At 41.7% G+C, this 113,921-nt stretch overlaps 1 protein-coding gene across 1 annotated transcript; it reads right to left on the reverse strand.

Annotated features, from left to right (window-relative positions):
- Nucleotides 1-7,472: 7,472 nt before the first annotated feature.
- Nucleotides 7,473-103,080, reverse strand: LANCL3 (LanC like family member 3). Its single transcript, XM_081792415.1, has 5 exons — nucleotides 102,210-103,080; nucleotides 26,682-26,805; nucleotides 23,254-23,451; nucleotides 16,577-16,784; nucleotides 7,473-9,741 (listed from the first exon to the last, which is right to left on the reverse strand). The coding sequence occupies exons 1-5, from the start codon at nucleotides 102,780-102,782 to the stop codon at nucleotides 9,582-9,584; spliced, it is 1,263 nt and encodes a 420-aa protein (XP_081648541.1). The 5' UTR covers nucleotides 102,783-103,080; the 3' UTR covers nucleotides 7,473-9,581.
- Nucleotides 103,081-113,921: the final 10,841 nt, after the last annotated feature.

Below are 113,921 nucleotides of genomic sequence, written 5' to 3' on the forward strand. Positions count from 1 at the left end.
AAGTTAATTTGTAGCTTAGAATTATTAATTTGAGCGCACTCAATATTTAGGATTGGATTTTATTTTAAGGCAAAGGATCATCACAGGTTTCATATGATTAAGTAGACTGTACATAAATATGGGGAAGGATAAGCCAATAAATAACATTGCTTTAAACACTATAGAGTCCAGTTTATGATGAACTATTGTCTACAGTACAAAACTAATACAGAAAACACATTTGGAAAGATCACAGTGTTTAGAACATTGTAACAGCAGTTTTTAAAACAGTAAGGTGCATCTCTAAGCTTCTGACTCAATCTTGTTTCTAAAGAGATTTCATTATGCCATGCAGCAGCTGTGAGAAAACCCCCCACGTAAAGGGGAGGCAACATCAACCGAACTTCCCCCTCCAGGAACAACCAATACGAAAAGCTAAAATCTGATGAGCATTTGCAAGTTGATTCTTCTCAGCGTGCACACCAGCTAACTTGCCCCAGTGACCGTGTCTTTATGCATTATCAGTTACCATTTTGTCCTTGAGAATAATGTATACATTCGAGCTTATGATTGCTCTTTCCCTGTAATACCTAAATGGATTTTGACTAAAGATCAATTTAATGTCATGTATTGCATTACTTTCTTCCTGGGACTGAACTACCCATTTTTAAAAATACTATGTACATAATAATAGTCTTATAGAAAGTGGGTTTTTTTTTTTTTTGGTATAATAATATGTAACATACCAGAATACTCGAGAATTTGGTTTCATTATAAAATACAGTACTACAACATTTTGTGATATAGTAAAATATCTAACAGAATGTTCTGCTCTAAATTTAGACCTATCTGCTGAAGATATGTCTTTGAAAGCGCCTCAAAGTACCCCTAAAGAAATATAATAATTAGCAAGAGGTCGTAGAACCTGTTTTTGGCAAAAACGCATTTTTTAAGAAGCCTCTCATTTTGTGTGCAAGACTTCCAAAATTTTAGTTATATACAACAGATAACTTGGATTTAATGTTAATAGAAATTAGGAGTTTAAAGTGATAACAACTAATCTATGTTATTTGGTGTATTTTTTATAATTTTATGTTAACTTTGCATTTGTGCTGAGGCAAATGTATTGCAAAGAGTACAATTTTATTAATAATAATTTATTGATCAGTTCTTTAAAATTCAATACTACTTTAAATAATAGTATGTATTCCTTCCTAGATACAATTAGGAATAAGCAGTTATAGTCTAGTGACAGATTATTCTTTTGTATCCCCTAAAATAATAAGGAATTGCGCTAGTTTACTAGAGAATGTGAAATGTATCATTAGGAGGGTGAGAATTTTTCCTCCAATGATACAATCATATTTCTGTAAGTGTTGTGAATTGTGCAAAAGATCTTTTTGGTGAAATAAATTCTATTCACTTGGTAAACACACACTCCAAAACTAACATGTGGTGCTTGACTATTCCCCCATTATATGGCTTTGCAAAATGTTTCCCTTAATAATTGGATTCTACAAAATCCATTTTAAAAATGTTAATTTAGCGCCATTAAATCCATGAGATTAAAATTCAGACTTCCTTTCCAACTAGAGCTCCCCCAGATGTTCAAAGTTGGGAAACCTGTTACCCTTTTAGAGAAGGGGCTGTCCTTCTATCAGACAGATTCTAAAACCAAACGGTTGCATTTCGAATGTTCCACTCCTACTCCTGGAGAGTCTATATAAAACTTCAGAAGACATTTCTCATATTGAAATACTAACGTCCTAAGAAACAGAGACAAAACTGATCATTAAAATCAATCTTATTTGAATACATCGACATTGTAAGAGTTACTGCAATTTGGACCAAATTCAGCCACAGAAGTTAATAATTGGTAATTGCCACGTAAGCACAGATAGTAAAACGAAACCTATGGGGTGGCATCAGAGGTCCCACTAAAACAAAGGCAAGAAGATAATTTGCTGAGGATTGACAGCTGTTAAGTATAGTCTACATGTTCTTTAAACTGACTAACAGCTACTTTACACACTTTACAAAAACAGTACACATTAAAGCATGTAAATGAACATCACACACAAAATAGAAAAAGAAAGCAATAGCAGGAACGGTATTCCTCTACTTAAGAAACTGTATTCTGTGTTTACACATATTCACATTCAGATGTTTCTACCCTCATCTTTTTAGAGGGCTCATAATTGAGAGAATGAGAGGAAGGTGTGTATTTGGGTACCCTCTGAAGATCTAGGTCCATGTGCAAGACATTAAAGCCATCTGCTGGTTTCAATTTTAGTAGGTGGTTCTAGAACAAGATATATCTTGGCTCTCAGGTGATTCTAAATTCAAAGAATAAGTAGAGATAGGCTCCAAGAAGAGTGGAGAAGGAGGGGAAGACACAAATTTTTTCCTATGTAGAGACACTTGTGGCAATTTCCAGAATTCTTGTCCTCCAAAGTGTAGTAAAGAATGACCTCAGGTCTTTGTGAGGGCAAGATAATTAATAGGGATTAATAGTCTGGGACAAAAGCATTGTTCTGGTATCTTTAATGGGCCAGGGGGTGGGGAAGAGTATTAAAACTCCTCCGTAGAAAGAAGAAAATTTATAAGTATACCATAAACGTACCATGCCAGACTAACCACGTTTTTATAGTGACGGCTGGGCAACAGAGAGTTTTCTCAGTCTGTGATATGTTAATGCACCATATAAATCTCCAAAAGGGGGTAGAAGAATAGAACTTTCCTAACATTTAATCACAGAATCCATTCTCCCAGGGCAGCTCTTGGTACTAGTGTCCCAAATTTGAGGAAACACGACAGTACTCAAACAACATGCAGTGCAGGGTTTTGTTTCCACTTTTCTCTCCTAACAACAAAAACATACATAAGCTGCAGGGAGACTTTTTCAATATCCTGAAACAGAGGTGGGATGCCAGCCCTGCACTGTCCAATACGGTAGCCAACCCACACGTGGCCATGTGGCTCTTGAGCACTTGAAATGTGGCTGGTCTGATTCGAGACATGCAGTAAGCATAAAATACATGCCAGATTTTGAGGACTCCATACAAGAAAAGTCAAATATCCCATTACTAATTGCACACTGATTCTGGGTTGAGATGATAATATTTTGGATCTACTGGGGTAAATTAACTACATTGTTAAAATTAATTTCATCTTTTTGTTTTTACTTTTTTCATGCGGCCACTAGACAATTTTAAAATTACGTGTAACTCACATTTGCGGCTCTACTTGTGAAACTCCTGTTATCTTCTACAGTTGGCTACTAATGGCTTTAACCTGGCAGAAGTTTTAATGAAAATGAATGCTTAAAATAGACAATGAGAACTATAACTAGCGCCCTCGTTAATTATGTGTTAATTTATTAGAAGGCAGTTAACAGCTAACTGTTGGGTTTTATATCATATGTGACACTGACTCTCCCTAAGTCACTCTCCCTCTCGTCCCCCTCCCCCCCCTCACACACACACACACACACACACACACACACACACACACACACACCCCTACACCCACACCCACATACAACTAAGAAAAACCAAAGAGGAAACAAACAGGAAGGGCTTGTAAACCGGGTTTTCACAGTCCTTGACAGTCAAGCCTCGCCTCCTGTATCTTTTCTTCCTCTCTCCCTTCTTCCTCAATACTGTACGGAGAGAAGAAAGACAACAAAAGAAAGGATAGTCTGCTCTTTTGACCATACTATTCACCGACAAACCCCTCCAAAGAACAAAACTAGGATTTGGTTTTCATTTTAAGTGATTTTCCAAATTCAGTTCAGAGGTGTTAAGTAACAGGTACAAAGGCAAAGGAAGATGCAGGAATTTCTGCAGATAAGGGACTTTGCCGTTTGTGGAAGAGTCTAATCTAGGTGGAAATGACAAGGTTCAGTATTTGAAGCAAATTAAAAAAAAAAAATTTTTTTTTTAATTTTTTAAAATTATTTTTTAACCCTAAAGACATTATCCACTCAATTCAGTAGTACTTTCTGTTAAAGAAACAGGAGAGAGGGCCGCCCTCCCGCCATGAGATTTAGGATAATGCAGGAGGCCCAGATACTTAATGTAGCATCAACTATGGCATTTTTCACAACAGTACAAATAAAATGACCAGGCTTCTTTATGGAGGAGAAGCAGGATAAATGCGGCTGCCGTTCTATTCTCCTGCACGGCTGCACTTAGGGTGAGCTGTCCTGGACCTGTGACCTGACTGCACAGTGGGCCCAACTCCTGCTGTGGCTGACCTCAAGGTCAGAAGCCTCCCCTTCTGTCCAGAGGGGAGTCCAGCTTTATTCAGCGTGGAGCTTTTAACTACGAACTGACTGACATGGATGGAAGAGATAAGGAGAAAGCCTGCCCTCCCAGGCAAAAGGAGGTCACATGATTAAGCACACACAGGAAAAAATAAACATCAGAACATACTATTTAAAGACCAAAGGGAGAACAAGAAGTTGCTGAATCAAGATCGAGGTGGGGGTGTGTAGAGGTCCCAGGAAGCGATAGAGCCCACCAGTAAGATGAACCCACCAGTAACCCAGCAGCAACAGAACCAGTAAGATGACTGGTTCTTAGCATTAAAAGTACATCCGCAACTCACACTGAGATGCCCAGCTCCAGCAAGCCTTCCCCACCCACCCCTAGGCTGCCCTATCATTTGCTTTCCTTGCCAAGTTTATGCCAAGATAACATGGCCTTGGCGAATCTGAGGCTGGTCATTTAGCTATTAATCCAGGACTGTGTTGAATAAATAACCCAGATCCCCAAAGGAAGGCCTTATATGTAATTGAGAGTATATTTCTATCGCTATATGCTGCACAGTTCTGAGTCCTGAATTACACTGCAGACCAAACTCCACCAAAAATACTTTATTTTCCAGTTCACTTTTGCTCTGCTGAGTTAGCCTGTCAGCTCCTTTCTGGCACTGTAATCCTTTGCTTCCAGCAAGCAAAATAAATATTTGCATTAAAAGGAGCTCCGGAGCTAAACCAGCCTATTCCGATTTACTAAGCCCCAGTGAACCAGAACCTACTGAGGCATGAATACTATAGTCAGGATTGGTTCTAGAATATAAAAAACATGCACTTCATTTTTACCCATCATGTGATCCAGACCCCAAGCACTGCATCCATAGGGAGATTCCATGTGGCTGACATGCTTACTTGAAGTCAAAATTGAGCACGATTTTCTATGCACATAGTAGGTACTGAAAATACAGCTTCCCTTTAAAATATACAAATTAACTGCCTATTACAAAACTCTCTGATATTTGTTTTATCACCGACACCTCTCATGAGAATCCTGTGAGGTGGAGAGGGCTCTTTGCATTACTAATGTTTTTCCTTTTATTCGTTTCCTTAACATGGTTATAAATCACAAGCTTACATTGGTTGCATTGAAATTATTGAGATTTGCTCTCTACAGAAATTGAAACAATTTGAGTGCTACCTTGATTACAATCTTAGTGTGTCAAAGAAAGTTAAGGTTATAAATTGCCATGAAAGAGTTTCCAATTTAACACAGACCAAAAAAATGACTGTTTCTCGAATTATCAGAAAGTTAATACTATTATCTTAATAGTGCAGTCAGTTACCTGAAGAATCACAGGGGTGTAAATGCTGAAAAACCTGTTTGTCAAACCTCAGTTATTAGGTTATAAACAGAGCAAAAAAGTAAAAACTGATGACTGAAATGGGATTGGGCAAAATATCTATTTGGGGGTATGTGTGGAAGAGAAGGTACGTAATTGTGTTGATGAAACAAAATACACAGAGTTGTAATATTTTTCAAAACTTCCTACTCTTAAAGTATAATGCAGTCTCCCCATTGCTGAGAGATTCTTTCAATCTATCCTCAAATATTTCCACTGTTACCTTCTGGGTTTACAATTGTCCATGCCACATATAATGACTAATATTAAAGTTACATTAGTGGTGGTGAAAATGCCCCTGTAGCCTTCACGAGGCAACCTGCCTAAGCACTTATTCAAAAAAGGGTGTTACTGCTTAGAAGGGAATAAATTGGGGGCGCCAGGGTGGTTCAGTTGGTTGAGTGTCTGACTCTGGATTTTGGCTCAGGTCATGATCCCAGGGTCATGGGATGGAGCCCTGCATCAGGTTCTGGGCTGAGTGTGGAGCCTGCTTGGGATTCTCTCTCTCCCCACCTCTGCCCCTGTCGTCCCCCCACCACCCCGCCCCATCACATGCGCGTGCTCTCTCTCTCTCTCTCTCTCTCTCTCTCTCTCTATATATATATATATAATAAATTTTAAAAATTTTAAAAAAATAATAAAAAAGAAGGGAATAAATTAGTTAATTAAATAAGAAGTGCCATGTCATGCTTTCAACAGCAACACTTAAAGGTCTTTTCCAGGGCGCCTGGGTGGCTCAGTCGGTTGGGCATCCGACCTCGGCTCAGGTCATGATCTCACGGCTCGTGGGTTCGTGCCCCGCGTCGGGCTCTGGGCTGACAGCTCAGAGTCTGGACCCCGCTTTGGATTCTGTGTCTCCCTCTGTCTGCCCCTCCACTGCTTGCACTCTGTCTCTTGCATCGTCTCAAAAATAAATAAACATTAAAAAAAAAAAAAAAAAAGGTCTTTTCCCCACTTCTTGGGAAAACAAGATAGAAGAGGATCTTCCTAAACCTACAATTCTACTCTTTCAGGAAAATGAAAACTTTCAGCATGTTTAAGTGCTAAACAAGCTTACCCTTGTTTCTAAATTACCAAGGTGTCAATTCATAAAGACACACTCGAACATGGCCTTTGCTTGGATTTGACACCCGAAAGGGTTGTCATTTCATAAGGGTCTGCACAATGTCATAGTTACCCTGCTAGACCTTGAAAGGGTGGGTGGGCAGGAATGGGTCCAATTGTTCTGAAGTTCCTAGCAATGAAACTGATATGTTGAACTAGATGATCACTTCTGAGTGCTTTAGGTTTAAGGTCTCACGGATGAATAGTAGAAGGGTCAGCAAACAGAAACAGAAGGTACCTTCCAGGGGTACTTTTGTTCATTGCTGTATCCCCAGATTCTAGTCTAGGATACTGAATAAATACACTTGTGAAGTGAAACCCTGGATGTGAATCCTCATTCTGCCCCTTCCTGGCTGTGAGATTTTTGGATCAATGACCTAAATCACCTCAAGGGGTTATTGGATGATGAAAAAAGCATGTTTTCCATTAAGCCCTGTATATAGGATGCTTATTACTTCCAGCCAAAGGAAATGAATTTAAAACCAGATGCTGAGGGGCGCCTGGGTGGCTCAGTCGGTTGGGCATCCGACTTTGGCTCAAGTCACGATCTCACCGCTCATGAGTTTGAGCCCCATGTCAGGCTGTGTGCTGACATCTCAGAGCCTGGAGCCTGCTTCAGATTCTGTGTCTCCCTCTCTCTCTGCCCCTCCCCTGCTTGCACTCTGTCTCTGTCTCTCTCTCTCTCTCTCAAAAATAAATAAACATTAAAAAAACCCAGATGCTGAAAAGCAAATACCACCATCCTTTCAAAAGGAGACTACTTCATACCATACAAGGCATTTTGACGTAAGGCTTTCTGAGAGGCCTTGACTATTCAGGAAAGAACCTCTAGAACCCAACTTTGGGAGTCATCTGAAAGCTGTTATTTATGTGGTGCTGCTCCAACCTGAGTATCTTCAAAAATGAACAACTGTGGCCAATTTTATATATTTATATCTGAGGATATGAAAAGGAAACAATAAACAAAAAAGGTGCATGCTTTTCGAACCATTTTGTCCAACCTTGTTCTGATTGAGTGTAAACATTCAGTCTTAAAATATACAAAGGTACTTCCTACCTTTCTTCAGCCACAGATTCTTTGAGAATCTTATGAATGTTAGAGAACCTCTTCCCAGAAAAATGAGCGTGCACACACGCACAGCACACACACACACACACACACACACGCCAGCGCGTGCTCACACACACACACACACACACACACACACACACACATATTCTTAGGCAACAGAATATCCCCAACTCCTCTCAGTTTATAAATCAAGAAGTTAGGAACAATTGAACTTAGTGTTTAGGTTTACATGGAGATAGATGTAGAATATGTATATATATTTTTTACATCTATCACATATGCAAATATTTAATGACTATTTCAATAATTCTTAAATCTTATACAGTACACAATTCCCTCCTCTGATATATGAAATTGCCAGTGGCCAAATATTAGGAAAGGGTCAGTGTGTGTTCTCATCTGACAAATGCTTCTACAGTGTTCTGCAAACCCCTATTTACCTGAAGTAGTTTTACAACTTCTGTGTGTTTACAGGAGGGTTGGATTTAATACGGCAACTTGGCTCAGTGGGTACTGTAGACAGTTTCTAGTGGAGCCTGTGTCTTGGAAAGTAAGGTGATTAGCCAGGGAGTTTACTCATGTGTTAATCTAATAGCAGAAACTTTAGCAATGTTCTTTTCACCATCACCAGGTCCCTTCTTCAGCCAGGGTCTGCCTGTCCCAGGGGACACAGTATTCCTTCAAAGGCAGAAAAGACATACCTTTGTAGTGGCTACCCTGATCTTTGAGACGAGTGAGTGATTTTTACCACGAGGGTATTTTACAATTCAGCTGATAGCTTCATAGGGATTGCATAAGCATTTTAACATTGATTAACAATAGACAATACACAGCTCAGGCTTCAAATTGAGAAAAACACTCGACAGCAACACTTGTCACAGTATTTGCTAGCCTATGAGTTTTACTATTCTAATTGAGCTTTAGGAAAGAAAAAGGAACCAGGAAAAGAGATGCAAGGCCTAAAGAAACTTCGAATTTCAAGATTTAAACTAAGTGATGATATATTTCAGGGTGGCCAGCTGGCTCAGTCGGAAGAGCATGCAACTCTTGATCTTGGGGTTGTGAGTTTGAGCCCCGTGTTGGGTGTAGATATTATTTAAAAATAAAATCTTAAAAAAAGTTATGATATGTTTCCCTTAAAGTGATCAGGGTAGTGATTAAAAATAGAGATTCATATGCAAACTTCTCCATTCAGTAAAAATCAAGAATGTCAACAAGTAAAGGGATTGAACAACCAGGAGTTTCCTTTTTTGTCCTTCAGCAACCTGACATTTCATCCCTCCTAGCTAGCAATTTTCAGCTGGGCAATTATTTTAGCTTTCGGTTGTGTTTATTTCTGAATTTAGGGGTGGAAGGCACCCACAAATGGTCAAATTCTCTTTCCAATTGCAAAGGTATTGCCATTTTATTACCCCAGTCCACATTTCAGTTTTGTTTTCTATGCCATGACTGAAAACCATGATTTCTCTTTCCCTTTTTCCTCTGATCTCAGGTTTCACATCTACTCCCTGAAATGTTAAATCTCTACGGTTTTTAGAGGACTTGTGGTGTCTTTATTTTGCAGGTTCTCAAACCGTTCTCCCTTAAGTCTAGCATCATGTTGCCTTCACCTGCCTTCTCCCTCTCTCCCTCCCTTCCTTCCGGGCGGCAATGTTAAGGCTCATGGTTGTGATACCATTGAATGTGGCTTATGTGGAAACTGCCTCGGGTAGGCTTGGGAAATCTCAGGGACCTTCTGCAGGGCCACAGTGGGAGATGGAGCCTTCTAGACAAAGACGCTGAAGAGAGGGAACTCCGCCTGATTGGGTTGCAGCAGATCGATCAGAAAGCACACCGTCCCGGAGAAGCCTTCATACAAGCTGTATATACTTTCAAGGACCCGAGAACCAGCCTTGAATTCCTCGGTAAATAAAAACTCAGCAAACCTAAGAGAAGAAGAAAATATGAACACTTTTAACATATTAATAGTTTTGGATTGCTTCTTCCTCCTCTCTGCTAAGTTAAAGTTTTAGCACCATTTTCTTTCTGGAACTGTATAATATTTCAAGAAAGCTTTTTTTTTTTGTTTTTTGTTTTTTGTTTTTTTAAAGAGGATCCATTATATCACTGTGTATGTTTCACAATAAATCATCTTGACAAGCAAATTCAACTATTGTCAGAGTTTGCAAAGCAGAGCAGTTTGGTATTTTCTAAGGACTTCATTCCTTCTGTCATCCAATAGTGAAAAGTAAAAGAGACAGATAAATAGCCATATTTTTTATTTATCTTGAATAGAAGCAAGCTGATATATGACTGTTCCTTTAAAAGAGTAAATACGCTGTGCTTCTGCAGGCATATCATTTCTGAGCTGGGTTTCATTTATATGTGACAGAGAGCAGAAGCTGTGAAAATAAATGGGCAAGATTTTATACAATCTGTGCTTTGGGCAAACAAAGGAGTAAGATAAATGGGAAAAGGCAAGCAACATTTTATAATCATGACATCAAATAGCAAACTCAGCTACAAGATAGATTATTTTTAGGACATCTGCCTTAAAACTAAATCACTGGCCTCTAGATTCTCCATGAAAGATCCTTTTTCTTCTACCTGTATTTGCCACAAATCATATCCAAATTATTTATAATGAGTAACATTTTTAGTAGTTTACAGCTTTGAAAATGCTGTGACCTGTGTCATCTCTTTAGGGACCTGCTCTATTGGTTTCTGTCAACAACACAAACAATCACCGATTCAGAGGCTGGAACTCACGGGTTGGTAAGGCCTGAGAGCTGAAACTGCCATAAATTTAGATTATTGCTACTATGTAGGGGGGGGGGGGCCTGCAAAGCATAATTACTTATTTGATCTTTTTTAGGGCTCTTGGAATTATCAAGAGCAGCTTAAAATAAATCAGCAAGAAACACATTGCAATTCTGTTTGGTACAATTTTTCTATCAACTGTTTTCCTGAGTATGTACTTTTTAAATGGGGTTCAAGATTTTAAACAGTAGAATAATGACACCTCTTAAGAGTTAATTCAAAATTTGTAATTATGCAATGAAACTTCAAAGTATAGCTTCAAGGAATCATAACCTTTACGGTGCCACGGATCATTTTGCAGTCTGGACTCCTTCCAGAAGAAAGTCTTCAAATTCAGAAAATAAAATGCATAGGATCCCCAAGGAAATTCATTATATTAAGGCACAGTTAGCAGAAGTTTTTAAAGCAAATTTGTGGAATAATAATATATGTGTTCTTTATTAACACATTAAATAACAAGATCTAGTAGTAGGTCTAATAGCTGCTGACATTTCCAAGTAGCAATGAGAGTCAAATATATTTAATAATATCTGCAACAAGAGTCATATGATGTGAGAATATCTATGACTTCTACTGGTGAGAGTCACAGCCACTGCTAATTCTCCTGTGGCTTACTACACACATTCAGAGTTGAAGACAATGCGACATTTCAGTTCGACACATAATACTTTCTCAAGTAAATTCACAAACCCTAGACTAAGAAAGAGGAAGCATTTGGGGTTGAGATACCCAACCCTGATAATTTCATGTTATACGGCCTTTGGCAAATTTCTTAATCTGACTTTAAAATGGTGAAGTTGCAGAATTCTGTAAGATTCTTGGCCAAGAACTGGGTGTTGTATGGAAACCAATATGACAATAAATTTCATATATTAAAAAAAATAAATAAAAAAATTTAAAAAAAAGATTCTTGGCCAAGATTAAAGATACCATATATTAGGCTCCGAGCATATGACAAGCATTCGATATATCGTTCTTCACATAAACATAGCAGAATATTTATAAAACAGAGATTGTCATTCCACCATACTTTAATTTTTCTCTTTCTCCTTCTGACCTTTTTTCCCCTCAGCTTTGATTTATTTATTATTGAAATTATAGTCGGTACAATATTTAGTCTCCTACATTTTTTTACTTAAAAATAATATGATAAACATTTTTGTGCTTTTCAAAATAATTCCTAAATGGTCAGAAATGTATGAGAGTAGCAGTTTCAGTGTGTTCTGACCAGTATCGTGCGTTACCATATTAAAATGATAATGACTGTTTCAAAATCTACACACTGATGCAAAATTCAAAATAACAAATTCATTTTTCTAAAAAATTCTGTGAAAATATAAGTCATAATGGTAATTATAGAACTAAAAAGAAGTATAGGCACTGAGAACATTACATATAAAAACCTATTGATTATGACAAAAATTGAACTCGGGAAAATTCATTCACGTGAGGATTTTATTATTATTATTATTGCTATTATTAGAAAGGTGTAAGGTATTCTAATTAACCTTTTTGACTATAGAAAATAAAGGAAAAGAACACTAGAAAAATCAAAATAAAAGCAGAAAGTAATGAAATAAGCAGTGAAAGAAAAACAAAAAGAATCAATAAACAAAACCAAAACTCAGTTCCTTGAAAGGATGAACAACATAGACAAAACGCTCGTGTCTGACCAGAAAGGAAAGGCATTAGGAATGCAAAAGGGCATATAATCACAGATATGGGAAATTTAAAATACCATGGAACTCTACTGTTAAAGCTTTACATAAAACATTTGAAAATCCATATGAACTAAGTATTTTCATAGAGATATCTTCACTACCAAAATTAATTCAAGAAGAGGTAGAAAACCTGAATAATTAAATAATGATAGAAAAATCTGAAATCATTATCAACTCTTTTTTTGCAACTATAAATTTCAACTGACGACCAAGTAATGTTTATTAAAGAAAGGTACATATTGTTTGACATTACTGTTTTAGGAACTGCCAAAATTAGGCAAGTTTCCCCAATTTGGGCCATGACATATTTAACTTTGAATTATAATGACGTGGAAATTTCAGTACACTAAAGCATTAAATGCAGTGACCCCCAAATATTCAGATATTACCTGCACATTTTCAGGCTCTACCTATAAGTGAGAAATGGAAGCTGTCTGAAGGGCCCTGGACCCCAGAACCTTATAACTAAGACTCTGTAAGCTGGGACTGGTCTACCAGAAAAATAGAGGGGTTCTTCTGGCCCTTATTATTAGTAGTATTATTATTTATTATTATTTCGGGGAGGGATAGAGAACACAAGCAGGGGAGAGAGGCAGGAGGAGAAAGAGAATCTTAAGCAGGCTCCACACTCAGCGTGGAGCATGACACGGGCCTTGATCCCACAACCCTGAGATCATGACCTGAGCTGAAATCAAGAGTTGGATGCTTAACCAACTTAGCCACCCTGATGCCCCATTCTGGCCCTTTTTAATAGGCTTTCTAGGGCATGACAATCTCTGATGAAATCTATCCCAAAGGTGATATTGCATTAGTCTAGACAGAGTCCCAAATCACTTTCTTTTTCTACATTTAGGAAATAAAGGGTCAGGCTGCAACCAAACAGATTAGGCAGCCATGAATCAAAATATGTTAACAGAATTCCTGAACAATGAAGCTTCAAATGGAGGACTGACATATGTTAGTATTTTTCCCTCAGTGCATACAGGCAAATATCATAGAGGATATTTTATGGGTTTTTTTTCACAGTTTATTTATTTATTTTGAGAGAGAGATAGAGAGCAAGCGGGGAAGGGGCAGAGAGAGGGAGAGACGGAATTCCAAACAGGCTCTGCACCGTCAGTGCAGAGCCCGATGTGGGGCTTGAACTCATGAACCATGAGAACATGACCTGAGCCGAGATCAAGAGCTGGACGCTTAACCAACTGAGCCACCCAGGCACCCCAATATATCATGTTTTTTAACACTGAATATTAAGTAAGTTGGCTTGGGAAGGCCTTTCTGAGAAAACGACTTTAGAGTGAAGGTTTGAATGAAGTGAGGGGGATGGGAGATAAATGTAGAAAGTGAGCATTACAGGTGGAGGGAACTGACACTTGGAAGACCACAAGGTAGGTTGCACCTGGTATCTTAAAAGAATCACAAGGAAGCCACCGTGGAAAGAACCAGAAAGAAAAGAGTAGAGGATAATCTCACAGAGGTAATGGGAGGCGAGATCCTATAATGCTGTTCGTTCAGAGGACACACTTTGGCTTTTACTCTAAGGCATATGAGAAGCCACTGGATTATCCTGAACAGAGGAATGTCATGATCTGACATGAACATCCTAAGGATAAATTTCGAACGTCAGGGTGAAACACAGAAGCATTCCTAATAAAATCAGCATTACTATCACTCTTATTAATGAACACTGTTATAGAGATTCTGACCCAGGCAATAGAAAAAGGTGGGAGGGGGAGTATACAAATGAGGAAGGAAGTAACAAAATTATAATTATTTGCAAATATGTGTGTCTGTTTAGAAAACCCAATGGACTCTAATGAAAATCTCATAGAAATAGTAATGGAGTTCAGAAAGGTGGACAGATATATCATTATATATACAAACCAAGATGTTTATAAGATACATGTAGATTTATAGGCAAGAAGTGTATCTTAGATTGCTAAACTGCAATAATATGCATATTTTAAAAAGCTTTCATAAATAGCAGTAATAAATGACCTGAAAATATAATGCAGGAAAAGATTTTACTCACAAACCTGGAAACAGAAAATATCTAGGAATAAAAATTAACAAGAAACATGCAAGACCTTCTTCATAAGATCAAAGCTTTACCAAATGATATTTCTGAAAACTTAAATAAAGGGAAAACATACCATATTCCTGGATAGAAAAACAACATTCTAAAGATGTTAATTCTCACTAAATAAACTATAAATTTATTGAAATTCCAGGCAAATTGACACAGGAGTTTTTAAAATTTGAAAATTCATTCTAAAATACAATTGGAAGAGAAAATGAGAGAAAATAGCTAAGAAAAACTAGAAACAAATGAATAATAAAATATGGCAAATCCAGAAACAAACATTTATATAAATTTTTGTTTATATAAATTTGTTTACGATAAAATTGGCATTTCAAATCATTCAGGTAATTGGTTAACAGATATTAATGGAAAGTTTTGTTTTTTCATTAAAAAACACAAAGATAGATACCCAGATAACACCATTAAAAAAAAGTCAGTTCTAGATTAATCAAAGATTTGAAAGTTAAGATAACTTTTAAATGGGTGGGAAAAATGGGTGAAGGAGGTATACATTTATTTTTTAAAAGTTAAAATCACAAAGGTACTAAAAGTCAATGTAAATTAATATTTTTGTAATCTTGGAGTGGCAAAGGTCTTTTTAACACAAAATCCAGAAATCTTGAAAGTTTGACAAGAAAAATATTCAAAATTTTGGTCTGGCCAAAGATCATGAGCTAAGTAGAAAGACAAATGGCAAAGTAGGAAAATATTTACAGCATATATCGTAACAGAGTTACAATTCTCAATATAAGCATCACAATAGGAAAAAATGGGCAAAAGATAAAAAAAACAGGCTAGAGAGACCTATGAGTCTAATGACTTCAATTTTTAAATTTTTCTGACAAAAAATGCTTGCACAAGTGCATAGCTATGTATGCACTAGATACGTGGGACAATTTTGTCTGCTATTAGTAAAGATTGCACAGGTACCAAGTGTCCATTACTTAAAGACTGGTTAAATTAATCATGGTACATCTTTAATGAATAACTATATAGTCATTTAAACAATGAGGTAGATATAGATCTATACAAACCAAAACAAAGGATATCCCTTAAAAATTGTTCATTTAAAATTATAATCTATGAACAGTATGTATAGTATTATTATACATACATAATAGTAGGATCTTATTAATATATACATAGATAGGTAGGTAGATATCCACAGGTATACAAACATGCATTTGTGCATAGAGAAATATCTGGAATGATAGAACTCTAATTCTTAGTAATAATAACAGCAAACACTTACATTGCAGTTATGTGTCAGACACGTTCTAAATGATACATGAGGACATTAGGCTAAGTGAAAGAAGCCAGTTACAAAAACAAAAAACAAAAAACAAATACTGCATGATGACACTTATATGAGGTATCTAAAATAGCCAAACTCACAGAAGCATAGAATGGTGGTTGCCAGGAGCTGGGGGCAGAGGGAAAGTGGAAAATTATTGTTCAATGGGCATAATGTTTCAGCTATGCAAGGTGAATGAGTTCTAGAGATCTGTTCTGCAACGCTGTGCCAATTGCTAACAATATGGTATCATATACTTAAAAATATGCTAAGAGGATAGATGTCATGTGAAATGTTCTTACCGTAATAAAAAAGCAATCACAAATATACACACCCTTTGGCCCAGTGATTCCACTTCTAGGGCTTTATCTTTCAGATATACCCATACACATGCAAAATGATATAAACACAAGGTTACTCATGATAGCATTATTTGTAATGCAAAAGATTGGAAATAATCCACATATCCCTCTCCATGGGACCCAGTGACTAAATTCTGGTTCATCGTATGATGTAATATTATGCAACAATGAAAATGAAGAGTCGTTTATGTACTTAGGGTAATCGCTAAGATAGCAAGGTGCTACCACTGGTATAAAAAAAAGACAAAACTCTATATATAGTACACCTATTCGCTTATATATATACACAGAATATCTCTGAGAAGATCATTAAGAAACTGGTAACACTGATGGTCACCTGGGAAGTGAACCGAGTTGCTGGAGTGCACAGTTGATGTATTTCTTTTTTCGCTTCTCAAACTATGTGACCCTATTACCTATTCAGAACATGAATTAGATTAAAATTTAGAAAAAAAATACATGTCATTTAGAAAAAAAAAATACATGTGCAGAGAAGCTGACCTTTGGGCTCGGTAGATGTATTTAGAGTTTCCTGTGAGCCGGTATAGCAGCAAGAAGACATAGGCACTGCCAGCCACACCGTGGCAAATGCCAGGCCCCTTCTTTAGCAGGCCCTTCTGCCACGTAAGTTCTCCACACCGGATACATGTGTCCAGGTACTGTGGTTTTTTGGAAACGAGATAAGCTTTGGCAAACAGGTAGGCAATTCCTGTGAAAACATCAAAGACATCAGAGGTGACTTTTGGGCTTGATGCTATTGAGCAGAACTTCTCAAACTATAAAAGGCTTACAAATCACCAGTGCATAATACCCATCCTAATCTGGTAGGTCTGAAGTGAGGGGCCTGAGATACCACATTTCTAACAAATGCCCTTCTAGGAACCACATTTTGAGTAGCAATGCTATAGAACCTTCTAGAACCTATTTTACCTGTAAGATTTAGTTTAAGTTGTTTGAATGGTATTGTGGTATTGGCCCCTGGAGAAAGAGCAACAAGTACATAGAGTGATAAAATCTGTAATTCACAAATGGATTAATATTTAATGATGCATACTCTGGTAAGCATTATGTAAAGCTGGCTATTTGAAATGGCTAAGTGTTTATACAGTCTGCTGTTCCCCCACAGGGGTTCAGAATTTGTAATGTTAAAGTACTTATAACTATACACCTTTTCTTAAGACAAAACTGGGAGTCCTTCCAGAAACAATAATGATTCCAAACGACTTGGCTAAGACTTCTACTCCAGCTGTGAAGCCAGTCCTTCCCTACTCAATTGTTCCAAAGGAAGACACTTGCCTTCAAAACTCCTCAACAAAGGCAATCTCAATTACACGGGCAGGAACAGAAACAAGAGAAGTGACAGCTATTAATAGAAACGATTTTCCCCAAGTTCCAGGTGCTCATATTCAGAGAGGAGATTAGTAACGCAAGATCACTCTCTCTCCTGAATGGCCTCTACCTTTCTCCTACATAAAGTGAGAAAGACTAGAATTTCGCAGGTATCTCAACTAGGGTTATCTCTGCTTTTCATTGCATTTTGACTAGGCTATTTTACAACTCTGCGGAGTTAGAAATTACCTTGTAGAAAACTGATAGCAATGTAAATAATTCCTATTCCTAGAAATCACATTCTGTCTGGTAGAGGTTGGATTGACTTCCCTCAGAAGCAGCCAGCTTTGCATCTAGTAAGCAAATTCATGTCAGCATTCCTAATAGGCAGAAGTACATCTGCTCCTTGGATTTTCCTTTGAAACCAACTGTAACACGTTTCTGGTTCCCTCATTAATTAATGAGCTAAATAAAATCATTGATATATGTTTATTTTATATTTGTAGGAGTCATGATTTCAATCTCTTTTTAGAAATTATCCTTCAACACTTCTTATGTTTAGCATATAACAACAGGCTCTCCTCAGCCAAGGCTTTCCAGTCAATCACTGACAATGGTCACCTATAGCATTGTGTTTCTTCAGTTCTAGGAACAAAGTGTCTCCCACCAGCTGAAAGATGATTTTGAAAGAACTGAGCTTATTTATACGTTTATTCATTTTTTGTATCCATTCATTTGTAAGTGTTCATTGATTACTGTATATATAGCCCCAGGCAGGGCTTGCTTCATGGGCATGTTACCACCTTGAAATGAATAATCATTTTTTAAAAGTTGGCTGCATTTTCACTTTGTACTGGGCCCTCCAAATTATGTAGCCAGTCCTGGCCCCGGGTAATATAAAATAAATGGTAAACAAGATTCCTGACCTTCAGGAAGGCACTGTCTAGAAAGGGAGAGAAAAATTTGTACATGTGACTAACACATAATAGGACATGTAGTTCATGATGCTGTTGGAGCATAAAATGAATGATGCTGTTAATAACACTACTGGGATCAGAAAAGTAGAAGTTCCCTGAGGGAGACAGTTGGGTGAGGCCTAGGATAAAAGTCGGGTTTTCAGGGCACCTGGGTGGCTCAGTCAGTTAAGCATCTGACTCTTGATTTCAGCTCAGGTCATGATCTCATGGTTCGTGACTTCAAGTCCTGAGTCTGGCTCTACGCTGACAGCACGGAGCCTGCTTGGGATTCTCTCTCTCCTCTCTCTCTGCCCCTACCCTGCTTGTGCTCTCTCTCTCTCTAAATAATAAAACTAAAAAAAAAAAAAAAAAAGAAGTAGGGTTTTCTTCAGGACTTTGTAGGATGCATAGGCAACTCCAGGCCCAACATGAGTTAGAGCATTCTAGGCATCGAGATCAACAAGGCAAAGGTTTGGAGCCAGGACAAAAAACCCACATGAAGACCAGTGGTGCAGTGTTTTGTTGGGGATTGGCTGGTTTTTATTTTTAATGACAGGATTAGCATTACAGACAAAATGTCCCACAGTGGTGTCGAGAGACCTCCAGAAGTACAATGGGGTAGCTATGAGCTGATCATGTTGGCAGAAAGATGGCAAAGAGGCTAAATAATGAAAGGCTCACAGGACTTGGTGGCTGTTAAGATACTGAGTAGCTACCATATGCCAGGTACAGGAGTAGGTGTCCCAGGTTTTAAATAGCCCCTGCCTTCATAGTGTTTATAACCTAACTGGAGGCATCCATTAGGTTATGTGAGGGGAAGCACACAGGGAGGCTCCTAACCCACACCTAGAGGCAGGAAAGGCCCACTAGGGGGAGGGACACAATCTAGCCTGACTACCAAAGATGAGGAGGTATTAGCCAGGTGAACTGAAAGCCCTGGGTGTTCTGCTGGATCCCCTTGACCTTACTGGCATGCGCCCCATCTCCCAGTTGCTAGGAGTTGGCCACTAATAAAGCTCACAGCTGCCCTCTTCCTGGGAGATTTGCCCTCAGTCAAATGGGAGGCTATGCTATATGCCCACCAGCCCCACAGATTTCAGCCAATGACTGGCTGACCCAGGGATACCAAAGGTCAGCTCTCCTGCCTCAAGATGGACCAACTCTGTGGTGTAATCTGTGCTTCTCAGCTTCCCCTCAGGACCAGGTGAAGCTGGTATCCAGGTGAGACACAGAAAGCCCTTTGTGACTGAGCTTTGTGACTCTGTTCTTCCTCTTCTCCTCCATTACCTACTTGAAGCTCTTCACTTCAGTAAAACCAAACCACCCACAGTTCCCCTTCCTTCACTATGTGGTTCCGAGCCTCTAAATGACTCTTCTTGGAACACACTTCCCAACTTTCCTGGCTTGGCCAACTTATCTCAGGCATCACTGCCTCCTGGAAGCCTTCCCTAAACCTGGAGGGGCACCAGGAATCCCTCTCCTGAGTTCCCATCATTCCCTATACAAATCTTAGCACTTACACTATATCATATTAAAATTACCTGTTTATATGCCTGGCTCCCCTAGGATAGTGCAAACCACCCAAGGGCGGGAACTCCATCCCATCCGTTTTTGCTCCCCTAGTCTGTGGCATGGCATTTGACATGGCAGGGGCTCCATAAATGTCTGCTGACCTTAGAACGTCTCATTTCCCACCCCGGTACAGGCCAACCCTGAAGCGGAAATGAGGTGTGGAAACAAGAAGGGCTGATACGGTCCAACGGATGTATTAGCCCAAGGCAGCTTAATAGCCATTGATTCTATGGTTCTGGCAAGAGACAAAGGGCCTCTTCCTGCAGCCTGGATCACAGAATGGTACATGGAAGGGACCTTAGAAGACTTCTAAACATATTCTAACCTGACCCCATTGAAATCCACAATAAGGCTGCTTAATCTAAAAGGAAGGATGTTGGGTTTCTTTGCTTTTGATAGGAACCGTGTCATTTTGTCGCCAGAGCACTGATAAGAAACCTAAGTCAGCAATGATTATGTGTTTACCAAACACAAGTGGGGGGGGGGGGGGAAGAAATCATTACTTAAGAAATATGGCTTGAGAAGCCAAACCTGTGCAAGCATGCAATCTAGCAGAGCCCTGTGACAGCTCGACTTGGCATGCATAGTTTCAACACATTGGAGAATCACCACCCAAGTCCGCTGTGCAGTCCGTAATTGCACAGAGGTGTGCATTATACAGTGCACGACAAGGTTTAGTGACCAAAGACACTTGCACTGCACAAGCCCTTGTTCTCCATTCAAGGTCACATACTCAGGAGCCCTTGTGAAATGATGTTAAAAAAGAGCCACACCTGTGTTTCACACAGAGTAAAGGAAATGCACTGTCAGTGTCACCACAGTAGTGACATAACATAATGCAATCCAGAGTTTATTTTAGCCACAGCATTTATTTTAATGATTTTGTAAATGACTCTCATCCTGCATTTCAGAATCATTAAGGCTATGAAGAGGTCATAGGAATCTCAACAGACTCATTTCACAGATGAAGAAACAGAGGCACAAAAGGCACAAAGCGTTTTCTCAAGGTCATTTAGTGGTTAGTGTTGGAGCTACAATTAGAACCCAAGGTTATTCACTTCGAGTCAAGAACTACTTCCACACCACATACATGGTAACTAAGGCTGTCTGTCACCTGTAGAGGTGGGGTGAAGGACAGTCAATAGGAAACAATTATAGGGGGAGATAAGGTATCACTGATGAAATTCCACATTTGGATTATCTCTGGCAGGTTTTTAATCACAGAATCAGTCTGCTGCCCCAAACCATCTGTGCTGTTCACAAATCTAGCCTCAAAAATATTTTCCTTGAACAAGTGAAAATTATTTTTCTAAGTCATCTGTTTTAGAATTTTGGGAGAGCTTACTGTTGCTGAATTCAGAAAAATCATGATGGTTTTTAACCTGTACTTATCAGATTTATAATCATTCTTATGCTGTTTTGGGTACATTTCATAAAAGGAAGACTAATACCCTTGATTGGGAGTGCAGGTTGGCATAAATAACGGGCCCCATTTGGTTCTTTATTCATTTGTGACTTGGTTTATTTGGGGCAGTCCAGTGAAAACATGGGTTAAATGATTTTGCTCTGCAGCCTATATTTAATCTTACCAAGACACTGAACGTGAATGATATATGAGGACAAATAAAGTCCCCAAGGTGATGAATCCTACGCTATACTGTTACAGCACAGGATTTACAAAGACAGAAGGCATGTGGCATATAAAGAGGACAAAATAAGTGCCCTGTAAGATACCCACATCAATGAACTGACCCAGTCACTTGTTTTAATGGATTATCTTCCCATGCTTCATAGGGGTCTTACCAGCACATTGAGTCCCTTTAAAATACTCTATATTTAACTTGGGACACCTCCGAAATTCAAGGATTCTGGGGGTGCTTGGCGTATCCGCCATCACTCAAACCATCACTCAAAATGATTCACGAGAAATGGGAAGTGGAGTGCTGAGTGTAACATGAAGAGAGAGCATTTCCAGAATGGTCAACAACCGTGTTTTTCTCCAAAAAGTTCAAAGCAAGAAGAAATGGACTCAAATTACCACCAGCGGGAATTAGCTTGGACATAATGCACAATGCCTGGCGCTGGTACAAGCACACATAGGAGCCTTTGAAGTCCCTTCCTTAGGTAAATGCGGCCGGCAGAGAGAATCTGGCCAATGAGCCAAAACTTATGTTATTATTGAACTGAGACAGGACCAAAGAAAAAAACCGAATTACAGTGGGATTAAAGAACATTAATTAGAGAAGGAGGGGAAAGGAAGTAATAAAAATCAGGTAGCAAACTACAGAGAAATCTAATATATTCTACAGTTGTGCTCACGGCATTGAAGCATAGCCTTGAAAATTAAATCTGTTCCTAATCCAAACTTTTTGTGTTATTTTGCTATTTTAAATCTCTCCCCCGGCCACTCGACCAAAATTAATTGATTTATTTGAATTTAACTTATTTCAAACTGCCCCTTCTCAGAAGGCCTAACAGTGTAATGGGATTTTGTTTAAAAAAGAGAAAGAAAAGATGGAGTCTGATAAGTTTCTAGGCTCAATTCCAGAGAGTTCACTGCAAATGGCTTCTCAGTTCTCTAGACTTTTTACGAGGTAATGATGAAAATCCTCATTTGAAGAATTATAGAATGGTGCATCTCAAACCTTAATGCACATATAGATTACGCAGGGATCTTGTGAACGTGCAGATTCTGATTCAGTGGGTCTGGGGTGGGGCCTGAAGCTCTGCATTTCTAACCAGCTCCATGTTGCCCATGCCACTGGTCCAGGGACCACATTTTGAACTACCAGCCTCCAGATCCACACTGTCCAATGTACCTATTAAGTACTTTCTATGTGGCTAGTCGGAATTGCGATGGGGTATCACTGTAAGATATGCACTGGGTTTCCAAGACTTTAGTATGAAAAAGGTATAAAACAGCTTAATTTTTAAATTGTTTGCATGTTGAAATCATACTTGGGGTATGTTGGGTTATAAAATATATCTTACTGAGATTCGTTTCACCTGTGTCTTTTTACATTTTAATGAGGCTACTAAAAATTTAATTTCATATGTGGCTCATCTTATATTTTATTGGACAGTGCTAGTTTAATTTATATACAAATAGACACTGATCATGTATTCTTAAAACTACAGGATCAGTCCTGGAGATCCTTTACGGATCAAGACTTTTTTAGCTTTGACAAGTTTCATCTTGACCTTTCAATCTCATGTAGTCATCGCATAGATGAGAAATACCGTCACTTCTCAGAGAAAAACACCTCTCTTTGGCTAAGCCCAGTGAAAGGCAACGTTTTCAGATAATAGCGTGGGTGAGACCTGGGGCGCCATGGCACCAGTGCACCAGCTCATTCTCCCTCTCGATGGCCTCGCCAAGCTCAGGTGGCCAGTTGCAGTTCTGCTCCTGCTCCATGAGGAAGTCCACACTCTGCCATACCAGCTCCTGATCTGAGGGCTTGAGGTGCTCGTGGTAAGAAAGAAGCATCTGGAGAATGGACGACAGGCCATGAGCCGCTCCTATATCAACACACAAAGCATAATTAATTCACACAATTGGGAAGAGAGCCCGTTTGGTTTAGTGAAAGGACAGAGTATAAAAAAATGAATGGCAATATTACGTGAAGCACACACAGTCATATAATAATAAAGCTCCTAAGAACTAGGCTTCTGGGGAGCATATGTTAGAACAGGGATCAGCACACTACAGCCTGAAGGCCGCATCTGACTCACTGCCTGTTTTTGTAAATAAAGATTCATTGAAATAGAGCCACGTTCATTCATTTGTGTGTTATCTATGGCTCCTTTTGTGCTACAGTGGCAGAGCTGTGTTTGTGACAGAGACATATAGCCCACAAAGCCTAAAATCTTTATTGTCTATCCCTTTATAGAAAAATAGTTAGTGACAACCCCTGTTTTAGAGAAAAGATTTTTTTATAAACTTTTCAATTAACATAGAAAAATAAAATGTAATTTAAAAAATTTTTTAAAGAAAGGTGGGGCACCTGGGTGGCTTAGTCAGTTAGGCGTCCTACTTCGGCTCAGGTCATGATCTCACGGTTCCTGAGTTCGAGCTCTGCGTCAGGCTCTGTGCCGACAGCTTGGAGCCTGGAGCCTGCCTCAGATCCTCTGTGTGTCTCTCTCTCTGCCCCTCCCCTGCTCGCATTCTGTCTTTCTCTCTCTCAAAAATAAATAAACATTAAAAAAATTTAAACTTTGTAATTAACATACCAATAGCTTTTATGAAAATCCTCCTACAGTGCTTAAAAATAATTTGTTCTAGGTATCTAAACATTCATTCATTCACTCAACACATCAGAATTAAGCACCTAATACGTACCAGATACTGTTCTCGGTGTTGAAGATAAATGAATGAACAAAACAGACTAAATCCCTTCTTCTGTAAAGTTAAACACTAATAACAGGTATTAATTTACTTAATCCTTCACATTTAGCACTGTATATCGGGCACTAAACCCTGGGGGTACACAGATGCATGTGACTTGGTCTGATTCTTGAAGACCTCCCCATATGGTACAGTGAGAAAGCCAGACTCATAAATAGACAAATAGAATATGAAGTGATAAATGCTGTTATGAGAGATGTGTATCAGGAGCTAACAGAACCATGGGAGGATCTGAGGGAGCACTTGAGGTTCTGTCTACACAGGTAGTGTCATCTGAGCAAGTCTTGAAGAATTCCTAGGAGTTCCAGCATAGGGTACTGTACTAGCAAAGGCCTGAGCCTGCTTTCAGAGAAGGAGCTAGCTCACCAAAGGTAAAAGTCAGCCCAGCCCTGCAGGGGTTTTCACTCATTCCTAATGAATAGAATGCTGGTTGGTGGGAGGTGCTGGGTTCAATATATTCGGAGGGCTTGTTCTTTAAACAACTCTGTAACTGTGAAGCTTTCTCTTTGCACTCAGGCCCTCGGAACTCTTGGCTGCCCAAAAAAGGCCTTACAGTTTTATCCTGTCAAAGATGATTCTTCTTAAAATTCAGTTGTAATACTTGAAGGTGCCTTTCTTTCAATGGCTTTTAAATTGTTAGGGAAAAAAAAGCTTCCTTTCCAGGAAAATATTTATGCATCAGATAGCCATCTGGTTTGTGCTATACATGTAAATGTCTAGAATGTTAATTTCTCTAAAAAAGATGAAAAAATGAAAAGAATAGTTCTATTAAGGAACTCTAGCAGACACTGTCAGTGTCCTGCCCATTACCTCGTCTACACTCACCATTCTGGTGCACCTATCCTCCTCCTCACCTTCCATCTGAAGCATTGATCATTCTGCCTGAGGCTTTCTCTGGCCACAGGGGTATGCCCAGCCCACAGGAGCAGGGTGGAAGTCCTAGGGAATTAGCAGGTGTGGGAGCAGCCCCTCAACCCATGAAGCAGGGAGTTGGTGGATGAATACTCCAGTTTCCTCATTATTTAGGTGGGACAATTCTGAGGTACATTCTATACAGCCTTCAGGGACCCCAGTGGGACCAAGCCTGAGTTACCCACAGTTGCTCACAATTACATCCTCTATTAACCTTTTTCTGTACTCTCACTTCCTCATTCCTCTATCAACACTTCCTAGGGTCAAGCCATTTATATCCAAATCCTTGTCTCAAGGTCTGATTCTAGAGAAACTCAGTCAGGAACTTAAAGGTTCTTTGAGAAGTCTCTCAGAGAACTCCCAGTCTATATGCTCACTGCTGAAGTTGTTCATCAGCTATTCACTCATTCATTTGGGTACCCTCATTAGGCACAGGTTCTTGGTAAACGACCAGGGATCACAAGGATAAGTAAGCAAAAGTCCACATCCTGAAGGTGCACAAAGCCGGCTGAGGCGGTCGGACAGGTAAGCCACTAAATAGAGTGTGATGTGATAAGGGCTCCAATATAAGTGTGGCAGGGTGACCACACTTGGCAGGCCAATTTTGCTTCAGGGCAAAACCTGAAACATGTGAATGTTTTTCCAGAGAGGATTCAATAGACCCATTTTCCAAAAGCACCAAGTTTCTCAATAGCTCTGGTGATGTCTGATCAGTCTTGAAGTCTGTGTAGTAGTATTACAGAGAATTGAAGGGGTTGGAGGAGGCTGGGCCTTCTAGGCAAAAGGAAGAGGCACAGAGATTCTGAAGCTATGAGAACACTTGGCTTGGAGGAGATTACGCTGCACAGACCCAGAAAAGGGAGGGAGATAAAGCCTGAGTTTGGAGAAGGGAACAGGAATCTACAAAGGGCCTTGCGAGTCATGCTCAGGACTCTCTTTCAGGGAGCCACTGAAAGATTCAAAAGGGGAGTAAGTAATTTTCACTTTACATGCCTTCTAGCTCAAAAGGGGCCGTTGTGATTCAGTAAGCAGTCTGTTAGTAACCCACTAGCATTAAACACTTGAAACTGTTACTGGCTTCATCGTGTGTCCCTGTGCATTGGCACTATTGGCAATGAGTGTATAAACTGTTCACAAACTTTCAGTGAAATTCAGCCAATGAACTCACGATCTAGAATAAGGATTTTAGTCTTTAGTAAAAGTAATCATTACAATAGCTGCCTTTCTGTCAAGCTATGAAAACAAACATTCAATTGTGATTTGTAGTATCTATCAATATTTGTTTTCAAGTGGCATTTTAAAGTGTTTCTAGTGAAATGAAGAGGAATGACCTATGCCCCCCCCCCCAAAAAAAAAATCTAGTTTGTAGTCAGTGCGGGTATCAGGGACTCCCTTCTTCCTACAGGACTTTGCCAACAACACCTTCACTCACCCAAGTATTCAGTTCCATAGTAAGAGTACATCAGAGGGAATGGCTTCCTTTTTTTCATGGCGTACTGCTTCCCAGAGTCCAGAATCGCCTGGCAAATTGATTTGATCTGTGCTGGGCTCAGTACCTGTGTAAGGAAATCAAGAAGCAGAAGTCCAATCAGGATCTTCTTTTTTCCTCAGACCCTGGATTTTCTTGTTAAAGAGTTCATCAGCATATCCACCCCCCACCCCACACATCCTTTTCCTTTGTGTAAATAAGCTTAGCCAGCCAGAACTTTTTTTCAAACAACTGATGCTCTTGCTGTTGTCAAGTTTATCCACCCTCTTCAGAAAATTTGCTGTGTTGATGGGGAAACACGCACTTTTATTGCTAAAGGCTTTTATAAAATGCAAAGACCACTTTACAGTGGTTGTATCATTAATCCTTGTCATAGGAACGAGAAAGTGCTCAGAAAAGAACAAAGACTGGGCCTAACCCATCATGCTTAACAAAGCTGTTACTCCCAGTGTGTGGTGCAGGTCTGGACCAGACAATGGGCCTTCAGTCTGTGTCATTTAGACTGCGCTTATAAAGCCACAATTCTATGAGACGCTGCCGCATGACAGACTCACTGTAGCCTTTGCATTCCCGGAATGAAACCAAAGTCCAGTGGGCACCAAGGCAAAATAACTTTCAGTAGCAAAATGACCCTGAATAGACAATGGCTAAAATGCAATGACTCGCCATCTTCCATAGTTGACTCAATATACCCACAGTCCGTTTTAGGACTATAGAGATTAAAACATTCTCAAGCCTACAAAGCCTCGTTGAGTTTATTAGGATTCTGCTCAGGATTGAGATGTTTTCTGCCGCCCACTCTTCCTCAGGGCAGATGAGATGCTCCCTGCTCCCTTTGGCCCACTCTATCTTTACCATGACTCTTTGGAGGAGCACTTACCACCTGGTATGTTTCTCTCTGTCTCTCCCTCCCTCTCTCTCCACTAGACGATCACTTATTTGGGGGCAAAGAGGCATCTCACCTTTTTGGTATCTCTGATTGCTAACACAGAACCTGAGGGGGCCTTTGGTAACCCATAAGGGAGCGAGTAAGTACCAGGTTTACTTGCATGAAAGCAGAGCCCTCCCTTTTTCCCTTCTTTCCCCAATTATTTCTTAAGTCCCTACTATATGGCAAGAGAGCTGTTCTGGATGCTGGAGGTATGACAGCGAACAAGGTAGACAAGACCTCTGCTTTCACAAAGTCAACCTTCCAAAAACACAAACCTGCAGCAGAAAATTACTAGCCAGAGTAACCATGGCCACTGCCCACCTCCACACCCACCCCTCCAAAAATCACCTAAAGTTCAGCCTTGGCCTGATTGAATGAATCAAGGATCAAGGAAAAGTCCATTCCATTTTGGCCTCTCTCCTAAGACTCACACCTCAAATCTTTTTGCCCGATATCTAGCATTATACTCACCGATTCCTTCTGAAATAAAGTACTAATGATTTCTTTCTTTTCCTTCCTTCCTTCCTTTCTTCCTTCCTCCCTCTCTTCTTTCCTTCCTTTCTCTCTTCCTCTCTCTCTTTCCTTCTGCAGGGTTTTGCTCCTCTGACTTACTCAACATGAGAAGGGTAACATATAATCCAGGTTTTGGCTCCTCAAATCTAGCATTTAATTTGGGATTACCTAATTAATTTCTTAAAGAGAAGGCTGTTCATTAACTAATTCTGCCAATTAACACTTACTGAGCTACTATTCCAGTGAGGCCCCATACTCGGTATTATAGGGGAAATTCTAGAAAGCCTGGGACATATCTTTTCCCTACAGGGAATTCACTATCCAGAACTGGAGATGAGATATAGTCAAAAGTCTACCATAGGGCAATTTAAGTTCATGAGCCTAAGGGTGGAAAGAGACAGTAATGCAGAATATGTGTCACAGACCATGAAGCACCATTCAGCTTCACTAAGACTTCACTATCTCCTCATTTTCTACCTGGTTGCTCTGAAGCAATGGTGTTGTGGCTTTCAACTTAAGTTTTCCTTCCATTAGCTACCTATCTTTGTCTCTTGGGTATTCTCCTTTCTGCCTTAAATTCCTGACGATTCTATCCTCCCAGGCACTCCCACCATCATTTCAGGGCTCAACCTTGGGTTTTTCCAGAGCTCAATAGCAAATTTCCCCTAGATGATTTCCTAGGAGATTTCCTGCATCTACTCAAATTGCTACCCCAAATTTTCATTTGCTATTAAAAACATCTTTTCCTTTGTGCCCTTCTATCGGTGCCAACTGATCTTATGTTTATTATTAATGTTACTCTACTTAACAGCTTCCATCACCAGTCTCACATCAACCCCTCTAGGCTGCCTTGCTCTCAGAAACCTGCAAGAGCCTCAAAAGGCATGGACTTAATAGGACTCTAACCTTGGGGCACCTGGGTAGCTCAGTCGGTTAAGTGTCCAACTTCAGCTTAGGTCATGATCTTGAAGTTCATGGGTTCGAACCTTGCATTGGGCTCTGTGCTGACAGCTAAGAGCCTGGAGCCTGCTTCAGAGTCTGTGTCTCCCTCTCTCTCTCTGTCTCTCCCCCACTCACTCTCTGTCTCTCTTGATCTCTCAAAAATGAATAAACATTAGAAAAAAATTTAAAATAGGATTCTAACCTGGTCCCAGCCCACGTTTTCTTGGCAATATATGTGGCTCTTCAACTGAACTTAGATCCTGTCTGCCAATATTGGTCTGAATCCATAAGACAGAAAGTTTTTGTGATAGGAAAAAGGTCCACTATTTTCGGGGTATATTCTCATTTGAATTCTCCCTATTTTTACTTCTGTGCTAATAATTGAATCAGCTTATTCTTTCCTCAGTTGAACATTTATTAATGATTTCCCCCCCCCCCACCCTCTCTCTGTCTCTTTGTGTGTGGGGGGGGGGCGGCGGGGGGATTCACCTGCTTGTTTTAAACCTAGGAGCAAAATCAACTTAGGTTATATGTGATGCCCTCTTCCTTTCTTTCCATCACTAATCCACAGCTCAGAATAGAGCATGAGTTTACAAAGGATTTCAAAACCTCCTGGGTCTGTGCATCATGTCTGGGTGGTTTCCTCTTATCTCCCTGAAACACTGTGACAAACAAAGAGAAACTGTGCTTGTTTGGCTGGATAAAGACCAGTTATGCATGCAGTTCTTTATCTCTGGGAACAGACAAGACCTACCCTTGGGTTTATTGATGAGCAAATAAAAACCGAAAACAGTGCTCATTAAAGGTGTGTGGAGGAGGAACACAGATGAAGAGTGTGCTCTTTTTCTTCCCCCTGAGCAAACAGCACAGAAAGAAGAGACGTGACCGCATCTGTCTGCTTCCTCCGGCATTCTTCCATCCCTGCACCTGGCACACAGGAACACCCACGTGAGCACACATTCTACCTCTGAGAAGATGGCCACTGTGCTTCTGAGATGCAGAGGCCCCGGAATGAGGAAGTGACATTTCGGGGTGGGGTGGGGCGGTGGGGGGAGGGGGAGTGACAGGATGGAAGAAAAGGGGCTCCCTGCCCATTAGGCATTTACCAAAACAAACCCAAACTCCCTCTCCTGTATTTGTAGCACCTAAGGCCTGTGTGTGTACTGATATCTTGGATGGATTTGGTTCTTTAATTGTTTTTTACACTGAATTAAAATAAATTACAATATCTCAAAACTACAAAGCAAGTCAGCTGTGGTTTGATTTAAGCAGTTTCATTAGTTTAGCTGATGCCCTTCACTGGCTTTCAAACAGGTGTCTGTTGTGAACTAGTCCTGTTGGGCTGGACTCTGAGATTGAAGAGACAGAGAACAATAAGGCCCACGCTATGTTTCCTGACCCGACCTGAAGGTTGTGCGGTGGTTGAACCACCTCCATGTGGAGGAGAGATTTTCATTAAGGAAATCCATGAGATGAACCAAGCCATAGAAAGCTTCCTTCACCACACATATCTTTCCAGGGCAAGTGTCCTACCCACAGGCCCTCTGAAGTGGCAGTCCTACTATAGCTAGAGATCAGCCAGTGCCAATGTCAGTAACCAACAGTCCAAAACGTCCTGAGTGTGTGACTGCCCATCTACATGGAATGCAGAAAGCCACTCCTATATCACACCAATATGTAGCAGACTAAATCTTACATTAATTTTGGTGTTTTCATCAGCAATTTATCTGACTCCAATCCTTTGACTACCATATGTGCTGGCAGAGGCTTCTTCCCAGAGAAAAGAAACAAGCCATTTGACCACCTGTGAACATTAAAAGGCCTTGATAACCATGGACCACAGCTTTGAGGAAAAGGTTTTTGAGTTGTTAGAACCTGGGTATTTTTGAACTTTAAGTTGATACCATAAACAGTAGATTTGAAGGACATATAAGGTCAAGATGGAACTAAAAGCTGTTCACGGTAGGAAAAGTTGACGCAGAAAGGAAACCAGGAAGTTCAAAGTTCGTTTGGAGCTCCTGCTCTCCTTCCTACACCCCCTTGTGCCAAGCCTCAGGAGAGAGCCTACAATCCCCGGGATAGGTCTTGGGATTTATAGGTAGCTAGGATACGTGCCCCCTGCTCCCTCCTGCAATTTGGGGAGATGGTAGTCTCAAAGATGTGTCTCTTGCCTCAGGGTCTGGGGCCAGTAAAAGAGAGAACACTTCATGGCACATCCCACGAGAGAGCCAGAGACAATCCTAAGTTTCCCATGGGCACCATCGTAAGGCAGGAAAAACACCCCAACCCCAAAAGGAAACTTCTTTTTAAAAATGCCCAGTCCAAATAATTTCAAATGAAAAAGTTAGGGAAACTTTTCTGGAGAAAGTCAATATCCACAATTGGTTAGGTTTTTGTTTTTTTGTTTTTTTGGTTTGTTTTGTTTTTTACTTTTTATGACTTTTTGGAGTTGTGGTTTGGTTGGAACCCAGTAGGTTACAGAGAAGAGCCAGGGCTTCACAAAATCTCTGGAGTGGGTGGAGATTTACTTCAGGTGCTGAGGGGACAAAAACTCAGGGAAGCTCCTTTAAGGTAGAAGGAGCTTAAAGAGAAAGGATAGGGCTAAGGACAGCTTTCAAGCAGGAAATAGATCTTGATGAACCGAACAATTCGTTTGTGCAAAGCCTGTGCAAGGCATTTCGGGGGGAGAAGTAATCTTAATAATTAGGCTAATAATACCCGAACTATTTAAATAACGAAACATTCAATATTGGTTCAAATTCTAAAAGTCATGACCTATAGCGGTAAAGTGGAGGGAATAAATATTGGGGGACTCACAGATGGAGAGGGATCCAAGCTAAGCTTTGAAGGACAATTAGGAAGTGGATAAATGAAAGTAGCCAGGAGGGAGAGCATTTTAAACTGTGGGATGATGGGGAAAAAACTCTGGGTATTAGGGCAACACCTCTTAAACCACCACGTGCCAATTACTCGGGTGTTCTTCTTAAAACGCAGATTCTGAGTCAGTGGGTCTGGGATGGGACCGGGATTCTACATTTCTAATAAGCTCCCAGGTGGTAATGTTGTTGCTGTGGCTGCTGGTGCAGGGAACACACCTGAAGGAGCAAGGCATTATGGGAACAGAGAGGCTGGTTGCAGCAGATGATCTCTCCTGGGAAGGGTGAGAAATTAGACTGAAGGAACTATAGGAAGTTCCCAGAGACATCCAGGGAAATAAAAGCAAGCACCAGCCAAGAACACTGCACACCATAATTTAAATGATCAGGATACCCAGAAAAGAGAAGCAAACACCAATGGGAAATTCTCTTCCAATATACCATGCATGGGAAACACGTGCTCAAATTTGCAAGCCCCAGTGGAGAGTTCCCTTAGCCAATGTGGCCAGGTTTGTTATTTTCTTAATTGGTCTCCAAATGGGGCACATGTGCTGGTGCAGAATGAGCAAGTCTCTTCCATCTGGTTTTCCTGATGTTCTCTGACCATTATTATGTTGGGTGATGAATGGCAGGGGGGATGGGGGGGGGTGCTCTAGTTCATGATTATCTTCGAGTTATTAAAGGCATTGAGCAGGGAATTTCAGTTATAACCATTTGGTCCCAGATGCCATTGCAAAGTTGTGTCTTTTCCCTTCTCATGTCAGGAAACACAAGCCCAAAAAACACTGGGAACCAGAAAAGAAAAACAGGTTTTACCCCATTCTTGCAGACTGACAGCTGGCTTTAAAGATTTATTATAAGTACCTGGTAAGCCACCAAGTGTCACTAGGTGATTTCATTGTTTTCGACAAGACACCAGATGTCTCAGAGCCTGAGCTTCCTTATCTATGGAAAGGGGATCACAAACACTTGCCCCACCTACCTCCTCCAGTCATGGTGAGACTCCTAAAAAAGCAGTTGCCAGTGGTTGGCTGCACACTGCAATCACCTGGGGAGCTTTTAAAAATCATGAAGGCCTGGCCACACCCCCAACCAATTACATCAGACTGTCTGGATGTGAGACTCAGGCATCAGTATTTTTTTTTTTTTTTAATTTTTTTTTTCAACGTTTTTCATTTATTTTTGGGACAGAGAGAGACAGAGCATGAACGGGGGAGGGGCAGTGAGAGAGGGAGACACAGAATCGGAAACAGGCTCCAGGCTCCGAGCCATCAGCCCAGAGCCCGACGCGGGGCTCGAACTCACGGACCGCGAGATCGTGACCTGGCTGAAGTCGGACGCCCAACCGACTGCGCCACCCAGGCGCCCCCAGGCATCAGTATTTTTAAAGCTCCCTGGGCGATTCCAAAGTATGGTAAAATTTGAGAATCACTGCTATGAAATATTGAATGAATGCAAAATGGTTTTCAAAAGCAAGGTAATAATAATAATAATAATAATAATAATACATGATGAAGAAGGAAAAGGAGGACAGGAGAAGAGCTAAAGGGAAGAAGAGGAAAAGACTTCCCAAACAGAAGATAGTCCCAGGTCTGGATAAACACCTTTGGTCTGAATCATGGAGGAGTGGAAGGGAGAAACCAGATATGCCACATGAGTGGATATGCTAGGTCAGGTCAGAGGTCTACTGAACCTCATCCGGTGTTTCCAAGACAGGAACCAAAGCACATATTGTGGGACAGTAATAGAGAAACTAAAGAACACAGCAGACAGCACACTGGACTAGGATTCAGGAGGTCTGGGCTTGAGATCCAACTCTGCTACAGTGACCATGGTTAAGTCAGCACAACTCTGTTTCCTCATCTTTAACATAAAGAGACTGGACTAGAATCTGTCTACTAACCCAGTGCTTCTTAAATTTTAGTGTGCCTTAAAAATCACCTAGTGAGCTAGCTAGCTAAAACAGAGCCTCCTGGGCCCTACCCGCAGACATTCTGACTCAACAGCTGTGGACTGGGGCCTGAGATCTTATATTCTTAACAAGTTCTCAGGTAGTGGGCATGCTGCTGGTCTGGAAACAACCCAGTGAACAGCACTGTACTAGGTGGCCTCTAAGGTTCCTCAGGATTCCAAACTCTGGTTCCCGAGGCATTGAAGGGGTCTGGCTCTTGAGCCAAAAGAAGGAGCACAGCATGATAAGAAAACATAGGGGCTTTCAGATCAGACAGACCAGAGTTCCAGACTTAGCTTCAGCACTTTCTAGCATGGTGGGTTTAAGCAAGTTACTTCCGCAGCAAGCTCTCTGTATCTGAGCTTTTGTTTCCTGTGGTTTCAGTTACCCTTGGGCAAACTCAGTCCCGAAGAAGTGATCCTCCTTCTGATGAGTCATCAGGTCAATAGTAGCCTATTGCTAAGTCACAATGCCTGTGTCATTTAAAAAAAAATTTTTAATGTCTATTTTTGAGAGAGAGAGAGAGAGAGAGAGAGAGAGAGAGCAAGTGGGGGAGGGGCAGAGAGAGAGGGAGACACAGAATCTGAAGCAGGCCCCAGGCTCTGAGCTGTCAGCACAGAGCCAGATGCGGGGCTCGAACTCACAAACCATGAGATCATGACCTGAGCCGAAGTTGGATGCTCAACCGACTGAGCCACCCAGGCGCCCCTAACTTCCTTAATTTATTTTATAATTAAATTTTTTTTAACATTTATTTATTTTTGAGACAGAGAGAGATAGAGCATGAATGGGGGAAGGGCAGAGAGAGAGGGAGACACAGAATCGGAAGCAGGCTCCAGGCTCCGAGCCATCAGCCCAGAGCCTGACGCGGGGCTCGAACTCATGGACCGCGAGATCATGACCTGAGCTGAAGTCGGACGCTCAACCGACTGAGCCACCCAGGAGCCCCACCTTAATTTATTTTTTAATGTGAATTTATTTTTAAGAAAGAGACAGACGAGGGGCAGAGAGAGAGAGAGAGGGGGACACAGAATCAAAGCAGGCTCTGAGCTGTCAGCACAGAGCCTGATGCGGGGCTCGAACCCACGAACCATGAGATCATGACCTGAGCCAAAGTCGAATGCTTAACCGACTGTGCTACCCAGACGCCCAACGATTGTGTCATTCACCTCTCTTCAGCTCATCATGTAGGCAGTTTATCATCTCACATCAGCACAAGAGTACAGTACAGTAAGATATTTTGAGAAAGACCACATTCACATACGTTTTATTACAATGTATTGTTTTAATTCTATTTTATTGTTAGTTTTGTCATTGATCTCTTTCTGTGCCTAATTTATAAATTAAACTTCATCATAGGTATGTATGTATGGGAAAAAGCATAGTACATATAGGGGTCAGTACTATCTATGGTTTCAGGCATCCACTGGGGAGTCTTAAAATGTATACCCTGTGGATAAGTGGGGGGGGGGGGGGGGGGAGGGCTGCTGTACTTTCTAAGCCTCAGTTTACTCGTTTGGAAAAAGCAGCAAAAGTAAGACCTACCCATCTCACTGCATTGCTACAAGGACTCCACAAAAGACCCTTAGCACAATTTCTGGCATTAAGCATATGCACGATACATAAGCTATAAATTGAAACAGGCTATAAGCTATAAGCTATAGCTGATACATAAGCTATAGTTGAAACAGACATCCAAAGTTTAATTAGTGACTCAACTCCCACCATTCAGTACCATAGGCCTGGGTGGGGGGGGGGGTCTGTGCTCAGTATCTGTATCATAAAATAACCCTGCTGTTGCTCACCACTCAGCCCCAGGCTCCACCCAAGGACCAGCTTGTGTCAGCTCACATCCCTAAGTTGTTGTAATTTATAATTGATATGCTAGTAATGGATGGCCCTTCATGTGTGTGTATTTATTTTTCTCATCCCCAAACTTTGAGCTTACAGGGTCCCACTTACCCCAAACCATGTTTCTTTGCTTCTGTAAAATACCTCTCAAGATTATCTGGTTTCTAGACAAGTCTCTCACTAACTATGTGACTTTAGACCAATCATGTAACCTCTCTGGACCTCAGTTTCCTCATGTGAAAAAATAAGGAGTTAAGCTGGTGGTTTGGTTTTTGTTTTTGAGTGGGAGAAAGTGCACGTGTGCAAGTGGTGGAGGGGCAGAGGGACAGAAAGAATCCCAAGCAGGCTCCACGCCCATCGCAAAGCCCAACACCGGGATCGATCTCACAACCCTGAGATCATGACCTGAGCCAAAATCAAGAGTCCAACGCTTAACTGACTGAGCCACCCAGGCGCTCCAAAATGGTCTTTAATGTGCTTTTGGCAATAGAATTTTGTTATTTTGTGATTCATGACAACTATTTACAAATTTATCTATACTTATTTGGGCTCTAATTCTGGGATGTGGATGAGATGGTATGTTTCAGTGGTTTCATTTCTTATAGGCTAGGCCAAAGGTCCTTTGCAGTGAGATCTTAATGCATGTTTAACCTGTCCTCTATCCTAGGTATGTTATCAAGATGCATATTCTCTTATGTACTTTCTTCCTAAGTAGAAAGCTTAAAGAACTAGAAATTGTTTTAGCCTCTTGGCACTGATTACTTGAATATTATAGTCTCTGGCCTCTTGATGCCTCTAAAGTGAATGACGGGCACGTGGCTGGCTCAGTCGGAAGAGCACAGGACACTTGATCTCAGGGCTGTGAGTTCGAGCCCCACATTGGGTGTAGAGATCACCTAAATACATACATACATACGTACATACATACATACATATGTTATTAAGGCTGGATGCATAGTTGACATTTCACATCACACCCTTCTCTAAGCCACTGCTGAATGAATATATCATTGCAATATTCTCAAATCATGGTTCAACAGACATTTTTTCAAGTACTTGCTGGGTGCACGACACTGTGCTAGAGAGTACAGAAAATAGAGATGAGTAGTTGAGTGTAATCAGGTATATAGTAAATAGTAATAGTATAGTATATAGTATATAGTAATAGTATGTAGTAAATGCCTTTCCAAATAGGAAATTCTGATTACATATTTGTGCCTTCCACCATTAGTTAGCTACTCAGCATCCATTCTCCCCCTTATTCCTTGATAACTAGATCTCAATTTTATTAGAGTGACAACTGTATTTAGCTTCAGGTTATAAATAGTGAACAGCCTCAGCCAATCATCTCAATCCTTTTGTCTCTTGCCAGATACTCAGTTCTCAGCCTTCCCTAAAGCTAGGGTTGGCTATGTAGCCTCATTTTGACCAATGGGGATATCTGCTGGGGCAAGAGCTTCCTAGAAAGCTTATTATTTTGTGATAAATGAAAATAAAGTGGATGGACTTGGCTGTTACCTGCCTCTCCTTTTTTTGGTGCTTTGGATGTTTGTGTGAGGCCTAGAACTACAGCAACCATTTTGCATCCTGAGGCAATGATCACATGGATCAAAGGCCAACATGCAAAGAATGATGGAGGAGGAAAAAAGATCCTGCAGTTTCTGGAAATCATTGAGCATCTGTACCACAACCAGGACTACCTGTCTCCAGACTCTTGTCAGGACGGAAAAATTATTCCCTTTTTAAGTCACTGTTCATTGGGTGACTTAACGGCCACACTCCCATCAACTGGGTAGCCATAAAGTGCCAACCTAACAGCATTGCTAGCATTCATTTCCTGGCGAAGCAATTTTTGCCCACGTGTACCTCTGTTTCTACAGAAGCCCTGGCCACGCAGCTCTTTAAAGTGAGGATGACTGTCTAAGTTGACAAATGCAAATGCAGCTTCCAGTTCTGGCTGCGCTCACAAAGTTGTGATTGATCTTTCTTAAGTGCTGTCCTAGAGCCCAGAGGTCGGGCCTGGAAAACAAACGGTCACCTTTGCTACCATTGTCCTGGGCGATCTCCCTTCTCCTTCAACGTATCCTGCTCCAGATCAGAGACAATGGGCACTCTCCAATCCACCACCATGACAGCAGGTCCCCCAATCCTCAAGGTCGATTTGGGAAGACAGGGAGGAAGTGCATGAGAGCCTTAGCAACAAGTGCTGTGAAGCAATTATCTTCTTTTCCAGGAACCATTGTCACCTCAACTTAAGTGATTACTGCCTACCTTGTCCCTTTAGAGAGCTGTTCACAAAAATGGCCTTAGAAGAACAGTATCTGAACAATTTGTGACATTTTAGGGCTCAACCACTCTTTTACCTAGATGCTTTTGACAGAACAAGCTAAAAAGGTTTCCTTCCCCAAGCTTTTTGACGTGGGCCCGCAGGAGTGATGGGTGCCCTGAAGGTCAGAGAAACAGGGGAGGGAAGGCAGAGTTCTTTAAAATTGCTTAGATCTTTTTTTCTTTTTTCCCCCAATACCTTAAAATACATTTTAGTAAATCTGTTCCTTGGGGCTAAAGGAACCAGTGTGATGCAGTGGGGGTTTGACCATAAGTGCTACCATCTCTGTATACAAAAATGAAACCTAAAGCCGGTGTGGTGGGGGTGAGGTGGGGTGTCTGACCATGGCTGGGAAATTCAGAATTTCTGCCTTTGTCATTATATGGCCCTGAGCAAGTGATTTAACTTCTCTTGCTTCATGGTTTTCATCTATAAAGCGACATTACTGACTCACAACCTTTCTGGTTCATGATTTGTATGATTTATACATATGTGTAAAACTTTCCTTCTTCCCTTTGTGTTCACTTCGGTAGAGAACCCTTTGTGCGATCATGTCCAAAGTATTTTTGTTATGTTGACATTGTGTTTTCAGGTACTTGAAAGGGAAAGTGATTCTGGTTTATTGTTTTCTGGTTTCCAGTCAGAAAGTTTTAGCCAGCAATCTTAGGAGAGCTAGACTATAAAATTCCGTTAGAATCACTTTCTACATAAACGATACATTGAAAAAGGACCTTTTGGGTGACCTGGGCATGAAGGGAGCTGCCACCATCATCCCTGGTTAGGGATCAGGTGGCCATGATAAAGAAAAGAGTCTCCGTGGTTAGTTTCGATTTTCATTTTACTCCTAAAGGAAGGAGAAGGAATATAGAATCTTAGGAGGAGCTGGCTCTGTGGATGAAGAGAGAAGAATGAAGTAAATCGACATCTTTCCTCTGTTAAGGACAAGAAGGTCCCCAAGTCCTCTTCGTTAGATTTGAGCTCCTACAAATTCCAAGTGGGTTGCTGCCTAATCAACAGACCTAGGGAGGCTTTTTCCTGGTCCTTAACGGAGCTGGAGTGAGCAGCTGGGATATATAACCAGTACTAAGCAAAGCAGGATATATAACCTCATAAGTTAGGAACTAAGATCCTTGCTTTATACAGGGTTTATTCTGTAAATATTTATTGAGCCCTCCTATGGCTCACCAGAAGAATATCAGTGAACAAGAGAGAAAACTCCCTGCCATCAGTGGAGATGATATTCTAGTCTGAATAAATTATGTGCTCTATATTAACCCAAACGGGTCTTATTCGGCCACTCTCCATCATTTGTTATTATTTTAATGTGGTTGTCTTCATAAAGAAATATCTTTAGTAAATTGTGTGCCTCATCTCATGTTGCCTGGGGAAAGTGTAACAGGAAATGAAAGCCATTCACAGTCACCGATGTTCAACTGAGGGTAATCACCAGAATTAAGGATGGACATAGGAAAGAAATGGCGAGCTGGTCAGCTACTATATAGCATATAATTATATGAAGGGATTTAAAAACAGAGCCCCCACTACAGACCAAGATTTTATGGGAGGTGGGGTACGACTGGACACTCACATTTTGTAAAAAGCCCCACTCATGATGCTGGGACACAGGCACTGCTTTATAGGGCTTTGCATTGCAAATCCAGTACTATTTAGTATTGCAAATTGCACAGGTGTTTGGAACAAAGAACTGTCTTAGTGGTTCACGTAGCTTTGCTGTATTTATACCTGGTCGCAGACTAGACTTTTAATTATAAGTGTAATGCCAGGTACCCTCCCCATAAATTTGTTTCATTAGTTGTAACACAAAATCCTACTGACCATTTAGCAATTTTTAAATTTTTTTTCATGTTTATTTTTGAGAGGGAGACAGTGTGAGCAGGGAAAGGGCAGAGAGAGAGAGAGAGAGAGAGAGAGAGAGAGAGAGAGAGAAAGAGAGACATAGAATCTGAAACAGGCTCCAACAATCTGAGTTGTCAGCACAGAGCCCAATGCAGGGCTTGAACTCATGAACCGTAAGATCATGGCCTCAGCCAAAGTGGGACGCTTAACTGACTGAACCACCCAGGCACCCCTAGCAATTTTTAAATAAAAAGCATGAATCCCCATAATACTAAGAGTGTAGCCCAATGTTTAATATGTAAAGTGGGTAGGTACATTAAAATATAATTATGAAGAGGTACTTACAAAATAAGGTTTCCCAATTACACTATAAAGGAACAACTAGAGACAAAATTTATCCAGGTGCATGCATGTGAGATACGTATCTACAGATCTATGTAAATAGATATATTTACCATGTAAGATGTATAACTTGGACTTCTTCTATAGTACATCAGTGTCGGAGGGAAATAAGTACCCAGGTCCACTTGTATAAGAATGTCCACAACAGCTTTCTTCATAAGAGTTTATTCATAAGATTTAGTCATTTTTTTTAATGTTTGATACTTGTGAGAGAGAGTGCTGTGCTGACAGCAGAGACTCCAGTGTGGGGCTTGAACTCACGAATCGTGAGATCATGACCTGAGCCGAAGTCAGACACTTAACCGACTGAGCCACCCAGGCGCCTCTCATAAGCTGTATTCATAAGACCTGCCTGGAAACATCCTAAAATGAATGAATAAATTGTATGTTCACACTATGGAATGCTACTCCACAAAAAGAGAACAAATTATTGATACATGCAACAACATGGATGGATCTCATGAACATGTTGAACAAGAGAGTACTTGCTGTATGATTCCATTTATATGAAGTTCAAGAAGAGACAAAACAAATTACAGTGATACAGATGAGTGGTTACCTCCCTGTGTCCTTTGTGTGTATGTTGTGGGGGGTGGGGGGGACAAGTGGTACTGACTGGGATAGAGGAACTTTCTGGGATGATGGAAATGTTCCTTTTCTTAACCTGGGTAGTGAGTATGCGAGTTATACAGTGAAATCATTGAACTATGCACTTAGGATTTGTACACGTTGCTATATGGAAACTATGCTTTCATTTTATTTTTTTTATTTTTTTTAACGTTTTTATTTATTTTTGAGACAGAGAGAGACAGAGCATGAACGGGGGAGGGTCAGAGAGAGGGAGACACAGAATCTGAAGCAGGCTCCAGGCCCTGAGCTGTCAGCACAGAGCCCGACGCAGGGCTTGAACTCACGGACCGCGAGATCATGACCTGAGCCGAAGTCGGCCGTTTAACCGCCTAAGCCACCCAGGTGCCCCTATGCTTTCATTTTAAAAAGCAAAATAAATCAGGGTATTGAACAATGAACGTATTTGCCCAACACTAGAACAAATGGTTTAGCTGTTTGTTAATACATTTTGTCTGAATGTCAAGATCCTTTGATTATAAGACACTAACTTTACTAGCTATCCTGAAGAAGGGCTTTCTTAAATCTTGTATGAAATTAAAAATGGTGTGCTCCCTTCTGGCAAACGAATTGCATAAAGAAGCACATTATCTCTGGGATGATGCAACCCCCAGTCAAGGCTTAGTGACCAAAATGTGGAGGCTGGATTTCACTTCTTTCTCCAAGGGCTGCTCGGCTCTCGGGAAGGAAGCTGGAGCCGCTCCTGGAATAGGCAGCCAAACCTATGAAGGGACTAATACTTGGACCCAGAAGTGCACCAGGCCCCAGGTAGTGTTCTCCGTCTTGGTGACATTGGTCTCTGCCTCGCTCTTTCACTTTCCACAGACCCATTTTTCCACCTCTCTATGGCTGACGATGACCTCCCATCATACCATAACACATACCGGCTTTCTAGTTTTATAACGTTCCTCAAATTTAGCCACACTGCAAGATCAAGTAGAACCAATGAAACCCATTTCAAATTCCTGAGAGAGAATGTGATTGGCTCAGCCTCGGCCAGGTACATTTACCCCAACTGCCTCAACATGGGTGCAAAAGTCCAGTCAGAGAGGGGGCAGGACAGGGTTTTCACAGAGAACTGGGGTTATTTTGAGCTAGCTAGACTTCCTCAGAAGGATCTACAATACTTGTATCAGTGATGTATTTAAGTTAAATTTTTAGAAAACCTGACTTCCAGTGCCTTCATCAAATAAAAGGTTATTTTTCTCATATAACAAAGTCTGGAAGTGGTGGGCTGCTGATACTATTCAGTGATTTGTGATCAGTGATTTGTGAATCAGTGATTACTGGGAATTAGCCAGAATGTCCCAATTCTTTCTTCCTTCCCCCATGTTGGCCCAAAGGTACAAAATGGCTGCTGTAACTCCAGACACCATGTTTATATCCAAAGCAGGAAGAAATGGGGAAGGGCGGCACCACTCATATCCATTCTTCTTTATATAAATAATCAGGAAAGGAAAAGGTTTCCCAGAACTCCCGAGTAGACTTACATTGACATATTATTAGCTAGTACTGTTTGATTTAGCCTTGATTTAGCCTTCCAACCTTGACAGAGAGGTTGGAAAATCAAGTAATTATCTGAGAACAATGCTACGTCAAACAAGATTACAGTTCTGTTAGTAAGGATGGTGTGGAAAATGGATATCTAGTAGGCAACAGTGTCTGTCACCATAGTGAATTTTGGAATCCATATTCTCTGAAAAATTTATGTTAGCCATTCATGATCGTGTCTGAACACAGGTGATGGAAAGCATACTTAATTCTGTTTTAATTCATTGCTTCTCACCACACACTAAGCCACTGTATGTATGTGTATATATATATATATATATATATATATATACACATACACACATATATTCAATTTTGCACTCCATCACGTAGGATCCTTCAGCTAGGATTTGAATTCTATTTCAAAAGCTGTCATGGAGGTAATTGGTCAAGGCAGGTTTATCAGCTCCCAGACTCATTATCCAGCCACTACACAAATGCCTCTTCTATACAGATAATACAGGATTATAGGAAGGATGATTAAAGGAGCTCTGTTTTCTCTAACTATACCGCTATTTCAGAAGTGATGTCGAAGATAATTATTTCAATATACATAAATAGATACTATTCCATTTTAAATCCGTTCCTTAGTGTGAAGCAGGTGCAGGAAGTGAAGGGAGAGTCTCTGAGTTACCAACTGCAGGCAGTTTTCACCTTTAGAAGGAATGGGTGGGACTAGATGGCTTTTACGTGTCCCTACATGCCTGAGATTATCCTTTCCAAATGGACTGCAATCAGAGTTTCTCCAAATCACGGGGACGTTTCCAAGAACCGAGTCTAGATTAGTGTTATTTTTCAACCGGAAGATGACGTATTCTATGAGGTGAGAAAAATGCCATGGAAAAGGACAGAATGTACTCACTCACATGATAAGTGGAGAAATTCAAATCTTCTGGCTGATTTTGACATATAAATAAAATGTGTTAAAAGACTATTACCACTGCTTTTTATGTTTAAATATCATAAACACATTTAAAGGTAAAATTGGGGGGAGAGGTTAAACACGTGAGGGGGAATCTTGTTTAGATGTTTGTTCATAGAACATAAATTCACATACAGCGCAAGTTTCATTTATGTTATTCTTGTTCTTGCTTCAACGTGTTCTAACTTAAAAGTATGAGGAAAAGCACAAACTTTAGGGATCCATTTATCAACCAATAAGAAAAGGAGTTGTAAATGCCTGCAGTTGGAAATTGTTAATTTTCTGCCAATCCTTGGGCGAGACACTTTTGCTGTCTGGATCTCGGTTTTCTCATCCATGAAATGGGAGATATTAAAGGACCTTAAAAGCCCTTTTCTTACTCTGAATTTCCAGGTTTCCATTACCCTGTTAAAGAAGGTGGTCCAGATCAGAGTTTGCTCCGCTGGCATCAAGTCTTCACCTCTGGTTCTGAAGGTACCCGTGCTGCCCCGAGTCTTACATATCTTCCTTTAATTCTGTGAAGTCCCCCAGTATTCTGTTGGTAAAACTCCCTTTTATTTTTGTAAACTTTTAGTACAGAATTCCAAAAGATTATGAGAATAGTACAAAATTTCCCATATACTATTTATGCGCAGTCATGTTTTGTTAACATTTTGTCATGTTTGCTTTTTCGTTCTGTTTCTTGAGGGGGCACTTTAGAGTAAGTTGCAGAGATGATGCCCCTTTACCTCAAAGTACTTGAGTGTATATTTCCCATAAACAAGGACATTCTCTTATCTGACCACAGTGTAACTAGCAAAATCACGAAATCAAACACTGATACAATGCTATTAATCTACAGCCCATGTGTAAATTTTTCTAATACTCCCACATAATTCCCCTTAAGGATTTTTTTTTCCTGTTACAGGATCCAATCCAGAATCACACATTGCATTGACTGTCATGTCCTTTAGACTTCATTATCTGGAACAGATCCTCAGCCTTTGTCTTTCTTGACTTTGACATTTTTAAAGAGTACAAGCAATTTATTTTATTGCATATCCCTCAATTAGGATGTGCACAGTGTTCCTCATGATCAGATTCGAGGTATGCATTTGGAGCAGGAATATCCCAGACATCATGGCATGGTATGTGATCCCTATTGGTGCCCCTCTTTTAAAAGTAAGGTACTTCAAGTTGAATTTCGATCGTCAGAGATTTTTAAAGTTATGACTAATTTAAGGGTTTAGTTGATGACTCATGGGGTCTTTTAATACAGTTTCAACAACAACATGTGTCATCACTTAGGCCTGGCGACATCCCAGCTGGGAAGTAGGAGTTTGGGCCAAAGAAGACCTGTGATAAATCACTAGGAAAGTCAGCTAAGTCAGTGGAAGGGAGAGGGGTAGGTCCCGGAAGTCAGAGTCCATGAGGTCAAAGTCTGCAAGCACCAATCAACAAGGACAGTAAATGCTGATTGCAGGGCAGGGGTTGTGGGCTCACTGCCCGGCACTATAGAGCTAGTGAGCGGAGCTGGCTCGTGGGTGTTAGTCACAGACCTCAGTGGAGTGCAGGAGTAAGGTTGTTTCTGGCTATGGCCGATTCTGAGGTGCCAGCACTATCTTGCATACCTCAGGGGTGGCATTACTGTGCGATTTCCCCTTACTCTAGGCCAGTGCTCCTCAAATTTTAATGTGCATAAGAATCCCCTGGAGATCTTGTACAGGTGCAGAGTCAGATTCAGCAGGTCTGGGATAAGGCTTGATATTTTACGTTTTTAACCAATCTGTCCACACGTGATGCCAGACCATACTATGGGTTTCAAAGCTGTAAGGGAACACTGGTTTGGGCTACGGTAGCAATGGATGTGCCAACACCACCTCCTGTACGTTAGAGTCAGCATCTACTGTAAGACTCCCCTCTACACCACCACATAGAAGCTGCTTTTAATCAATCAATTCAGAACTCACTGAATACCCTACTATATCATTTAAATCCCCAAAGTGACTCTAAAAAGATAAAGAGGTGACAAAGGCAAAGGAGCCTATTTGGCACACTGCCAAGCCAGAAATAAAGTGAAACTCTGTAAACATTAAGCAATGAATACTGGCTTCCTAAAAATAAAGTCACATAAAATCTCATTTTGGTAGCCCTGAAAACATGCGTGTCCCAAGACAGGGTGGCTACCCCTGCCAGGGAAGGTGTTGGTTTTGCATCAATCCTCACTTTTTCTCTAGAAAATTATAGTCTACCTACATAATGAACCTGGTGACTCAGGCTAATTTCCTTTTAGCAAGCACCTCCAAATAGGCCCGTCACAGCCTTCCCATAATACTCCCAGATGTTCTAGAACTGAGAAGGTTAGAATGGAAGTAACAAGGGCATTACTCACAGGAAATCCGAACCTGATTATTAACAATTCACATTTCTGGCAAATTCTTTAAAATCAGTGGTTTCTGTAAGGCTCTGTTTTGAAAAGGCAAGAAGCGCCGGTTGGTGTTACAGCTCTGTGGCAGGTAAATTTAGGACATGGCAGCAGAAACACTATATGAAAAGCCAGTCGAGCGATGCAGCAAATTGCTTATTACATTTGCTTTCAATTAAAGGGAAAGGGACTTCATCTTAAGAAAAAAAGATGCCGTTTTACTCCAGCAGAGGGAGCCTATGAAACAGCCAAAATCAACCCTGAATTACAATGGTCATATGTTCTTGTCAGAGGCAGTGAAGGGTCATTTGCCCCCCTCACCTCGCACAAAAAAAAAAGAAAAGAAAAAGAAAAAGTTACAGTTTACTGAAGCATGAAAGCATGACAATGACCTTGAGATAATGACTTCAGGTGTTCAATGAATGTTTATTTAACGAATGAATACTTTGCTGCCTCCCTCAGGGAGCTTTTTGTTTTGGTGACTTCTCATCCATGCATCAACCTCATGGAACACCAGCATTCAATCATACACTTGTGTTCTGGGAGGAACCCATTTCATAAACTGAGTTTGGTGGGGGGGTGGGGGGGACTGGGCTAACTTTGGCTAAGGGCCTCCTGTAGCACATGGTTTACCTTTAACCTTCACAGCCTCCCAGAGAAAAGAGCCCCGTGCCATCCTGAGATGAGGAAACTAAGGTTCTCAGAAACTAGTGATTTGTCTATGCTCACACACCTAAGAAGGGGGGAAGGTTGGATTCTTGTTCTAAATCCTTGTTCTATTGTAGTAGGATTATACATCCATACCTTTGTTATGTAACTGCAGTATTTCTCATGGCGGGTGGGGCATATTTCCCTGTCCTACTGATGCGCTTGGCCAGGTGAACTGCTTTGGTCAAAGGGATCTTAGTGACATAGTAGAAGCTTCACACATGCTCCTGTAGTTTGTCTTGTCCTGAAATACATGGAGTTGGGCTGAACCCTACCCATAGCCTGAAGCAGATCCACTCCACCTCCTGCAGATCATCCGCAAGAAAAATCAGTATTTGTTATTGTAGGCTGCTGAAATTTGGGATTGTTTGTTACAAAGTAAATTGGACTAATAATACAACAATGCGAACTATAGCTAGCCCCTGCCTGCAGATGAGAATACTAGGGTATTGAGAAATGGCTTACTCAAACAGGAAAGTAATTTCCCAGGGGCAGAAGAACTCTCCTGATGTCTCATTGGCCAGAAGCATGTAACATGGCTTCCTACACTACAAGCGAGGCTGGAAAAGTATCTGACATTATGAGCCTCTACTGTGGAGACGAGGGTCCACCATCCTGGAAGAAAAAGGAGATAAAGGGTTTTTGAATAGCCATTCAACAATATCTGCCATCTCAGTGGTGTCAGGCTCCAAAGTCCATTATCTTTACTAGTACCCTATGTTGTGTTCTATCTATACATAGGCAGAAGCTACGTGGAAGTCCCTTCAACTTGATCTTGGTGAGCCCAGTATGGTGGCATGATTTGGCTTGCCCTTTTGCACTTCTGCTCGTGCCATGAGATCACCCTCCAGGCAACCAATAACCCCAACAGAACGAGGACACACATGGAGCCAACCGGAACCCACACAGAACTACCCCATGAGTGAGGACAAACCAATGTTCGTTGTTGCAACCCACTGAGATTTAAAGGTGTCTGTTACGTATTTTAAAATAATAGTGTGTTGAAATTTACCCAGCCCTACCTGGCTATCAAGTCCAGACTCGAAGCTAATGGTACAAGTGAACTTCCATTTGTGACTACCCAGGGGTATCTGCACATGGTACTCCCAGGTAGTTACTAAGAGCATTCCAAAGAATCTACTAGGACAGCCCTTTCTCCCCAGTGCACTCAGTTTGACTGGTATATGGTAGAGCGGGTTCTCCTCCAGAGGCAGTTCAAACGGGACCAATCCTCACATGGCAATGCCAGGAAGGTGCTATATGTAGGCTGATACACTTGTTAGGGTACCCCCAGCCCTGCGCACTCTGAAGGAGGAAGCAAGAGAGACAAGGTTGACAATGACTCCCTCGCCGCCACCATTACCTATACTGTTGCTGCCCAACTGCTAATACCTCAATAAAGTGTGGTATGAACACTTACTCTCCTAAACTTCAGGTCAGAGAAATCTTTTGATAAGAAGAACAAAGAAAATGAACTTCAGGTCAGAGACAGTCGATAAGAACAAAGAAAATGCCAGAAATGTGCTACCCGTTATATTGTGGCCACAGCTGATACTAAATACAGGTGTCAGACACTAGGTGTGCAACAGCTAATAAAAACCTCTGCCTCTGTTCTCCTGGAACTTGTGATGATGTACATAGAATTGTTTTGGCAATCATTGCTTATAATACTTTCCAGATGGATAAGATACTTAAATACTTAGAAAGTAATCATAAAAGTGGTAGAAGAAAATGCATAGGAAGGATTTCATAGACGTTGCCAAATATACGACAGACGATACTAATATTTTAAATTTTACAAACCGAGAAAGAGCAACAATTCAAAGGAAAAACAGAAAAGGACATAAAAAAGGAATCTGCATATAATGATATGCAAAAGACTTCCAACTTATGCAGAAATTATCTTCCAATTAGAAAGATGCAAATTATAATTAGATACCATTTTTAATCTAGCAGAGTGGCAGAAACGAGTAAATAAATTTATAGCATAGGTAACTGGCGGGGAGACAAGCACTCCATACGCTACCGAGGCGGGAGGTAAATACGTGATACCTCTCTGAAAGGGAATTTGGCAACACTGATCAAAAACTGTCTTAGCGCACAGAGATAACCTAAAAGTCCACTGACAGATGAATAGTAAAGAAGTTGTGGTATATGGTATAGACACCGGAATATTATTCAGCCGTAAAAATCAAGGAAATCCTGCCATTTGTGACAACATGGGTGGACCTTGAGAGTATTAAGCTATGGGAATAAGTCAGATAGAGATAAATGCTGTGTGATTTCACTTACACGTGGAATGTAACCCCCACCCTGCAAAAAAAACAACCCCCCCCACAAACTCCATAGAAAAGGGGATCAGATTTGTGGTTACCAGAGGAGGGTGTGGGGGACCTGGAGGAAGGGGGTTAGAAGATAAATAAGTACTAGGGATGAAATGTGCAGTGTAATGACTACAGCTAACACTGCTGTAGGATATACAGGACAGTTGTTAAGTGAGTAAATCCTAAGAGCTCTTAAGACAGAGAAAATTCTTTTTTCTTTTTTTATTCTTTTTCTTGTATCAATAAGACATGACGGATGCTAATTAAACATTGTGATAATCACGTCACAGTATATGTAAGTCAAACTACTATACTGTATATTCTAATTTTTAAAATGTTTATTTTTGAGAGAGAGTGAGAACACGCACATGCGAGTAGAGGAGAGTCAGAGAGAGAGGGAGACAGAGGATCCGAAGCAGGCTATAAACTGTCAGCCCAGAGCCCAATGCAGGGCTTGAACTCACAAACTGCGAGATTATGACCTGAGCTGAAGTCAGACACTTAACCAACTAGGCCACCGAGGCACCCCTGTATATCCTACACTAATACTGTGATGTGTGTCAATTATATCTCAATAAAACTGGAAAAAATAAAACATTGGGGAAAAACTGTCTTAGCTATAGGCGTGCAAAGATATAGGTATAATACACTACACCACTATATGCAAAGGTAAAAGACTAGAAACGACCAAAATGCCTGTTAAGAGGGTACAGTTAGTGAAGTGTGGTACCACACATACAATGAAATACTGTTGAGCCATGAAAGGTACAAAGTAGATCTGTATGTGTTAACATGAAAAGTTCTTCAACATACATGGTTGGATTAAAACAGTAGGGTGCATGGGGCACCTGGGTGGCTCGGTCAATTAAGCATCCAACTCTGGATTTTGGCTCAGCTCATAATCTCACAGTTCATGAGTTCGAGCCCCAGGTTGGGTTCTGCACTGACAGCACAGAGCCTGCTTGGGATTCTCTATCTCTCAAAATAAATAAATAAGTTTTTAAAAAGTAGGGTGTATGTCAATGTTCGTAGCATCCTCTACTCACACATCTATCTGTGTGGAGATGTTCAGAGTATTTCTGGGAAGATTCACAAGAAAGAGGTAACACTGTTTGCACCTGGGGATGAGAACTGGAGACTGGCAGTCTGAGATGAGAGGAAGACTTTTCTCTCATTTTATACACCCCCTTTTACACTTGGGTGTGTGTGTGTGTGTGTGTGTACCAAATGCATGCAATACTTTTTAAAATGAAAGTCTAGTTAATACAGATAAATGGAATAACTGAACAGTCCCTAAAGGTTCACAGGGAAAAGAAAGCCTAATAACCTTCCTATTACTCTAGAAAAATCAATGCAAAAACTTTTTTTAACAATGATCTAGTGATTAGACTGTGGAAGGCTGACTCTTCAAGGACTATTGAATTTCATTCAGTAGACAGAGAATGACCTGAAAACGAAACTAATGACAGTTTTTCAGTCAGTAAGGGAGGTACGGTTATTTACATAACAGGACACAGGAAAGATGAGGTCTGCATTATCTTCATGGCTCATCTTCTGCAGAGAGGCCGAAGGGAAAAGACCCTCGAGTCACACCTATGGCATGACTGGTCCAGGAGGATTAAAGTGTTTCTGAGGCACTGAGCCATTATGAAATTTGAAAGCAATCCCTTCTGTCAAATTGGGTGAAAAAACCCCTAACAATCATTCTCCTTAAAATACAATGGAAGTGTGTGGGGGGCCTTTTTGGGGGTAAATGCAGAATAGCTCCACTGTACGTGGGTAAGGAAAGTGCACTCAATGTAAAAAACAAAACAAACCCAAAAAAAATCAAAACAACAGAAGACAGCACAAAACCTGCCTATTAAAAGGTGCTACTTCCATGGTCAAATGAATATCCTCATCACCTGTCAATCAATGACGAGGCATTTAGTGCATTTCTTACATCCTTAAAAGCAGCTAAGGAGAAATAGTGCAGTTGGATGTGATATGGGCATGCCTTATGGGAATGTACAGTTTTGTTGTGGAGACAAAGTTGGGTTTTAATTGAGGCAGTACTGAAGGCAAAGTTCCCGGCATTTGGAGAAAAAAGAAGCCAGAGAAGGCTTTACACAGGATTTGGAACATAAGCTATGCCTAAAGGTAAGAGTATCCAGGTAAGTAAAATAGCGTGAGCAAAGGCACAGAGGTGGAGTGCCAGCAAATTGAGAAAACGGACACCAGTGGAATAGCGCCCCATGCTGTTAAAGACAGAGAGAGAACATTCAGGTTGAACAGAGAAGCTCAGTCCACTTTGCAGCAGGCCTGGAAGCCATGTGGAAGTGTGCAATTCATGTGTTACCCACGTGCTTCCAAAATTCTGCCTTACCATGTGATAACAGATGATCAGCAGAGGGGAGAAAGGGAGGGTCCTGGCCCTTGCAGTTAAATATTTGAGATAACTGGGGTGCATGGGTGGCTTAGTCAGTTGAGCACCCACCTCTTGATTTTGACTCAGATCATGATCTCACGGTTCGTGAGTTCGGGCCCCACATCGGGCTCTGTACTGAGAGCACGGAGCCTGCTTGGGGTTCTCTCACTCCCTCTCTCTCTCTCTGTCCCTCCCCCACTCATGCTCTCTCTCACTCTCTCAAAATAAACTTAAAGCATATATGAGATAACCTAAATATTAGGTTAAAAAAGGTTTGTTTTCCCCCCAACATAGGATTTCTCGGCACAGTATGAATCTCCAAGAATGGGTTAGAGTTTGCAAAGAAAATATTTGACCCAAAGTCCATATTTTTGCACAATCTCCAGTATCACACTCTGTTTGAGAAAGGACACAGAGGCAACAGGGAACCTCTCCTGCTTTCAGACCAAAGAAGCAGGGTGAGGACTTGTACAAGGTCTACACACTTAACATAAACTCTCCTTTATGACTACACAGGTTTCCCTCCAACTGAAGTTCCTTTTCCATACATAGAATTATGACACCTCTTCACTGCTCTAAGAAGTATGATATTAGGAAATTCTTATTGGGAGGTCAATGCTGTTGCGGGGGGGGGGGGGGCTCCTCGAATAAAGAGGGAACTGAGAAGCAGGAGGTAAAACAGATGGTAAAGAGGAGCAGAAGCTTGGCAAGGATGTCTTGGGGAAGACAAAGGAAGAGGAGAATCAGCCTAGGCCTCCGAACTGTAAACCATCCTCAGGGGGCACCTGAGAGACAAGTGTGAGAGGAGCTGATAGGACGGCTTTGGCCTGAACTATGGGTCCAAGGACCAGGACCCTCCCTTCCTCCCCTCGGCTGATCATCTGTTATCACGTGGTAAGGCAGTGAAGGGGGGAGTGGGGACAGGGTTTGAGCTGGATCCACACCAAGATCACTTTTCCCATCTCAAGTTTCCAAGTGCCTCCCTATTGCTGGGATATAGTGGTTCACTAAGGTGGACCACCTGGAGTTCAAAGTCAACAATTTCAAGTCATAAAATCAGAAATTCTGGACATAGGACTAGACTTGGTCCAAAGCTGTCTTAACAAATGAGTATTTTCTGCAACAAATTGAAACAAATCACTTTATTGACATTGGAGGGACAAAAACATAGTTCTCAAGTGAGCTGAGGTAAATAGAAAAAAACCCACCAAATACTAATTTAAGGTGATAAAATGTTACTGGTATTCCATTTAGAAAGCTGCTTTTAATGTTTGATTTCAGAGAATGTGAAAATATTTGTTATAGGCTGCTGTCGATCCACCATGAAGGTGACCTTCACCCAGAAATTCCTTCAGCAGAGGGGTTTTGTGGAACTTAATGCCTACAGCTAGAGAGAGACTACATAACTGATCTTCAGAATCAACCAAATATCTTAAATTTATTTGTCAAGCAACAGTATATGCATGTTCTGCAAAAGCAGTATCAAGCCCTGTGTAGCATCTCTACAAAAATAATAAGAGACACAGTGCATGACCTCAAAGGATGTATAACTGGACGAGAGGCTGAGGGCTATGCAAATACCTACCAGAGTTGCAGAGATCGTCTGAGGAGCAAAATAACGGAGAGGAAAAAGACAAAAGTACTTGTTACTGAGATATCTAAAGCCAGCTCGGTCTAATTCAGAAATGTTGAAATCTTGTATTAAAAGCTTTCCTTAATCTGGATTTAAATGAGATGGGGGAGTGACTGATGTGACAGAAACAAGGTTGTGAGTGGTGGGGATCAGCATTAGAAAGTTGTGAGCTAAGAGTTTGCCGTCACCTCCTCAGCCTTTTGGGTCATTCCAGGAATGTACTAGAAGAGTGCACATGATGGCAAGGGCCTCTCAGCTTTGACAAGGACACTCCTTTAAGTCAGGCATGTGGGGTTCGATGTTAAAGAATAACCAAGGATCCAAATGATTGTTCTGGACACAAAAGCTCATTTGTCACATTTCAACAGCTATTGTCACTGGTCTAAAGGTATAGGGAATATAGCTAAATCTGTCCATATTGGCCATGGTCTCATGGTTATTCCTACAGTCTTGGCCCCATTTGCAAATTCCCAGTGGCAGTGGAAAGTAAGAGAGCCATAATAATGCTGGGATTTGTGGTTCTGGACGTGGGGCCACCAGCAATTAAGATCCGCACAGGCCAGGCAAGAAGATCAACGTGTCCTAGCTTCAGTGAGACCACCAAAGTGGTCTAGGGAGACTGGAGATAGTGTTCATTTCCCTAGACCTGATGGGAAGTGGGGGGATGAAATCACTGACTCCATCACAGGCCCAAATATCTGCCTCCTCTTTTTTTTAGGAAGGATTCTATCCTCCAGTAGCCCAAGTAGTACCCAAATCTACATGTGTGCTCCTGTTGGTTGTAGTGATCGTTCCACATCAGAGACCTCAAGAGTCATCTGCTCCTTTGCCTTAGACTGTCATCCTTTGCAGACTCCCACACTCTGTATTTCACCCGAGCAGTTAGCTGGGTCTTAGGAGAGCAGAGTTCCAGAAAACTCCAACTGGTCAATAATGATGAGCACTTCAGGCATGGCTGAATAGGAGGGCTACAGAGAAAAAGAGAAGGCAACAAAGCTGTGTCACCTAAGGATCTGTTTACTTGCCTTTCTGGGGGCATCCCCATTTTTTTTTTAACATTTATTTATTTTGAGTGAAAGAGAGACAGAGAGAGGCAGGCAGAGAGAGAGGGAGACAGAAGATCCCAAGCAGGCTTCATCCTGTCAGTGCAGAGCCCAATGTGGGGCTCAAACTCATGAACCATGAGATCATGACCCAAGCTAAAGTGGGAGGCTTAACAGACTGAGCCACCCAGGCGCCCCCCCTCCATTTTCTTAGTTGGTTTTTTTTTTTTTTTTTTTGAGAGAGAGCACAAGCAGGGGAGGGGCAGACAGAGAGGGAAAGAGAGAAGCCCAAGCAGGCTCCACACTGCCAGCGTGCAACCCGATATGGGGCCCAACATGGGGGCCCAACCCATGAACTGGGAGGTCATGAACCCCAGCTGAAGTCAGACACTGAAGTGACTGAGCCACACAGGCACCCTGAAGACATCCCTATTTTATGCCTTTTTCTATTTGCTCCAGAGCTCTCTCCTTGGCTAAATCTTGACAGAAGAAGGGATATATAAATGAAGAGGGAAAAACATTCTAGGTGGGAATGACAGTGTGAGCAATGGCCAAGTGTCATGCTTAAAGTACTCTGAAGAAGAGAAATGAACGGAGTGTGTTGATAGACTGGGGTAAAAGAGAGAGAAGACTTAATGACACAATGAGAGTCTGAGTACAGGGAGGGGTGAATGGAGGTTCTGTTCAGCTGTCTTCCATTTCCAGGAAAAATGGAATGGCAGGAAATCTCCACTGAGTAAGAGGAAATGGTCAGAGCATCTGACAACACGGTTGAATGCAAGAAAGTGCAGAGACCACAGGCTGCAGAGTAAGTTCTCCTTTTTGCTTCCTTGATCAAGGGCAGATTTTGTCACTAATAACTAGTATTTAAGTAGCAAGTTTCAAGATTTAATAATAATGTACGTTACCAAATAGAACCATATAATCTAAAAATGGCTCAGCCAAATTTTAATCCCGTGTCAGTGCCCTTAAAAAAAAAAAAAAAAGAATAATGATTTTTTTAATTCCACTTTTTATTTCTTCAGTGTCTCATTTACTATCTCTCTCCATTTTCCCTTACTTGGGCTTCAGCTCAGTGTTGCATGAACTCTGCTAAATTTAGGCAGATCCGGTTACATCTCTAAGTAAAGGGTTTTCTGCAGACAATCCTGTCAGAAAATACTCTCGAGGATAACTTATTATGGAGTAAAAGTGGATGGGAAAAGGGGATTTTCATCATTGGCAGAAAGGAATGTAGTTCCAAATAAGAATCTGTGTGAAAGCACTCTATAAATGATAATAGTGGTAATAATTATAATTATTGAGTCTTTCGGTTCTACTTTTTTTTAATTCAAAGTTAGGATCCCATGCACAAGATTGAATATAGGTATATAATTTAGCCCCAGTGTCTCTTTTCATGCATTAATCTTACACAATTATCTCTTCAAACAGAAGAGGATGAAATATTCCTTGCAAGAGCCCACCTTCCCTAGTAAATTCCATGGGTATAAGAATAAATGACTGGACTGTGGCCACCGGGATCAAGAAGGGGAGGGAGAGTCCCCAGAGAAAGAGAAGTGGAAGGTCTGGAATATGGGATGTGTTACGGGTTAAACTGTATCCCTTCAAAAAGAGATGTTTGAAGTCCTAACCCCCGGTACCTGTGAATGTGACCTTATATAGAAATGGATGATTAAGTTGCGGCCACCAGGGTGGGCCTCAATCCACCATGACCGTGTCTGCACAGTAAGTGGAAATTTGGACACAGGCATGCACACGGGGAAGACAGTGTGAAGGCACAGAGGGAATACACCATGTGAAGATGAAGGTAGAGTTCTATGGGGCCAAGCAATGCCAAGGACTGGCAGCAAACCACCAGAAGGTAGGGGAAGGGCTTGGAACAGATCGGACCTCACAGCCATCAGAAGGAAACAACTCTGTTGATGCCTTGATCTTAGACTCTGGCTTCCTGAACTATGAGGCAATAAATTTCTGTTGTTTATAAAGCCAAGTTCATGGTACTTTGTTACAACAGCCCTAGGAAATGAATACAGGGTGGTAAAGGCAAGAGGTGAGCAGAACCACTTCTTACAAGGAATAGTACTCCCCTTCCACTGGTTGTTTTCCCATGATGTTCTCCTTAACTTCTGTTGTAGCGATTCAGTATCAGGAATAGGATTGAGAGGTGCAGGGCCACCTGTGGTATTTGCAAAGAGCAATACCATTAAATACACATCCCCAGCCTGGGTCGCTATATTTTGTATAGATACCTGTGAAGTTCCAGCCTGAGGCCAAATGGTGACCTCGCTGAATGCATCATGGCCTCCTCCTCCAAGGAGACAGAGGGCCCCAGAGAACCCTGAGTGTGGTAGGGTCAAAGTAGCAGTGTCTGGGGCATTGTTCGTCAGTTTGGCCTTCAAAAAGCCCTTTTGGTACAACATGATCACTAGAGTTAACACCACTATATGGTATATTTGCAAGTTGCTAAGAGAATAGATCCTAAAAGTTCTCACCACAAGGGGAAAAAAACACATTTTTTCCTTTTTTTTTTCTGTATCTACATGAGATGATGTTAACTACAGTTACCATGGTAATCATTTCACAATATATGTAAGTCAAACCCTTATCTGTATACCTTAAACTTATATAGCGCTGTATGTCAATTACATCTCAGTTTAAAAAAAAAAAAGGTGGGGGGGGGGGGCGGAGCTCTCAGCTGGAGTAGGCCAGAGGCTGAGCAGGCTGGCTCCAGTCTCCCATCCTACTTCTGACCAAAGCAGCCACACTTTTCTCTTTTTCTCTCCTTTCCGAATAGGGTTGCCACATGTGATTCCAATTAAACAAAGGGTTCCACAGATTAAAGATAAATGCCTTGAAATGCCTTTGTAAGACCCCTTCAGTGAAGCTTATCTAGTTACCATTCTTCATACACACTTGGCCCTCCTTGCCTTAATGTCTTTCCCTCTCCTGGGAATGCCTTTACTCCGGATTCCACCAACTAATGTTCTCCTGTGCCACAGGGTGTTGCTGGACTACCCAAAAGCTTTGCCACTTAAAAATACTTGTTCCCCGCAAAAAGAAGTCCAATTCTACTTTAATATTGAGCTAGAACTCCTAAACACCATAGAAGGTAGACCAGCCCCTGGTGAGGGTGGTCATAGGCCCCAATTCTGGTCAATGAGGCAAAGGGGAGGTTGGTTGAGAAGCCCAAGGAAGCAGTTGCCTCCTTGATAGGAAATCAGGAGAATTCTTTGTCCCATCTCCCCCACACCCAAACCCCAGCTTCTTGCATTTGAATACATTTGAATAAGGATGTGATTCTCCGCTAGAACAGCCATCTTGGGATCACAAGGGGAAAAAAAAGAGACCTACACTTTTGCAACAAGATGCACCTTGGGGATATAGTATGCTAAGTGAAATAAGAGAAAAATATCATGTGATCTCACTTATATGTAGAATCTTTAACCACCACCCCCTAAAAAACAAAAACAAAAAGCAGATACAGAGACAGAATAGTAGTTGTCAGAAGTAGGGTATGGGAAGTGGGCAAAATGGGTGAAGGGTGTCAAATCTACAAACCTTCAGTTGTAAAATAAGTAAGTCATGGAGATGTAACATACAGCATGGCATCTATAGTTAATAATACTGTATTGTATACTTGAAAGCTTTGCTAATAAAGTAAATCTTAAAAAATTATCACAAGGAAAAAATTGTAACTCTGTATGATGATGGATATAAACTGGACTTATCGTGACCATTTTGAAATATATACCAATTTAATTTTTTTTTTTTCAACGTTTTTTATTTATTTTTGGGACAGAGAGAGACAGAGCATGAATGGGGGAGGGGCAGAGAGAGAGGGAGACACAGAATCCGAAACAGGCTCCAGGCTCTGAGCCATCAGCCCAGAGCCTGACGCGGGGCTCGAACTCACGGACCGTGAGATCGTGACCTGGCTGAAGTCGGACGCTTAACCGACTGCGCCACCCAGGCGCCCCTGAAATATATACCAATTTAGATCCTCATGGTGTACACCTAAAAAAGTTATCTGGTAATTATACCTTAATTTAAAAAAAAAAAAGAAGAGAGCTGCAGAGACACCTACCCAGAACCCTGACATCCTTGAATACCTGAATCAGCACTGGAGGCCACCCACCTCCAGACTACTTCTTGTGTAAGAAACCCTCGTCTTCAATTCACTGCCAATCAGGTTATCTGTAATAGCCAAATGCTCTCCTAACATAGGTTGCCCATCCTCCCAAGCCTCTTCCAGGAAACACGGAGAGATCTCTCCACATGCCAACCAGGCAAAATTTTTCTCGACTTCCATCTTCTTTGTGCCTACAGTCACAGCTGTTAATGTTCCTTATCACATTTGATTATTCATATTCAAATTTTATTTTTCTCTTAAATTATAGGCCCATGAGGACAAGACCTTAATGTGTTCCTCCTCTGATAGAAGTGGTCTTTTAAAACAGTGCTTCTAAAATTTTTAATTGACACACAATGTTACCTTAGTTTCATGGGTACAAGAGTGATTTGACAAGTCTCCATATTATGCTATGCTCACCACAAGGGTAGCTACCGTCTGTCACTGTACAATGCCTTTATGACATCATTTACTACACTTCTTATGCTGTGCCTTTCATCTCCATGACTTATTCATTCCATAAATGGAAGCCTGTACCTCCCTCTCCCCTTCACCCATTTTGCCCATCCCCCCCATGCCCTCCCCTCTAGCAACCACCAGTTTGTTCTCTGTATTTATGGGTGTGTTTCTGTCTATTCGTTTTTCAGATTCCACATATGAACAAAATCACATGTATTCGTCTTTCTCAGCCTGACTTCTTTCACCCAGCATTATACCCTCTAGCCCCATCCATGCTATTGCAAATGCCAAGATCTCATCCTTATTTATGGCTGAGTTATGTTTCGTTATACATATATATATATATATATATATATGTGTGTGTGTGTGTGTGTGTGTGTGTGTATATACACACACACATTAATACATGTACACACACATATATACATCTTCTTTATACATTTGTCTATCGATGGATACTTAAGTTGCTTCTAATAACATGGCTATTGTAAAATAATACTGCAATAAATATAGCATGCATATATCTTTTCAAATCAGTGTTTTGGTTTTCTTTGGGTAAATACCCAGTAGTGAAATTACTGGATCATATGGTAGTTCTTTTTTTTTTAAATTTCTGGAGGAACCTCTATACCGTTTTCCACAGTGGCTACACCAGTTTACATTCCCACCAACAGTGCATGAGTGTTCCTTTTTCTCCACATCCTCTCCAACACTGGGTGTTTCTTGTCTTTTCGATTCCAGCCATTGTGACTAGAATGTGAGGTGTGTGTGTGTGTGTGGGGGGGGGGGGGTGACATCTCATTATAGTTTGGATTTGCATTTCTCAGATGATTAGGAAATGTTGAGCATTAAAAACAGCTTTTCTTTTTTTTAATGGGCATATAAATCACCTTAGCATCTTGTTAGAGATGCAGATCCCTCAGCCCCAACCACAGAGCATCTGATTCAGTGGTTCTGGGGTGGGGCTCAAGAATACGCATCTCAAACAAGTTCTCAAATGATGGAGATGTGCGGTCCAGGACCACCGTTTGAGGAAGCACTGCTGTAAGACACGGAATACTGTTTCTATTATCCTTGTCACACACCCCCTGTTAACCTCTTTTTGTATTGTATCCCCAGTAACTCTGTAAACTCCTTGAGGGCAGGGATCATGTTTCATGCTCCTTGGTACCTCCAGAGTACCTAGCTTACAAGCTTTACGGAGTAACTGAATGGAGTGAATGAGTGAAGTGAATACAGCTTCCTAACCTTTCTTATTCCCAACAGTGATAAATATGAGACAAGTTACTGCCTCAACTGACATTTCTGCCCAGGTTCAGAATTCTAGTCAGTAAAATGCAGTCAAGAGTCCTTTTCTTAACCCTGGACCCCATTACAATGTAGAGATGCTAGAACTTCACCCGGTTTCTGTTGCTTGAGGTCACGTATTTTTAGGAGTTATAAATTTTATATTATACGCTTTGTTCCCTCTGGTTCTCTGAGCCTAGAAGTGCCACTTAAAATAATCTAATAAGTAAATAAATTTGCCTCCAGGCAAAACCTCTTTGTCACATATATGCATTATCTGGTTAGAAAACATTATCCAGAATGGTGGGAGTGCAGAGAGAGTTCTTCCTGGAAACTGTAATGGTTGAATCGTCGCAAGGAACATTAAATTTGATTCTTATTTTGTTTTCTGATGGGCCTGGTTCTCAGAAGGCCCCTCACGAAGAAGAAAATCTATGGTGTTAGGACAGAGTCGGCGGGGGGTGGGGGGGAGCCTGAATCTCATCCACCACACAATTGCACTGAGTGTGGGGGCCAAGGCTACTGAAGGAAATATTTCCTTTCATCCACAAAGTGGAAAATAATCTCTTTGCTGATGACCAAACCTTAAATAACAGCATTAGTTTTGAATGGATAAAGCCATTCAGACAGTTGAATAAGAAATATTCCTGTCAGCAGGATGCCAGGTTTATGTCACTTTTTCAAAAGCAAAGTCAATGGTAAAAAAAAATAAAAAAGTCCCACAGAAAGATATCCCCAATGAAAATTTGTTGTGCTGTTTCCTCTTTGTTAACAGGGAAGTGGTGAACTGACCTGTTTGGCCCGTACGAAGAAAATGTAGTCAAGATAAAAGCTGATAGATTCATTTCCAAGTTTTAAAAAGTACCGACATAAGACAAATTACCTGGGCTCTATTTAATACATTCTAGCCTCTGAATTTACAGGGGTGATCTGCTGGAGCCAGCACCCAACGTCAGTTTACTTATTCATTCAAGAACCACTTACTGAATACCCCAGCTCAGTGGTTAACAATCACCTTTGAGAACCCACTGTGTGAATTCTAATTACAGCTTCACTGTGTATTTGCTAAGCTGGTGAAACCACTATCATCTCTGAGCCTCAGAGTGATCACCTGAAAATGGAGACAGTAATAGAAATGATCTCATAGAGTATGTCCTTGCTCCTCAAAGTGTGGACCATGAACCTGCAGCATCAACACCACTGGGAGCTTGTAAGAACTGTGGAATTTTAGCCACCACCCCAGATCGAGTGAGCCAGAATCTGCATTTTTTTTTAACATTTATTTATTTTTGAGACAGAGAGAGAGAGAGAGAGAGAGAGAGTATGAGCAGGGGAGGGTCAGAGGAAGAGGGAGACACAGAATCCGAAACAGGCTCCAGGCTCTGAGCCGTCAGCACAGAGCCCGACGCGGGGCTCGAGCTCACGGACCGCAAGATCATGACCTGAGCCGAAGCCGGCCGCTTAACCGACTGAGCCACCCAGGCGCCCCCAGAATCTGCATTTTAACAAGATCCCCGAGTGATTTCTATGCATGTTAAAATTTGACAAGCACTGGATAGAGAAGAAAACAGTCTCTGGAGACTGTCTGTTCGTGTCTTCTGCCCAATTTTTAATTGGATTGTTTGTTTTTTGGGTGTTGAGTTATATCAGTTCTTCATATATTTTGAATACTAACCCTTTACTGGATATGTCATTTGCAAACATCTTCTCCCATCCACTAAGTTGCCTTTTAGTTTTGTTGACTGTTTCCTTCACTGTACAGAAGCTTTTATTTTGATGTAGCCCCAATAGTTCATTTTTGCTTTTGATTCCCTTGCCTCGGGAGACATATCTAGAAAAATGTTGCTGGGGCCAATGTCCAAGACATTTCTGCCTGAGCTCTCTTCTACGATTTTTATGGTTTCGGGTCTCACATTTAGTCCCTTAGCCTATTTTGAATTTTTGTGTATGGTGTAAGAAAGTGGTCTAGTTTCATTCTTTTGCGTGTAGCTGACCAGTTTTCCCCATACCATTTGTTGAAGAGACTGCCTTTTTCCCACTGGATATTCTTTCCTACTTTACCGAAGATTAGTTGACCATAAAATTGTGGGTTCGTTTCTAGGTTTTCTATCCTGTTCTATTGATCTATGTGTCTACTTTTGTGCCAGTCCCATACTGTTGTGATTACTGCAGCTTTGTAACATAACTAGAAGTCTGCAATCGTGATACCTCCAGCTTTGCTTTTCTTTTTCAAAATGGCTTTGGCTATTTGAGCTTTTTTTGTGATTCCACATTAATTTTAGGACTGTTTGTTCAACATCACTCATCATCAAGGAAAGGAACAACAAAACTACAATGAGCTATCACCTCACACCTGTCAGAGGCTAAAATCAAAATCACAAGAAACAACAAGTGTTGGCAAGGATGGGGACAAAAAAGAACTCTTGTGCACTGTTGGTGGGAATGCAAACTGGTGCAGGCACTGTGGAAAACAATATGGAGACTCCTCAAAAAGTTAAAAATAGAACTACCCTAAGATCCAGTAATCACATGACTGGATATTCACACAAAAACCACAAAAACATGAATTCAAAGGGGCACATGTACCCCTATATCTATAGGGGTACATTACTTACAATAGCCAGATTATGGAAGCAGTCCAGTGTCCATCAACTGATGAATGGATAAAGAAGATGTGGTGTGTGTGTGTGTATACATATACATACACACACACACATAGACACACACATACATACATACACACACACACACTAGAATATTAGTCACCAAAAAGAATGAAATCTTGCCATCTGCAATGACATGGATGGAGCTAGAGAGTATAATGCTAAGTGAAATAAGTCATCCAGAGAAAGAAGTACAATATGATTTCACTCATATGCAGGTTTTAAGAAACAAATGAGCAAACAAAAGAGAGAGAGAGAGAGAGAGAGAGAGAGAAACCAAGAAGCAGACTCTTTACAGAGAACAAACTGATGGTTACCAGAGGGGAGGTGGGCAGGGGGATGAGTGGGATCGGTGATGGAGATTAAGGATGCACTCAGTGTGATGAACACTGGGTATGCTGTATGGAAGTTTTGTACAACTGAAACTCATACTATGTTAACAATACTGGAATTAAAATAAATCTAAACGTCTCTAAATCACAGGCTGAGTTTCCAAGGTCCTTCTTAATGTAATTTTTTTTCTTCAATCCACGTTTTTGGACAGATTTCATAAATAGGTTAAACAAACAACCAAAAACAGAGAAAGAAAACAGTCTCTTGAGCTCAAACTGCCTGAATCCTAGCTCTACCAGTTACTATCTGTGACTCTTTAAAACAGCACTTAACCAATTTCTACCTCTGTTTCCTAACCCGTAAAATAGGGATAATAAAAAAAAAAAAACTCTCTGTTGAGAAAAGTAAATGAATGAATATGCGTGAAGAGCTTATAAAAGGACACAGCACAGAAGTATTCAGTAAGACTATTGTTACAGTGAGGATTGAGTTGTAAATGCTGAGGGCAGTAAATAAATAGAAAGTACTTGGTAAATATTAGCTGTAGTGGACAATATACTGTTGGGTGTTGTCAGGAAACAGGATTTAAAACTAGACCTTGACCTCATGACACTTAGGACCTATTGGTACTAATTCTGTTTACACATGATACTCATTTAAAAAAAAAAAAATCACAGTAACAGTCTTTCTGAAGCACCCATTCAATGGTAGTCAAGGCATCCATGCCACAGCCTGGAGTTTAAACGATTGATCTAAATTATAATTCACGAGCCAAACTTGAGTTAAGACTGCTCTGGACACCATGGAGTGGCTAATATAGTGGAAGAAAAAGCCACGTTCCTTGGCTTCCTCATTTTTAAGAAGTTCTCCTATGTTGCTCCCCAAGATTTATAAAGGGAACAGCATTCACAAGAGCACGATCTGGTAAGTTTTGTGGAAACAAGTCGCTTCTGCCCGACTGGGGGAAAGGGGCTCACCTGATGCTATACATCTACGCTATTTCCTAGGACAAGGTGTGTCCTGCAATGGTTCTTAAACTTGGCTGCCTGAGAATTGTCTGGAGAGCTTTTCCAAAAATCTAAAACCCAGGCTCTACTCTCAGAGATACAGATTTAATTGCTTTGGAGTAAAGCTCAGGCATGGGTATTATTTTTAAAGTTCCCCAAGTGGTTATAACGTGCAGCCATGGTTGAGACACACTGCTATAAAACACATCAGGCCCAAAGGTGCCCCCAGTTAGTGGAAGGAATCAGCAGAAAGTGAACAAGGATCAAGGACAAAAGACAGAGAAAGAGAAGGCTATCAGAAGGGATCATCAGCATTCTGTTTCTATGTCTTGGGATGAACCACCAGAAATGTGGCTTTTTCTCTACCAGGCCAACTGGAGGTTTCACAGATGTGATTTAGTACTAGACGTTCATCACAGGTCCAAGCAGAAATCAGAATCTTGAAGTAGGAGGGAAAAAGGGGACAGATGCACAAACGTAGGACTGACAAATGGGGTAAGGAGGAAACCATCCAAAACAACTGCCATAAAACCTATGGCCTTTGCTCAAAACTTTGCAAGGACCATTCCTCAAACTCATTTTCCCTATGAGCCAAACCTGGAAACAACCCTCATGTGAGCCGACCAGGTTAAATATATTGCAATAAATTTATTCTGAATATCACGAGCAATGAAATACAGCATGAACTGCCACTACACTTAGCAACATGGGTGAATCTCACAGACATAATGTTGAGAAGGCTGACACATTAGAAGCACAAGCTACATGACTACATTTATATGAAAGTCAAGAATGGAGAAAAACAGTCAATGGTGAGAGAATGTAGTAGAGCTGTTATCTTTTAGAGAAGGCACTGACTGGGAGGGGCCTGAGGGAGCCTGCTGGGTGGGTGCTGGAAATGCTCTGTATCTTGGTCTGGGTGGCATTATAACGTGTGCACATGTAGACACTGGTCACGGAGTTGAATACGGAAGATGGGCACACTTTACTGTATGCAAGGTATACCTTAATAAAGAAAAACTCACTTGCTATTATTACTCACTCAAGAAGTATTTACCGAAGGCCTCGTCTGAGCCTGGCCATGTTCTAGGTGCTGGATACAGAAGTGCACTAAACTGACAGGGCCCCTGCCCTCATGGCACTTATATTCTAGTGAAAATGCACACCACAGAACATAAACAAATACGTGTGATAGGTCATCAGGTTGGGATTGTGATAAACACCACGAAGAAAAATCAAGCAGGGTAAGGGACTGCAGTGTGTGTGGGGGGGATGGGGGTGGGGGGTGGGAGCGGGGCGGGGGGGATGGGGCATGCTATTTTTGATGGCAAGGTCAGAGAAAGCCTTTCTGAGAGGTCTACACTCCAGCAAGTTTAAGGTATCTGGTTTCCACCTCATAGCAGATTAGAAGCAGTGCATTAGATGAGCACGGGAACATCATTTGAAGGCAGACAAAGTGACAGAGCAAAGAGTGTCAACTGACAATAAGGCAGGGATGCAGGAGTTGTCCACCAGCAGGTCCAAGCACTCAGATGACCCAGCGTGAGGGCCACAGACCTTCCCACTTCATTAGCCTTTAGGACATCCTTGTGATAAAGCTCAAAACAGCCTTCTGGTCTATCACGTCTCTCACGGTATCATTGCCATTGCCGGCCCTCTCCTCCACTATACAGTGAGCATTTTGAGGGCAGGGATTTGGTCCTGCCTGTCATTGTATCCCCGGTACCTGCTACAACAAAGGGACATAGCACAGTGGTCAGTACATATTTACTATCTGCCTGGCTGTCTGATGAAGTTGAGTCACCCCCAAGATATTGCTACAACATTACTATTTACAGAATTCTCTGCGTAAGCATGTAATAGAATTTAGACTTGGGAATGAATAACACATCAAGCTTTAACTTTTAAGACTGCGTGTTTAAAGCAAGAGAAAAGTATCAGCCATCTGGAGAACTCACAGGAAACTCCTCATTTCCCAAAGCTTCTAGGGAAATGAGGTGTTACTGTGCTAATCAATCTTGTCTTGACATCACCTGATCTCTACCTCTCAGCCTGGAGCAGTGGTGTTCAAACTTCAGGGGCTGGTGAGAAATTCAGGTTTCCAGGCTCCATCCTCAGAGATTATGATTCACTAGGTCTGAGATATGGGCCAGAATAATAAAACAACAACGTTACTGAATGCTTAGTGATTGCTGGGCATCATTTTAAATGCATTTCATGTCCTATCTCATCTAATCCACAAAACAATCCTATGACACACTTTGCAGATGAGGAAAATAAGGCACAGAAGGCTCCAGTAACTTGCCTAGGAACACACGAGTGAGTAGCTCTGAGATTCAAACACGGGCACTCGATCCAAAGCCTATGCAGTGAGGCTCCTCAGTTAACTGCCCTCCGGTATGAACTCACAGCCAGTTACGCTGGTGGTCTGGGAGCCCCATCGTTAAACACGGGCCTAAAAACACAGTCTTTTCCTTCAATTCCTGCACCCTCTATCTAGAAGTACTGTTACTTTGACCTGGCCCATTTAGGGAACTCTCAAATTTCCCACATCAGAAGGGGACCGCAGGGCCTATCCTCATGCTTAAAATGACGACTAGGTCTATATCCACGAGAAGGATGGAATAGAACACAAGTCATGGTAAGACAGGTAAGCAAACACATCTCAAACCATGGTTTGGGATGGGAGACGATAAAGACAAGGCCACAGCCACGGAGCAGAGGAGATGGCCAAGGGACAGGGCGGTCGCTGGTAAGAGGGGAGAAAACTACTTGGCATCCAGCACTCTGCTTCTCTGTCTTGGACTGAAGCAGCCAGATCATCTGGGAGATCGTGTAAAGACTAGTGCTCTTTGCCTGAAGCCTTTCCCTGGCTTTATGGGTGTGTTTGGTCTGGACATGGGGTAGGCTGGAGGTGTTAGAGTTAATGCACCCAACTAATAAGGGACAGGAACTGGTAGACAAACACGCCACATTCCTCACTCCTCCTAAGGGACAACGCTAGGGTGTGTTTCTACACCAGCTCTGAAAGGTCCCCACTGCATTGTGCCCCAGCTGCCTACAAGTAACCTGCTTATCATCACACAGTTTGTTGGTTTTCTCCCCTTGACCTCACTTTGTACTCCCTCACTATGCTTCTTGGGATCACCTCCCATGTAAACTACTTGTTCCCAAATCCTTGTCTCAGGGTATACTTTAGGGGAACCTGAACTAAGACAAGGAGTGTTTACAATAAATATAGTGGCAACTATAGGTGAAGTTCTCAAATTGATGGACCTCTTGGCATGTGAGGAGGGGCTCTGCTGGGTGGCAAAGCCACTGATGAACACTTGTGACTTCTGCTTTTCCTGTTGAATTCTTTTTTATTCTCTCCTTTCCAGGTCTGTGGCCCAAAATGTTTAAAAATGGCCAAAACTGGCTTCTAAAACAAAGATGCAAGAAAAAAAATGGGGCGGTTTCTGGGATTAGACTATTAGTAAGGGCCAAGCATTCTGTCTACAGGGATAAAAGGGGGGAAAGAAACAAGATGAGAAATAGGGAGACACTAATTTAAAGCCTAAAGCATGTCTCAGGTTCCCCTGTGTGGCAGGCTACATTACCCAGAAATGTCCACAACAGCCCATCCACATGCTTTTCCAGAACCTTTTCATTCCCCTTCCCCTTGAGCCTCAATGCCCACTGTGACTGCTCTGACCAACAGAGTACTTTAGCAGTGACGCTATATGACATCCAAGGCTAGTTCATGAACAGCCATGCACTTCTGCCATATTCTCAGGGTGCTCACTTAATCCAGCCACCATGGTGTAAGAAAGCCCAGGCAGTCAGTCTGTGGAAAGGCCAATGTGGAGAGGAACCAAGGCTCCCAACGCCAGATGAGCTCCCAAGAGACAACCAGCACCAACTTGCCACCCCTGTGAGTGAGCCATCTTGAATAATGGTTCCCTTAGTCCGAAGTTGAGCCCTCCCAGCTGATAAAAGAACAAACAAGCCATCTCTACTGAGATGAACCCTACCCAAATTTCGGATTTTTGAGCAAAACAAATGATTATTGTTCTGAACTACTGAGTCTCATGAGGCAGTTTGTTAGGCAGCAGTAGATAACTGATATAGTTTCCCAAGAATGGAAAGCTAACTCAGAGTGTTTAATCAAAACCCTTTTTTGAAAGCCAGAGTAGATCTTCCCCATTCTGAAGCTTGCAGTCTCAAGTGTTCTCCTGGACCTCCAGACCTCTACCTCTTTCACCAGTTCTGCTAGAGCAATAGGGAAAGCTTCCCATCTCGCCAAGAGCCAAGAGCTTCCACGTGACTGTAAATATTTGTCAGCCAAGAGACAGGCATAGTGTTCCCCTCATCCTGTCCAGGCCAGTTTCCTTGGAAACCTAATTTTCTGTGGATTCCCTGGATTCCCTCTTGCAAACAAATTTTATTAGAGCAGAGATTGAGTCTTAGGTACTTTGGGTAAACCTAATAAATCCAAGGACCCATGTGGTCCAATCCTGGAGCCACGTCTCTTTTGGCAGCTACAGATCATCAAAAAGCAGATCCTTTCTTTACTTGTCTTTCAAAGTACAATAATAGAAATCCATTCATAACCCTCAGTAATACTTCCTCAAACCCCTCCCCCATTCTCCAATCCCTTTGTCCATTCCAGCTGCTTCAGAACATTTTATACACCAAAGATTTCTTAAGTCCCAGAATCTACTTGGTTTCCTTTCCACCCCCCGCTCTCTTTTCTCTCCCCTTCTCCCCAAACCTTGATTTAGCCTCTAGGTCGGCAAGGAGTAATTTTTACCCACTCAAGGAAGGTTAGAGGGACAATAAAGGGGGATTCTGGGCAGAGAAATATGTGTTTCTTTTTGGCAGGGAGAAGGTTTCTGGAAGAAGGTGGGAGGGAAGGATGCTACCACCAAAATTGATTTTGTCTCAATATATTATAAAGCATCCATTTAAATCTAACTAGCTAATGAATAGCAACAAAAAGATAAAAACAGGAAATAAGTAAAGAACCTTTGTTAATGAAAAGATGTGTCTTAGAATCTATTGAGCGAATTTAGTTTTTAGATTTAATCTTAATATTCGGAAGACTTCCCATTCTGTAGCACCGAGGAACACCTAAAGCGCATTTCTGGCAATTTGATCCAATTTCTGCTTTAAGTTCAATTCCCTCTGTCAACTCAATTACCTGATTTTGTTTGTTTTCAGTCATCACTTCTGGCTCTCTTTTTTCTGACATGAATGTGAATATTCAACATGAATAAAGACAATTTGAGGATTTCCTGGTGAGGACTTAGATTCTGAAGAGTTGTTTACAATTAGCCATCATTCCATATTTTAAGATAGATCTTAGGTATTTTCTTTTCCTTGGCATTGGTTTCCTATGGTCCCTTTCACCCATTATCCAGGCACCCAGTGCATCATAATTCTAAGTCAGGTAAGTAATTTACCAGCTATTTGTGCAAACAGTAGAAACCTTATTTGATAATAATTACAAGTGCAATGGGAAAAATAAAATTACTAACAGATCTTCCATTGTCTGAGTACAAAGATACTCAGGACTAGCTAAAATCGATCATTCCTCTCCCCCCCCTCCGCCCCGACCCCAAGAAAATTTTGCATTTATTCTTAGTTTCCTGACCATTCCCTCTACCCCTTAACTCAGTGGTCCTCCAAGTATGGTCACGGCATCAGGACCATCAAACATCACCTGAGAACTTGACAAAAATACAAATTCCCTGCCCCTAGCCCAGACCTCTGGAAATAGATACTCTGTAGTAGGCCCAGCAACCTGTGTATGAACAAGCCCTCCATGTGATTTGGAGGCCTGCTGGGTTGTGAGAACCACTGCTTTAGAACATAAAATTGGATCAGAATGGTACAGTTACCTGAAATTGAAAGGACCTGAGTCCTGTTCTGTACTCTGCTATTAGTTTACTGTGTGGCCTTCGTCAAGACACTGCACCTCTCCGGACCTCAGTTTTCTCACCTTTAGAACGAAGAACTTGGGACAGAACTTCTTTTAAGGTCCTTACCACTTGTAGAAAGTAACAAGGTCACTGCCTTCAAGAGCACTAGCCAAGTACTGTAATGTCATGGCATATGATTCCATTTCTTTTTCATGTCAGATTTTTTAAAGTTTCAGGAAAGGCTAACCCAATCTTGTCAAAATGACTAAATACTTTAAACAGCTAGAAGCAGTATTTAAAACGTTTCTGTCAAGATCAAGTCATTTGTTAAAGTTGCTGGTGAATGCTCCTTGACAGTTTATCTCCCTCAGAATTTATCATTTCTTAGCCAGAAATATTAATTCATCTGATCAGTCCAGGAACCTTGATGTGCAATTATTTTTTATTTGTCCTAAAAATAGATTCATAATTCCCCTTCCATTCAGAAGAATATTTTCCTGTACAAAAGTGACTCAGCATTCGGTAGGATTGTTATTAAGATGCCAACCTGGCATATTCTCTCAGTAGGAATGGTATTTCAACACATTCTTGCAATAATATCAAAACTTAATTTTGATAGCAAATGTTACGTACGATTTATATGGCAAGAAGGTACCATGATACTCCTTTTGAAAACCTTTCATCTTTTCCTGCTAATAAATTCAGTTCGGTATTTCTGAGCCGAGACCAATCCTAAGTGGAGACACAGAACGTGGGCTGGGAGCCTCTTGCTGAATCTCAAGAAATGATTCATTCCATCCATTTGTCAAACTTCGGAATGTGACAAGCAAGCTTCTGATGAAATAGATTTTTCAGGTGGGATGAAATCCTGACACAAGTAGTTTTGAAATTAGCTTAATCTTTCTATTACTGAGGGAACGGGAAATGAAAAATGAGGTTTTTACCTGAAGAGTCTGTGATAATAGGTAAACTACAGAGCTTACAGAGTCACAGTGAAAAATGGTTTCGGGATCTGGAAACACAGAAAAGCAAGGATACGTATATGGTGTGGGGGGAAAAGTCCTTTAACGTGGCACTTTTGCATTTAAGGATAAACATTAAGAGAAGAAACTAAGACATTACTTGCATAAATGTCACAACTGGACACAAGTCAAATGGTCAACCCGAGCCACTGTTTTGTCCAAACCAGCTAACAATGTTCGAGGACAATATAACATTTACTTAGCACCGTGCTACCGCAAAAAAAGCAGATGTGGTTAAAGGGGCAAAATGGGATCAAGGGACCAGGGTCTTCACTAAGCAACTAACCAGGCTGCTTTGCACGCATTGCTCCTGCACAGATGGACTCGTGGGGGGAAAAGGTCCTTTCCAGCTCCTATGCTGCAGGAGCCCGTCATAAGAATGGCACTTTGTGGAGGAGATGGACTTACACGTGAAACAAGAGAATTCGATTAGGATGTGGAAGCTCAGTGTATTTCAAGCCTCCCGGACAGGGAGTTGCCTTGGGTGGGAGTATAGGCATCGGCCGGTTCGGGTAAAGCCTCACTAGGGTACATCAGGAGAGAAAGTCCACTCAAGCGTCTGGGTTCCATCTCTTCATTTGGTAAAGATTTACTGAACACTTACTATGTGTCAAACACTGTTCCAGGGGATACATCATGGAACAAAACAAAGATCTCTGTCCTCAAGGAGCTCATATTCTTGCATGGTGTGGACAGGAGAGTTATCGCAGCAGGCCTGAGACTGCCATCATTAGAAAGGCCTGCTTCCAAGACTGGCCCTCATTTGGCGTTTGGGAACTTGGATTTCTGGGCAACCATTCCCAGGACTAGTAAGAGTGTCTTGCTCTGCCTAAACTATTTGTGCAAGCAAGCAATACAGTTTATTTGGGAACACTTGCTTTCCTTCTGGGAGGCTAGAGTTTGGGGACATGCCAGGAAGAGCGTGCCTACATGACCAGCCCCTAGTGAAAACCCTGGGCGCTTGGTCTCTAATGGGCTTCCCTGATGGGCAACACTTCACACGTGTTGTCACAACTCTCTGCTAGGGAAATTAAGCATGTCCTTTGGATCGACTGAGAGAGGATCCTTGGAAACTTGCATCCAGTTTCCCCCTCCAGACTTCACTCCAGGCCCCTTTTCTCTTTGCTGATTTTGCTTTGTGTCCTTTTGCTACAATAAATCATAGCCATGGTTATAACTATTACACTGAGTCCTCTGAGTTTTCCCAGTGAATCATTGGTCCTGGGGTGGTCTTGGGGATGCCCAACACCCAAGAGGAGGAAGTTCAGACACTATGCAATTAATACTATAGATGGCTGAATTATCTAGTGTACTACAAGGTGCTTGGTGTTAAGGAAAGAAGAAAATGTAGAGCAGGGAAGGAGGATTGGATGTTGTGGTGAAGGGGCTGAGCATACTGTATTGAACGGGAGGGTCAGTGTAGGTTTCATTGAAAAGGTGGCATCTAATCAAAGACCTGAAGGAGGTAAGGATATTAACCAAAGTGATGTGTGAGGGAAGAACTTTCTAGACAAGGGTACAGCTCACACAAAGACCCTGACATGGCAGTGTGCCCAGGTGTTTGAGAAACAGAAGGAGGCTGGTGTGTCTACAGTAGTGATAGCCGGGGGAGGTAGGGAGGAGATGAGGTCAGAGAGGTGAGGCCAGGAAGGGAGGATGCCCATTATACAGGGCCTCATAGGCCATCATGAGGGTAACAGAAATAAAAATTAGAGTAGGATAGCTAAGAGGAAGTCAAGGGTGAGGTGAATATACAAAAATACACACACCAGGGATGTGCATAGCTAATTAAGTGGGATGTGAATTTATATTGGTCTGAGAAGGAAAATCTCAGGTGTTGAGTCACTGTATTTCAATCTTAAGGTAAGAATTATGTCCAAAGCACCATATAATAGCTTAATAATTGGGATTAATAATTGCTATCCAGGGGTGCCTGGGTGGCTCAGGTGGTTGAGCATCTGACTCTTGATTTCGGCTCAGGTCATGAACCCAGCGTCATAGGATCGAGCCCCACACCAGGCCATGCGCTTAGTGTGGAGCCTGCTTGGGATTTTCTTTCTCCCCCTCTGCCCCTCTTCCCTACTTGTGCTCACTCTTTGAAAATAAATTAAAATTAAAAAAAAATTAAAACTAGAGATACTTTTTCTAAAAAAACAACAACCTGCTATCTCTTTTTTGTTTTTCATGTGAGCAGCAAAGGCACGTCACTGAGCACCACCGCATCATTCAGGCCTCACCTTGCAGTTATATACATTTAATACCTCGCACTGGCCATGTAGAGGGGCAGAGGGATCAAGGGTCCGATACCTGTGAGGTGAAGAAAGGTATTTGTGATTATCTGTGGCAGCCTCAATGAGACCTGTTAAGGGAAAAGGGGTTGTGGGGGTGTGTGGAAAACTCAGCACCTGCCCCACACCCTCTCTGTCACACACACCTGCCTGTGCCTCCCAGAAGTCTAGAAGCCTTAGAAACCACATCCACACATGCAGGCGCAACACACTGCTTCACGCTGCCTCTCTTATCACACACTGTGACAGACTACAAAGCCTGACACCAAGCCTTTCCCTCTCTGCGTCCACGCCCTTGCAATTTTCCTTTGTAGTTCCTCTCAGCAATGGGGGAAGGGAGTCCAACAGTCTATCTTTTGAAAGTGGACCGGTCATGTGACCGGTTGACCTGCTTTAGTCAACGCGCAGCGGAAGTGATGAAGCACCACTTTCAACCCTAAGCCTCAAGAGGCCTCGCATGTTTCTACTCCCACTCCTGGAATCCAGTCACCCCTATAGCTCCAGCCAACAGCTGGCCAACAGAAAGGCACACAGGTGAAGCCATCCCCCACCAGCCAGTTCTAGCTGCTAACTCCAGATATGTCAGAGTACATACATGTTTTCGGCTAACTCCAGATATATCAGCACCATCAGCCGAGTGCAGCCTAGATCAGAACTGTCAGATGACTGGGGAGCAATAACAAACGAAACAGAAACCACTAAGTTGTGAAGTAGTTTTGTTTTGCATTGGTAACTGACACACGTGCCCAAGCTTGAGTGTCTCTGAAAGAATTCTCCAGATGACTCATAACAGGAGCTCCAGAGCTAAAAGCACTGCGGAATCTCTCGTAGTATCGCTTAGGACAAAGGCCCACCCGACTACCACTTTGAAGCCAGGAGGACCTGGAGGGAGGCCACTCACATCCAGGATGGGATGCTTAACTTCCAACAGCCCTTCCATTTGGACTTTGGAGTCCAACAGCTGTCACACTGCTTCTCTCCCTCTGGCTGGCCAGGGGAAGAGCAATTGAAACGTTGGAAACGATCTCTGCTCAAGTACAACAAAGGGCAGATTCTCACATGGCTCAGGGAGGCTGGCCTTTGGCAAAGCGGGGAACGGCAGGAAGGGCACAGACGCCAGAGCAGCTGAGAAAGAACTCAGTGCCTGGGTGAAGCGCGGGCAGGCTGCCCGGTGGGGAGGCTGGCAGCGTTTCAATGTTACAGCCTCGTTGTGCAGAGCTGAGAGAATATTTTCATCTCCCAAGAACAACAGAGTTGCCCATTTTACTGCATGTTTCTTAGGCGGCAACGTGTAAGGTTAATTCAAAACCTGAATGTGTCCGTGCCCATCAACCTCAACGCCTTTTTCATTCTCTTCAACTCCATTTTTTCCCTTGACTGCTGCACAAGGTATCCCCTCTAATCACTGTGCTCTGAAAAGAAAAGGTCAAGATATTTCAAGTACCCTTCAAAGTCATACCGAGAATTCTCTCAAAACAAGTTGAATAAGTACAGTGAAAGCAGGCCCGACTTTCCAATGAAAATGTGGATCATAAAATGACATAAAAACTAACAATCACAGTGGAGTTCTGCATTCATGCATCTATTTATTTTTTTAATTTTTTAATGTTTATTTTTGAGAGAGAGAGAGCGAGTGAGAGCGAGCGAGCAGGTGGGGACAGAGAGAGAGGGAGACACAGAATCTGAAGCAGGATCCAGGCTCTGAGCTCTCAGCGCAGAGCCTGACGCAGGACTCAAATCCACAAACCATGATCATGACCTGAGCTGAAATCGGACACTCAGCTGACTGAGCCACCCAGGCGTCCCCATTCATGCGTCTATTTATTTGGTGCCAAGGAAGACAGAAAATAAGACAGCACAGACTCCTTGCCCCCTAGAGTTTGAGTTCTTGGGTCTGCCCACGAGGAGCGCTCAGCCCTGGCACAGCTCAGGACCCAAAGTGCCAAGTGCCGTGGTGGAAGCAGTTTCCAAGTTCTGTGCAAACACGAAAGAGGGGGTAACACTTACAAGTATGTCAAAAGGGCAGATGAGCCAATGTGATGTGAAATTAGAGCCCAGCCTCCCACTGTTCATAGCTCCCAGGGACCTGGAGTCTTGTTCATTCACTCAGAGGAGTACATGAAAAACTCTGAAATTCTCCTTTGTTCTATCTCCGCCACATAATCCTACCGAGACCCTGCCCATCCTTTAGACCTGGACACGAACTATTTTATACTCTTTTTGGAAGCAGGAAAGGGAATTCTAAGAACTAATCTCCGGATTCGAGACAGAGTAAAGGAGGCCCCACCCATATCTTTTCACAATCACCATCTCCTGCCAGACTTTGTACAGGAGCCTGTGAAACACTTCTATTTCCTCTAGATGAGTAAAATAAAATTAAACGTTGCCTTTTATTTCACTATTCTCCTCCAAATTCTAAAATCTGCACAAGACAGAAATCATCATTCCCTTTCATCCAGTGACCAGGCTACAGATAAAAATGTCTGAGCTAATTCAGAGCCAGAAAGCACGGAGAAAGGGGATTAAACAAGGCAATCACCTTCAAAATGTTACAAAGCCAACCTGAAAAGCCTGATCTTGACCATACGCACCATGTTTTTAATCAAGAGAAATACATCGCCCTCTCCCCAAAATTGCATTTTTCTTCATCTTCAAAAGAAGAGTTAACTTCTAGCAACTAAATTATTTTAATAAGGTTAAATGAAGAAGGAGAGGGGGGAAAAGGCAGTTACCCAGCTCAAAAGTGTGGAAAATCATAATCTCACACAGGTCTAATTAACTCTACTTGATACAAAATGTTGTCTAAAAATCAACAGCAAACACAGTAACATCACTGGTAAGATGTTTATTATTTAAGAATCAATGTCCAAGAACATTTTTAAAAGGAATATACTCTCACAATTTTCATGTTCCAGGTTGCTTTATTCTTTATCCAAACACCTTATTGATTGCTCCTTATCAAGAAGTGAATCTTGAAGGGTCCCAAGAGGCATTCTAATTATAATTAATAGTACAAGGTTTTCTTTCAGAGTCATTAGGGATTCATTAAGCTGACAACACAAGCTGTTTAATACTTGAACTTGCTAATAAAACTGTAGGATAAGGGGTACTGCCATATTTATGGCTTTGGAAATTCTGTTTTTGAATTTCCAAGCTACTTTGTGTGCACAATGTCCGTTTACCATTCCTTTCAATTTTAGGTGTAATTTGTTCCTTCAAAACCCAATGTGCATATGTATCTGACTCAGAAGGAATCAAGTTTGGGTGTCGAAAGGCTGCTTCTTCCCTGTACCAAGCCTCCCCCCAGCATACACTTCTCCTATTTCCTAGTAATGAATATCAGATTCTAAGAAAAGAGCAAAGTTTAGTCACAGAGGGCAGAAAAATTTTGCTTCTGGTTACGTTAGGTATGGCATATGGTTAGTTGCCTACCCAATGTCTGTTTCCCCCTAACAGAACCCCAACAGCTTTTAAGGTGGCCCAGATAAACGCGAGCTTTCCCAGGCCCCTCTGTGTGGCCATGCCAACAGTTCTGGTCAACAGACAGATGGGGAAATTTGCTGGAGATTTCGTGGACAGATTTTGCTTCCCTGGTGGGTCCAGACATAGGACAGCCTTCCCTCTGCTTCCTGCCTTGAACACAGACATTGTATCTGGAGCTTCACCACAGACCCTGCAACCTTCAGGTGGGAAATGCAAAGAGGTATGCCACCAACTCTCGCACGCATGCCAGCAGCCACCTAACTGCAGACTTGTTTGCATGGTAGAATAAAAACCCCATCTGCCTAAGCCACCGTGAGTCAGGTTTGCTACCACAACTAAATGCATCACCGATACATTCCGCCAGGAGAGGAATCCAGCTTTCACGTTCAGATCTGAGTAGATTTCCTTGTTTGAGATAATCCCTGTTAGAATACTGTCCTTTGCTCCTTGGGAACAGAAGCATACGAGGGCCTCACAGTGAGCAATGGCTGCACATAGACTCTAATAATATCTCTTCTCATCACTTCTATTCCCCCCTCAAGACCAAAGCAAGCAATGAAACTGTTATTAAAGCGGTACTCACTTCCATGCACCACTGATCACTAAGTTGGATTTGCACGTGAAAACTATAGCCTTCTGAGGACGTCATCAGGTGGCACAGCACACAGCCTGCATCCTACACTTCTCCTTGGGACTTGGGGGTTTGTTCCTTTGATATGACGCTGTGGGGTTACCTTCAGGGTGACACTCATCACAACTCTTGGCTCAACAGCATTTTCTGATGGGAATAAAGTTGACATCTTTAATGGCCAAAGCAAAAAGACCTTAAAGGACACAGACATAAAAGGAGTGGCTCCTGATGAGAAGACTGTCTACAGAGTAAGCAGAATGTTCTAAGTGAACAGAAGGATGTGGGCAATGACTAGTTTGGGTGAGGAGGCTAACGTTCTGGGTGAAGAGCTATGCCAGGACCCCACTTGCTAGTTTGAAAGAAGGGGTACCCTTCTGAAAGGAGGTGGTTCAAAAGCGTTTAGCATCTTGCCACTCAAAGTGTGGTCTTCAGAGCAGGAACAATGGCATCACTGGAAGCTTCTACGAAATGCAGAATCTCAGGTCCTGTCCTAGATCTTTAATAGGTTATCTAGGTGATTCAGATGCATCGAAGTTGGAGAAACACTGGTTTAAAACTCTAAGAACGTTGCTAGCACGTTACAACACCAGAACTCAGGGGATGTAAGGTATTCCCATGCCAGCGAATGGCAGGCAGCGTCTAACATTCAGTGGGCCATAAATGTTGCTTGTGGACGCTGCAAAGATTTATAGTATTTGCCATGGCAGCCAGAAAAAAAATTTACTCTGCCCATGGCACCAATGATTAATATATTCAACTGGTCTGAAGATATTAATTTTCCCCTAAAAGGTCATTTATCAAGGTCTCTAAGGTTAATACACATTCTTCAGGATGACACTTGTTGCCAGGAGCTATGCTGTGGATATGCAAGACAGGCATCTCATAAAGATGCTTCCTCCTGTCACTTCAACAAAGCAACACAAATATCCCAGAAGCCTGGTATGCTGTCTGGTTTATGCCACTATGCCACCACGAAGGGTTATCCTGGGCACTTGTGCTACTTGGTCAGACCCTAGAATGCTTTGACAGATCGTCCGCAGCATTATTTAAGAACTGGGAGCTTATGTACACCCAAATCATGGTACCACTTTGCTTAAAAAGTAAAAGGCACATTTTGCTCTACTAAGAGTGTGATCATCTAATCAAATAAAATCACATGTACCCCGCAGCCTCCATGGATTGTGTCAGCCCTGCAAGTCAGTGGTGTTCTTGACAGTGTATCAAGGAAAGGAGATGAAACTCGAGTTGAGAGAGCTTATTTTAAATTCATTAAGAGTGTTCACTGGAAGCAGGCATTTTCCAAGAGAACATCAGGATTTCTTGCCCTATAAACCGAGCTGGAAATATTTCTGCTTCTAGCAGTGTGGTGGTCCAAGGCAGTGTTTCCGGAAGTGAGGTTCCTAGAGCAGCAGCATCAGCATCAACTGGGAACTTGGTAGAATTACAAATTCTCACATCCCATCCCACACTTAACCCAAGGCACAGAGACTTGTCTTTTAACAAGCTCTCCAGGTGATTTTGCTGGAAGCTAAACTTTGAGAACTATTAAGATCAATGCCATTCAGAGTATCAGTGGTGAAGGACCGATTTTGCTTTTCTATTTCTAAAGTAACATACGTCGGTGCCTGAGTGGCTCAGTTGGTTAAGTGTCCGACTATGGCTCAGGTCATGATCTCACAGTTCGTGCGTTTGAGTCTCGCATCAGGCTCTGTGCTGACAGCTCAGAGCCTGGAGCCAGCTTCGGATTCTGTGTCTCCCTCTCTCTACCCTTCCCCTGCTTGCACTTTGTCTCCCTCTCTCAAAAATAAATAAAACATTTGGGGTGCCTGGGTGGCTCAGTCAGTTAAGCGTCCAACTTCAGCTCTGGTCATGATCTCGCGGTTTGTGAGTTTGAGCCCCGCATTGGGCTCTGTACTGACAGCTCGGAGCCCGGAGCCCGGAGCCCGGAGCCTGGAGCCTGCTTCGGATTCTGTGTCTCCTTCTCTCTCTCTGCCCCTCCCCCACTTGTGCTCTGTCTCTCTCTGCCTATCAAAAATAAATAAATGTAAAAAATTTAAAAAAATAAAACATTTAAAAAAATTAAAAATTAAAAAAAATAACGTACTGATCCACTGCCAGAAAATTAAATTACAATACATATTAAATACAAGTCCATTTTTTTTTATTATTAGATCCAACCGACAAAAGTTTTTGGTGTAATTACTAAAGAAGTCCCTAAGTGCTTACTCTCAATTTCTGTACTTATACCCTTTTAGACCAGTAACACATTTGCAGAATGGCACTGGCCTACAAGATACTCTTTGAGTGGCACTGGTCTAAATACTCAGAAAGGCCTTTCCTTTTAATAAAGGAACAACGTAATTTCATCAATTCTAAGATGCACCTATTTTCTACATTTTAACATCTCTGAAATCAGAATGTATCTCCAAATCACTCTCTGTCTGGAGGCAGTAGGACTTGGCTCACGTGGTCTGTGCATGTGCATCAAAACATCCAAAATGGATGTCAACTATTTGGAAAAAAATGCCAGTAGAACACTCTTTTAAGAAATGTTGCATTGCAATGCTTTTGATGGCACAGGGGACTGTATTTGCTGAAAAATCACAGACATCAGCGAGTCAAAGGAGATAGCAATTCAGACCTGTTGGAGTGTGAATGTGAGAAAGTTTTATGAATACCGTAACAAATTTATTTTGCTTATATTTTTCTAGATGTACACAAGAGTGATCTATGATAAAAGTCAATGTTAAAATGACTCTAAAAAGAACTCTTTAAGAAATAAAAAAGTATTGTGTCAGTTTAATGGACTGTTTTTGCTCTTTCTCACTGGTACATGAGAAAAATGCATCATATAAATGGGAAAGTCTTATAATCGATTTAATACTGTATATCCTTCACAAGACCCATTTACCAATACATAGTTAGGCTCAAATACAATAAGGGGAAGTCCCAAGGTCCCCCTTAAAAATGTGAAACAAAATAAAAAACATGAGCTGAAGTATATGTGATAAGCAAGGGAAGGTTGCCCTGAGGGCAAATGTTGATATCTCTTGTATTAACCTGGGAACTCAGGAAAAAGGCCAAAGTGGTTCCAGGCTGGGGGTATTCCTGAATCCCAGAAAGAACAAACACAAATCTCTGTAAGAAAGCATCCTGTTGGGGCGCCTGGGTGGCGCAGTCGGTTAAGCGTCCGACTTCAACCAGGTCACGATCTCGCAGTCTGTGAGTTCGAGCCCCGCGTCAGGCTCTGGGCTGATGGCTCGGAGCCTGGAGCCTGTTTCCGATTCTGTGTCTCCCTCTCTCTCTGCCCCTCCCCCGTTCATGCTCTGTCTCTCTCTGTCCCAAAAATAAAAAAAAAAAATTAAAAAAAAAAAAAAAAAAAAAAAAGAAAGCATCCTGTTTAGGCACCACTTATTAAAATCAACCAAATATGTGTGCATGGTAAAAGAGTAAAAACCCAAGGAAACAAGCCACCATGAGTGACAATATGCAGAAACAACAAACAAGAAAATTAGACCACCAAAGATTTCCAATACTTAAATTAACGGATACTATATACCAAACAATGCATTAAATGCTCCATAAAAAGGTTGGGGCTCCTGGGTGGCTCAGTCGGTTGAGCATCAGACTCTTGATTTCAGCTCAGGTCATGATCTCACAGTTCATAAGATGGAGCTCAGTGCGGATAGCACGGAGTCTGCTTGGGATTCTCTTTCTCCTCCTCTTTCTGCTCCTGCCCTACTCTCACATTCTTTCTCTCTCACGCTAAATAAATAAACTTAAAAAAAAAAAAAAAAAAAAAAAAAAAAAAGCTCCACGTAGTGCTATTGCTGGGAGCACTGGGTGTTGTATATAAGCAATGAACCATGGGAATCTACCCCAGGAACCAAGAGCACATTTTACACACTGTATGTTAGCCAGTTTGACATTAAATTATATCAATAAAATAAAATAGAAAAAAAACCTCGAAAAAAAAAGTAAAATCACAAAACTTAACAAGCAACATGAAATCTTAAGAAAGGCTCACCTGGAACTTACAAAAAAGAAAAACAAAATTGACATACATAAAACTGAATGGATGGGCGAAACAGGTGAAATGTTGCTCAAGAGAACGGGTGAACTGGAAGATAGATTTGAAGAGGTTGCCTAGAATGTAACACAGAGAAATAACAAAATGGCAAATGTAAAAGAAAGGATAAGCAATATGAAGTGATACAAAAGGTATTGTATGTCCATTCTGATCCCAGAGGGATACAGAGCCCTGGTTCTCTACCTTGGTTGCACACTGGAATCACCTGTGGAACTATAAAACTATTGATGCCTAGGCCCCACTCCAGGAGAGTCTCATTTCATTGTTCTAGAACACAGCCTGAGCTTCAGGAATTTTTAAGTTCCCCAGGTGATTCCAATGTGCAGCCAAGGTAGAGAAGCCCCGATATCAAAAAAATGGGGAGCATCGTGAACTCAAGGTATTCATCTTAGAACACCAAAAGCACAAGTGACAAATGAAAAAGTGGATACATTGGGCTCTATAAAATTAAAGCTTCTGTGCTTCATCAATACAGTTAAAAGACAACCCACACAATGGGAGAACATATTTGCAAATCCTATTTCTGATGAGGTATTTGTATTCAAAATATATAATCAGGGGGCCTATGTGGCTCAGTTGGTCAAGCGTCTGACTCTTGATTTTGGCTCAGGTCACAATCTCACAGTCATGATGTCATGGTCATGAGATCTAGCCCCACATCAGGCTCTGCACTGGTCATGGAGCCTGCTTAAGATTCTCTCCCTCCCTCTGCCCTTCCCATGGTCATGCGCTCACACTCCCTCAAAAAAAAAAAAAAAAATATATATATATACATATGTATGTATATACGTATATATACAACACAAATATATGTAACAACTTTTACAACTCGCTAAAAAAAATAATTCAATTACAAATTAAAAACGGGCCAAAAGACATTTCTCCAAAGATTTGCAAATGGCCAATAAGCAGATGAAAAGATGTTTAAAATCACAGTCACCAGGAAAATATATATCAAAGCCACAATTATATATCACTTCACACCCACTTGACGTGGCTATCAAAAAAAAATCTGATAATAACAAGTGTTAGCAAGACTGTAGAGAACCTAGAACCCTCATACATTGCTGGTGTTGATAGAAAATGGTGCGGCTGCTTTAGAAAAACAGGCTGTCAGTTTCATAAAATGTTAAAGTTACCATTTGACTGAGAAATTTTATTCCTAGATATATACCCAAGAGCCATTTTGACACAATTTTACTTAGAATCTCTAAGAAGTCACAAGCACCAAGAGGAAGAACTGAGGGTTTTTCTCTGCTGCGAATGCTGATGGGGAGTTAGTTACACGTTGGTCTATATTCAACAGCAGAAATCAGAAACAGCTGTGCCGTACCGGGCACCATCTTGCTCATTAAAAGCTCACACTAAGCTGAAGAGAAATATTAAGTCATAGGATGCTGTATAAAAAATCAGGTTCCTATTTCCTTCTAATTTCTCAGATTCAATGATCTCTTCAGCTATCTGTTGATTCACTATGCAAGGATTTGATGAGGCATTCATTTCTCAGCTATAGTAAAAGTATACTTACAGAAAGTGCCTGCACTCTTCCACTCTTATACATACATGGTTCATAAATATTTAACAACTGCTTAAGTAACAGTATTTTCATATGCAATTAAAGTGACAGTTCTCTGCTGTAAGTTATTTTCTTCTTTACAGGAAAAGCTTAAGTCCTTCAAAACAAACAAAAAAGACATTCTAATAGCTGATCAGGTGTCTACATCTGTCAGTGGTTACCAAGCACAAAGCAAACTTATAACAGGGGGAGATAAAGGTTGAGAAACATACAGAAGGTTTTATCACCCACATGAATATAAAAGTAGATTATTTTAAAAAGCAAAAGAGAAACCTTTTTAGATGGCAGGTACTGTACAAGTCCAAAATTATAGTTTCCTAAAAGGTCTCTCTAATGTTAACAATCAGAGAGTACTATGTGTCAGCCCAGAAATGCCGAAGTGGATCATTCCGAACTGTCACAAGCTGGGTAAATTTCTCATTTTGTAATGTGAAAGTGGTAGAATTTTACCATCCTCTGGCTGTCACAAAGCTGATTGTGAGAGAAAATATGACAATATTCACGAGTAACCAAGTATCCTGTCCATCAAATATTTAATCCTAAGTGGCTCTGCTGTCAGACCCATAAAAGCTACAACACATTTAGGTAAGAGCTGCTTTTAAAACATGGGTTGTTCCTTCCTGAGCTTCAAATAAAGGAGGTTATTACTTTTATGAAATTAAAAACATTTCGTCTGCATTACTTCCTTCCTTCAGTAAATAAGTATTAAGAATCCTCTGTTTGCCAGGATTGTGCTTATTATTCGGCTCAGTAGTAGAAAGAAGGGAGTGGAGATTAACGGCTCGGAGTTGCCCCAGGTATGCTGCAGGGAAGGTTCCCTCGGAAACGTGTAAGATGAAAACAAACATGAAATGTGCAGTGAACGGTACACCCAAAAGGGCAGCCAGACATGCCATGGAAAGGGAATGATTAAGAAAAAGGGCTTGTGAGAAAAATAACAAAAGAAACTCAGAAAAATAACAAATGTGGTGTTAGAAACTTTCTGCTAGGGATGATTTATCTCACAATTTGCCATCTACGTTCCATCCTCACCCGTTATTGTCCATGCTGGTCTTCAACATCATACTACCAGTTCTTGGACTATGCTCTATTTGGGCACGTCTCACTGGCACCTGAACGCCTTCCAGACACCTCCTGTCTCTGACTTTTCAAGCTGCTGTGAGGAACCGGGGGTGGGAATGAGCAACTAATTCAGTCCTGGATCCCCAGGGCCGATTTAGGGGCTCTGCCAACTCCTTCAAGGGTTCTCTCCATGAATGGAAATGATGATCTGCCATTCAGTGAACAGTGATTAGTATATTTAGGGAATGGGGAATTTTAACATCATTAATGGTACCGCCAGCCCACAGCAGCAGACAATGACCTCAGAGGAGAACATGAGTTCCAGACTAGATTCAGTCCATTATCTGTTGGGAGCCGCAAGTCCTATAGGTAAACTCTGATTCTATCTCTTGTCTCTTTCCAACTGGTTGGTTCCTATCAAAAGTATTGGACTTGGAAATGTTATCTTTATCCTACTTATCAACCTTATATCCTTGAGAAGTCTACTTAACCTCTCTGCAATGTTTTCTATTTTCTATTCTGAAAATGGTAGTAATAATACCTAACTTAAAGAGATATTGTGAGAACTAAATGGGATAGCTTATGTGAAAAGTACTGAGCAGACTTAATGGTCTATATAATTATTAGTTACTATTGGTTGCAATGACTTGGAAGCACTTTATTCTTGTTCTGCTTTACATAAGTGTTTCAACCAGTCTTTATCATATTCTAATCATCTTTTCACTTGTAATTATTTTAACTGGGCTCTCTCCTCCTCCTCCTTCCTGGGTACAAGCTCAAATGTAGCTCTGGTCCTTAATAAAGCCAATACTTTAGGCTTAAGGAAGGCACAACTATTTAAATTGAACCACATGAAGATTTTAACGGACACAAAGCTATTTGACCATTCAAACTAATGAAATACCATTATTTCTTAATTTAGTAGGACTTCTAAGGATATGAGGGATAGATCAAGCCAGATTTTTGACGAGGAAATATTTGTTGACAAAATTTACCTATAAATGACATTATTTCCGTTACTAGGTAACATTCCATAAACGGTCTCTCAGCACACTTTTGAATCATTGAGCAGGAACAGCATAAATGTGAAGAACAGAACAGAATATGGAGAGATCACAACTCAAAAGCACAAGGTTAATTTTAAAAAGAGTTATTTTCTTGGTATTGAGAGTTCTCAAAAAAAAAAAAAAATACACGTGCATTGCTTTAAAAAGGAGTTAGCAGGCTCCTGCCCCGCCCCTCTCCATCCATATTCTGCTCCTCTGAGGCAAAAACTTCAAACACTTACCTGTATTTTTGCTACCTATTTATCTTCATATTTCTTCTTATACAGCTATTTCCTGAATTTTCCATTTTAGGTGCTATTAATCTCCTAACATGGAAGATGAAGATTTAGCTCTCTTATCTCTCCATACATACATTTCCTTTCTCAAACACCCAAAATAGTTTTATTACATTTTTTGCCAAAACAATATTTGGTTCAATCGACACTCACTGAGCAAAACTAGGTACAGTGATTACCATTTCTTTTCTCCTACTTGGTCCCACCTCAGGGTTAATAATGGTCTTTTCTTTTTCTATTGTTGTTGGGTTTTCTGCCTGTAACAAATTCATGCCCAAACTTTCCAACTGACCTACAAAACTCCCTTAGGTATACGGAAACACATCAGGTAGGCCACCTAATTTTTTCCCCTCTTGTCAACATTCCAGCTCTAGCCCTGCTTCAGTACTCACTGGCTGCCTTCAAGGCTGCCTTCAAGCCCAGCTGTCATCTTGGGCTGTCTTTACCATCACTCTGGGAGCTTCCTATGATTCCATCTGCAATGGGGCTCCAGGTTTTGAGATTCCCATATTGTCCTATTTCTTGGTTCAGTCCTCCTTTGCAATGGATCAAAAATATTTTTTTTTACCAGTTAAAAATTTGTTGCAGTGTTCCAGATGGTGGCTGGTTTATTTGGAACCTCTGGCCTCTAAATTCTTTTAACATATATTCTGTGAGCCTAGAGTACTTAGGTCTTATGCTTTTGAAAGAAAAAAAAATTGCTTTTGAAAGAAAAAATATTTTAATTGTTTTTGAGACCTTGCAAATGTTTTTTTTTTCTACTCTCACACTTGATCATTTTGGCTGCTATAGAATTCTGGCTAATAAGTAATTTTCTCTGTGAATTTTGGAGGCCTTGCTCCATTGTCTTGTAGCTTCCTCAATTGCTATTCAAAGCCCAATGCTAATCCTTTTACAGAACCAGTTTTGTTTTTTCCTCCTTGGAAGTCTTTAGAATCTCTTTCTTCTTTATCATGGGGGGAAGAGAAGGGGAAAAAAACAGTTACAAACACAGAGGGGAGGAGGCAAACCATAAGAGACTCTTAAATACAGAGAACCATATGAAGGTGGATGGGGGGGATGGGGGGGATGGGGGAGAGGGGAAAATGGGTGATGGACATTGAGGAGAACACCTGTTGGGATGAGCACTGGGTAGTTGTATGTAAGCAATGAACCATGGGAATCTACCCCCGAAAATAAGAGCACACTTTACACACTGTATGTTAGCCAATTTGACAATAAATTACATTTTTAAAAAAAGCAGCTCTTTCTTCTTTTTCCATTCAACATGTTGTCGGGCCCCTTAAATCTGACAACTCAGGTCTTGCACTTGAAACTATTTTTGAGTCTTTTTCATCATCTTTCCCTTTCATTTACTTTGTTCTATTTTATTGGGACTACTAGACAGAGGCTGGACTTCCTCTAATCAGTCTTTGCTCTTTTTATCAATCTCATTGTCTTTTGGCTGAACTTTAAGGAACATTTCCCCAATTTAATATTCTACTCTTTCTACTGAATTATTTTTACTTCTGCGATCATATTTTTAATTTCAAAGAGTTTTTTTTCTGTCCTCTGAATACTGCTTTCAATAACATCCTGCCTTCATACATGTGATCGCTTTCCTCTCTGACAGTATTAATTATAGATTTGGGCACTCAGGAAATTTTCTTCTGCTCCCAATATTAACTATTTACTCCAAGTTTGGTTTTCCTGTTATGATCACTGTCTTTCACATCAGATGCTTTCTTCAAAGGTCTTCTGACAGGTTCTATTTAAGAGCCTCAACCTAAAAAGCTAACTGGGAACTCTGGATGGGGAAGAATGAGAGCCAATTGGTGGGATTTACTGTAGGGTGACAAGGCAGTGTAACTGCTTTGTCATTGGGAGGGGATACATCTACAGATGCCAATATCTGTGGTTCTTTTTTGCTGAATCTATTTGACAACCATAAGCCCTCCTTCAGTCTGCCACTTGGTGGGCATGTCTCCTAGTGTTCTGGGGGTTAAGGAAGAGGCTAGGGTGTGTGTGTGTGCGTGCGTGTTGTGGGGGGCAGGGGAGATGTCTCACCATTCAGCATGTAATGTTGCTATTTTCAGTGAAGTACCTCATCTCTGCCCTTGACTGTGACCTGGGCCTCAAAGCCTAGAGTTCTCTAATTCAATCTGTCAAGAACGTGAATATCAAGCCTTCTACTGAGGTCTGGAACTGTGTGTTCCTACCAGATCCCCTCAGATCCTTTCCACTGAATCTATGAATCCACCCCCGCCCCCAGGGTCCATGTGTTTTGCTTCTAACAACCCTCACCTGCAGCCTTCTTCCAGGGTTCAACTTTTAGGCTACAAGAGCCACATTGGCCATATGCCAACAGAATGGACATACCTGTGAAGATTCCAGCCCACATCCCCAGCTGCAGTGAATTTCTGGTTTAAGAGTGGGCCTCTAATCAGGACAAACTCTGTGATGTAACTTACACTTCAGAGCTCCTCTACAGGAGGAGACAGAGCTGGGACTTAAGCTAAATCACACCTTTGCTTGGCTTCCTGTCCTTCACTCTCACCCCCCATTCCCCTCCATGCTGGATTCTCCTAGACACACTTTCTTGATAAAGCACTTCCACATCAATCTACATCCCAGAGTCAGCTCTTGGAGAACTAGCCCAAGACCATAATCTAGTTGCTTGGGTTTGGGAAAGGATCCAGAGATCTAACCATGCTATGCTACTTGCAGCTAGTTCTATTTCAGACCTGACTCAAGCCCCCACACTACCACCATGGGTTTTGAGAACTTCCCATTCCTGAACCTTTCTAGTGTTCCAGAAAGCTGAGGCTTCTGGAAGTTTGTGACAATTGTAGAACACCTTCTTGTACTGCCATTTTTATTCAATTCTTTAAAAAAAATTTTTTTAACATGTATTTATTTTTGAGACAGAGAGAGACAGAGCATGAACGGGGGAGGGTCAGAGAGAGAGGGAGACACAGAATCCGAAACAGGCTCCAGGCTCTGAGCTGTCAGCACAGAGCCCGACGCGGGGCTCGAAATCATGGACTGCGAGATCATGACCTGAGCCGAAGTCGGACGCTTAACCGACTGAGCCATCCAGGCGCCCCCATTTTTATTCAATTCTAAGTTAAACTTCAGTAACAACTTCAGCTTCGTAGAGTCTATTCTTCCAAATGTTTGGGTACAACTCACTCTCCTCTTCAGTAGAAAAACATGCACAAGTCTTACCTGACTTAAAGCCCTGGAAGTGAAGTAGCTCTACAGTCAGACAAACATGGGTTCAACAACTTTACCAGCTGTGTGATGACAGGCAAGTTACTGAACCTCCCTCAGTCATAATTTTTTTCCCCTAAAATGGATAAAATATGCTGATCACAGTGCCTGTCATATAGTAAGTCCTGTCCTTGAGTTATTTTCTGGTGGTGATTAAAGGTTTGGGGTGCTATCACCCTACGCCTTCACCTAGTTCCCACATTTCTGAGAGGTCTGCTCAAGGTTATGGGAATAGTCTAAGGCGGTGGTTCTAAATATGTGGTCTCCAAATGAGCAGCAGCATCTGGAAGTTGTTAACAGTGCAAAGTCTCAGGCCCTACTCCAGACCTACAGAATCAGAAAGTGGGATGGAGCCCAACCATGTGTGTTAGAACACGCCCTCCAGGGGTGCTAATACATGCTCACATGTGAGAAATACTGACCTAAGGCCACAGATCAGAGAAAAATATAACAGACCTCCATAAAGATGAAGTCCAAGACCTAGAGCCAGTTGGTAGTAGTGAAGATTGTAAGCACCACTAATGAACATACATAACCACTCGATGATCAGGGATAGGAGGAAGTCATACTTTTATTCTTAGAGCAATGTAAATATTAAGACTATGTTATAAATGAATATAAACAGGAGTTGGGAGCTAAGGAGAAAAAGGTTGATTTAAGTTCGTAGAATTGACAGTGAGCCTATGTGACGTGGTGTTGAAACGCAAATAGAAAAGTGCATTAATGCAAGAAAAACGTAATTTCTGGGCCCAGAAGCTTAAGAAACACTTGAAAGAATCCTTAATTGTATTAATCCTTTTCTGAAACAAGCTACCAAATATATACGATCTGGAACATTTGCTGAGGAAAACTCATTTGATGTTGTCACTTCACCAGATTCAACTATTGAAATTCGTCTCAAATTCTGAATTAGTGCCATGCAAGCAAATGATCTTTAGAAGAAGAGAACTTAAGAGCAAGAGAGAGTTCCCTGAATCTGCCACTCAGATTCTAGGGGAACAGACCAAGAAATATTCCAACATCACTTGCATAGCAATTTCCACTCGATGAAAGCCAATTAGGTGATTTACTCTGAGGAGTACACATCAGAGACACAAGAAAGCCAATTCCTAGAATAAGTCCACAAAGAGCCTGAAATTTTAAGAAAAGGACAGCCCTTTTCCCAAAGAAAGTAAAGTGCAGAGGGCAGCACACATAAGTTCGGGTCTTAGGGGTGATGACCAGCCACTCAATTTACTTTGACACACAATTTCTCTGAGCTGCTCAGCTTAATCCTGCATGGCATGGCAGAGATATCCCTCCAGCCCTTTATGGCCTCTGTATGAAGATCTAAAAGGTCTGTTGCTGTGACTGGGGGCGGGGGAGGAGGGGCACAGTGGCTCTGAATGCCACCACAAGGAATACTAGACAGACTGGCTCAATGTCCAAAAAGCATACCTATGTTATTTAGCCAACACAGAGTATCACTTCACAATGATGATGATAATACTCAAAATACTAATAATGGCTGACTTACAGTCTTTACTCTGTGCCTAACAGACCCTCTAAGCATATTACATGCACATTCTCAGTGGATCTTTTTGAGAGAGAGAGAGAGAGAGAGAGAGAGAGAGAGAGAGAGAAGGGGGAGATGAGCCAGTGAGTACAGGAGAAAGGCAGAGAGTGGGGGCGGGGAGTTCTCAGCATGGAGCCCACCACAGAGGTCGATCTCATGACCCTGAGATCATGAACTGAGCCCCAAATCAAGAGTTGGATGCTTAACCTACTGAGCCACCCAGGTGCCCCCCGCCATGGATCTTCATAACATACCTGCAAGGTGAGTGCTGCTTGGATCGCATTTTGCAGATGAGGAAATTCAGGCTCAAAGACGCTAAGAAACTTGGCTAAGATCAACCAAGTACTGTGGTGGAGCCAGGCTTCAATCCCACAGCTATTGGACTCTGAAAGGGCTGCCCTTGACCACTATGTTCTAATGCCTTCATTGAGAGACCAACCTACTTCAGCAGTTGTGATTCGTGATGCATGTGCACTTCTCTTTGCTTCATGAAGAAAAGAACATTTCAAATAGTAAGATTATATTTTTGGAACGTGCATGAGAATAATACTTCCTTTCTGGTTGAGCACTGGATCTATTCAGCCTTAGATAGCTGTAAAGTCTGCTAGGAAGGTAGCTCCCTCCTAAAGTCATTGTATAAGTGGAGATTCAGCTGGTCCCCACAGTGCTTGCTTTGAGACTGGTAATGTTTTAGTTGCCATGGACACTAGATTTCAACACACCACTGAGCACAGGGAAATACATTCCATGCAAAGCAATGGAGCCAGCAGATGGGCACAGTGACAGGTAACTGCACATAGTGCTATGACCAATATTTGTTTTGCCACCTCTAATTTAGATGATGTTCTCACCCATGAAGTATGTAGGACTGCCTCTTATCTGAGAAACAGCTTCTTTATGGGCCAGGTAGCAATACTCGCACTTGAATGTGTCAAAGTCCTATATTTTTGGGCTGTTGAATGGGTAAAGCTATTCAGAAAAGGAAATATGATCTTACACAGAACAAATTCTTTGTTCAGCTTGCTAAAAGATGGATCAAATAACTTCCTGAAAATTTAATTTGTCCAAGTGGCTAGCACCCCAAGAGTAATGAGTCTGTTAACTTGGTAGGTTTCCCTAGTAACTAAATCCATAAAGAAAACAATTAGGAGAAGATAAGTGGACTTAGACATATACAAATAATGCACGAGAACATGTTTTTTTACTCTGGGACAAACCACACATCCGAGGTGTACTTAATTAATGAATACAGGTCAAAGATCAGTCAGTACAAGTGAATCATGAAGAAAAACACTAACTTGACCACATCATGGATTGTTGGCCAGTTTGCCAAGAGACCATCACCATGTGGAGATATTAAAGGAACTCCCTGACACTCAAAAGAAATCTACTGTGTGTTTTGTAGGAGCCAGTCACATGACAAACATCACTCATTAAATTAACCAGCAAGAATGAAAACAGCCAAGTTAATAAAAAATTAATACAATCTATCACTTTCACATTCAGAGGCCAATCAATATAGTGAAATTCCATAGAAACAACCTCCTCAGAGAACACAGAGAGGTTAAGTTATTGGCCAAATGAATAATTCAATACATTTAAAAGAATTTTTACTGTGCACATTTTCCCCAATGTATTCATTAATAAGAAAATTACAAACCATGCTCTTGCCAAATAATTACAACACAAACGGAAATTTTAGGTTTTAGTGGCATGTGGATTAATAGATGAAAGCTAAGAATAAATTCTATCTAAGGAAATCTGCATTACTGAGTAGGTTTGTTAAATCACTGTATCGTAAAAAATAAACAGGAAAAGGTCTAGCATTTTCCATGTGAACTAGAGTAGGGCAGCAATACATCACATGGGTAAATTACATTGGATGGTTCTAAAATGGGAGTGGTTCCATGAGCATCAAGATCATATTTTCTATCTCATCTGGAAATGTTGTAATAAAGTATCTTTTCTATTATTATGAAATAATTTAAAGCTGCTGGAATTTGGTCTATTTGAGCCTTTAAAGGAATTCTAAGAAAATAGTATGAAAGTATAATTACCAGAAAAAAAAAAAAAAAGGAAATCCATGCATTCATTCACAGATGTTAACAGAGTCCTTAAACCTGCAAGGGGATGGGCCAAGGCAGGGTATTTTTCCTTAAGCATTAACTGCGAACTGAAAAGCTAATATTCTGGCATTTATGGAAATCATCTTCAGTACAAAAGACAAATGATGAAAATCATGAAGTTTTGGGGGACTCGGTCAAATCTGTTCATAGGCAATCCCATAAAATTGGAAGAAAAACAGTGAGTTGGAGCTTTTCCTCAAGTCTGCTTAATGAGCCAGCAGCAATACCACCTGGGAGCCTGATAGAGATGCAGTATCTTGGGCCTTACCCCAGACCTGCTGAATCAAAACTTGATTTTTAACAAGATCCCCAGGAGATCTGTGTGCACATGAAAGTCTGCACGACAAAGGGGCGCCTGGGTGGCTCAGTCGGTGGAGTGTCTGACTCTTGATTTCTACTCAGGTCATGATCCCAGGGTTGTGGGATCAAGCCCTGCATCAGGCTCAGAGCTGAGTGTGGAGCCTGCTTAAGATATTCTCTCTCTCTTCCCTCTAGATTTGGGCTCTAAAATAAAAATAATAAAAAAATAAAGTGTGAGAAGCACTAATTGATAGCACAGATTTGATAATCAGCCTGTAGAGGGTAGAACCCTATTTCTGCCGCTGACCAGCTGTGTAACCTGGAACAACTTCCACAACTTCTCTGTGCCTCAGGTTCCTGACTGGGTATGATGGAGAGTGTAATGGTACCTAAGTCATAACATTGCTGGTAGTATAAAATAACATAAAATATGTAAAGTGCTTACAACAGCGTAAGCAGTAAGTGATCCATCACTGTTCTTACATCCTTTTAGCAGTTGCAGGGTTCTGGCTCAAGAGTAACAAAAGATCTAAGCTATAATCCACAGAAGTGCCCCACTTCCTAGGCAGTCTATGATCAGGCGATTAGGAACTGGACTCAGCCTACAAAAATCCACATTCCCCAACTTGCCGTCATATCGAGCCAGACTTCAGGGGTTTGCTGATGTGGGGTGCAGTACACAGCTGCTTACAAACAGAGACCACTCACATCCAGACTGAGTGAAATCCTGCCTATGTATTCTGTTTGGTGGGGGTCGAAGGGAACAATAAGGGGACTCATTTTCTACCCTAGAAACTTCCATCCTCATTTTCCACCCATCAGTCTGTCATATACTAAAAGTCTGATAAAACCCAACGTCAAAAATAATGAGGAAAACACCAGCACTCCCAAACACTCACGGAGGGAAAGGAAATTGATGAAATCTTTCTGGAAAGCAGCTTTGATAATCTCTAGCAAATGAAAAGTATCTGTAAACTCTGAGCAATTGTGTTTTAAAAATTTTAACCTACATGCACAACGGAAGGCAAAGATACATGTATAAAAAGACATGTATGTAGGTGCACATTACATGTAAGTATTGTGTATGTATAGATGCTTGTTATCTGTGTATGTTCTTTACAGCATTGGTTTCGACAGCAAAAAAATAAAAAAACTTAAATCCATTTCATGTCCATCAATAATGGTTATATTATGGTATAGCCATGTAATCAAACCAGTATAAAGAATGAGACCTCTCTCTATGCAGTCATGTGTAAAGATGTCCAAGGTACGTTAAGAAAATAAACTCTAGAATATATATAATATGATCATTTGTGTAGATGGATAAAGATATAGGTATTTTACATTGAATGTGTCTAAAAAAGAAAAAATCATTAACAATGATGTTCATTTTGTTATGTATCCTTCTGTATCCTCTAATTGTTTGGTTTTACCTTGTGAGTATGAGGACAGTAATAATTTTTTTAATGTGTATTTACTTTTGAGAGAGAGAGAGGCAGAGCACAAGTCGGGGAGGAGCAGAGAGACAGGGAGACACAGAACGCGAAGCAGGCTCCAGGCTCTAAGCTGTCAGCACAGAGCCCGACATGGGGCTTGAACTCACAAACCATGAGAACATGACCTGAGCCAAACTCAGACACTTAACCGACTGAGCCACACAGATGCCCAGAGGACAGTAATAATTTTTAAGAAAAACCAGGGGGGAAAAGATCTCAAACAATCTAACCTCCAGGAATTAGAGAAAGAAGAAAAAAAACAAAGCCCAAAGTTAGAGGGAAGGAAGTGATAAAGTTTAGAGCTGAAACAAAACTGACACTAGGAATACAACAGAAAAGATCAACTAAGAATTGTTTTTTTGAAAAGATAAACAAAACTGGCAAACCTTTAGCTAGACCAAGGAAAAAGAGAAGACTCCAATAAATAAAATCGGAAAGAAAGAGACATTATAAATGACACCACCCAAATACAAAGGATAAGAGACTACTGTGAACAATTATACACCAACAAAATGGACAATCTAGAAGAAATGGATGAAATCACAGAAACATACAATCTACCAAGACTGAATCATGAAAAAATAGAAAATCTGAACAAACCAATAAGGAGTAAGGAGATGGAATCAGTAATTGAAAACCTCCATCAAATAAAGGCCAGGACCAACTGGTTCTAAAGAATTCAACCAAGCCGATTAAAAAATAATTAACATCAGTCCTTCCTGAACACTTTCAAAAAACTGAAAAGAAGGAATATTACCCTGATACCAAAGCCAGATAAAGACACTACAGTCCAATATCCCTAATGAATAAAGATGCAAACATTTGCGACAGAATACTAGAAAACGAAATTCAACAACACATCAAAAGGATCATACAACATAACCAAAAGAGATTCATCCCTGGGATGCAAGGATGGTTCAACACATGCTAATCAATAAATGTGATAGAACACATTAATAGGACACAAAAATCATACAATTATCTCAACAGATGCAGAAAAAAAGCAGTTTACAAAATTCAACATCCAGTTATAAAAACTCTCAACAAACTAGGTATAGAAGGAACATACCTCAACATAATAAAGGCCATATAAGAGAAGCCCACAGCTAACATCATACTCAATGATAAAAGGTTGAATGCTTTTCTTCTAAGATCAGGAACAAGACACAAGGGTGCTCATGCTCACCACTGCTAGTCAACATGGTACTAAAAAACAGAATCCTAAAATACATATGAAATCACAAAAGACCCTAAATAGCCAAAGCAATCTTGAGGAAGAACAACACTGCTGGAGGCATCACACTTCCTGATTATGAAGCTATGGTAATCAGAAGAGTCTGGTACTGGCATAAAAACAGACATATAGACCAATGAAACAGAATCAAAAGCCCAGAAAAAATTCACACTTACATGGTCAACTAATATTGGACATGGGAACAAGACTATTCAATGGAGAAAGGATAGTTTCTTCAATACATGGTGCTAGGAAAACTGAATAACCACATGCAGAAGAATGAAACTGGACTTCTATCTTACACCACTCATAAAAACTAACTCAAAATGGATTAAAGACTTAAACATAAGACCTGAAGCTGTAAAACATGAAAGAAAGAAAAAGCTCCTTGACATTGGTGTTGGCAATGATTTTCTGGATACAACACCAAAAGCACTAGCAACAAAATTGAAAATCAGTAAGTGGGACTCTATCAAACTGAAAAGCTTCTGCACAGCAAAGGAAATCATCAACAAAATGAAAAGGCAACCTATGGAATAGAATATCTGCAAACCATATTTTGAAGAAGGAGTTAATACCCAAAATATATAAACAGCTCCTAGCAATTCAATAAACTTGATTTAAAAATGGGCAGAGGAATTGCATAGACATTTTTCCGAAGAAGACATACCAATAGCCAAAATGGGTACATGAAAATGTGCTCAACATCATTAATCATCAGGGAGATGCAAATCAAAACCACTATGGTATCTTACCTCACCCCTGTTAGAATGGCTACCATCAGAAAGACAAGAAACAACAAGTGTTGGCAAGGATGTGGAGAAAAGGAAACCCTTGTGCATTGTTGGTGAGAATGTGAATTGATACAGTCAGTATGGAAAACAGGTGCTTCAAAAAACTAATAATAGAACTACCAGACGATCAAGCAATTCCACTTTTAGGTATTTATCCAAAGGAAATGAAAACAGGGTCTCAAAAAGATGTATGCATCCCCATGTTCACTACAACACTATTCACAATAGCCAAGGAAGCGGGAGGTGATAAGACAGACCTTGCCGAGGGGTGTCAAGAGGTAGACATTTTGGTAACCACTCAACAGCCATTTCCCTTGCCTTTCTTCTTTCTGGTCAGAACTTTCATCCAATGACAGAGGTTAGAAATGGAGGACACTAGTCTTCCCAGCCTCCCCTGAAACCAGAAGTGGCCCGTGCTGGACAATGAGACAGAAGGGAAATTCTTCAAGTATAAAACGTTTTATACAATGAAAAAAAAAAGAAAAAAGAAAAAAGTCTCAGATCCTTCCTTTCTACTTCAGGTGTAAGGGAACATAATGTTTGGAATGATAGTAACTATCTTACAACCCTAGAGAGATAGCTCAGACGCTGAGAACTGCAGAGAAAAAGGTTGGAAAGGGCTGGAGTTCTGATGACTTTCTCGAGTTGCTGGACCAATCTGAAATGGCCTAGCTTGACACCCTTTAGAAAGTGAGGTAATAGGGGCGCCTGGGTGGCTCACTCGGTTAAGCATCTGACTTCGGCTCAGGTCATGATCTCTCGGTTCGTGAGTTTGAGCCCCGCTTCGGGCTCTGTGCTGACAGCTCAGAGCCTGGAGCCTGCTTTGGATTTGTATCTCCCTCTCTCTCTGCCCCTCCCTTGCTCATGCTCTGTCTCTCTCTCTCTCTCTCAAAAAAAAAATAAAATGTTAAAAAAAATTAAAAAACAAGAAAGTGAGGTAATAAATGTCTCCATTATTTAGATCACTTTTTACTGGACATTCTATTATCTGCAGCTAAAAGCATCCCCACTTACACAGCTGCCAACCACCTGCCTTAGGAGTGAGCCAAGGACCCAATTAACAATCCAGCAATATACATATATATTTTTTTAAATCATGGCAAGAAGATAGATTCCTTCAAATTACTGCGTGTAATTTTCTATGGGCTATTCAGAATCACTTTCGATTTTCTGTTAGTAGACACGAGAGGGAGTAACATTGATTTCATTAAACAGCTACTATACACCCAGCACTACACTAGGCACTTTACCTAAAGTGAGTCACCACAGCAACTTCCCGAACAGTTCCCTTTGGTTGGGGAAATAAAATCACATCTGGGTTTTCTCAAATCTCATTTAAACAATTTAGCATTTTTTTTTTCGTTACAAATGAAGACCACAAACTACCAAAGTACTTGTGACTCTGCCACCTATAAAATCACAGATATATTCCTGTCACACCGCAGCTGTTGAAGGCAGCTCGAAACATCGTTGACCCTCATCACTGTTTCAAAGGTACCACAATCCTTAGGCTTGCTGCAAAATATTGTTATTTAATGTGCTAATAAAGAAACACATATGCTACTGCATCACAATTTTAAAAATGTTTTGGTAACTGGATGTCAATGTAATTGGTTTCCTTTGTAGTCCTACGTGTTAATTTTATCCATCTAAAAATGCTAAGGCTTCACCAAATTTATAAAGGAGTCCTTGGCACAAAAGGGGTTTGGACCCCTGTAACCAGTCCCCTTTATGACTGTTCTTAATACTGTTCAATCCACTATCCATACAGAAAACCAGGGTGATCTTTTTCAAAGGTAACGAAGATACAGACATTACCATTTACACCTGAAGCATGTGCTAACTCCTGACTGACCTGGCCCTGCAGGATCTGATTTGACCCTGCTCCCCACCCCTACCTGGTCTGGAGCTCTCCCATCCCTCTAGTCCTTGTTCGCTCTGCTCCCATTATGCTGGCAGCCTTCCATTTCTGTGAAATCTCCAAGCGGATTCCCACCTTGGGGACTTCGTCCTTGCTGTCTCCTCTGCGTGGAATGCCTGCTCTTAAAGCAGCCACTTCATTCTCATGCTTCAGTGATGAGCCAGGACATCACCTCCACAGAGAAATCTTCCTGTCTAATGTCTGCCAAGCAGCACCCCTCCCCTCTCCTGCCCCGTCCCCAGTTATTTTCTGTTAAGTTCTTTCAGAGCACTTGCGATAACATAATTACATTGATTTTTGTTCACTACTAACTCCTGGCATCCAGCAAGGTGCCTGGAACATGTAGAAACCTGACATTCACGGAATGAAGGAATAAACGACAGAATAAGTTAATGACGAAGCTATCATTTATCCATTTTACAAGTAAGGAAATTGAGGCTCAGAGATGTCAAATTATTTGTCCAAGGTCTCCAGTGGCAAAATTATTTTAACTGTGGCCCCTAGGCCTTCCCTTTATCCCTCCACCGTTTTTTTCTAACTTCCCTTTCCCTGCTACATTTTCACCAATCTGGAAAGCATAGTGGACCCAGTACAAATTTTTATGGTGTGATTTCACAGGACTTTAGTGTCCCATCGCTCAAGGATATCTGCCTAACAAACCATCAAAGCTACTTCCCTTGAGTATTTCCAGGAGAGCTAAATTGAACAAAAATATCTTACCTGGTAAGAGTGACACTTCCTTTTGCTGTCTTTCTCTACATGCATATACACACATTTTTTTCTTCTCTCTGAATCTTATAAAAGCCAACAATAAAATCAAATGTAAGAAAGAAAATTCAGAAAAGGGTAAACTAAGAAAGAAAAAAATTATAAACCCCTGGGTAAACACTAGCATACAAAAGTACATGTGATAAGGCGCTTTACCCAAGCTTATGTGGACAATTCTTGCCATATGCCTCCCAGTAGCCACCATCAAGCGAGGAACATGTCAGTTATGTGACATATTCTGAAGATTAAAAAATTCAATCAATTTCCAGGAAGAGCACAACTATTCCTGTGTCTGAGTACTGAGAGAAATTCCCCTTGTGGATCCTTACAACAAGAGCATGATAGGAGACAGTAATCAGTATTCTCAACTACAACCTTAGAAAAAAATAGATCAAGCTTCAGAGAAAGGTATCTTATGCTATCTCTTAGCAGGCATGACTGGTATAACGCCAAAACCTATGCAGCACTGGACTGCCTTGCTATTCGAAGTGTGGTCCCTGGACCAGCAGGAGCACCTGGGACCTGGTAGAAATGCCGAATCTCAGGTCCAATGCCAGGCCTGCTGAATCAGTCTGTATTTTATTGACAGGATCTGCAGGTGATTCCTCTGAACATTAAAGTTCAACAAACACTGGTCTAAAGGTTACGCCAAAAAAATTTCTAAGAGACCAGTATTCACTTATTCAGTCAACACAGATTTGCTGAGACCTTGGTGGTAGGAAAGGATTCCTATCAATGGAACACCAAAAGCCACCACCATAAAGGAAAATATTGATAAATGGGTCACCATTAAAAATGAGTGGCAAAGCAAGCCACAGAGTAAACAATATTTGCAATAATACCAGAAGAAAGGTTGAGGTAACTAAATATGTATCAGGCGCCACCTTAATATGGGAATATAGCAATAATACAAAAACTCTCCACACTTACGGAGCTTATATTCTAATTGGGAAAGAACATAAACAAAATGAAACAAGAAAAGGGCAGAAATCAGGGGACGAGGTTGCAGTTTTAAGCAGGGTGAACAGGGAAAGCCTCACTGATGAGGGAATGACCTATACAAGGTCAGAGAGCTAGCTATAAAAATAGCTAGGGGAAGAGTATTCCACGCAAAGGGAACAGCGAGTACAAATATCACGAGACAATAAATGCCTGAAACAGCAAGAAGGCCAGTGTGGTCGAAGCAGAGTGAGCAAAAGTGGAAGAGGTATGCAGGGGGGCCAGATCATGTGGGACCCTGTCAGCCATTTTAAGTGTCTTAGCTCTAAAAAAGATGAGAAGCCACTGGAGAAAAGGTAATAGGGAGCCACCGCAGGATGTTGAATGGGGAAATAACATGATGAAGTACTTTTAAGATTGGTTTCTCAGAGGTACATGCAATTTCTTGAGAGAATCCAGCCCAGAGTACACTGCACTAATCCTAGTAAATGGGGATTCATTTGTTCAACTATTTATTAGGTGCCAGGGCTGTGCCAAGTAGTGTGGGGAGGATCTAGACTAGGGTGAGAACTGAGGGAACTGCCAGAGGAAAGTGCATATAAATGACATTGAAAAGAAGGAAACCCAGGATAGAAGAACAGATTCTTTAGAGAGAAATGACAGAAGTCCGCAACTCAATTTAATCAAGGTTTATGGATCATCTACTGAGGGCAAAGCCATATGCTGGCTAGGACGCGCGAGTGGGGATGGGACAGAAGATTTCTATTTTCCCCTCATAAGGGCTTCAAGCCAGGCATGCTTAGCCCCTGCCCTGCACCTTTCAAGCCTGAATTTCTCAGATTACTGCAGCTGAGGCTGGCACGGAGACTGGCTTCCTTGCTCAGGTTAAGAGCGCGCGCGCGCGCGTCCGTGTGCGTGTGTGTGTGTGTTAACCCTCAGAGCTTGTTCTATCTCCTGGGAGCAGGGGCCAAAGCACCTCAAATTGATTAGTATAAAAAGATACATCTGGCTTGGCAGGAAGGCAGAAGAGAGGTCTTAATAAATGTCTTTTTGGATCAGCGTTTCAGACTGGCCCTGGGTCACCAGTTTTGGGGCAAGGAGTCCTTGTTGGTCTGTTTCCACCTGTATGACCTGATGGGTCTCCCACTCTGTCACTCCATTCTGGAGAGAAGGCCCCAAAGCATGCAAAGGAAAGAAGCAAATAACGAATTTGAAAATTGCCTACCACCAGACTGCAAGGTCTGAGGAGCAGATGCAAATGTGATGCAAATGATATGTAAATAGCCCCGTGGCCTTCCGAAAGGTTTCATACACTTGGAAGGGCCCTTAGGGAACTGCTAGCAGAGAACAGTGACTCAGAAGCAGAGTGAACTATTTCAAGACAACTTTGTCACACAGATCTTTGCTGTCCTGCTAGCACAGTGCACAGTCTTTAGTGATTTTTTTTTCTCACTTGGATCAACCTCACCTGCTATAAATAAACAAAAAAATATCAAGTCTTCCTGTTATCTTGGAAGTTATCTAATTACACTTTTAAAACACTCTGTGCACCTTTAAGTTTTCTTCAAACGCCTGTTTCACCCAAATAAAGTTAAATGTGTCACTTCCTCCCTAAAACAATATTTGGCTCCAGTGGATTATGAATGAAATGCCTCTTTCCGTTCTAGTTACTATGATCCTTTGGAGGATTTTTTCCCCCTACACCACAGGAACTGGCACATTCTTTTCTAATAGTTACATGCTGTATTCAAAGTGGATCCAGAAAAAAAAAAAAACCCATATGTAGTTGTGAGATCCAATTCACTTCAAGAAGCCACTGCAAAGCTATTTCATTAAGAAGACCTGCCCTGTCAAGTATGCTGTTGTCTTGACAATCCTAACTACGCGTTTTAAAATGAAAAAATGCACATTCTATGGGGTAGAATTCTGTTTGCATTTATGTATTTAAAAGAGGACAGCCCCATCAGATATACATTTTCAAAGAGCCCTGAGATGAACTGAATAGTAAGCAAACAGTAAGCACAGGAGACCCGCAGCTGGGCAGGAATTCTGAATTACAGACCCGGGGCGCAGGGAATGGGGGAGATCGGTCGCCAAAGCAATTTACCTCCACGTTAGCGATACAAACAATGATAGCATATCCAGCCCCCAAAACTTCCAGTACTTTGCTAGCCCTCTTAAGGTTCGAGGGTGCTTCAGCTTTTTTGGCAGGAGGGTCAAAGAAAGGGATATCCCTTTCATTTTCTAGTTTTTCTTTTCTCACTTCAAAGGGCCTCCCTGAAGCTGTTGCGCAAAGAGGCACCTGGGGAGGCCACCGCATTCGGCGCAAAACACGAACAAAGCGCAGAGGCGCGGAATCCCAACAAATGAGAGACTGAAGGAGAGAGAAGGGAAGACAAACACCGGAGATGAACCTCTGTAGACTAAGGAAATGACAGCGCCAGAGTGACCAAGAGCCAGGGAGCGCTGCTCCCGCCGCCAGGAGTCCCGGGAAGGGCCGGGCCGGCGGCGAGCGCCCCCCCGCGGCCGGGGCTGCCTCTTACCTCCTGGGCGAGTTTCTGCTTGAGCACCAGCGCGGCGCACAGGTAGCCCGCGCGGCCCACGAACAGCTCGTCGGAGCCGCACTCCAGGAAGGAGACCGGCGCGCAGACGGCGCACAGAGCCCGGAACTTGCCCAACGGCTGCACGTAGTCGGACCGTCCCAGGGCGTGGTACACGAGCGTGGCCACGGCATACACGCCCGCTCCCCCGAGCAGGAAGGCGGCGCGGGTGTCGGCGTCCGGCTCGCCCCACTCCTCCGCGCGGGCGCACGCGTCTATGAGGCGCTTGGCCGAGCGCAGGTAGCGCTCCCGGGCCCCGGCAAAGAGCGGGCTCTGCGAGACGTGGTAGAGCATGTAGGCCACCCCGGCCACGCCGCCGTACAGCCCTCCCTGGCAGCTGCTGGCCGCGGCCGCCGCCCCCCGGGCCTCAGGGCCGCCCCCGAGCGGGGGCAGCTCCTGAAGGATGCGCTCGATGGTGGCGGTGACCAAGGGCGCCACCGCCTCCTCGCACTGGCCCGCCAGCAGACTGCCCTGGTAGTCATCGAAGCGGTTGGCGAAGCAGCGCTTGGTGTCCATGCTGCCGCCCGTGCCCCCCAATGCCGGGCCGGGGTCCGCCTGAGGGCGCGCCCTGCAGCCCCGCGCACCACCTCTGGCTCTCGGAGGCGCTCGGCCGGCGGTTGATGCGGCGGGGATGGAGCAAGGAGGCTGAGACGGGAGGTGACAAGAGGAGGCGGGCGCGAGGAAGCACGGAGCGGGTTGCCAAGTGGGGCACCCGGCTGCCGCGAAGCTCCCGAGTGGCCCAGGCGGCCGCGGGGGATGCGCGTCGTACGCCCCCCTCCGAGAGGCCGCGCCCTCGCCGAACCCGCCCCCTCCTGCGCCGCCGCAGCTCGGCCGCCTCTCCAAGGGGCCGAGGTGATCTCCGGCAGGACCCACGCGGGGCCCGCGCCACTCCTCCCGCTCCGCCCCCGGCTCCTCCCTTCCCGGCGGAAGGCCAGGGACGCGCGGAACACGGATCCGGAACGCTGAGGCTGGGCGTACACACGCACCTGGCGGTGGAGGTGAAAGACCTCGAGTCCCCAGTATACTCAAAGCGTGGTCCTCGAGTCAGCAGATCGGCACCACCTGGGAGCGTGTTAAAAATGCTCAGACTTCGTCCCAAACCTATTGAATCAAAATCAGCATATTTAGCAGGAGCCCAGGTGATTCACACGCACAGTAAAGGTTGAGAAGCCACTGAGCTGGGGGAGGGGGGGGAACTAGGAAAAAACGGAGCGCCCTCCTGAAACTTGTTTTTTCATCTTGGTCACTTTGGAGTTCTCATTCTGAATGTTTCAATCCCAAAGGCTGGGGCCATCACGTTTCAAGCATGGAATCGGTGGAAGGCCCCCATAGGAAAACCCCGTTGGCCTTGGTTGTCGCGTGGCCTTTCTCGGAGCGTACAGGAGTAAAAATGCAAAGACCCACACCAGGCTAAGGTAAGAGAGGGGGGGTTCTGTCTTTCTCCTACTCTAGAGACCCCTCCTTCCCATGCATGCATAGTAAGCGTCAGTAACTAGGTAATATAAAGGCAAATGCTGCGGGAGAATCTGAATTAGGCCTTTTCACCCTTTTCTGCGTGTTCTTAGGTACCTCTTTCCTCCCTTCCTCCCTGTGTTTCTTCCCTCCTGCTCTCCTTCCACCAGGCGTCATTGAGGGTCTCCTATGTGTCCTGGACTGTGGAACTAGATGGATAAACAATGTAGAGATGGTCCTAGGCCTCTTGGAGCTTGTAGTCCGCTGAGAAAGAAGATGAGCACTTACACAAACAAGTTGCCTTTCTTTTGCGCAGCTGTTTTAAAATCTTCCTTTCCCAAAGTGTTGACAAGTGAAGGCCAAAGGTTTCCTCTCCCAGGGGTATTTGCATTTGGATAGGGACTGTGCAGGACACAAAAGAATAAGTGTCTCCTGGTACTGGTAGAAACGTTCCTCACACTTTGTGGGGAGAGCAACTTACTTGAAAGGCCAGTTTTTGTTTGGAGGCAATTTTTTCCTCAAAAGTGCTAATTGTCACAATGATCTGGAAGCAGAGATTAAATGGCCTGCCCCTCTGTCCTTGCTTGATGCATTCTGGAAAAGGAGCTCTATGTGCCAGGATTACTGCCAGGACTGACGCGTCCACACAGTGGATGGTATGGCCTCCATCCATCCTATAAAACGCTGCCAAAACAGGTTTTATTTTTATTTATTTAAAAAAAATTTCTTTACCGTGTATTCATTTTTGAGAGACAGAGCATGAGCAGGGGAGGGGCAGCGAGAGAGGGAGACACAGAATCGGAAGCAGGCTCCAGGCTCTGAGCTGTCAGCACAGAGCCCGACTCAAGGCTTGAACTCCCGAACCGAAAGATCATGACCTAAGCCAAAGTGGGCTACTTAACCCACTGAGCCACCCAGGCGCCCCAACAGGTTTTATTTTTAATTATAACAATAAAAAAGCTAAGTCCACTTTTAGGCAGGGAGCTTGCTGAGTTAAAGGTATCAAAGAAGCAACTGGAATGTTCAGTTTCTCCGTGGGGCTTCTTCCTCATCCCTCAGGCGTAGGAAGCATTTAGGAGTGACTTTCGTTCCTTCAGACAAGGAGACATAAAATGAAAACCTTCACAGGCAGAAATGAAGCCTTATTCCACTTCATTTCTCCACGCTTCCCCCTTCCCATGAATCTAGAGGCAACTCTGTTAACTTTGACTTTGATTATCCTTTTATACATCCCGGCAGCAATGGCAGGGATTCGTGCCACCTGACTTCAAAGTAAAACTGTAAGCAGACCTCCACGAGAGGGAGCTCTGCCTTTTCCCAGTTGCATCACCTCCTCTGTTGCCCCAAAATGCTGCATGACAAGCAACCACAAGCTCTTACAGCCTGTAACAAGAAGTTCATTGCTCATGCATCTGGGATTTTGGCTGGGCTCGTTCATGTGTCTGGGGGCGGGCTGGCTGTTGCCTGGGGTGATTGGGATAACTGGGCTCTGTCTAGTTCACATGTCTCTCATCCTCCAGCCAACCCCAGCATGCCTACATGGCAGTGGCACCAGGGCAAGAGCACAAGTGAAAACATGCAAGACTTCTTTAGGTCTGGTCTTAGGACTGGCACATTCTTACCTGCCTTAATTTATTAGCAAATCACATGAAAAATACAGGGTGTCTGTATGGAACTCCAAAGTACATGACAACGGGTGTGTTTACAGGGTGGGGTGAAGTGTTGGGGTTCCTAGGTGTTTGGACAGTGATGCCAACAAGTAGAACAAAGGGCACAAGATGGATGTGAAACAGCATGATTTGGGAGAAGCAGGAAGCTAGTGGCATCCGGAAGTCCTCTTAAACTCACAGGACACATTAACCCTTTTACCTACAAATGTCTTTCCCAAAGACCTCACCACTTGGTCTGTTGTACCCGGAAAAACTTCAGTCCAGGGCATCCTTCAGGGTAGAGCTAGCTCTTTAGGCCACACGAGGCCTTGCCTCCAATTGCCACTTACTTAATTTGTAAGCAGTAGTTTTTATTTTCATATCATGACTCCACTAGAAAACACTCTCCATGAGCATACGGCTTTTTGTTACATTGATTTACTCATATGCACCAAGAGCCTACAACAGTCCTTGGCACATGTAGTGGGCACTCAATAATAGTTTGTGAAATGGTAAACGAATTACTATGAGAGCATCATAGCAAGGTAACCTGGAGTATAGAATGAAGAATGAAGCCTTTATTGAAAGTTTACCCTGATTTGATTAACCCCCCCCCCATTGTTTTCTTGGCTCCTTTTTGCTGTTATGAATGTAAGAATGTAAACATTCTGCAGTTTCTACCTCCTTTCTTTGTCTCTCCACGGTCTGGTGGCCGGTACACTTTCCAGTGACTTCACACAATCTGGTTTTACTAACTCTGTGTCGGAGGTTACATCTTCCAGATATGGCCCTTAGCAACATCTCCTCTGCCATGTGCTCCTCCGCAATGTGACCCTGCCATTCCTTTCATTAGGAGGTAGGGTATGTGCCCCCTCTTCTTGAATCTGAGTGGGCTTATAACCCACAGAATGTGATGGAAACTATACTACATGACATCCAAAGCTGAAAAAAAAAAAAAGATGCAGCTTCCATCTTCTATGTTGGAGCACTCCTATTTGGAGCCTTGAACTGCCTTGTAAGAATCTGACTATTCTGAGGCTGCCATGTTGTGAGGAAGCGCAGATAACATGAAGAGGCCACTTACAGGTTCTTGGGTTGCCAGCCACCCTAGGTGAGTGAGCTACCTTGGATGTGCAGTCTAGTTGAACCTTCAGATGACAGAAGCTCCGTGAGAACCACCATCCCAAGCCCTTCCAGAATTCCTGGCCCACAATAGTAAGAGCAAAATAAAATAGTTGTTTTAAGCTGCCAAGTTTTAGGGTAATTTGTTATGCGGCAATGGTAACCAGAGTATCTTGCTAGCTTCCCATTGTCCAATGCCATAAAGTCCCCTGTAATCAATAGTGCTCATGCAACAGGGCAGCAGATAGTTAGGGAGAGGAATATTTGGGGGAACTCTGGACAGGGAGACAGGAAATATTCAGGCACACAGAAAATTGTGTCCCAAAATAATAATTTGAGTTGGGTTCTTTAGAAGTAGCGGTGACCCCACAAAGAAATATGCAGCCTATACAAAATCTTGCCAAAGACAATTATTTTGCCCTTATCTGCGAGATTTGTCCCGATCTTTACAGAATCTCTGGCAGCATTTGCTGACGAGCAGCTCCCAACACATGGTTTCTGTGATCTTGCTGAATTGCCCAGTTCCTAGTGCTTCCTCAGGATTTCCTTATTCAGATTATGCAAAACTCTGGATGGAAAAATAGTTTTAGTGGGTTTGTCAAGAAAATCACATAAAAATGATGCAGAACTATCCAGAAAGAAAATATTAAAATCAAAGGGTTTATCTTATGCAAATCATTGCCGTCTAAGGGTGAATATGAAAAAACATCAGTAATTTTATAACTGTCAGATCTCAACACTTAAGGTTTAGTACATCTTAGGGTATAAACCACCTTAAAAACACTTTCGGATGGGGTGCTTAGGTGGCTCAGTTGGTTGAGCAGCCACCTTTGGCTCAGGTCATGATCTCGGGGTTCATGGGCTCGAGCCCTGTCAGCTGTGCTGACGGCTTGGAGCCTGCAGCCTGCTTCAGATTCTGTGTCTCCTCTCTGCCCCTCCCCTGCTCGCTCTCTGTCTCTCTCTGTCCCAAAAATAAATTAACATTAAAAAAAATTTCAGAAAGTTTTCCAAAGTTTTGCTCAAAGGGTGCATCATGGAAATGGTTTAGATAACTGAGTCAGTGCTATGTCTAGTCATTATACTACTTTCTCTTTGGAAATGCATCTCTGATTTTTCAGCTACCTAAACCTTAGAGACTTCTGCTTCTGTTCTTTTGCCCCCTAGAGCCCCTTCTCAAAATAGCAGCTGGAATAATACAAGTCAGATCCTATCTTCTGATTGATGTCAATGTTGTACCTGTCCCTCAAAGTAAACTCCAGAGCCTGTATGACAGCCCAAAAGGTCCACTGCCATCTGGCCCTTGTTACTTCTCTGACTTACCCTCTTATTCTTCCCCTTGCTCCTTCAGTTCCAGCCGCACTGGCTGCCTTGATAGCCCTCAAACCTACTAACTAGTACGAGTCTAAACTTTGAAAGTTTTCTTTGCAGTTTTCTTTTCCTGGAATTCTCTTCAAAAGATATACTTGCCCCTTCACCTCTCTGTTAATGAAGTCTTCTGCAACTTATTATTTAAAATTTTTTAATGTTGATTTATTTTTGAGAGAGAGGTAGAGCATGAGCAGGAGAGGGGCAGAGAGAGAGAGAGAGAGAGAGAGAGAGAGAGAGAGAGAGAGAATATCCAAATCAGGCTCTGTGTTCACAGCAGAGAGCCCTGTGTGGGACTGGAACTCAAAAACCTTGAGATCATGACCTGAGCCAAAGTCAACGCTTAACCAGCTAAGCCACCCAGGCACCCCTATAACTTATCATGTAAATTACAGCCCTTTGCCCCAACCATTAGTATCTACTAACTATATATTTTTACTGATTTATGTTGTTTATTGTATCTCTCCCTCTACTAGAATGTAATCCCCAGAAGGACAAGAATTTCTGTCTCTGTTCCCTGCTTTATCCCCAGCACCTAGATTAATGCCTGGCACACAATATTTGCACAGTAAGTATTTATTGATGTCTGTGATACCCTTCTTAATGTCAAAAACTTCCACCAATCCCTAATTCATGGCTAAGCTTTGCTGTCTGCTTTCTTGATCAATTTCTCGATAGTGCTCCTCTTACAAGCAGCCCTAAAAAATGTGCATTTTTAACATGAGATTTGATTTTCTTTCTTGTCTCTTTTTCTCTACATCCAGCATTATCCATTTTAAGCATTTTTTAGCTATTGTATGTCAAACACGATTGCCAGTACACAATGTAATGGCAGATTAGGAACCAGGCACAAGTAAGTAAACTGTCACCTATCACTCTATCTGAAGGAGGGACAGCCCAGTGTGATCAGTCACATTGGTCAAGAACAAGTAATAATGTACACCCTACCTTACTGGATATGAGAAAAATACGTGTCAATTATACCTTTGAGTACTATAATGTATGTGTGTGGATATGTGATTAGAATGCACTATAATCAATTATTGCTGTGCAGGGCAGTACTAAAACACAAATGCTTCTATTTTAAACTGATGAATCTCTGTAAAGTTACCTTAAATTGGCAAGTGAAGATAGGGGTGTTCCTTTGGCCGGAGTAAATTTTTTAACTTGAAAATTTTAAGTTTCCTACATGTAGTCATTTTTAAGGTTTCCTCTAATATTCAGGATTAGGAGTAGAGGAGTGATTGAGAACCCCTATGGTGGTATAGTTCAACAGGTGTCAAATATGACCTGGTAATGAATAATGTATTAATTAATACTCCTGCTTTTTGTCTTGTGATAAAAAATATTTCTACTTCTACATCTATAGTTCTTATTGTTGAAAGAAGTGCTGATGTTAGAAATATAGAGTTTTTCTCTGATAAAATTGCTAAACATTTGCATGAATGCAGAAGTGGTAGTTAAAAGATCAGATATGTCTTAGATAATTGATAACTGATTATGACTCTGGAATTCTCACGCTCACACTTTTCCAGTTGTCCTCAATGTGAAATGACTTCTCAATATAACTTGGCCCAGCATTCTCATGAGATATAATTAGGAGTGATATCCAGAAAGAACTGGGGTCCTAGCCTATAGTCCAAAAGGCAGAAAAATCCATTACCAGATAACCAAAGAAAGCTAAGTGCTTTGGGTTAGCAAAGATGAACAGAATAGTGAAGCTGAAAAGATCCAAGAAATCATCAATTTAATCCTTTCCTCTAACAATGAGGAAACTGGGGACCATGGCAGTCATACAATAGGGAGTCACTGAATGATAGGAAGGAGGAGTGATGGAATCATATCTGTGCTTTAGAAAGATCAATTTTTGGGGTGCCTGGGTGGCTCAGTTGGTTAAGCATCCAACTTTGGCTCAGGTCGTGATCTCACAGTTTGTGAGTTTGAGCCCAGCACAGAGCCTGCTTCTGATCCTCTGTCTCCCTCTTTCTCTGCCCCTCCCCTGCTCTCATGTGCGTACTCTCAAAAATAAACAAACATAAAAACAATTTTAAAAAAAGAAAGATTTTTTTCTAGGAATTTATAGGCTATATTTGAAAAGTGGAAGATTTATCAGAATGATAAGCTGAATAATCAAGAAATGAGGAAATCTGAGCTAGGTCAGTTGCAGGAAGGATGGAGAGACTTAGAAGGAGTCATGATATATTAAGCAGGTAGGATTTACAGGCTTTGGTGACTGACTGGATGTGGGAGTAAGGAAGAAAAATGAAAGAAAATCAGTGATTATGGCTGGTTTCTGCTCTGGCCAATTGGGCCAATGGAGGTGCTGTACACCAGGTCAAAGGACATAGGTAGTAGAACAGATATGAGGTATGAGAAGGAGACCAGTGGATAATTCAGTTTTATAACTTTTGAGTATGGCTTTCAGTCTTATTAGAGAGGTGGAGAGTAAGCTTTGGAAATGGGTTCATATAGTGAAAATATGGGAAAAGGCATGCAGCTAGACTTCAGAGCAAGGTCTGTTGTGCTTGCCAACCCCGCTTCCATTCCCTTCTTTAATCAATGATACCGTAATATCTTGAGTTTCCTTTGAGAAACAGCCATCCCTCATTCCCATAACATGTAGTTTGAAGGGAGCTAAGCCATTCCCGTGTCCCCAAGGGTGAGCATATATCCTAGGCCTGCCCACAGAGAAGCAATTATGGGAGGCTAGAACCATCGGGAAAGCTGGGATTGCCAAAGTAGGATTAAATTTACAGCTGCTTGTGGCCATGCTATGAATGCAAGGAGAATGCAGGCTGAGCCTAAAGCCACACTGAGGAAAGCAGTAGATAAAAAGTGGGCCATAGATAAAAAGTGTGACCTAATGACACTGTTGGTATACCTGTGCCTGGCTTCACCTGAAGAACTGTTTAGTTATGGGATCCCATATGTTCCTTTTGCTCAAGTGGGTGTCTGTCACTTACAAAAGAAAGGAGTCTGGACTAATTGGGGTTTTTGATAATTTAAAGTAGTTTGCTTTGACTTGTTTAGAGAAGTTGGGTAGGCAGGGAGAGAAGCAAGAAAAATGTTTAGAAAGGTTGTTAGAAGTCATGTTTGGAGGAATGGTTGAGAACAAGAACTGACTGAGAACAGCTCTTCAGCAATGAATGAGTGGAGGTGTTGAAATGAGACCTGATGTCAAATTCCTGCTCCACCAAATCTTACTGTGTGACTTTGAGAAAGTAATTTAACTTTCCTTACCATCAGTTCTCTTATCTATAAGTTGGTGACAATAAGAGAATCTGTCTCATAGGATGGTTAGGATAATGCCTATAAAGGGTTTATCTTGATGTCTAGCTCTGAATAAATGTTAGCATTTGTCCAAAATCATTATTATTCTGCATGCAGTTGCTTCAAGAAGTGGGTTCCTGCTGCCTGATTACCACCTAACCTCTTGTATCTTCCTCTTTTTCTAAGTTGATTCTCCTTAGAAAAGAGTTGCTAGGGGAGGGTTTGTTTGTTTATTTGTTCTGCCTGCCTATTCTTTCTCAGTGATTCCTAAGTCAAACATGTTCCATTTAGAAGCCTAAAGATTTCTTTTTTTTTTTTAGTGTGACAAATTCAACTTCTAAGGTAGAAAAAGAAATCATGCTGTGTTTTTTCAGCTTTGATGTGATTGCTAATAATAAAGATTCAAGTTGACAAATTTTGTTGCTGATGCATAAGACAGAATAAAATTAATCTTTTTGAAAGCTATCTGGTTCTGCAGGGCTAAGAGTAGGCAGGAAAGTAAAAACATATGACATAAAGCCATGGAGGAGAGCAGATGTGCAAAGGAGGATAAGCAGGCGCTGTATGAGGGGGATGTTTGACTCATTGGTTTTCAATCTTTTAAGTACAATGGAAGCTTTTCAAAGTTTCTCCCTACTTCCCCAAACTCTCACAACTTTGAAACAACCCTAAGATGTCTTTGGTTGCTTTGGTTATTTGAACTACTTCGGAAAAGACTGACAGAGAAATTCAGTTTATTCTTGGCTAGAAGTTGTACAACCCAAACTTAGTGAAAAAAGAAAAAAGTAAGTCTATTCAGTCTCTTAATTATATTTTCTCTTTCAATTAAGATGTTTCAGAAAGTTGTTAATGTTATCTCTGTATTTAACATGCAGGTAAGTAGCTCACCATAGTTACTTGAAATTCACAACTAGAACCTTCACATAACTGAAGCTCTAGGCCACCACTACTCGGTAAAATTGGTTTTTATTCAGATGGTGACACCTAGCCTCTTTTTGTCAAAACCACTGTGCATTTGGATTTTGTGTTTTGCCTGAGACATACAAAATTGGAATTCAGATATAGAATACTAGTGGATTCAGGAGAGATAAGTAGGTAAGTACATATAAATGATGAGTGTAAAGGCATCCAAAAGATTGGCCTTCTATAAAAGGGAGCCCAAAGATCAGTCAATGGAATAGAACATCATGACAGTCTAATAGGTTCTTGCTGCCAGATAAATGTCATGAAAAAGCAGAGATATTTATCTAGTCTCAATATTTATTTTTAAATCTGAGGTCTATTATCTCTTATAAGGGCTTTATTTCATTTACCAAATGATTAAATATAAATAAAATGAAGCCATTTATCTAGTATAAGCTCACTCTGGTTTGTGGTGCAGACTAAGTATCCAGACCCTCCCCCCCCACAAAAAAATGTGGAGTTTGAGGCTGGCTAAAGGATTAACATCTGGATGTCTGTTCTTTTCTTCCTAATTAACCAAAACGGCATGAGGGCCATTGTTTTCCTATGGGTAAAAACAAAAATAAATCAAAGAGGAGGATTTGCTTTCCTGAGAACTGCACTTTTATGTATTTTCATTGTTCTTTTAAACTTCTTTTTCATAAAATATTTGTGAGAAGAAAAATACTTTGAATCTTAGATTTATATCATCCTATGTTTATAAAGCTTTAAGACTTTGTATAATATTACCTACCACCTAAAGTAGGCATCTATCTGCATCCATTAGGATTAGATTTAGCTGCTTAAGAAGAAAAATATGTTAAAACTTAGGCACAGTAATTTCTCTCACCTATTAAAAGACTCACAGATACAGAGTGATGTCAATAAGATACTAGAATAGAAGCCCCAGACCTTCCTCCCTCCCAGGGAAATAGATTCCACAACAATATATGAACCAATTCCCCGTGTGAGAACTCAGAAAGCCAGTTAAGAGGTTTTTGCACCCAAGGACAAGCATGAAACCAGTGACACTGCAGCAAACTCCTAGCTCCGGGTTTACCTAGGAAGTGAAAGAGAAGACTAAACCATACATCCAACATTCTGACTTTTAGGAGCCTGCCCAAGGGACTGGCTTCTGTTTCACCTGTCTTGGAACACTGATGGGAAACTGGCATAGTCTAGGTGCCTGGAGGTTGCTGAGAACAAAAATGAGCTGGAGCATGCTAAAGCCCTAGGGAACTACAGTACAATAGACAGAGATGACATAACTCAGCAGCCTCTCTTTTAGTGGGGGAAGAGAAGACTGGAACATGTCTCCACCATTCTGGATTTTGGGGGGCTCCCTGAGGGACTGGCTTCTACCTTGCCTATCTCAGAGTGTGGATGGGCCCAGCATACACTAGATGCCTCAGGGCCACTATGAACAAAAAGGAACTGTGTGGTATGCTGCTGTTCGAGAAGGCCCATGGCCCAGCAGACAAAGGCTAATATAGTTTGGTGGCCTCTCCCTCAGTTGGAGAGGAGTGGAGTGGAGTATGCATGTGACATTCTGGCATTTCCGTCTCACTTGTCTCCGAAAACAGACAGGAACTGGCATACATACTCTAGATGCCTTGGGGCTGCAGAGAACAAAAAAAGAGCTGGGCAACATGCTGCTGCTTCAGAGGACCAACAGTATAGAAGATATACACCAGAGGGAGCAAGAGATTGCAAGCTCCTGGAAAAAAAAAAATCTCTCTAGGAATCTACATGCACAAATCCAAGAAAACACCATCACAAAAAAAGGGTTAGAGGCCCCCAGAATCTCTAGCTCAGCTGATTGGTGAAGGTATTTCTCTGTTATGAAGTCAGTCTG

The sequence above is a fragment of the Panthera onca genome, chromosome X (genome assembly GCF_046562875.1).
Source record: "Panthera onca isolate mPanOnc1 chromosome X, mPanOnc1 haplotype 2, whole genome shotgun sequence".
Lineage (NCBI taxonomy): Eukaryota > Metazoa > Chordata > Mammalia > Carnivora > Felidae > Panthera > Panthera onca.

Coding starts and splice junctions, on each gene's coding strand:
- LANCL3 (XM_081792415.1), bottom strand. CDS start 102,782: ATGGACACCAAGCGCTGCTTCGCCAACCGCTTCGATGACTACCAGGGC. Junction 26,806..102,209: donor AGCAGAAACTCGCCCAGGAG/GTAAGAGGCAGC, acceptor TTCCTTACACAG/GTACTGAGCCCAGCACAGAT. Junction 9,742..16,576: donor TACATCTACCGAGCCCAAAG/GTCAGCTTCTCT, acceptor TTCTTCTCTTAG/GTTTGCTGAGTTTTTATTTA.